The sequence below is a fragment of the Lepidochelys kempii genome, chromosome 2, assembly GCF_965140265.1.
Source record: "Lepidochelys kempii isolate rLepKem1 chromosome 2, rLepKem1.hap2, whole genome shotgun sequence".
NCBI classification, from domain to species: domain Eukaryota; kingdom Metazoa; phylum Chordata; order Testudines; family Cheloniidae; genus Lepidochelys; species Lepidochelys kempii.
Genome location: NC_133257.1, coordinates 257,127,358 through 257,234,058, shown reverse-complemented (window position 1 = coordinate 257,234,058; position 106,701 = coordinate 257,127,358). Strand labels below are relative to the sequence as shown.

The 106,701-nt window shown below is 41.4% G+C and overlaps 1 protein-coding gene and 1 pseudogene across 4 annotated transcripts; one reads left to right on the top strand and one right to left on the bottom strand.

The window, feature by feature from the left end:
• Positions 1–819: 819 nt before the first annotated feature.
• WDR48 (WD repeat domain 48) lies at positions 820–54,392 on the bottom strand. Of its 4 annotated transcripts, XR_012157646.1 has the most exons (20): positions 54,290–54,392; positions 37,832–37,972; positions 36,842–36,920; positions 36,477–36,559; positions 36,209–36,338; positions 27,944–28,032; positions 27,463–27,564; positions 26,618–26,842; positions 20,201–20,275; positions 19,279–19,381; positions 17,054–17,151; positions 14,481–14,588; positions 13,923–14,019; positions 11,714–11,809; positions 8,496–8,601; positions 6,731–6,818; positions 5,314–5,390; positions 4,009–4,201; positions 2,588–2,774; positions 820–946 (listed from the first exon to the last, which is right to left on the bottom strand). XR_012157646.1 is itself a non-coding variant. In XM_073334669.1 (19 exons), exons 1-19 carry the CDS (start codon positions 54,335–54,337, stop codon positions 2,679–2,681), a joined length of 2,034 nt encoding a protein of 677 aa, XP_073190770.1. In that variant the 5' UTR covers positions 54,338–54,392; the 3' UTR covers positions 820–2,678. The 4 variants fall into 4 exon arrangements, 3 of the variants coding, with proteins under 3 accessions (XP_073190770.1, XP_073190771.1, XP_073190772.1); XM_073334669.1 differs by having other exon boundaries at positions 820–2,774; XM_073334670.1 differs by lacking the exons at positions 36,477–36,559; positions 36,842–36,920 and having other exon boundaries at positions 820–2,774.
• Positions 54,393–58,911: 4,519 nt separating this feature from the next.
• On the top strand, positions 58,912–64,763 carry LOC140906185 (sodium channel protein type 5 subunit alpha-like; annotated as a pseudogene).
• The last annotated feature ends 41,938 nt before the right edge of the window (positions 64,764–106,701 follow it).

Below are 106,701 nucleotides of genomic sequence, written 5' to 3'. Positions count from 1 at the left end.
CTTACATGAAAAAGGTGAAGATTTTAGTGTATTTGTAGATGTCTTAATGGAATTTAGGAGCTGAAAATGGGAACATGTGACCAGTCTGCTCAGCTGGCTCACCAGAGGTCCAAAGAACAGGGTTTGGGAACCTCTATCTAGGAAATTAAAACAAGCCACTCGTCTATAAACTTGTTTGTGAAAATATGAATGTTGACAGCAAAAGGATTGTGAATTGCTCGTCTAATGAGCTACACCTCATGTTTTAATGAAGGTAAACACTGTGATTAATCACAATACAGTACCACCTTAGGGCCCCTACCTTCCATCAGGGTCTATAGCAAGTGAACTTGTTTGTAAACTTATTCTTGGGTAAAGGAGAGTTTAAATTCAGCTCTGCTGCCTCCTCCCATTGTACAGATGCTCAAGAATAAAGGGCTATTTTGGCAACAGAGCAGGGACAATGTCTTTGGGAAAACAGAGCTCTGCTCCCAGGGTCAGTAAGCCTGGGATGAACCACAAGCTGAGGAGTATTTTCCTTCTTACATTCCCTTATTTTGTTTTCTTGTTGCAAGCATTATCCCTTGAGAAAGAGCAAATATTTTTTCCTGTAGTCACATTCAACTATCTTATGCTACACTACAAAAATCTGCATAAATTACTGTGTGTATTTCACTAGTACACTACCCTGCAATTATTTTTAAGCTACTGGGAACCTGACTTCTAATTTTTAAAGAAATTGCTCAAAGGATTTATATGCCCTTTGTGTATAGGGTGAAAAAAAATGACAACCCCAGGGTTGCATAAGTGAACCAACGAATGATCAAAACAACTTTGAAATATTTTAACTAAAGCCTTTTATTCTGTACAACTGTGAAATACAGATAATTTACCCTTTTGGCATTGCAGACGCCCTTCAATCTCTCCTGAAACTGCATTATTGGGATGGTTGGAAGAGTAACCTTGGCTGATTTCAGACAAAAAAAAACAAACAAAAAAACCCCCGAATGAACGAATGAACTGGGAGCAGTTACAATGTATACAAAGGGACAGCAAGACAACCAGAAAGAATCACTGTCTATTAGAACAAAGCATAGACCTCTGCTATTAATAAATACAATTCAGGACAATTTATTAATAAAAGTTACACAGTTCTGCTAAACCATTTAATTCACAAATATCACTAAAAATGTGCAATATAGCACAATTGTGTCAAATGGAGTATGCACAGAAATGGGGCTTCCTTTCAAGGAAGGGAAAAAGACATGCTAGCTTAATTCTTAACCATACCCTCTTGTTTAAGTGGTGACTTTGTCCAGGACATAATGCATTTGGATATTTTTCTAACATATGCCAGTGGGAAAAAAATTTTTTTTTTGTAGTTTGATCACTATAAAATCCCAGTAATGTATCTGGGACTTTCTGTAGGCCCCAGCCTAAATCCTGATAGCAAAACACAGGAAGGGCAAGAGCACACGTCTCCTGAAGAAACTTGAATAAATATACTGCCCTTTGAAGGCACTTGTGCTTCTGTTTCAGACAAGAGTCATATTGTACACAATTTTGTGGTGAGGATTTTTAATTTGTTTTGGCTACAAATAGTCTTTTGGGACAGTCCCAAATTTTCTTGCCAAAAGATGAAATGCTTTCCCCTCCCCAGTAAGTTAAACTTTATACAAGGCTACTATGAATATATGAAAGCCTTAGATTTTTAGAAAGAACAGGAAAAGAAGATGTGTACAGCTATAACAAAATCTGCATATAAAACTTGGGAAAAAAGAATACAAATGCTTTTATATCATGGATATGAAATTTGCTACTGACATCAACAAATAAAATTTAAATTTTCAGAATGGTCTTAAATTTTTTAACAAAATGCCACAGAAGTATAGAGCACAGTTTCTTGGAATTCCAACTAGCGTGTCTTTAAAACAAGGACACATTGCAGGAAGAATTATATATTTTTTTAAAAAATCTATTAAATTTTGCAAAACATGTTTATTCTATTATGATGCACAGCATCACTGGACTGACCCTGCTATAATACTTCTCTAGTGTTCTCAATCTGAATGGCAATAGCTCTCTATAAGAACGTTTGAACTGCAGTATTAAAACAATTCTAATTATGTTAACCTTTGACTTACAATTAAATGGGCTACTACTTTCAAGTGTGCAATAGCATTCGGTGTTTTTTGAGATTTCTCTAAGTGGTAAAAATTATTTTTATGAATAACCTGTGAAAAATCATTGTAGGTAATGTATGAATGGAATGTATTCAAAAAATACAGTGCATGCATTATGAACATAGTGACTAATATGGCCAAAACAGTGTTTCATATCAAGCCCGAGCAGATGAAAATTTAATGCTCTGGAAAAAACAAAACCAGAAGGAAGCAAAAGTCTGCACTGGATTATCATCTGTTCTCTGTATACCTCACATAACATGAACCACTAGGGACTTCTCATTTCACTTGCTGTGCCTTAGCTAGGACAGACTTTAGTTTAAGTCATATAGATTTTTTTTCTCTATATTACAGATCTATTAGTCACTTCAATTATTAAATGTATACTCTCTGGTCCATACTGAGTCATTAGAAGTCTCATCTACCTTAGGGTTCAGTGGGCTTCTATAGTACTACTCTTGGAACCAGTACAGTAAGGTCAAGTAAATGAACAACCATTTGAGTCCATCATTCCTTTCACGTTGATTTCTGTCGGTAGTGAAGTGTCAGATCACCACCACTCTTCCATATGAAGTGCTTAACAGTTCGAAGGTCCATATTTGGATCCAAAACCTGCAGTGTAAGAGGATTTATATTTTATTGCAGAAGACCGGTAGATATGTTAAATCTTTCGATGCTGGAAGTTTTGATTTTCAGACAAGCATATTCTAGGCTGACAGTGGTACATCATACTAATAAGGACTGGTACCCAGGGGCTAACATATATTAGAGAGAACCAACAGCAGCATATATAGGCTTGGAATGATTATTAGTAAATGTCAGTAAACATCAAAATGTATAGATAGGCAAATAAGAAAAATGCCGCTTGAGTCCCACCTTACTGTCTATAAAGTGTACTGTAATACTGGTATTAGTGGAGTTGGAGAAGGGGTGCCATTTAAGTGGCTTTAACTTACTGAATCTGAACATCTACTGTCTTTCCCCCCATAATTGAGACTATTACACTCCTTTCATTTGTGATCCAAGGAAGTTTGAAACCTACTTCCAAAGTAGCAGTGCCTCTTGCTGTGCTATTGCACATATTGCCACTAAACAATTGTACTACTAAACCTAGCAGGCAATATACAAATATGCTCTGAAGTTAGACAGATTTTGAACAGGACCAGACATGTAACAATATTCTAAACCCCACAGTTTATTTGCTTAAGTTAATCTTAATGATGTTATACAGAAGTGTGATTACAATTTATTGCAGATTGATATCAAATTCTAGGAGGCATACAATAGATGAAAATGGGAAATGATTTTTAAAACTAATTTGTTCCTAGTCTGGTTTTACAGCTTTCTAAATAATTTTGTCTGGAAGAGAGGTATATTCTACTCAACACTGTAAATACTGGTATCGAACAAGCATGAGTAGCTTAAGGCCCTCCTCAATGGAGCTCTTCTTTAAAGCCTGTGATCTTCGAGAATAACAAAGTACTGTCATCTGTGTTTACTGCTCATATCAGTATAGCTAGTATATGATTAATAAGATTACTATCATGAGCAAGAGTTTGGAGTATTAGGCCCCAAAAGAGAATACAGTTCAACAACCAAAATTCTGCGATCTAGACATTTGGTAATGCAATATATCCACCCACGCTTTATATGCAAAAAGCAAAAAATAGTACTACTATCCATTAACATTGAGTTCATAACATACAATTTAGTTTCAAAGGCATCTGTTTTAAAATAGTTTACCTGTAGCACATTTTAAGAACAGTACCTGGAGGTTCACAAATGATTTACTATTGATCATCATATTTTTGAAAGAAGGCCTAAATGAGTGCTTATGCCAACTTACCTGGTCCTGGCACAAAAGTTCAATCTTTTCTTCTGCTAACACAGCAATGTCCTCCTCTTTCTCTTGTTCTCCAGCTTTTTCATTATTGGAGGAGCTAGTTGTCTGAGATTCATTATCCAGGTTTATGATTTTCTCATAAACATGTTCCATCACTTTTCTGACCTGCAGCATGTCACTAGCTGACAATCGGTCTCTGTACAAGTTAATTAAAAGTTGTGAAACACCAGATTTAGCCTTTCAAACACTTATCTTCACAGTATCATGTGCAATAAGGTTTGCTATAGCAGTTGTTTGTAATATAAAATAAGATCTTTATAATAATGCCTTTATATAAATCAATGGTGAAGACTCATCTGGAATACTGTGTGCAGTACCAGGCACCTTATCTGAAAAGGATACTGCAGAACTAGAGGGTGCTCAGAGAAGAGCAACAAGAAAGATCAAGATCTTGCATGGCAAAACTCAGATGAAGAGAGACTGAAAAGACTTGGAATGTTTTCCTTAGAAAGGAGATGAAGCTAGGGAGATGATAATAAGTATAATAAATAATGACTTGTAAACAGAAAGGTGGTCAGGAACTTCTGTTTTCCCTATCTTATCACACAAGAGACATTCAAAAAAGTTAAAAAGGTAGGAAATTCAAACGGATAAAAGGAAATACTTTTTTGGGCAACATGTAATTAAACTGTGGAACTCATGCCACAGGAAGTTGTTGAGGCCAAGAACGTATCCAGATTCAAAGAGGGACTGGATGTTTATATGAATATCAAGAATACACACAGTTGTCATAATTAAAAGACAGCAAACATTTTAAAAATTCATGCTTCAGGGCTCAAGCCGATCTCTAATGATTAGAAACCAGGATGGGATCTAATGTAAGGGACAGGTTCTCCCAAGCCTGCCTACTTTGGTGTTTCTTACACCTTTCTCTGACTGAAGCATCTGTTTGAGATAGGATACAGGATTAGATAAGACATTAGGTTTGATCCAGCCAAAAATGTTATGGTACCAACTCAAACCTCATTATTAATACTAAGGTAAGACCTTCTAAAGTACAATTAATTTAAGCCGCTGCCATTTACAACTACAGTATCTCCCAGATCTTTAAAATATTTTTATATCAACCAGTGTAGCAGGATGTTGTCCTGTAACACTAAATACCTTCTCTCCCAAGAATTGAGATAGCATGTCCAATGTTGTTCTCTGGATTAACCAAGAGTACCGTTATTCTCTTTGGCATACCCTTTTACGAGTCTGCTAATATCAGTATCTCTGAAATACTAAGAGTCAAAAATATATACGTACTTTTTTAAAGTTTTTGCCCCTGAAGACGAATGAGGTTGAAGGTAGAAAGGAATCTTATTGAATTTGGGCATATTTTTCTAAAAGGAAACAAAGTGTTACATTTAGTACCAATTGGCATCACACAAATTATATTCACTTCATTGTTTCAAATTGGAAAGTGTGTTTACCTAATATGTATATTATATCAAATAAAAATGAGATTTTCTCTAGCACAATGATTGAGGACTAGTTTTCTTTGAATTGCTTAAGCTTCTGGAGAGCTCAGATCTATCTCATGCAAGTCCTTTGTTTGCCTAGCTTTTATAGAAGTTGGAGCTCATTTCAGCGGAAGCAGGTGAGTGTAAAAAGTGTACAGCACTTCGATATGATAAAAAGTCAAAACACTGAATATTTTGTTTAAAAAATGACTGCAAGTTTTAAAGAAGAAAGACTTTGAGTATCTGGAATACAGCATCAGAAATCAGGTTTCTTAGGAGGTGATTTGTTAAGGAATGGAATCAAATTCGAGACACATGTGAAGAACACTTCACCCCAACCAGGCAATGAGGGATATTTAGTATGGTTCTAACTCAAAAATGTACCTTATCTTCTCTTGGACTCCCCCAAATTCATCATATTTCAGTATGCCAGCAAGCAACACTACAGTAGACATTATGTTGGTCATTTCCCCGTCAACCAGGAGACCCCAATGAAGCTGGCTTGTTTGAAAGGAAGCCAAAGTGGTGTTTAAAATAAAGGTCTTCACAGGCCTAATTTTAAAACCTGACCCAGACCCAAACTGACAATGCCGAATCATTTTCAAAACTGATGCAACCTGAACCCAACACTCCCCCCACAAACCTGTCAGCACCGTCACCACCACCTGGAGGCTGTGATTTGTCAGCATGCTTACTTCACTGCACAGTAGCGGCAGCCAGCAGGAGTGGTGCACACAGCTGATGCCATGCGAAGCCCCCAGGCAGAAAGCAGCTGGAGTCAGAACACAGACATGGGAAGTGGCAAGCCCCCACTAGGCCAATCCCCATGTGACAATGCTGACATGGGTTTGGGTTGGTTCTGAAAAATGACAAACTGACACTCCTGGGTTGGGTTTGAGTCAAGGTCAGGCTTTAAAATTAGGTTGAAGGAGACCTCTATCTCATACAACACCCTGGTTCCTATTGGTTTATGGAACATAAGCACAGTGCATGCTGGGAAGTAGGGATTTACAATGGGCAGGTTCCAGTGACCTGTAGGGAGGCTGAATTTCAATGGGTTTATGAGAAGAGTGTTTTGAGCTAGTAATGCCTTGAATATCCCTTTAGGTCTGATTACTGAAGATATTCAATATACGTTACTTGAGATGCTGGAGTCTAGTTAAATTCCTTTGCAGTTCACCTTTAAAAGAAGGGCAAAGTCTATACCTAATGACACTTACATCCACAGTGATGTCAATTACCCATTGTGGCACAGTTTCATTAAGCAGCATAGATTCAGTTTCACCACCTGAATCCCGACATAATAACCTAAAATATATAGAAATGAGTTTCATAAATAATACATTTAAGCACTGAGAAGAAAATTGCTGTACAGCACATAAATTACAGAACTTAAATGCAAAGATTAAAAAAAGTGTGCACAGTGATGGGCAAAACCAGAAATTATTAAAATAATAAATCTGTTAATCAGATGAAAGAATAATAATTCCATAACCACGAGTTAAGCAAGATTAGTGTTTTACGAATTCTGTTTAAATGAACTTTAAATTAAAAATAAATTGTTTAAAAAAACCCAAACAAAGTATATACATTTTAGCAATTGTGGACTCCAATCCTTTAAGTTTGATATGTGAGGGTGTACCCTTGCCCTTGTGTAGAGTCTCACTGATTGAATGGAACTTTCTGTAGACATAAGCATCTGCCAATGCAGATCTAACCGAAGGGCTAGAATCCTCAGTTACAATTCAAAAATATTAAGAGCTGTGGGAATGGGGTTCATTTTAAATTGAAAATGTAGCCTCATTTTACTTGAATGACCCGTGATCTGAAAGTTACACTGCTCCCAGGCTTGGGATGTGCTATATTCAGTTCTGGAAAACTAAGAAACCTTGACTGAAAAACCAGTCTTAATTTAAGAATGGATATATTCAGTTACCAGGGATAAACGTGAATGCTTTATGACATTCAAAAACCTGGCATCCCAGGGATATTCATCATGATATATTCAGTGGTGAACTGGAGCCGGTTCGCACAAACCGGTTGTTAAATTTTGAAGCCAGTTTAGAACCAGCTGTTAAAGGGATGGGGAAGCTCAGGCGGGACAGACAGGATGTGGCCCGTGGGACTGTCCTGTCAGTCCCGCCTGAGCTCTCAGCTAGGGAGGCTCCCATGTGAATTTTTACTGACCCGGCGGCACTCTGACCCTTCGGCAGCAGGCCCTTCACTCACTCCGGGTCTTCGGCGGCGGGTCCTTCACTCACTCCGGGTCTTCGGCGGCGGGTCCTTCACTCACTCCGGGTCTTCGGCGGCATTTCAGCGGCGGGTCCTTCAGTGCTGCCGAAGACCCGGAGCGAGTGAAGGAACCGGTTCTTGAGCTTCTGGCAGCTCATCACTGGATATATTAGCTGATAAAGTCATGCTGGAATCAAAGTAGTGTAAAAGGCAAGATGGGTGGTAATCAGAGTGGCATGATAAGATCTCATACTACTTGACTGGTCAGACCTGAAAGCACTCTGATAGGCCAGCAAATATACTTTTAGGAGAAGTTCCCCATACCAGTGGATCAGAAAAAAAAAGTCTAATGCCTGAAGACTAACACTGCAGCACCATAATAAAAGACAATAATTATACATTAAGCTCTGCTTGAACTTAAAGTGGTACATTAAATAGTCTTAGAAGGAAAATGGATCAGCTTTAGGTTGTTGTTGATTAGTCTATGGAAGGATGGTGTACAGGAAGTGCCCTCAGAGCTATAAATCAACAAGTCCTTGTAAGAGTTACTGTACAATTCATGCACCATGTCTTGATGATTTGGAATCTAGATGTTCCTAGTCTGACTATGGAATGACATTACCAGCCACAGACCAATTTTGTATGGTCAAGCTTCTATTTCCTGGACATTGATGAATATCTGAAATTGTTCAAGAGCCAAAAAGAAAATAATTCTATTGCTTTAGCCACACTGCATTCTCTGAATTTCTGTACCTGAACAAAGTGCGTCCTCCAGCTTCACCAAAGATAACTGGTGTATGCGGTGGTACCTGAAAGTATCCATTTCCTTTCTGTACTCTGTTCTCCTGCTCACCATTCACTATAGAAAAATATACATCAAGACTATATACCTAGTTTTAGAGCCAAGTATACAGACTAACACAAGTTATTGTCTCTTGCCAATACAGTGGTGAATTAAAAAAAGAAAATAAACAAAACAGATGCAAAGATGAAGACATGTTGATTTCTCATAAACCAGAATTTCCAACACTTAAATATTTCATGAGAAATACCAAAGAATTAACACATTATAACTTTGTAGGAGGCAGATCTCAATGTCTGATGTACATGAGAATAGGGGCCATGAGTGGAACACTGATTTACTATCAGTTTTCCCCAGTTTCTGAGCAATACAGAGATGTAAGTATCTGGGGAATTGAATGACCCTTACTTTAGAGGTGAACAAGAAAAAGAATAATTCTGCAAAGGCAATTATTTCACATTCAAAAGTAACATCTTAACAAGCATCTTCTTTGCTTTCCCACCTAACTACCGACTCTGAAACAGAGGACCAGGAGAACTTGACAGAGACATCTTGATTTCACTGCACTGTACATTCCATTAACTATTGATCAGGTTCATGTCTATGGACTATACAACTAGAAGTGACTGATGACATTTCAAATGCAGAGGGTCAGATTAAAAGAGCAGTGATTCACTTGTTAGACTGACTACAGCTTTCAAAATGAAACGATTTGATAAATAGTAATTATTTTGCAGTGCAATGTAAAGTTCTCTGAAAAATATGGGAAAAACTGTTTGGTTGCAATGCCTTTCAGTCAGAAAAGAACCCAGACTTACTATGTGGCACCTGAAATCCACCAATTAACAAATTTTAATGTTCTGTCGAATGCTACAACATACCAGATAATTGAATATGGGTTCCTGTGGGGGATAGGAGTTCCAAAAAGATTGCTTAGCTCATTTATGAGCAGAGCATAAAATAAATGGAGGCTCAGAATTCATAGCCAAGAGTACAGTCTAGAGATAAGACTATTGTATATTCCCATGCCCGGAGCTCATCAGAAACAAAATAAAATCATTCTGGAAATTAGAAGGGAGAAATTTTGGGGTTTTAGAAATTTCTTTAAAATAAATATTTTGGTGTTACCCTCCTGAATTTTTGATTTTTTAAAAATCAAACTCTCCTTTTTGGAGGCAGTGGAAATTTCAGCTTAAAAAAAAATCCCACTGGACGTAAGGTAGGGGAATGGTGCTATCTCAGCATGTATCAGGACCCTGTTCTCAAATGCTACAAAAACATAACATAGATGCCAACAGACATCCCTTTTTGTTAATAAGCAGATTTCAAATCTGTGTCGTCCAACTTATTTTCCATAATGGTGACTCCAGAGAAACTATGAACACTTTTCTCCTCGAGTTTTTTTTCCTAGACTACAAAATTAATGAAGTATTTTATTACTAAAACAGTTAGTATTCAGCTTGCCTAGTCACAATCTTTGTATGGTCCCTCAGCTCTCTATTAACAATATCACTGATCCAAGAGACCCCCGGTGCACTTTTTATTTCCCAAGCCACTATTAAGTATTTGCTTTGTATTGTTAAATTTTAATATTTTAAAAGCAAATTTAGAATCTGGTTTTACAATCCTTATTTACCTGACCAGTTCTACTAAAGTACAGTACTATTCACGAGTCTATAGGAGGAATCAGGTCTCTAATGACTTGGAAAGTTGGTAAATTGCCACTCTTTATTCTTCCCACCCCAAGACTAAGGGCTTGTCTACACTACCGCTTAAATCGATGGAAGTTATGTCGCTCAGGGGTGTGAAAAAAACACCTCCCTGAGCAATGTAACTTACGTTGACTTAACACAATGTCTACACTGCGCTATGTTGGCAGGAGAGCATGCTCCCATTGACGTAGCATGTCTTCACCAGATGCGCTAAATTGACGCGGCTGCATCAATCGCAGCGGCACCAATTTAGCATGGTAGTGAAGACAAGCCCTTAAGCCTTCTAAATGCACAGCACAGGAAGTAACAATGCAAGAGCCTCCAAAATAGCCTAACAGAGTGCCTCAACCCCATTCTGAGACCACACTGAGTGAAAACGTAGTTAAACCCACATAATCCATAGGAACGTAGGACTGGAAGGGACCTCCTAGGTCACAGAGTCCAGTCACTTGCTATTGAAAGGTATTCCATCATATTAATCCCATTCATAATTTTATCAAATTGCATTTTAAACCTAGTTAGTTTGCCCCCAACTACTCCTATTGGAAGGCTGTTCCAGAATTTCACTCCTCCAATGGTTAGAAAACTTTTTCCAATTTCCACACTAAATTTATTCCAACACATGACAAGGATTTCAGCTGAAGGCCAATCTGATAAAAAAGCCAAGAGATTACCAAAACTAATAGTTTTGTAAGGTAAACATCTGCAAGACATATGAATTTAAACCACCTCATTTTATTGACACCAAAAACTTTTGAATTGCTTTGGCCCTGATTGGATGTGAACTTGTGTCCCAGTGAAAGGTTCTACCAATCATCTTCCAAACCTTTGAGCTATAGTTTCTCTTATTTTCTGCCAAATCCACCCACCTATCTTGTGTGCCATTTACAGAACCCTACTGTTAACCTCACCTTTCCTTTGTGGATTACTTCAGAAGATAGCCTCCTGGGTCAGTACACAATTCTGTTTTCAACATCCATTCAGTGTAACACATTCCAACAAATATAACTGCTATTTATTAGTGTATACTTCCCAGTAATACTTACAAGCAAATTAGGCAATGTGCCCTGGACACTTACCCAGAAAAGCATAACTGAATTACTCCCATTCCTCTGCCCTATCTAGAATTTAAGGAATTTATTCTCTCCCTTAAAAACCTAGCCTCTTAATTTTACCAGAAATTTTTTTCATTGCGAACTAATAGCATTTCTGTAAATTCACCCTCAATGCAGAATTAGCTTTTCAATTGTTTTCTCTTTATTGTGGAGTTCCAAAGGCTTTTAAACAGCACTATCGTCAGTGGAGGAGTGCTACGTGAAACATTACAAAGCAATGTTATATTAAAAGCTATTGTACATGTAGAGACAACTCTAAAAACCTCACATAAAACAAACTAGCTATGAATGCTAGAGACAAAAAGATTTAAAGATTCTTATATTGTACAGGTGAACACTAACCATGATTTATTTCATTTTCCTCTTCATCCATTGGATTGATGTGTGTTCTAGGCCAATACTCTAGAAGAGCTTGTAATAGAAGCCCTCCGAGATTCACTATAAGACATGATTAAAAACATAGAATATAATTATGTAAAAATCACTGACCCATATAGCCAGTTTAGAAAAAGACGACAACTCTCCATGTTTTTAATTCACAACTGGTTAATATAAGCGAATTGTTTGTATTTCTTATCAAAGCTTAAGAAGTTAATACAAGAGAAACTGAACATTTAAAAAAATGCTAGGTCCCAATCCTGCAATGAACTCCTTGCTGGCACTGAGGTCTACTGATGTGGAGTTCATCTCAGGGTCAGGGGCTTCAGCCCAGATCCACAAATGGACTTAGGTGTCTAACTACCACTGTAGGCACCACTGAGATCCTCAAAACTCTGGCTACTAACCCTGAAGGTGCCTAAAATCCTTTGGCACCTAAATTTCCGATAAAGTCCTTATGACACCTAAGTTTCTGCTTCTAGGTACATGCACTGCTGCCTCGCTCTAAGAGCTTGAATACCTATCTCATGCCTAAGCCCCAGAAGGATCTTTGAACCATGTAAAACTAGGCATTCCTTTGCCTATCTCGCTGGCTGGGCCCAAGCTGGTGGGCATGCTCTGAGCACATCTAATTCCAAACAAAACTGTGAGAGGGAAAGGAGGAAGAGGCAGTTGTAGCAACTTCCCTAACCTTTAGTCCAGTGGTTAGGACAGTGTTTCCCCAATAGTTGGTCCCAATCCACCTGTGTGTTGTGGGAAAGTTTTAGATGGTTGCCATGTCCAAGGCCAGATGAACTCATCACGTGACCCTGAACTAGGCAAACATATATTTCACCTGGCCTGGATGTAAAGCCTCAGGTGGGTGTGGAGGGGAGAAGAGGAAGGGTTTGGTGAGCAAGCCTGTCTCGCACTCATCCCATAGTGGGGCTAGTCCCAGTTCCCCACTCTGGTCGTTGTAACCTGGCACACGAGGCTGCAGCACCACTCAGATTTGGTCTGGCTAGCCCTCCCTCATGAAAGAGAGGCAGCCGGGCCAAACTTGAGTGGTGCTGAGACCTTGCACATGAGGTAGCACAGAGCAGGAGGGCTTGCCCTCCAACCCCACCCATCTAGACCTCCCCTCTACACTGGGCCAGGATTAGGGTTGTGGTAACAGGACAGAGGGTTCATATAGGTAAACGATGGGTTACAAAATAAAGACAATGCTGTTGGTGGGTTGCCTTTGTAAAACATTTGGGAACCAGCAGGCTAAGGCACTCACATGAGACAGGATTTGAGCAGGGTTCTCACACTACTTCTTGTCAAGGCACAGGGGGGAATTGAACCGAGGTCCCGCATTTCCTGGGTGATTTCACTAACCACTGGGCTAAAGGTTACAAGGGAGGCTGCCACATCCTGCAACCTCTCCATTCACCCCCTCGGGCTTTTGCTTGGACTTAGGTGTGTGCTGCCTTTCTTCTTGCAAGAAACAGCATAGGTGCCTGACTCCAAGAAAGGATTCCTAGCTATAGATCCTAAGTGGAAATAGGCACCTAATTCCCTGTGAGAGACAGGGTTTAGGACACACCCTTCTCCATCGCATCTGCTACTGGCTAGCTTAGGCAGTTCCTCACCTAGCACTATGGCTTTAGTGGATCCCATCCGTAGGTACCTAACTCTTCCCATGCACGAAGCAGGGAGTCCAGTGCCTAACCCTGGTTTATGGATTCCACTGGGTTGCAAAAGCACCTAGAAGTTAGGTGCTCCCATGCTCTGTGTTGCAATGCCTAAGTTGTTTTGTGGATTTGGACTTTGTCTTTAGTCTTGTAGAAAAAGCTAATTTTGCTATAATTCCAGTCAGTTTTAATTGTTTTTAACAAATATTTTAAGATATGAGTTTATTACAGTATTATTCTCTAGTTCAGATCTTTCATATAATAATTCCAGTCTAGCATTTTTCATTTTGCTTTTTGAAGGAAAATGAAATGGACAAATGAAATAGACAAAGTGAATACAAGATTGCCATTATAAAGCATCTCAGTACATTTTCATTGGAGAGTCATTTGGAGGATTTAGTCTCAAGAAAAGTGGGAAAGTCCAAGCAAGCACAAAACTACTATCTGCCAGAAATATACTAATATGTAATGGGGTTTTATATTGTTTGAATGAAATGTTAATTTAAATTAAAACTCACATTTTGGATCAGATCCATCTGGACTGCTAAATCCAGCATCTTTTGCTGAGACCCAAGCTGCAAAGCAGTCACTCTCATCTAAAGTAATTGTCAACATCTGTCAAAAGAAGACCATATGAATATTGTATTAAGAACCCAGCAGGTTTCTTTTACATATACAGAAGACACACTAAACTGCAACTACAAAATATGGTAGTATTTGATTATACAGCGACTGTCTACAAACACTCCATTTCTCAAATTTTATTACATTAGTAATTGCCGTGTACAAGATTAGTTTAAACCAACATTATCTCCTTACAAAGAATTCTGTAATTAACTACTCTTCAAGTTATCAAGATCCAAAGAAGCATTCACAGACATGTTGATTGAAAGATAAATTATATCAGATAATCAAAATATAGTTTATGCCACACACATTAAATTAAATCTTGGAGTCAAAGCTTTATATGGCTCACAGAAGTTTAACTTAATAAAGTGTATATATTAATGCTTTCATGAATGGTCATATGAAATGACAAACGCCCAAATTAGGAAATAATTTAAGTTGTGTCTTACCCCAGTTTTTAAGTCTACTGAGAACCAGTTTGGCACATACACCATTTTAAATCTCTTCTTAATTTCTTCTTCAAAATCTACTTTCCCAAGGTCTTCAACTTTACATGCCTGTACACCAGAATATTAAAAAAAAATACGCAAGTTTCTTAATACTGAATAAGCAGTCATATCCACTGTTAAAACCTTTAATTTGCATATCAGAAAAATTAACTTTTAACAAATGTATTCCCTCATGTGTATACCCTCTATGTAATGCAATACTCAACTTGAAGATTCACATTCTCAAATGGCTGTACAGTAAATTGTATGCTAAGTAAGCTTTTTATTTTTCTTGGTAGCTTGATGCCACTACCCTCCAAAACACTAAAACAGAAAGTATGGAAGCACTACTTCAGAGCAACATAAACTTCTTCCCCAGTGTTGAATCTTGCCTTGCCTTGAACTGTAGTTCATTTTAAAAAAATAAACAGATGGATTCAAAGAAAAAAGGAACAGAATGAATATTAATACTATTCATTACAAGTTCAACATCTACTAGTTCTATAAAAATGCTACTCTGATAGTGGTACTTACTGATCTATTGACAAATTAATACAAAAATGGATTTTGAAATGCTCTTTTTATTTTTAACTTTTTTAATCTGAAAAAACTACTTACCTGTTCTTAGACTGTTGTCAGTAAAGACATTGTCCTCTCCTCCCCCCACTACTGGAGTACACATGCACGCTAAGCCTGGAACCTCTAGTAAGGACTGAGCAGTGCTATGGCTCTCAGACACTCTCTTGAGTCACGGAAAACTCTGGTATAAGTAAACATGACCCTCCCCTCCACCAAAACCTTCATTTACTCTCAGTTCCTTACACTCACTCAGAATCGAATATAGGTTCCAGGAAGTAGGGATGGAGGGTGGAGTCACAGGTGAGTAACTCTTCTCTTTCCTTTAAATATAGTCAGTACAGATCCCCAGTTTTAAAGTGGACTGAATCTATATAGAAACTACTTGGGAGCTAGTGGGTATCCCAGTCCCAGAAAGCAAGGTGCATCTAGGGCATGCCTTTGGAATGTCCCAGTAGTGAAATATGTAAAGATGCTATCAGGTGCTCAGTTCATCCTTTACACAGCATTGATCTCTGGACTTGGCCTTGAGATCAAATGCCCACCTCAGGAGAGCAGTTTTCTAAAGTTGCCCGATTAGATAGTCTCCTCATCAGTTTCCTACTGCTAGTGAATCTCCCAAATTTGTACTGACAGTATTCAAAGGGAGAAAGAAAAGTGACTCACCTTTCTCTAAAAAAAAAAAAAGAGTACTTTTGGCACCTTAGAGACTAACCAATTTATTTGAGCATGAGCTTTCGTGAGCTACAGCTCACTTCATCGTATGCATCCGATGAAGTGAGCTGTAGCTCACGAAAGCTCATGCTCAAATAAATTGGTTAGTCTCTAAGGTGCCACAAGTACTCCTTTTCTTTTTGTGAATACAGACTAACACGGCTGTTACTCTGAAACCTGTCACCTTTCTCTGGAATTCTTCAAGCAGAGTGTTATTACGAATACACTCTTCAACCTCCATCCCTGTTTCTTCAGTCTATAATGGATTCTAAGGCACTGTAGGGTACCATACTTTGTTATAGAACCTTGTCTGGAGCATTCCATGTATCAAGAGAAAAGGCCAATTTCTCAAAAGCATTTAAGCGCCTTAAAAGCCCATATCCCACTGACTTTTGGAGAGACTTAGGAGCTTAAGTGCCTGTCACTTTTGTAAATAGAATTTAGGCATTTTTGAAAACGTTACCAAAGATCCATGCAGATCCCACAATAGTCAGGATTTTTTTAGAAGATATATGCACCAATATGCAACCTGAACTGGCATTTTTTGATTTGTGCTGCTTATTGATAAGTAAGGATAAGATTTTGTCATGGATATTTTTAGTAAAAGTCACAGACAGGTCACGGGCAATAAAGAAAAATTCACGGAAGCCCATGACCTGTCTGTGACTTTTACTAAAAATATCCATGACAAAATGGGGAGCTCACCTGTGGGATCCACACACCACCCAGAGTGGCTAGGCAGCTGCAGGGGCCCGCTTGGAGCTCCATGGGCCCCCAACACCTGTGGGGGCTTGGAGCTCAGGGTCCCCCACTGTCTGGGAGGGCTCCCGCAGCAGCCGGCAGTCTTGGGGGGCCCCCACAGCTCCTGGCCACTGCAGGCTGAAGTCACAGAGGTCACTGGAAGTCACAGATTCTGTGACTTCCAAAATCGTAGCCTTAATGATAATGTTTTGACTGATGTCCATCCATCTGTCCCCCTCCCCATCATGCATTCTTATTATGTTCATTGTTTTATTTTAAAGACAGAATTTTAAACACATTTATGTAAGAATGAACAGTAATGCAGCAGAAGAGACAAATATCGTCCCTTATCAATGAGAGTCTTTAAAAATACTTGCACTATGTTTTGTGGCACAATGAGGACCTATTTTCTCCAATCATCACCTCACATGCAGACAAATAGCAAAGGAAACAGAAGACCAGAAATCCATTAATACATGTCTAATCCAAAATTTTACACTTACCTTCAATACATCCCAGTATGCCACATTATTATTTGTATCTTTGGTTAATATATGTCTCTTGTCATTAAGAATGTGGCACTGAATAATACTAGCACCCCCTAGCAGTTATAAAGAAGAAATAAAGTCAGCAATGCCATTCATTTAATTAAAACAACAAACAACAACAACAACATTAGACTGCTACAAAAGTAGGAGCTATTCCTCAGCTCCAACAATTTGGCATGAAGCTATTTCAGCACATAATGAATATATGGCATATATGTACATCTACATGTGTTTCAACAATGATGTTGATATATTGTACAGTCAATTGCTTAACCACAATTTGGGTTGTTATGAAATATACTCAAAAGATAAAATAACCAATGTAGGTCAAGTTTATTGCTATACAGCAGGGGTTCTCAACTTTCATTGCAGTGAAACTCCCTTCTGACAACAAAAACTACTACATGACCCCAGGAGGGGAGACCGAAGCCTGAGCCCCACCACTCCAGGTGGAGGCGGGCCAAAGCCCAAGCCCCGCTGCCCGGGAAGAGAGGGGGGCAAAGCTGAAGTGGGGAGCCTGTAACCTGAGCCCTGCTGCCCAGGGCTGAAGCCCTTGGGCTTTGGTCCTGGCAGGTGGGGTTTGGGCTTAGGCTTTGGCTCCAGCATGTCTAACACCAGCCCTGGTGACCCTACTAAAAAATGGGGTCGTGACTCACTTTGGGGTTCCAACCCATAGTTTGAGAACCACTGCTATACAGCAGTGATAATATAATACAGGAAAAAGGTTCTAAACAGAGACTATAATATAGGCTTGATCCAAAGCCCCTTGAAATCAATGGAAAGGTCCACATTGATTTCAGTGGGCATTAGATCAGGTCTTATGTCATTTATAGGTTTTAACTGTGACAATGATTTTGAAATTATACTTAACAGGGAGCAGTATTTGATATTTATCTGAAATAACTAATCACAATTTCCAACTCTTAATTACTCACAGATCTTACATTATGGTCATTGTTAACAAAGTACCAATAGAATAACCCTAAAATCAAAGGCTGAGAAGGGTTAGTGAATTTTTTTTTTTAAATTATACTGTTCACCACACAAGCTAAAAATATGCTTGACACACACAGTTGTAGGATACTATTATACAAAACATGCTATTTTCTGCAGTTCAGGTTATAGCAGAGAGAATTCCAAGGCATTCATGCCCTTAATTTATTATAACTTCATTAAAATGTCTACTCTGAATATAAAAATACTTAATACCTTTTAGATGCTAACATTTTTTTTTTAGCTAAATTGTCATGGTTATGATCGACATGTATATTTATCCATCTTCACATGTGGTTTGGTCATATCGTTTATCTAAAGTACTCAAATGCAAATAGGGCATTCAATCTTTAATATATTTATCCTCAATATCTCTGTGAGGTAATGTAAGGAAGTAGTATTATGCCCATTTTATAGAGACTAAGGGTATATCTACACTTCAAAAAAAGGTGTGTTCTTAATTGAGGCTAGCTAACTCAGGTTAAAATAGTGGTGAAGACACAGCAGCTCTGCTTTTAACTTAGGTCAGCAGCTCAAGTTCAACCCCAGGTTTCTTGAGCTGCTAACCCAAGTTAAAAGCCAGGTTGCCAGGTCTTCATTGCTTTTTAAACTGCATTAGAGAACTTGAGTTAGGTAACCCCCAAACCACACCTTTTTTCTGCAGTGGAGACATATCTTAAGTGCCCAAGGTCTCACAGGAAGTCTGTGATGGAGCAGGGAATTGTACCCAAGTCTCCAGCATTCCTGGCTAGCATCCAACCCACGGGACTGGTCCCTTATTTTCTCAAAGGCCTTGACCATCAGCTCTGATAACGAAAGTTAGAATGAGCAAGTGAGGAGAACGGGTAGTAGCTAGAAGAGCCATCTCCCAAACACCTCCCATTCCAACACATTCCCCCACAGTAAGTTTATAAGAGAATAGTTTAAGTGCTTTTAGTGGAATTTTCTGTTGTTCTTCCATTTAAATGTTCATATACCGTACTAAATTTTTATACTGCAAATGTTTTACATTGCATTTTCAGATAAATATGGGCCTGATCCAGTGCCACCTGAACATAGTGGAAAGGCTCAAACAGAATTCTATGAGCTTTGGAACAGGCCCCGTATTTGTCACGCTACCCTCTTCACCTGCCATTTTTTCTAACAATATTAATTATTTTTTGAGATGTTCTGAAAGACCTGTTTACCTTTGATAACTTGGTCAGGCTGTGTACAAAGAGGTGTTATAGGATTGGTACAGTCATTGTCATAGTCCCCAGAAGCTCTAAAATTATGAATTCCCTTCAAAGTCTAAAAGAAGAGACAGAAGCATGACAGTCATAATTTGCAGAGATCAGTGAAACCTATGAACATAGCTAGCCCAGGTGAGTGAGGTAATATCTTTTATTGGACCAACTTCTGTCAGTGAAAGAGACAAGCTTTCATGCTAACTCAAAAGCCCGTCTCTCACCTCATACAAGTCCACTCAATCCTACTTCTTGTCCAGCCAATCACTAAGACAAACAAGCTTGTTTACATTTACAGGAGATAATACTGCCCGCTTCTTATTTATAATGTCACCTAAAAAGTGAGAACAGGCGTTCGCATGGCACTGTTGTAGCTGGTGTTGCAAGGTATTTATGCGCCAGATATGCTAAACATTTCGATACCCCTTCATGCTTCAACTTGTAGGCTCTAAACTTTTACATTGTTTTGTTTTTGAATGCAGTTATGTAAAAATAAATTCTACATTTGTAAGGTGCACTTTCATGATAGAGATTGCACTATAATACTTGTATGAGGTGAATTGAAAAATACTATTTCTTTTATTTTTACAGTGCAAATCTTTGTAATCAAAAATAATATAAAGTGAGCACCGTACACTTTGTATTCTGTGCTGTAACTGAAATCAATATTTGAAAAATGTAGAAAAAAATCCAAAATATTTATAATAAATTTAAATTGGTATTCTATTATTATTTAACAGTGAGATTAAAACTCTGGTTAATTGAGACTTTTTTTTTCCATCATGAGATTAATTGTGATTTTTTTTAATTGTTTGACAGCCATATAGTAAACTCATACTGAACTTAAATTTTAGCCATATAATGGACAAAGAAAATCACTCACCCACTTATTCACAGAAGATTTAGTTGTTGCAACCCAAAGGGCTGGAGGAGGATCAGCTGATCTATCAAGTTCCATCTGAATAATTAAACCACAGAACACTTTTAGATACCCCAAGTTTAACTTTTTTCTTTTCAATAAGTTTTTTGCTTTCCAGTGACCTCCAGTCATTGCCAGATGTGCTCCAGAAACAGCACTACCTTCAAGCTTACTGAAGAAATACAAGTTTCAATACATTAAATAGCTAATTGTAATTTTTAACTTTATCGGTGATTTTAAGTTTCATTACAAACAATAAAAACTATTTTAAATCTCTAGAAACATTTTAGAAATTGTGACTAGAAATATTGAATATGTTTGAGTTGTTTTTAGCTAATCAGCTGTGGTTTAAAATGTTTCAAAACTACAGTATTTTTATACATTATCTAAAGATTTTAATATTTGACAGGATGATCATTTTTAAAAAGATACAATTAAGAAAGTTCAGTACTACTAAATATGTAGAATTTCAGAAAATTAGATTCACTTGCTGGTTTACTATAGCAGTAGTGATCCATCCTAGTTAAGGATCATAGAACATTTCTATTCTAGCCCTGTGTGTGATCACAATTTTTTAAATTTCATTTTCAGTTGAAATTTTCCAGGTTTTGACCCCTTCAAAACTACACTTTAGATATGCACAGTACATTTTGAATTTGGTTCTTTTGCTAAGCCAGTAAAGCGTGCAACTAAGGAAGACCAGCCCGCTCATGCATTTTAGCTGTGCACTAGAATATATACCTCTTGGGGTCCTAGCTGTTCCAATGGTACATAGCCAAATAGTTACTAGCTATGACACTCCCTCCCTCATCTTTTTTCCTTCTTTTAAAAAACAAGACCTTAGATTTTTTTATGCAATTTCCTAAATTAAGAGAATGTTAGTGTTGCAAAATTAGATGTTCCAAAGCCCTACACAACCTTAACTCTTCTCTCCCGTGTGAGTATGCATCACAGTACAGTCTAGTTACATAACCACATACTATTTCTCAAATACAATATACTAAAATTTTTTCTTCAGACTTAGAAACACTGCTGTAAATTTTTGTAATCCCCCACTCCTTGAATACCTACATTACCAAGTTTCAGAGTAGCAGCCATGTTAGTCTGTATTCGCAAAAAGAAAAGGAGTACTTGTGGCACCTTAGAGACTAACCCATTTATTTGAGCATAAGCTTTCGTGAGCTACAGCTCACTTCATCGGATGCATAAAGTGGAAAAAAAATTACATTACCAAGTACATGGATACATTCAGAGTGCATAGCTTTTTTGTGCAGAAAGCATTTAGGGAAGAACACAGGTAAGTTAAGATTACCTACTCCTGAGGGCATTCTGCACCAAAACACTAAAAATTCTGCACCAAAAAATTAAAAATTCTATGTACAATATTCTAAAAATTCTGCAAATTTTATCTGTCAAATAAACGTGGAGGCTTCAGCATTGCACTGGGGAGCACAGGCCACTGGCCGTACGTAAGTGGGAGATCATTCTGCAGTTCCCCCCTGGGACACGGACTCAGCGGTGAGGCTGCACCCTACCCTGACCCAGCACAAGAACTGGGCCTGACCCAGAAACATCCCAGGGCCTTGTCTTGTATAGAATGGACTGAGTGAAGCTCGTTCACTCTTCTGGCCAAGGTGACAGTCTTGCAAGTACGATAATGGATGAAGCATTTTGAAAGGGGCTTTAAGAGCAGTCTAAGTTTTAAAAGGATGACATTGAGGTTTCACACTGGAGTAAGTTCTCTGACTAGAGGGTATGTACGTATCTGGCTGTTGAGAAATCTGGAGACCACTGAACGAGAGATCAAGAACAGCAGCATCAGTGTATGATACACCCATACTGTTGCCAGTCAGACCTTGACTGCGTGAAATTAAAGTCCAGATTGTTATAACTACAGCAAATGTTCAAAACAATCTTTGGCACTGGGGCTTGCACTAGATCTAGGCCTTGTTGGACCACTCATATTGAAAAAGCTGTTTCCATTTAAAGTAAGTCTTTCTCACGGATAGCTTTCTGCTCCATGCCAGGATTTCCTGAACATGTTAGAAGCACTCCCTTTCCAGGGTGCTCAAACAACATTCAGGCCATCAGATGCAGTAACTCTGGGTTTGGATGGAACTCTTAACCCTGATCCTGTGATTGCAAGTCTGGGTGGTCTATCAGCCACAACTGTCTCGGCCAGAAGGGAGCTATGAGACTGAGTGTGACTTTGTTTCCTCTGGTTTCGGCAGTTACTTTGTTGATTAGCTGAATCAGTGGGACAGCATCTTGATTCCATTGCAGAAGGAAGGTATTCAGCAAACAAGCAAGCAAACAAAAAAAACCCACATCCCTTGTATCTGTGGATGGGTCCAGGAGGACTCCCCCATCTCAGATGTGCCTATGACTAATGCCCTGGAAGGTTACAAGGTCATGAACTGTATCTCTTTTTGCATATTATCAGGATGCAGTTAATAGTTCAGTAGCTCAAAGACATAAGTGGAATTAGGACTTTCTTGCTAATTGGATACTTTGCAGGGGTGTAGGCTCATCTGAGCCAGAGATGTAGCAGTCTCCTCTCAAGTCTGGTAAGTGGCTTCACATATGTACAGGCAGACATATGGCCTAATAATGCGAGACAAGTCCGTACTGTCATAGCTGGCTGCGATTTCACATTGTTCAGTAATGACTAAAGGGAGAGGAATCTGTCTCCCAGATAGGTGAACAGAGAGAGGGTGTAGCTGAGTCATGTCAGAATTCCTTGATGCGATGCTGCCTTTGATCAGCCAGGCATCTATATACAGATACACATAGATGCACCTATGGTGATGCATCTGACAGAGACTCTGGGTGCTGTGGAGAGTCCAAGGGTCAGTATCTTGTACAGGCAATGATTTGACCCCAGAATAAATCTCAAGTACTTCTTATGAGCCAGGTGAATGGCAGGATGAAAGTACGCATCCTTAATAACATGAGTTACAAACCAGTCCTAAATCTAAAGTGGTGGAATGATGAAGCAAGTGTTACCATCCCAATTATGAGGCACTGTAGGCATTTTCAGAACAACAAAATATTGCAAGAAGAAGCCTCTTCACCTGTACTCCTGCAGGACCTCTTTTACATCTCCTATGTGAAACAATGAGGCCAATTCTTTTGGTAAAAGACTCTCATTAGAAGGATCCATAAAGAGGGACAAGGGTGATTAAGACGCAAGGAAAGAAAATGGCTGGGATAGTGATAGGCTACGTCCAGCATTTGTCTAATCTCCGACTACACCTGATGGAAGTGGGAGAGGGTGACTTCCAAAGTCTGGCTGTAGAATGGCGTTTATGTGGTTCTTGACACACCTCCAGTCAAATCTGCTGCCTCTGGACAGGAGCCTGGTGCATGACAGAGCAGAGTGACAGGTGCCTTCTGGTGTAATGGGGCCACTTTCTAGGCAGGTACTCCAGTTTGTGATTGTGGGAACAAGACTGTGTTCTTTGTCGGAGTGGGGGCTGGTACAAGAAGGGCTTCTGGTATGGTGCTGGGGTATAGATTCTGCAGATCTAAGGACACCCCCAAATCCTTGAGGGAACGGAGCACCTTGTATGTCTGCTTGCTGAAGAGCTTCATGCCCTTGAAGGGTACATCCTCTACTGTCAGCAGGACTTTTCAGAATCCCAGACACCTGCAACTAGGAAACGTGACACATTGCAACTTATGTAACCATGGATCAAGAAGCCACCGACTCATCCACTGCCAATAGTAGCGTGGTTTTCATTACCATGTGACCCTCCTTGATGGAGTACCTTGCATCCTCCCCAAGTCCTGAGGAAGCCTAGAGAGAAAGGAGATCACCCTTTCCCTCATTAGAGAACTGCATTTCACGAACAGGGCTTGGTAGTTCACACTGTTGAATAGGAGGGAGGTTGATAACTAGGCTTTTTGGCCAAAGAATTCATTTCTTGGAGCCCTTATCTTTTAGAATCCCCTTGGTGGACCTGTTTTTTCCCCCTGGACCTGCAGAAAACACAAGGGAACCCCAGGTTGGTTGCACATAAAAATGTCTGAAGCCCTCGAACAGGACTTGATAGAGCTTTTCTACTCACTTTGAAGTAGGAGAAAGGGAGACTGCAGCATGCAACAGTCCCTTTGCTGAGTCAAATATATTCTCATTGATTGGAAGGACAATTCTTGTCAGCACCAAGGAAATGAGGTAATTGAACAGTCTGTGCTTGTTCTTTTAAATCACCATTGTCTCAACATCCAAAGTTTCAGCTATCCTCCAAAACAGATCGTGAGCAGCCCTAAAGTTATTGATGAGTCAGGGCTGAGGTGACAGCCTCATTTACCTAACAGAAGGATTCCTTAGATAGGAAAGGCAATTAGGAAGTGTCCTGAGCCACATCTGTTCCATCACAGGGAGGTTCTTCTGGTTCTGGTGTGGAATGCCTGGCTACTAATGTGCATGGTGACTGAGACCTCCTCTTTTCTGGTACATTGATGGAGCTCTGCTCTGGGACCTGTGGGAAGGTGGGCCCCAATAGTGCCAATAAGGCTCCAATGGTAAATTGTACCCTTACTGGCCAAACTGTCTCCTGAACCTTCTCTGTAGCTGATGGCTTGCTTCCAATCCTTCATGTTGAAAAGGATTTGGAAGACTTGCCTTTGGAGGAACGCTCTGAGTCTTCCTTATGGGATGATGCCACTGTGCACTGAGCTGTGATTGTGCTCAGTGTGGGTACATGACTTCGTGTCTGAAGTGGCTGGCATAGGTGCCCTGGGGTTGATGCCAATGCACTTAAGGCGCGGAGGCAGTCTGTGCTGATAGTGCCGGAAGGATCAGCACTAGCACCAACGGTCTTGGCACCCTTTTAGGGCTTCTTCTCCCTGCTGGCATCAGAGGTATGGTGCCGGGGCACTTGCCATAGCTAGCTTCCTCAACTCCAGCTTGGAGGAGGTCTCTTCTCCAGGATTGGACATGACCTTTATGGATTGCTTTGAGTCCCTTCTCTCTCAATATTCAAGTGTGGAATGACAAGGAGTTGCAGAGGGAGCACTTGTCGGGGGCGGGGGGGGTGTCCTTCTCTGAGTCAGAAGAAACATCTATTGTGCCCATTAAAGACATAAGATCATCGTATGATGGGCAAGATTGATACTCTGTGGCTTTACAGTCTGCCATGCTGGTGTTGGTGTGAAGTACTTCACCCTGCTGTGAAGCAGGGTTGAGAGGGTCTCCCTATCCCTTTTTCTTTGGAACATCCAATAAGAAATAAGATGATAATGACGGTGAAGAATTTCTTCACAAGAGGGTTGAGACTGAAGCTTGAAAAACTATAGTGGGTTGCAGAGTAACAGCCGTGTTAGTCTGTATTCGCAAAAAGAAAAGGAGTACTTGTGGCACCTTAGAGACTAACCAATTTATTTGAGCATGATGAAGTGAGCTGTAGCTCACGAAAGCTCATGCTCAAATAAATTGGTTAGTCTCTAAGGTGCCACAAGTACTCCTTTTCTCATAGTGGGTTGGACACTGTCCAAGTTCTGTCTTGCTGCCACAGGCAGTAAGAGGGAACTGAGAAGGATTGCCACTGATCTGCCCTGTATGCCCTTGGATGGAAGCACCAGGAGGAACAAGGTGCATGCACAGCACCCAAGGATACTACTATTCAAACGATTTCGAGCTCATGTCCATGACACACACCCCCCCCCTATAGTGGGATCCACAGACACACATTCAAAGAAGAATTTAATGGGGTGAACATTGGTTGTCTTACACATATTCTTACATACAGTTATATTTGCAGCTGTTCTGTTACATAACATGCCACAGATTAAGCATAACTATGTTTTACTGTGTACACTTTTCATATGAGTGAGTTATGGATGGTCTAGAATATTGAGCAGCATACAAAGCTACCAGTTGTTACCCACATCTGATATTGTAGAAAAAAGCATCCAATTTGCGTGTTTGAGAAATAGCACGTAACCAACCCTGTAACTAAAGGCTGTTGAAATACATACACACCCAGGGGAGAGCCAAGCTTGTTTCCAAACACATGAGTACTGAACCATTGAATCTAATTCTCTTTCCATAATTCTTAATGGAAACAATTCCCAGAGCAACTTGCTCTCTAATGCAAGGATCTAAAAAGTCCTTTTCAAAGAATGAAAATCTGCAAATCATCATTAGATTCAAAATTTTACCAGGGATCAAAATTCTCTCTTTGGGACCAGTAATTAGAACATTTTACTGGTCCTAAGAACAACTGCAATGGTCCAAAGGAATTCCAGCTTTATTATGTTATCAGATGGTGTACCTTAAACATCAAGTCATTCCATTTACCATCTTGCATTTTAGGAGCTACCAAAAGCTCTTATGGAAGATCAAACTTGTAGCAATCTTTTAAGTAAATCAATTACCTTAAGAACTGGTGCCTTTTCTTCACAGATGAGCACACGGATATCAGGATTTCGTAAATCTGTGCAATAAATCTTCCTGTCTCTTCCTCCTGAATAAACATGAGTGAAGGCTTCATTGACCTGCAGAGCCCAAACACCTTCATCGTGGACTCGATATGTGGCTATACATCTCTGCTGGCCAAGGGACCATAGACGAATAGTTCCATCAGAGCTGCCTGAAAGACACTGAGCAACAAACATTGTATTTAAATTACACCACTAAGTACCTGGAAAAAAGTGACTGTTAAAAAAAACCCCAAAAAACAAAAGCAGTTCTTATATGGAGGCTCTAGAAATCTTACATTCATATTTTTCCATTAAGACGGTGTTAAACTGAGAATTGCAAAGTCAAAATTCTGGTCACATTTTTCTTTACCCGATGCGTATATTGTACATTACATCAACAAGAGAGACAGAGACAAAAATAGTATTGTTTTATTCCCTCCCACAAGTCTCCCTTCCCCAAACAGAAACTAACCAATATTAGTTTACAAGTAAAATAAAGGATAAAATATTCAGATGTGAAATCACAAGCTCATTTAACAATATATTTATGGCAATTCTCTTAGCTACTCGTCACAACTATGCTTCAAAAGTAAAGCGAAAAGTTACAGATTATTAATTTAGTTTAATATATTTAGATTAGAGCACTCACTTTTAGACCAAGTTTTATTTAAAGACTTTCAATATTCTACAGAGAAAAAGTGGAAAAAACTGTTCTGTACTGAAAAAGTATAACATTTTTTATAAAGCTCTAAAGAAAAACCTAAGTGAAAGATATTTGTGCTTCAAATGAAAACCCATACCTGTGTGCCATCTCTGTTCAACAACAAAGCTTTTACGTTATCCGTGTGCCCTTTAAGTTTCATCAGCTTTGCACAAGTCCTTGGATCCCATACCCTTAAAACCTGTCAAAGCAGATAAGATAATTACATATATCATTTTCACACATGCATTGCCTACATATGAAGATACCTTTGAAGTAACTCCCATTTTTTCAAATAACTGATTCTTCCAAAAGTGTAAAAAAAAAAAAATTGGTACTTTTGCAAGATTCCTATATTTTATTAAACTCACAAACACCTAACATGTTATCTGCTATCAGGAGTATTTGCAGCAGGATTTTGTTATGTTTTTACAAGACCAATTTACTTCAAATGATGACACAAGTTAAACAAGAAGATATTGATTGCAGAGTCAATTCAGAATTAGATTAGAACTCAGTGTCTAAAAAAAATTAGCAATAATTTTACTAAGGTTGAAAGAGTTCTAATAGGTCCTGCTTACCTTTTCAGTGGACCCCGATACAATTACTGTTCCCATTTGATTCATCGCAAGGCTGTAAATGGAATCTTTGTTCCCACTCAGGGAAGAAGCTAGTGCAAAGTAAGATAACAGTATTAATGCTTTGCTTTCTCCATTTGTCAAAAAACAAACACTATGCACTTGAAAATGCTGCACTTAAGAGCCAGCTGCAGGTTTTGATTCAGTATGATGGTCCAATGTGAAAAAACAGCAGTGCTTTCACCTAAGTATCTAGAATTACTTTTAATAGAAAAAGAATCTGGATAACATATTGCTAGAAAAAGCCTTCTCAATTCCTCATTTGCAATTCTGTAAAAGAATCACTATAATCATGGTACCACTGCAAAACCATTGATTGGCATTAGGATAGTTAGAGTGCTATCTGCAGCTTCTTCTCGGGCCCTCTATGTTAACTCCACTGTAAGAGAGGGATTTATAAGAGACTCTGAAATACACTGGGTTTGTGTTGCAAACACAGACTATAACATTTTGCATATGGAAATTCAGTCCCACCACTTCTAAAATTGTATTTTATAGATTAAGGAACCTTTTTCTTAGTCCTGTGGAGCAGACTTAGAACTTTTAGCTTAGGGATGTGTGCATCTGGGAAGTCGTAGTGTGGGGTAGGGATGTGTATGTCAGAACTTGATAAAAAGAAAAGGAGTACTTGTGGCACCTTAGAGACTAACCAATTTATTTGAGCATAAGCTTTCGTGAGCTACAGCTCACTTCATCGGATGCATTCAGTGGAACAACTCTGACATCATAATCAAAAAGGCTGACAAAGGAGGTGCTGTCATCATCATGAATACATCGGAATATGAACAAGAGGCTGCCAGGCAGCTCTCCAACACCACCCTCCACAAGCCATCACCCTCCGATCCCACTGAGGGCCACCAAAAGAAACCACACCATCTGCCCAAGAAACTCCCCGAAAAACCACAAGAACAAATACGCACAGACACACGCCTGGAACCCTGACCCGGGGCACTCCATCCACCACCCAAGATCCACAAACCATACTGTTCCTGAAGGCTTGTAGTCCATCTTTGTGTGGAATGTTGGTGTACAGGGCTTCTACATCCATAGTGGCCAGGATGGCGTTTTCAGGAAGATCACAGATGGATTGTAGTTTCCTCAGGAAGTCAGTGGTGTCTCAAAGATAGCTGGGAGTGCTTGTAGCATAGGGCCTGAAGAGGGAGTCTACATGGCCAGACAATCCTGCTGTCAGGGTGCCAATGCCTGAGATGATGGGGCGTCTGGGATTTCCAGGTCTGTGGATCTTGGGTGGCGGATGGAGTGTCCCGGGTCGGGGTTCCAGGCGTGTGTCTGTGCGGATTTGTTCTTGTTGTTTTTCGGGGAGTTTCTTGGGCAGATGGTGTGGCTTCTTTTGGTGGCCCTCAGTGGGATCGGAGGGTGATGGCTTGTGGAGGGTGGTGTTGGAGAGCTGCCTGGCAGCCTCTTGTTCATATTACGACCTATTCATGATGAAGACAGCACCTCCTTTGTCAGCCTTTTTGATTATGATGTCAGAGTTGTTCCACTGAATGCATCCGATGAAGTGAGCTGTAGCTCACGAAAGCTTATGCTCAAATAAATTGGTTAGTCTCTAAGGTGCCACAAGTACTCCTTTTCTTTTTGCGAATACAGACTAACACGGCTGCTACTCTGAAACCAGGTAAGGTGAGCTATTATCAGTGGGGGGAGGAACCTTTTGTAGTGATAATCAAGGTGGACCATTTCCAGCAGTTGACAAGAACATCTGAGGAACAGCAGGGGGCGGGGGAATAATTTTACTTTGTGTAATGACCCATCCACTCCCAGTCTTTATTCAAGCCTAAGTTAATTGTATCTAGTTTGCAAATTAATTCCAATTCAGCAGTTTCTCGTTTCACAGTAGCAGCCGTGTTAGTCTGTATCCGCAAAAAGAAAAGGAGAACTTGTGGCTTGCTGTTTCTCCAAAACGTAGGAGTGTGTGTAGGAGAAGGCTGTAAGGATCCCATCAGTGGAGGGCTGCAGGTGTTCCATTCCCCAATACTGGAGGAGTAGGGACACAAAATATCAGAGGAGTTCAGAGTCAACCATCCCTCAAACTTCATCAGTTTCAGAAAGAAATTCAATAGCTACGGCGTAGGCACGACTAGAATGGTGGTAATGGCACTGATAACAATTATCATAGTTCTTCTTGCAACAAAAGGCATTGTAGATACTTCTGTACAGTACATAAATTCTCCACCAGGTTTTTAACACATTGCTCACCATGCAGCAGCATAAAGATTCTGTCTAGTTGAAAAACTTGTGGCTTCATTTCAGTATCCTCCTAATCATCTAGTATTGTTATCTGAAGTGTAACCTTTCATGCGAAGCCTTTTTTGTCATTCATCATCAGGATGCTTTGGCTCAGACTCTTATTGCAGAGCCAATAGAAGATCAACAAACAGGACCAAACCCCTTAAAATGAGATTTGGCAATTCAGCCATTTTAAAGTTTATATTAGATGAAAACTGGTCTTACTCTACGTCGAGAATAGCTGCTATACATATGTAGCACCTATTTTTCTCTTTAATATTAAAACCCTCATACGCTCCCGGCTTTGTATGTAATTCATAATATAGATCAGGGGTTCTCATAACAAACTTTTTGATGGCCTCAGAGCGCGGCCACCAACTCTTTCCTGTGGCCGCTCTGACAATTTTTCCTAAAATACTCAATTAACTTTAGGAAAAACAGATAAATATGCACATATACATATCCAAATCATTGTAATTCAATTGTGTAGAGCTTTTTGGTAGAGTCAATGATAAAAATAATGTACAGTTGTTTCTCTTCTTTACTGGACCTATACAGAATAGAAAACACATATAAGGTGCTTTGCACATTCATCTTTTTTTGTTGTTGCTTCTTTTGCTTTTTAGGTTGCTTTAAAAAAGAAACAAACAAAACACTTGTTTTGTAAGCTTGTTAATATCACTTTTCACAGCAGACTTACTAGCTAGCTGGGAGTGATATTAACATACATACAAATATCAATTGTCACGGCAGACTTACTCAGCCCTGTTGAGCCAGGAGACAAATTAAGCCCTGGATGAGGAGGTGGGTAGGGAGACAGAGGGGGCAAGGGAGGTGGATGGGGAGCCAGGAAGGCAGCAGGGGCCAGGGATCATACAGGGGGTGGTGAGCCGAGACCTGGCATCCACAGCCGGAGCCCAAAGCCCCACGACCGGAGCCTGCTGTCTGTCCTCCCAGGGCTGAAGCTCGAAGCCAGAGCCTCACTGTACCCAGGAAAGTGTGTAACTCATTGGCTGCCTGCTTCTCTGACCTTTGTGGCTCCAGAGGAGGGCAGGGCACAACCCCTGCTGGTGGCTCTGGTGGAAGGGTCCACTGCTTTCACCCCTTCCTCGCCCCAGTCACTGCCCACGAGGCTGTAGCAGCAAGAAAAGCCCCTGGTGGCCGCAAGCACCCTCAGTGGCCGCGTTTGAGAAACGCTGAGTAGATATACCACATATGTATAGCAAAACAACATGCCTGATTTCACTGATTTCACTGCATAAGTATATTTATATTATAGGATATTAGGAAATTACTGTTCTGTTTGCTCAGCAGCCATGATCATATTGTGGTAGGATATTATAAGTCAAAGAAAATTTATTCTTCCAGTTTCATAATATGCAGCATTTGATTACAAGAGGCCCTTTGAAACATGGGCTAGATGTAGAGCTAAATTCTGCCCTCTCTTCCTGCCTAACTCTACAGACTTCACTCGGTTTTATAAATGTAAATTTGGGCAGAATTTGACCCTTAATTTCTTACCAGACTGAAAGGAAACAGTATAAGGAGCCTAAGTGGGCAAAGTTTAAGAGATATGGCGTCTCTCCATTGTAAAGCATCCAAAAGTACAAATCTTCCTAGAAACAGAAGTTTCACACCTTCCCTCTTGAAGGAAGAAAAGGAGTACTTGTGGAACCTTAGAGACTAACAAATTTATTTGAGCGTAAGCTTTCATGAGCTACAGCTCACTTCATCTGAAACCTCTTGAAGGAGGCCTGCTTCAGAAGTAAACACTTTTCCCTCTGAATTAGAGTGCCTACATCTAGAAAGACTGATGGATACACCCTTTTAACAAGGGTCTGTCTACTGTCAGGCTCCTTATACTGTTTTGTTTCAGTCTGGTAAGAAATTAAGGGTCAGATTTTGCCCACATTTAGATTTATAAAACCTAGTGAAGTCTGTAGAGTTAGGCAGGAAGAGAGGGCAGAATTTAGCTCTACATCTAGCCCATGTTTCAAAGAGCCTCTGGGGCATACAATATGTTTTTCTCTAGACCATTAGGAACATTGTTTACTGAACAATCAAGTGCTTAAGAAGAGTGATAAAACCAGAGCATTTTTTCTTTTCAGACTCTTTAGTGATTGAACTCCATAGGCACACATTTGTTTCTACTGCCTTTGAGGCATCCTCTCTACCTTCTTTAATCTCGGGTCAAAAAAATGGCCGTTGAATTATTTATAGGAATGTTCATTTGCTTCAATTTGGCCCAATATCACTACAGAAGTTTCTAATAAGCCCATCTTCACTTGATCTACAACAGCCTTACAATGTTTTCCTATGAGCCAGCTAGTAAATCTCTAAACTACTCTTGCATCTGCACCCATTAGGCTAGAAGATGACCTATCCACAGTTGTCAGAAAAGATTACTTGGAAATAGAAACTCCCAACTACTTCAACAATAACCAGTTTCAGAAAGAATTACTGGAGTAAACCATCAAAAACAAAAGCAAGAGAACATTGCCAGACATTTGAAGACGACAACATATCCATCTGCAACAACACCAAGAACTGTGTACATTCTCTGTCTTTAAAAAACTCAATGTTCCTGTTTCAGAGTAACAGCCGTGTTAGTCTGTTTTCTCAAAAAGAAAAGGAGTACTTGTGGCACCTTAGAGACTAACCTATTTGAGCATAAGCTTTCGTGAGCTACGGATGCATCCGATGAAGTGAGCTGTAGCTCACGAAAGCTTATGCTCAAATAAATTGGTTCGTCTCTAAGGTGCCACAAGTACTCCTTTTCAATGTTCCTGCAAACTGTTTATATGTTCTATTACATTCATTCCAAGCACACAATCTTTAAAACAGGGCTTGAAAAATCCACGCACCAATGATTAATGATACACTCTTCTCTAGCCGGAGCCTCAGCCATACATTTCTGCAGAATATTAGCTTTCTTTTTTTTTAAAAAGTGTTTCTACCCCTCATGGTAACCTAACCTTCCAATGTGAACTACATATAAACCAAAGCGACATGTTCTTCCTGATTCTACACACACACACACACACACACACCCCTTCAGTGTCTCTGCTATTGTTCACAGCTTTAACAAACAGTGCAGGAGTAAACTTAACGAAACGGGTCATTTTCGTTGCTGTTATTCAGAACCCTACGGCAACAATGTCAGAGAAAACCACCCATCTTCTCAGCAGCCAGAATGCTCTAGAGGGAGGAAAAAGAGAAAGCTTCTCTCTTAACCACTTTATTTTTTAGTGCAGGAGGTGATGCTTTGTAGTGCTTCATGTAAGACATCTACTAAACAGAAGCTGCTATTAAAGACTAACTCACAAAAAAAAAAATCTACAAAAACAGAGAGGAGTCCAGTGGCACCTTAAAGACTAACAGAATTATTTGGGCATAAGCTTTCGTGGGTAAAAAGCCCACTTCTTGTATTTGAAGTCTGTTTTTGAAGTTTTTTTTGTTGAAGTATGGCTACTTTTAAATCTGTTAATAGAATGTCCAGGGAGATTGAAGTGTTCTCCTACTGACTTTTGTATGTTACCATTCCTCATGTCTGATTTGTGTCCATTTATTCTTTTACGTAGAAACTGTCTGGTTTGGCCCATGTACATGGCAGAGGGGCATTGCTCGCACTAGCAGATGTGCAAATGACGGTATCTATCACATTAGTAGATGTGCAGGTGAATGAGCCCCTGATGGTGTGGCTCATGTGGTTTGGTCCTCTGATGGTGTCGCTAGAGTAGATATGGGGACAGAGTAGACAACAGACTTCAAAGAGAAACTGCAGAACCGCAATTTATTTGCGAAATTACCACCATTAATTTGGGCTTGAATAGGGACTGGGAGTGGCTGGCTCACGACAAAAGCAACTTTCCCTCTCTTGGTATTGACACCTCCTCACCAATTATTGGAGTGGACCACACTCACCCCGATTGAATTGGCCCTGTCAACACTGGTTCTCCACTTGTAAGGTAACTCCCTTCTCTTCATGTCAGTATATTTATGCCTGCATCTGTAATTTTCACTCCATGCATCTGAAGAAGTGGGCTTTTTACCCATGAAAGCTTATGCCCAAATAAATCCGTTAGTCTTTAAGGTGCCACCGGACTCCTCGTTGTTTTTGTGGAAACGTACTCACACGGCTACCCCTCTGATAAAAAAAAAAAAAAAAAAAGGATGTATTGACAGTGCTTTTCCCAGTAGCTGGGGTTAACTGGGATTCACCAGGGCATTGCTCCTAGACCTCCTTAGTGTTCACTCCCACCTTACCCCACCCTCTCCTTTTGTATCTAGATCTGCCTATCGCTGTAGGCCTTCCATTAGTAGGCATTAGGTATGTTTATCAAGCTCTTCTTTAAAAGATTAATTGTATTAATTTCTGCTTCGGCCTAAATACAGAAGATGGGAAGTACAATATGCCGAAAAAGCAGTAAACTAATATCCCATTGGAAAACTACTACAATGTATTAATTGAGGAGCTAAGAGCTTTTGAAGCTAAAGCTCTATTGAGTCTAGATGAAATACAGACTCATTACATTATGTTCAAAGAGATTTACCCTGTATTCTAGAATCTGTAATGATCAGATGCTCTAGTTTTTCAGCTAAGATTATGTTTGGCAATAAACTGAGATTAAAATAAAAAAGTAAACAATGATGAGAATTACCTGAATGTTTTATATATACTATTGGTACTTTTTAGCAAATATTAATGCTTTTAGTATATTAAATTAATTTACATATTAACTACTCTCCCAAAATCTTTAAGGTATTAGCAAAGTGTATTTGAATAGTAAGGCCAGAGTGTTGGTCCATAACATGTGAATAACTTATATTCAGGAATTTTTATGATTATTAGACGATAATCCATCATGGCTGGCACCTGCACGTCTGTGAAAAAGCAGGTGTCCAGGATAAAGTCCTCCTCAAACTACCAAAAGGGTCTACTAAGATATAAGCAGGATTGATAAGGAACAATTGTTATTGTAGAAGCTTTCTGCAATGATGAAATGGGAATCCATTAAAAGATGTTTTGGGAAATGTCGGTTGTCCTAGATGTTAGGGATAAATGACCAGATTAGAATTCCCTTCTTGCTTATCAATCATGTAACCTAAAGATACCATAAACGAAATTCCATAAGTAACGAGAAACAAAACGATTAAAACGTAAGATATAGAGAAAGCGATCATGGGAAAATATTTTTCCAACCCCAAAAGGGATTTCTTTTTCTCATACCCTATAAAAAGACAGAGGTACTGGGAATTAGGTAGAGGATGCAAAATTGTTGGCATCTCACCAGATACAGAGAAGAGAAAGACAAAGGTCATCTCTTTGCCTTACACCAAGCGTGGTAATGCAGTGGCACTCAACCTTTCCCGACTACTGAATCCCTTTCAGGAGTCAGATCTGTCTTGCATACCCCCAAGTTCCACCTCACTTAAAAACTACTTGCTTACAAAATCAGACATAAAAATACGAGAGAGTCACAGTGCACTATTACTGAAAAATTGCTTACTTTTTCATTTTTATCATATCATTATAAAATATATCAACTGAAATAAAAATATTGAACTTACATATACAGCAGTATAAACAAGTAATTGTCTGTTTGAAATTTTAGTTTGTACTGACTTCGCTAGTGCTTTTTATGTAGCCTATTGTAAAATTAGGCAAATATCTAGATGAGTTGATGTACCCTCTGGAAGACCTCGGCATACCCCTGGTTGAGAACCACTGTGGTAATGTATCTATTCTTTCTGTATAGTGCTGTACTAATTTCCAATTCATAATCTTTTATTTAAATTACTAAAAAACAGGTTCAAATGGATTTATTTAAATTATTAAATTCAAACATGTAACAATACACACACACACAAACACTCAAGTTTACTGTCCTAAATTGAACTAGTGGAAAATGTTAATAAATGAGTTATACAGTATTTTAATTTTTCCCAAGTACCTACTTGTGACAGTGTTGTTTGAGGCAGTCAGTGCTGTTAGAGTATTTACATCCCAGAGGAATATCTGTCTGTCCAGCCCGGCAGATGCTACCAGTTCTTTATCTTTTGCATATGCTAAGGCCTTCACATAATCCTACAATAAAATGGGTACAGCAACATGACATTACAGAACCAGCAAATAACCTTCAGTATGAAGTCTGCATCTAAATACGTACACTATTTTTTTAGAACAGTAATGATCATTTATGCATCTTTAATTCATGCCTTTTACCTTATGTGTCCTTAGTGTTGACATGCAAAATCCCTTATGTGCATTCCACACTTTAACAGTAGTATCTGAAGAAGCAGATATCACTAAATGGAAAAGATTGGTACATTTTAACAGATTATTTCATCAGAGCATGTGAAGCTCTTAATATCTTTTAGTTTCTCTTCAAAGATTAGAGGAATTGTATATCTTTGCTGTTCATACAATACACTTTACCAAAACTTATTTTATATACTAACAACGCAAAAAGTTACCCAAGTTGTAGCAAGTGAAGCAGTTGGTAACAGTCAGATACTTAATAAATTTCTGAATGCCATATTTTCCCATTTTATACTATTAAATACTGAACAAAGTAAAGAGATACTTACATGTTTTACCATTGCAACAAAGTACAATATCGTTTACCCAATCAGTGTGATGTTCCATAGATGCTATATAAGGGTCTTGCTGGAATTAAAAATAAATTGTATGAGGTCCCTTCAACATTGGAAAAGACTAAACTGGTTTTTGGGTTCAGTTGTGATATCCCCTTCTACCTCTCATACTGATTAGCAGTTATTTCAAATAGTCCCACCGAAGTCAATGGGGCTACTTGTGATAACTACCACCCGGCAATATGAGTAAGTGGGTCACAATTTGGTCTTTAGTAAAACTCATATTTTGAAATACTTTATATGTGGAATAGTTGTTATACTGAAGTTTAATCTCATACCATTTTATAATGCTTATTTGTGTACAGCATGACAGCTGTGCAAGGCACCAAGTAAACTTAAGACAAGATTCCTAAGCAAAGGAGCTCACAACCTAAAATCCTAAAGGTGCTGAGCTAAGGACACTCATCACATTGCAAGATCTGACCCTAATTAAGACAGACAACAGGTTAGTAAAACATAACATGCCAGGGGAGAAGAATGGAGACAGATCCTGATAAAATAAAGGGGAATGGGAAAAGCGGAAAAAGGAGTCTCCTTAGGATACAAAAAAAAAAAAAAAAAAGATCAACCTAAATAGCAGTAACTTAAGAAAAAAGTCCAGATCCTTCAAAATAAAGTACATTAATAAGCAAAGCAACTCCATGACTTACCTGATGTAATTTCCCCTCCCCCCCAACTATATACCCTTTATTATCTACTTTTGTTGTATTCTCTTAACATAGACTATAAGCAATTTGGGGTATGAATCACATCCTATTTGTCTGTAAAATGCCATGCATTTTTAATAGCATAAGGATAGCTACAAACCCTTAGAAAAATGTCAACATTGTAATAATCTGGTTTAAATTAGTCCACCTGACAGAGTCCGCTAATATAAAAAGTGACTTTTTAAATTAATAAAAAAGACTACGTCTCTTTGCTTACCTTGTGCTGATTGACACTCCATATCCTTATTATAGAGTCTCGACCCGCCGTGAAGAGTCTGTTTAATGCAGGATCCAGCTGGAGTGCATTTACACCATTTCGATTATACTTCTCTACCTCATCTCTAATCACATAGGAGACCTAAAATATATTTATACAAATCTGATTATGGTATTCAGATATTTAGTCTACATGAAAGAAGTGACTCTATAGCCATTTCATTTTTAATAGCACCTTCCATTCAAAAATGTCAAAGAACTTTACAAACATTAAATAACCAAGTCTCAGCATCCTCTGTGAGACTGACAGCCATTATTCCCAATTTACAGATAGAATAACTGAGGCACAGAGAGGTTAGGAGATTTGTTCCAAGTCACATAGATGACTTTGTCAGAGTCTGGAACAAAACTAAAAGGAAGGACAGTTCAGTGGTTAAAGTGCTAGCCTAGGTATTGTGAGACCTGGGTTTAATTCCCTGTTGTGCGACAGACATAGTATATGTCCCCGGGCAAGTCACTTAGTCTGTGCCTGGGCTCCCCAGTTGTAAAGTGGGGATAACAGTATCTCTTTACCTCACAACATTTTTGATTATGAGGTGCTCAGGCAACGGGGGCTATAATATCTAAGACTGAAAGAACCCAACTCTCCTTACTCTTAGTCCTGTGCTTTAAAAGGGACACAGTCTTGAAAATTATTTCCTTCTGAAAAAGTCTGCTGTTATACAGAACTCATAAGATTACACGAACAATAGTTATTTTTCCAATTACTTTTCCATTTGACAGCACTGTGCATATTATTCATTAAACTATTTTGCTGATGATTAGCTGTATGCCTGTCTTATGCACTATCATGACATAACTCAGGCATAGCAATGAGTCAAACGTACATGTTTGGTCTTCTAAAATCTCTACAAGATGTAATTGGAACAACATGATTTTAAGGTCTGTTATAATATATCCTGCCACAGCAAGAAACACGTGCGTACACAAGTGTTTCCAACACCTGTAAACTTTTAACAAGCAGTAAACATTTGGTCCCTGAATTATTACTTATCTATTACAAGAGTCCCAGGAGACCCAAAACTAGATCAGAGCCCCCACTGTGCTAAGGTGTTGAACAGATACCTATTAAAAATACAAAAAACAAACAAACATTCCTCCCCTCAGTGTCTTCTTGTTCATCAGCCACCCTCCTTCCCTGTATAGCCCCAAACCCCTCTCCCACTTGTTCCATCCTTTGTGGCCTGGCTCTCAATACTGCTAGATTCTCCCACCTACTTGAATCCCATCTACAATCTCTCAGCTCCTCCTACTAAGGTCCCCACAATATACCCTACCTCCTTACTCTGCCAAAACAATCCACCATCTCCTCCCAGGGGCTGGGCCCATCTTCTCACCTGCACTTTCTACCACCCTGCTGTAAGGATAAGGCCTTTTCCTGTAGACATACTGTAAGGTCTGAGGCCTTTGTCCGCAGCTAGATTAGGAAAGCAGCAGCCATGAGCTAAAAAGCAGAACGTCATATCCTCACATTCCATCTAAATTATATTAAAACAATGTAATGTCGGGCTGTTAAGGTGATCCTGTCTTAATAGTAACCACCATCACCAGATAAAGAAACACATCTTAAGATGGTTAAAGAAAACTTTGCTTGATAGCATTCTGTCTGGCAAGAAATCATTTATCAACGGTTGTGATGGTAAAATCTATACTTCTATTGTTTTCCCTGTATGGTCCCTCCTTCTCTATTGTTTATCTGTATGGTCTCTGTCTGGTTCTTTGATTGTTTCTGTCTGTTGCATAAGTAATTTTGCTAGGTGTAAATCAACTATGGTGGTGGGGTATGATTGGTTAAATCGTTTTACAATGTTAGGATTGTTTAGAAAATTGTTTAGTTATATTTTAGTAAAACGATTGGTTAAGGTACAGCTAAGAAGGACTCAAGTTTCACTATATAAACTGGGGTCCAAAAGGAAGTTCTTTGGAACCAACTCCAGGACACAGCCCCAAGATCAGAGTTGCCAGACCTCAATACTCTGCTAATGACACCATGGAGAAGCTGGAGTTCCCCAGATGACCGGATCCAATAAGGCAGATGAACTTTTCTTGATGGCCAGCCAGGAAGTGTGAGCATTGTATACTTAGCATGTGATTGTTAATAAATAGAGATTAAGTAGAATATTACTGTGTAAGGCTCTTTCACTAGTAAAAGATCCCGCAAATCCGCAGAGTGTAAGGTTAAGCCTTGAGCCTGTGGAAGGGTAAAGATGGGTGCCCTAGAGCAGGGATGAGGAACCTCCGGCCCGCGGGCCAGATCCGGCTCATTGCTTCATTTCATCCAACCTGTGGCAAGTCTCCGCGCTGAGTGCCGGAAGCCCTGAACCTCAGCGCCCCCCTGTGGGGCTGAAGCCATAAGCACCAGCTCACCCCACCACGGTAGGAAGCTAGGGTTACATCTGGTCAGCTCCGCGCAGCTCCCGGAAGCGACCAGCATGTCCCCGTGGCCCCTAGGCACAGGAGCAATCAGGAAAGCTGTGTGCTGCCCATGCCCCCTGTGCTGGCTCTGCAGCTCCCACTGGCTGAGAACCGCGGCCTATGGGAGTGGTGCCTGTGGGTGCGGGCACTGCGCACCACGCAGAGCCCCCTGGCCCCTCCACTAAGAGGCTGGATATGTCAGCTGCTTCTGGGAGAAGCGCAGAGCCAGGGCAGGCAGGGAGCCTACCTTAGCCCTGCTGATCGGGAGCTGTCTGAGATAAGCGCTGTCCAGCCAGAGCCTGCACCCTGAACACCCTGCTCGAGGTCGGAACCCCCTCCCGCACCCTAACTCCATCCCAGACTCCACACCAGCACCCCAACCCTGAGCCTGCTCCCGCACTCCAAACCCCTCTTCTGCACCCCAAACCCCTCATCCCCAGCTCCACCCCAGAACCTGCACCCCCAGCCAGAGCCCTCATTCCCTCCAGTACCCCAACCCCCTGCCCCAGCCCCCTCCTGCACCCTGAACCCCTGATTTCTGGCCCCATCCTGGAGCCTAGGGGAAGCGCTGAGCCTCCATGCCTCCCCCAAGGGCTGTATGTAGCCCATGACTGATTTTTTTTGTGCGTCAATGGTCCCTGATAGAAAAAAGGTTCCCCACCCCTACCCTAGAGCGTAACGTTGAGCCCTGAGCCCTAGGAACTGGGTAAAGGTGAGTGACATAGAGCGTGTGAACAACAGAGAATTTTGTGTGGGTAACACTGCCATGTTCTGTCAGTTATGTGCTGCCATCTAGTTTGTATTTATGATTCTCTTATGGCTCTAAATCAGCATTTTAAGAAGAGAGATGCTGTCAATCTGGAGACGTGTCTTGTTATCTTCAAAGATGACGCGGACAAAAGTGTACGGCTTCAGGTAAGAGAACAAGTAAAAAAGGGAAGAAAATGTGAGATTTCTGTCTATAGCATCAGAAAGCCTTCTGATAAACACAGATGGGCATAATGATGTTTCATTTATGTAGTTATTTTTGTAGTATAGATGGAGGCTGTATAGTGTGCTGCTACTCCACTCCTTAGCAAGGCCTGAACACACTGCCTCTACATTGTTAAGAGTCCTTGCTTGACTGAAAGAAAAGGAGTACTTGTGGCACCTTAGAAACTAACCAATTTATTTGAGCATAAGCTCTCGTGAGCTACAGCTCACTTCATTGGATGCATACTGTGGAAAGTATAGAAGATCTTTTTATACACACAAAGCATGAAAAAATGGGTGTTTACCACTACAAAAGGTTTTCTCTCCCCCCACCCCACTCTCCTGCTGGTAATAGCTTATCTAAAGTGATCACTCTCCTTTCAATGTGTATGATAATCAAGGTGGGCCATTTCCAGCACAAATCCAGGGTTTAAAAAGAACGGGGGGGGGGGGGGGGGGGGATAGGTTACCTTGCATAATGACTTAGCCACTCCCAGTCCCTGCTTGACTGGTTGTGCAAGAGAACACAGTATAAAATAAAAGCCTGGTCTGTATAGCAAGACAAAGCACTAGTTTTCAGATTATTCGTATTCAGTCCATGAAGACAGGCAACTTTCCTGAAAAACTAGAGTAGAAACAACTCACACTGTTAGCTACAAGATGCTGGGTACTGGCAGCTCAAACTAGATGATCATGGTCATCAGGAAGAAATGTCCTTTCTCCTTGTGACATACTGCTATAGTTGAGATCAGCAGAGGCACTCAAGTTACAGCACCTCAATGTAAGTGAGAGGGAGATGCTGGCAAGGCGTCCACTATAAGTCATTCTCGACTTTGGAACTTGCTTCTCCGTTGGGGTCTTTCACAGCCTAGATTAGTTAGCCTTCTAGGCACACTGCAAAGCCAATCATTTCCTCACCTCCCGCTTCACTAAGGATGTTTTGAAGGGTATGGGCTGACGTGGACATGTTTGTGGGCAGTCCTTTGTTTACACTCATGTTGTAATTTTTAAATTTATGTGACAGGAACCCAGAGCACTTGATGGGCGCCTATAATTTTATTAAACATTAAAATTAAAAATAAATGATAGCCCCTTTCAGTAGCACTATTTGTGAAGAGCGTTTGGGGTGGGAGGATAACTGGTTACTTTTGCATATGAGTGAGACTTTTATGGGATTAAGTGAAGAAAAGGTTCATATATTTCTTGATCAAACCCACACAAGCAAACTTGCAAAACTTAATATTCTAGCATGAGAAGAGATAAGCAGCTATGTTTCCCCACTGACCAACATACAATTCTTATATACTATTGACACAGACAAACTATGGTAGTGAAATCATCTCGTACAGAAAGGAGACAATAAGACAGTCATTTCTGCTTTATTCTGTGACTGATCAGGCACATCAATTAAATTATTCTGCTCTAGAGGTCCTTGAAATATTAGTTGTTGGCTAAGCAGTTGCTTTTCACATTGTGCAAACGCACATCTGATTAGGGAACAACTGAGAACTGTTAACGACTCACTAGAATGTTCATCAGGGAGAGACTGTACTTGTTTCCTGGTTTCATAAAATAGCAGCTATATCAAAAGATTTAAATAAGGGTCTCTAAAGTTCCTTTCAGTCATGAGACCTGAAAACATATGGATCTAAATTCTAAGTGAAAATACAGGGGAACTCAGGCAAACCAAGGCATGATACTATTAAGAAGCCACTGCAGACTAACACAGAATAGCATTGCCTCTTTTTCTGTAGATTGCACAATCGTAAAACACCTGAATAAGTCAACAATTAAAGCAATCGAGACCAACAACAAAGAAAATAAAGACATAGCATCTCTATGGATAGAAATTCCAGGCATGAATAATAAGAGTATAGCAGCAGAAATATACTACCGACCACCTTAAAAGGATAGGTTTCAGAGTAACAGCCGTGTTAGTCTGTATTCGCAAAAAGAAAAGGAGTACTTGTGGCACCTTAGAGACTAACCAATTTATTTGAGCATGAGCTTTCGTGAGCTACAGCTCACTTCCGATGAAGTGAGCTGTAGCTCACGAAAGCTCATGCTCAAATAAATTGGTTAGTCTCTAAGGTGCCACAAGTACTCCTTTTCTTTTTTCTTAAAAGGACAGTGATTGTGAAATACTCAGGGAGATTAGAGAGGCTCCAGAAACAGAAAACTCAGTGATAATGGGTGATTTCAACTCTTCCCATATTGACTGGGTACTTGTCACCTAGGAGGGAGGCACAGATAACAATTTTAGACACCATTAGTAACTACTTCTTGGAGCAGTAGTCCTGGAATCCACAAGAGAAGAGGCAATTCTTCATTTAGTCCTAAGTGGAGCACAGATCTGGTTCAAGAGGTGAATACAGCTGAAGTGAGCTGTAGCTCACGAAAGCTTATGCTCAAAGAAATTGCTTAGTCTCTAAGTTGCCACAAGTACTCCTTTTCTTTTTGCGAATACAGACTAACACGGCTGTTACTCTGAAACTGGCTCTAGACTGTTCTCAATGGTAGCAGATGACAGAACGAGGAGTAATGGTCTCAAGTTGCAGTGGGGGAGGTTTAGATTGGATATTAGGAAAAACTTTTTCACTAAGAGGGTGGTGAAACACTGGAATGCGTTACCTAGGGAGGTGGTGGAATCTCCTTCCTTTGAGGTTTTTAAGGTCAGGCTTGACAAAGCCCTGGCTGGGATGACTGGGAATTGGTCCTGCTTCGAGCAGGGGGTTGGACTAGATGACCTTCTGGGGTCCCTTCCAACCCTGATATTCTATGATTCTATGAAACCTGACAGCTGAACTGCTTGGTAATAGCGACCATAATATAATTAAAATTCAACATCCTTGTAGGGAGAAAAATACCAAAAAAACAAACAAACAAAAAAAAAACCCACCACAGTAGCCTTTAACTTCAAAATGGGGGATTACACAAAAATGAGGAGGCTAGTTAAATGGAAATTAAAAGGAACAGTCATAATAGTGAAATGTGTTCAAGCTGCATGGAAACTTTTAAAAAACACCATAATAGAGGCTCAAAACTATATGTATACCGTAAATAAAAAAGGAAAAACAGTAAGAGGACCAAAAAAAAAAAAAAAAGCCACCATAGCTAAACAGAGTAATAGAGGAGTACTTGTGGCACCTTAGAGACTAACCAATTTATTTGAGCATAAGCTTTCGTGAGCTACAGCTCACTTCATTGGATGCATCTGCTAAAGTGAGCTGTAGCTCACGAAAGCTTATGCTCAAATAAATTGGTTAGTCTCTAGGGTGCCACAAGTACTCCTTTTCTTTTTGCGAATACAGACTAACACGACTGTTACTCTGAAAAGAGTAATAGAGGCAGTTAGAGAAAAAAAGACATCCTTTAAAAATTGGAAGTCATATTCTAATGAGTAAAACAGAAAGGAACAAACTCTGGCAAGCCATGTGTAAAAGTATAACTGGAAGATCAACTAGCAAAACACCAAAACTAACGGCAATTTTTAAGTACATCAGAAGCAGGAAGGCTGCCAAACAATCAGCTGGACCACTGGACAATCAAGATGCTAAAGGAGCACTCATAGAAGAAAAGACCATTGTGGAGAAGCTAAATTAATTATTTGCATCAGTCTTTACTGCAGAGGATGAGAGGGACATTTTGACACCTGAGCCCTTCTTTTTAGGTGACAAATCTGAGGAGAAGTCCCAGATTGAGGTGTCAGCAGAGGAGGTATTGGAACAAATTGTGATATTAAACAGTAATAAATCACAAGGAGCACATGGTACTTACCCAAGTGTTCTGAAGGAACTCCAACATGAAACTTTAGAACTGCTAGCTCTTGTATGTAACCTATCACTTAAATCAGCTTCTGTACCAGATGACTGGCAGATACCTAATGTAATACCAATTTTTATAAAATGGCTTCAGAGGCGATCCCGGCAATTACAGGCTGATAAGCCTAACTTCAGTACCACGCAAATTGGTTGAAACTATAGTAAAGAACAGAATTATCAGATGCATTGATAAACACGATACGTTGAGGAAGAGTCAACATGGCTTTTATAAAAGGAAATCATACCTCATCAATCTATTAGAATTCTTTGACAGTGTCAATAAGAATGTGGACAAGGTGATCCAGTGGCTATAGCGTGTACTTGGACTTTCAGGAAGCTTTACACAAGGTTGCTCACAAAAGACTTTTAAGCAAAATAAGCAGTCATGATGTAAGAGGGAAGGTCCTCTCATGGATCAGTTAACTGATTAACAGATAGAAAACAAATGGTAGGAATAAATGGTCAATTTTCACAGTGGAAAGAGGTAAATAGCGAGGTCCCCCAAAGATCTGTACTGGGACCTGTGGTATTCAACACATTTATAAAAATGTATCTGGAAAAAAGGGGTAAGCAACAAAGTGGCAAAGTTTTCAGAAAATATAAAATTACTCAAGATGGTTAAGTCCAAAGCTGATTGCAAAGAGTTACAAAGAGATCTTACAATACTGAGTGGCTGGGTAACAAAACGGCAGACAAAGTTCAATGTTGATAAATGCAAAGTAATGGACATTGGAAAACCTAATCCCAAGTATACATACAAAATGATTGGATCTAGATTAGCTGTTTCCACAATCTCGAGTGCTGTCTTTTTGCATAGTTCTCCAAAAACATCTGGTCAATGTGCGGTGGGAGTCAAAAAATGCTAACAGACTGTTAGGTACCATTAGGAAAGGGATAGATAAGACGACATAAAATATAATGTCATTACATAAATGCATGGTATACCCACATCTTGAATACTGCAGGCAATTCTAGTTACACCACCTCAAAAAGATATATTAAAATTGGAAAAGGTACAGAAGTGCAACAAAAATGATAAGGGATATGGAACAGCTTCCATATGAGGAGAGATTCAAAAGACTGGGACTGTTCAGCTTAGAAAAGAGATGACTAAGGGGAGATATATATGATAGCCATCTATAAAATCATGAATGGTGTGGAGAAAGTGAATAAGGAAGTATTATTTACCCCTTCACATAACACAAGAATCAACGGTCACTCAATTAAGTTAATAGGCAGCAGATTTACAACAAACAAAAGGAAGTATTTCTTCACACAACAACACAGTCAACCTGTGAAACTCATTGCCAGGGGATGCTGTGAAAGCCAAAACTATAACTGGACTCAAAAAAGAAAAAAATAATTAGATATGTTCATGGAGAATCGATACATCAATGGCTATTAACCAAGACTGCAAAGCCTCCGACTCCTAGATCCTGGGACCGGACGACAGAGAATGGATCATTTGATAATTGCTCTGTTCTGTTCATTCCCTCTGCAGCATCTGGCACAGGCCATTGCCAGAGGACAGGATACTGGGCTAGACAGACCAGTGTCAAACTAGAAAAAAGAAAAGGAGTACTTGTGGCACCTTTTCTTCTTGTGAATACAGACTAACACGGCTGCTACTCTGAAACTAGAAAAAAGGGACTGTAGTGTCATGTGAACTTAACAGGTAAATAAAATATTTTTAGAGCAAGAACTATCTTTTTTTTTTTTTTTTTTTTAAAAGAGAGACAGCCAGCAAAGCCTTGTCAGCAACAGCAAAGGTACATGTTGCTGAAGCCCACTGTCAGCAACAGGTAATTTTGCTACTGTTGACAAGGCTCAAGAGAGCTTATGATAGGTCATATGCTCTTCAGATACCATCAGAAGGTAGAATTTGAAACAGACATTTCTGTCTCACCTAAGAAATCTTTACAACTTTTACAATCCCTCTGTAGTAAGATTTCCCCTCTTTAAAAAGAATGCTATTCCTGACTAGTATATTTTAAGCTTAAGACGAATGGAGTAAGAAAGGAAAAAAAAAGTTATCCTCTGAAGAATGACCTGTAGCAATAACTTTCTGCCTCTCATAAAAAGAAACTATCATAATATGTTTTAAATAATAAATAATAATAATAATATTCCTGTAGATAAAGCAAATGCTTCTTGTATTTCTCCTACTATTGCTTGTACTAAGTGATCACTTTTGAAGAGACCTTGTTAAGAGGATGGGGGTGACGGGGGGAGGGGTAAAGGAAGAAAGAAAATGTTTATGTGTTGGATAGGTTTACTAGGGATCCTCTAACATTCAAAATATTTCAGGCAAACACTACTCCTATTATTAGGTAAGGCAGGAATTCACAAATACATGAACCACTTCTCCATGGAGAGAATGTCAGACACTTTTTTTCATTCACAACCATGACCTAATAACATCCCTGTGGCAACTACATCAACTGCTTACATGAAAAATAATTCATGCATTTCTAACTTCTTTCAATGCAAAGAACCAGTGTCATGTGACAGGCCAGTTCCTGCAGATCACAAGAAAGTGATCCACAGAGAACAGTTTGGGAAACACTAAGGAAAGGAATAACATGTATGAAACAAGAAAGCAACATGTCAAGACACATGCAGAAGATTTTGCTGGAGAAAAATTAGTGACCCCACAAGACGTTTGCATCAAAACCTATTTGCTGGACATCACGTGGGGGCATTCTATAAGAGAGCTTTAAACCAGAAGCATCCAGAGATTTTTTTAAATACATTACACATTCACATGCCAAAGCATGACAACACAGAAGAGTGGCTTGTCTGAATCTATACCAGAAAAGAAGTTCAAGGGGTGTTCGAGACATCCATGTGTAACAAAAAAAGGCTCAAATTGGAGAACTCAAAGTGGATCAATAGAAAAAAAAATCCCAGTGACATACATAAAAAGAAATGACAAAGTTTGTGTAGTAAGATAAGGGAACAGCATACAAATGCATTTAAACCTCTCACAGCACAACCAGAGAAGGGCTGTTGGTAACACAAACACCACTTTGCTGTACCCCTAATTCTGGTAAATAAAAAGAAGTGTTGAAAGTATTTTTCTGGATGGAATGCCACTGAATAAGCCATGATACATAATGTTCATGTAATATGCTGTATTTTGTGGTTTAAAAATTCACCACAGTTAGTCCTTGTAACACTGAGTCACAGTGATTTATGGCTTTCCCACCTCTTGGCTAGATTTCTGCAGTGTCCGATATTTGGGGCTGACCATTAAGGTCACCTGGAAGTTACATACGATATATCATGCTGTGGCCCATCTGCCAAGCAGGAAAGGCTAATAGCACAGCAACACTTCATGCTTTGCACTGGTTTGCTTATTCAATTCCACATCTGAAAAACAATATAATGACAAGGATCTTTTATCATTAGTATTGCAGTAGTGCTCAGGAGCCACAGTCACAGACCAGGACTCCACTGGGTAGGCACTGTGAAAACACAACAGTAAAGTTGTCCCAAAGAACTTATACCGTATTCTTCAGTGTTCTAAATGGACAGGGCCTAGCTATCTCAGTGGCCACCCATGTCCTTTAGCTCTAAAGCTATATTTACAGGAGCATTTTGACTGACAAAGCCCACGGAAGATTTTTAAGCGGTTGGGCAGAGAGTTCTTTGTAGGGGAGCCTGTGGCTGTGGAACCTGATTCTTTTCAAGTTCAACCGAGGGAGAATTTTGCCACCTTTAGAGCATGTTGCAAGACACAGCTTAATGCAGACATTTTTCTAATGGATGAGTGGAGCCCCCACCCTGTAACTCTACATGCATCCGACGAAGTGAGCTGTAGCTCACGAAAGCTTATGCTCAAATAAATTGGTTAGTCTCTAAGGTGCCACAAGTCCTCCTTTTCTACTTTGACAGCAACAATCCCAGTACAAGGCTATGGTAGAGGAGGATAAGGTGGAGATCAAAACTCTGATACAGGGCATTCTTTGTTCTTGAAAAAGCAAAGAAAACACTTGTGAGTCTACATGTCAGTATGGATGATTTAAAAATTAATACCTTTCACAGCCACTGGAGGATTTCATGACATTTATCAACTAGGAATTTTGTCAACAGTAAATTACACTCAACCGGACAGACTGCCTGTTCATCAGGAAACAACATTCTTTCTCTAGCAGTTAGTGGGTATACCAGAATGATTTTTTCCTTAACAGGGTTTCTTTACTAAGGGTATGTCTACACCAGAATTTTTACCATGAGTTAATCTACTGCCAATTTAACCATGGACACCAGAACAAACATTCTGGAGTTTCTGTACTAGCTTTTACAAATATATTAGCTACCTTGAGTTAACTGGCAATCAGTTAACTGGATGTAAAAAAAAAACTCTAGTGTAGACAAGCCACGAGGTATCACAAGAATTACATATCCTATTTGCCAACCTTTACTAAATCTTCACTTATTAAAAGCAAACTTCATTTTATTTATTTTTTCAGTAGCAATCATTAGCTGAAAATATTTTCTAAATGTAAATGTTTTAATATATTCCACTAATTTCAAATAGCTCCCACATTACATCATCCCTATTCAAGCAGCCTTTCTGCTGCAACTTAAGAGGAAGAAAGAGCCTTGATTTGGACATTTTTATTTTATGCCTGGTCTACACTTAAAAGGTAATAATGATAAAGCTATTTGTTAAGGATATGGGCCTTTTTTGGTTGTTTGGTTTTAAAACATTCCTATTTCAGTATAAGCCCTAGACACGCCCTACAAGTTTTGCCACCAAAACCCAAATCACTCACCTAGACAACATATCTATCCATCCCAACCCCTGTGTTGATGCAGCTTATACAGCAGAACCTCAGAATTATGAGCACCAGAATTACAAACTGAACAGTCAACCACACACCTCATTTGGAACCAGAAGTACGCAATCAGGCAGCATCAGAGATGACAAAAAAGCAAATACAGTACAGTACTGTGTTAAACGTAAACTACTAAAAAAAAAGGGAAAGCAGCATTTTTCTTCTGCATAGTAAAGTTTCAAAGTTGTATTAAGTCAATGTTCAGTTGTAAACCTTTGAAAGAACCACCATAATGTTTTGTTTAGAGTTATGAACAACCTCCATTCCCCAGGTGTTCGTAACTCAGACTGTACTGTACAGGCAAGAGAATCATTTTTGTCATTCAGGGAGGTGGCTTAACTATAATAGCAAAACAATTCTTTTGTTGGTAAACACTGTCTCCACAAATGGACACTGCCAATATAGCTATCCCAGGTAAGCCTTTGAAGTGTAGACTAACCCCTATTGTGTACATAGTTATATCAATATAACTGTGCTTATACCACTATAACTTTGCCAGGTTTCAGAGTAGCAGCCATGTTAGTCTGTATTCGCAAAAAGAAAAGGAGTACTTGTGGCACCTTAGAGACTAACCAATTTATTTGAGCATAACCTTTCGTGAGCTACAGCTCACTTCATCGGATGCATCCTGTTAGGATATAGATATTCAGGCCTGTCTGTAAAGGCCTATACTCTAAGAATTTAGGTGTATTCTTATCACTTGGCTAGTGATAGAGGTATAAAAGAAAGAATCAAAATCACTGTCTGCTGGTGTAAGGGCCTTCTCTTACTGTGACAGTCTGAGGCCCTGTTCTTAGGCTAAGGCCTTTGGCTAAGCAGCAGAGGCAGCCATAAGCTGGGAAGCAAACAGTCACATCCTCACATTCCAAACTAGTCACACTGAAATAAGGTTTCAGAGTAACAGCCGTGTTAGTCTGTATTCGCAAAAAGAAAAGGAGGACTTGTGGCACCTTAGAGACTAACCAATTTATTAGAGCATAAGCTTTCGTGAGCTACAGCTCACTTCTTCAGATGCATATCGTGGAAACTGCAGCAGGCTTTATATATACACAGAGAATATGAAACAATACCTATTCCCACCCCACTGTCCTGCTGGTAAATAAGGTGCTATTCGGCTGTTAGGAATACAATCCTGTCCTGATAGTTCCTATCACCTCCAGAGAAAGGGAAGTGCCTAGAAAATGTAAAAGGAAACTTAGTTTGATAGCATCCTGTCTGGCAAGAACTCACTTATCAATAGCTGGGATGTGAAATCCTCACTTCTGTATTGTCTTGTCATTATAGTTCCCACTTTGCTGTTGTTTGTCTGTATAATCTCTGTCTGGTTCTGTGATTGTTCCTGTCTGCTGTATAATTAATTTTGCTGGGTGTAAACTAATTAAGGTGGTGGGATATAATTGGTTACATAATCATGTTACAATATGTTAGGATTGGTTAGTTAAATTTCAGGAAAAATGATTGGTTAAGGTATAGCTAAGCAGAACTCAAGTTTTACTAAATAATCTGTAGTCAATGAGGAAGTGACTGGGTGTGGGTGTTGGTGGGGGTGGGCATGGGGGTAAAGGAGATGGGAACAGGGAATGGGGGTAAGAAAATTGGAATCATGTTTTGCTAAAGGGGGAAATGGGAACAGGGAATGGGAGTAAGGAAGTTGGAATCATGTTTGGCTAAGGGTAGGAATGGGAACAGGGACACAGGTGTAAGGCTCTGTGGTGTCAGAGCTGGGAAGGAGGATACTAAGGAAGGAAACTGGAATCATGCTTGCTGGAAGTTCACCCCAATAAACATCGAATTGTTTGCACCTTTGGACTTCGGGTATTGTTGCTCTCTGTTCATGCGAGAAGGACCAGGGAAGTAAGTGGGTGAAGGAATAAGCCCCCTAACACATCCGATGAAGTGATCTGTAGCTCACGAAAGCTTATGCTCAAATAAATTGGTTAAGGTGCCACTAGTACTCCTTTTCACTATAACTTTGCAAGTTCCAGAAACTGATATAAGCTACACTGGTGTAACTGCATAAAAATTAGGAGGGTTTTACTGATTCAGTTATTCTGGTATAATTATACCTTCAAAACCCTCCCAGTATGGGCAAGCCCTTAGCTTTGAATTTAGTGCTCATGCAAGGCACACCAATTGACAGCCCTAGAAGGTTCTCTGTTTATCCACAGAATAGGTACAACTAAAGTAATAGAACTGCAAACTTCCCTAGTAACACTTCCTCAGCCGTGTGCTTACAAAGTGTTATCAGCTCATGATTTTATTGAGAGTCTAACAATATTTGTTGTTTTTCTGAAATCTGCAGTTCCTAGAATCATGGCGTTGCGTGGAAAAAAAAAATCACACTTTTAGAAAATTTAGAAGTTTCTAGTCTTCTCAAAAAGAAAAGGAGTACTTGTGGCACCTTAGAGACTAACCAATTTATTTGAGCATGAGCTTTCGTGAGCTACAGCTCACTTCATCGGAAGAATACTGTGGAAACTGCAGAAGACATTATATACACAGAGACCATGAAACAATACCTCCTCCCACCCCACTCTCCTGCTGGTAATAGCTTATCTAAAGTGATCATCAAGTTGGGCCATTTCCAGCACAAATCCAGGTTTTCTCACCCTCTGCCCCCCCCCCCCCCCCAAACTCACTCTCCTGCTGGTTGGGAGGAGGTATTGTTTCATGGTCTCTGTGTATATAATGTCTTGTGCAGTTTCCACAGTATGCATCCGATGAAGTGAGCTGTAGCTCACGAAAGCTCATGCTAAAATAAATTGGTTAGTCTCTAAGGTGCCACAAGTACTCCTTTTCTTTTTGCGAATACAGACTAACACGGCTGTTACTCTGAAACTAGTCTTCAGAGTTGTTAATAAATTTGCTCAACTTTTTTTTAAATATATATAGTGTTCTTTTTATCTCTGATCATGATTTTTTGGACCTCACTCATGATTCTTGAACCCTTGGGGTTCGCTATGCTAATTATGCCCTGACCTGGAAATATAACCCACTTCATGGGGGGATGAGAGTAGTTCTATTTCCATAGACTGTATACACAAAGGTGTAAATTGTCATGGTGGTTTCTGTAAGATGAACATCTGTCCACTGGGAACTGAGCTGACACTTCCAACACCATCCAGTGGTAACTTTTGGTCACTGTGAATAGACCCAGGCCAGATTTGAACTGGCCACTTACTACAAGCAGCTCTCTAGCTCCCCTAAACCATCTAGTCTCCTCTGTATGGACACGTCTAATTAAAATGAAATTAAGAATGTTTATACTAGAGCAAACAAAACGCAGAAGTATAATTATCCATAATTATCCTGTTTTATTTTTACTTTCACTGTTTAAGAGTATCTGTTTTTGCATATATTTCAGCAAGATAATCAAAACATTTCGTGCTCTCTCTCTCACGCACACACATAAATTTCTCCTCTGAAGGAGACCCTGTATGCCCCAAACACACCAAGTTGAAACAAAGCGTAGATCCAAAGGGATGGTTGAGACATGTTCTCACTTTAAAAACAATATGAAAAGACGGCAATTACAGCTGAACAAGTACTTTTGCTTCTTCAATATGGAGAGTCTGACACATTTAAGCCAGACACACGTTTCCCCTAAGAAAGCACCCACCCTGTCAGAACCCCAGATCCTAGTGGTAGACGGTGAGAGCAAAGGGCAGACTGTCGGCTGACAACTGCCTGCGATATATTTTAGCTCCATTTTATTTCTTAATTATTTTATGTCTAACACTGACAGACACCGAGAGACTCCCAGCGGCCGTGGGCGAGGTTGCGAAGGGTCTCTACTAGCTTCTCCCTCCCTCCTCGCAGCAGCAAGAGAGGCAGCCTTGTTCCCCCCGCCCCTCCCCAGGTACAACAGCACCTGCCCCAGGAGACACCTAGGGCAAGAGGGGAGCCCCCGCAATCGACACAGACCCACCGCCTCCTCTCCTCGCCCCACTCCCTTTGCCCCTCCCACACACACCGCCCCAACCCCCTAAACCGCCTCCAGCGCCCGCAGCCCTGCGCCTTCTCCAACGGCTCCCCGCCCCCAGCCCCCTAAACCGCCTCCAGCGCCCGCAGCCCTGCGCCTTCTCCAACGGCTCCCCGCCCCCAGCCCCCTAAACCGCCTCCAGCGCCCGCAGCCCTGCGCCTTCTCCAACGGCTCCCAACCCCCTAAACCGCCTCCAGCGCCCGCAGCCCTGCGCCTTCTCCAACGGCTCCCCGCCCCCAGCCCCCTAAACCGCCTCCAGCGCCCGCAGCCCTGCGCCTTCTCCAACGGCTCCCCACTCCCTCTTCCGCAGGCCCCTCAGCCACCCCACACGCCCGCTCCGGCGGGAAACCCGACCGACCTCTCACCTGCACTTTCCGGCGCCCGGCCGCGTTCTGTCGGTGATGCGCCGCCATCTTGCATGTTGACACTCTCACGTCATTTCCGAAGAGGTCGACCCGGCCCGGAAATCCCGCCCCCTGGCCGCGAGACCCGCGCGGGGCAGCTCGGTTGCTAAGGGAGCTCAGTGGGTAGACTGGACTCTGGCCGCTAGCCTCGGGGGGCGTCAAGCTGTCCCGCCGGCTGCCAGTCACGGGGCTGAGGAGATACTCGCCCCGTCACGGTGCCCTGAGGCCGCGTCCCCTCCCGCCGCCCGGTCACGGTGCCTTGAGGCCGCGTGCCTCCTGACCTGCCACGGTGCCTTCTCTCGCCCTAACCCAGCCCATTACAGTCCCTGAGGCCACGTCCTGTGCCCTGCCTCCTGCCTTGGTGTTCTGAGGTACTGGGCCCCGTCTCCTGCCCCGGTGCTCTGAGGCCCCGTGCCCTGCCTTTTGCCCCGGTGCTCTGAGGCCCCGTGCCCTGCCTCCTTCCCCAAGGCCGCGTGCCCTGCCTTTTGCCCCGGTGCTCTGAGGCCCCGTGCCCTGCCTTTTGCCCCGGTGCTCTGAGGCCCCGTGCCCTGCCTCCTTCCCCAAGGCCGCGTGCCCTGCCTTTTGCCCCGGTGCTCTGAGGCCCCGTGCCCTGCCTTTTGCCCCGGTGCTCTGAGGCCCCGTGCCCTGCCTCCTTCCCCAAGGCCGCGTGCCGTGCCTTTTGCCCCGGTGCTCTGAGGCCCCGTGCCCTGCCTCCTTCCCCAAGGCCGCATGCCCTGCCTTTTGCCCCGGTGCTCTGAGGCCCCGTGCCCTGCCTCCTTCCCCAAGGCCGCATGCCCTGCCTTTTGCCCCGGTGCTCTGAGGCCCCGTGCCCTGCCTCCTTCCCCAAGGCCGCATGCCCTGCCTTTTGCCCCGGTGCTCTGAGGCCCCGTACCCTGCCTCCTTCCCCAAGGCCGCATGCCCTGCCTTTTGCCCCGGTGCTCTGAGGCCCCGTGCCCTGCCTCCTTCCCCAAGGCCGCGTGCCCTGCCTTTTGCCCCGGTGCTCTGAGGCCCCGTGCCCTGCCTTTTGCCCCGGTGCTCTGAGGCCCCGTGCCCTGCCTCCTTCCCCAAGGCCGCGTGCCCTGCCTTTTGCCCCGGTGCTCTGAGGCCCCGTGCCCTGCCTCCTTCCCCAAGGCCGCGTGCCGTGCCTTTTGCCCCGGTGCTCTGAGGCCCCGTGCCCTGCCTCCTTCCCCAAGGCCGCGTGCCCTGCCTTTTGCCCCGGTGCTCTGAGGCCCCGTGCCCTGCCTCCTTCCCCAAGGCCGCGTGCCCTGCCTTTTGCCCCGGTGCTCTGAGGCCCCGTGCCCTGCCTCCTTCCCCAAGGCCGCGTGCCCTGCCTTTTGCCCCAGTGCTCTGAGGCCCCCTGCCCTGCCTCCTTCCCCAAGGCCGCGTGCCCTGCCTTTTGCCCCAGTGCTCTGAGGCCCCGTGCCCTGCCTCCTTCCCCAAGGCCGCGTGCCCTGCCTTTTGCCCCGGTGCTCTGAGGCCCCCTGCCCTGCCTCCTTCCCCAAGGCCGCATGCCCTGCCTTTTGCCCCAGTGCTTTGAGGCCCCGTGCCCTGGCCTCCTTCCCCAAGGCCGCGTGCCTTGCTTCCTGCCCTGCCCTGCCCCGCCTCGCCCCACCCCGGTGCCCCGAGGCTGCATCACCTCCCCTTTTCAGCCTCATCACAGTGCCCTTAAGCCAAGTCCCCCTGCCACCCACTCCCAGTGCCATGAGGCCGCCATCTCATCTCTGCCATAAGCATGGAGCCCACTATTCATATGAAAGTTGCAAATACAGGATGAAAAATTCTCCTGTATTTGTAGACCTGCAGAAAGAACCGCAAGAATGGGGGACATGACAAGTTCTTCGAGGATAGATTGTTGAAACAGTGAAAAACAATTCAAGGTTGTTGGTGGTGTTCACAGAGCGGCTGGAGATGGTGGGAGCATTGCTATTGGGCTTGAGAAATGAGCACTGACTTGATGGATCACATTGTAATGCAGGTTTGGGATGATGAGTAGTGGCTGCAGAATTTTCAGGTGTGAAAGGTCACAATTCTGCATCAGTGTTCCAAGCTCGCTGTAGCCCTCTAGTGCAGGGACACCAGAAAGAGAGCTGCACTGATTTAAGAAATGAGTGGCAATTGCATTCTAGAAGCTTGCAGTGCTGAATTGCTACTGATCAGAGGGAAATCATTTTGCAGTTGGCAAATCCACAGTGGGGGTCATTGTCATGTAAGTGTGTACGGCCATTAATAGCGTCTTGTTGCACAGGGCTGTGTCTCTCAGCAGTGTGCAGGACCTGGTGGATGGATTTGCAATAATGGGATTCCCTAACTGCAGTGGGGGGATAGACAGCATGTATATCCCTATTTTGGCACCAGACTACCTGGCCACAGAATACATTAACAGAAAGGGCTGCTTTTCTGTGGTTATGCAAGCGTTGGTGGAGCACCAGAGATGTTTCACCAAAAGCAGTGTGGACTGATTAGGGAAAGTGCATAATGCTTGTATCTTTAAGACAACAGGGCTGTTCAGAAAGCAACAAGCAGTGATATTCTTTCCTGACTGCAGATTACCATTGGCAATATTTACTCTTGGGGGAATTCTGCGCCAAAAAGTTAAAAATTCTGCACACAATATTTTTAAATTCTGCATATTTTATTTGTCAAAATAACACAATATAATCACACCAGTTTCAATTATTTTGGTAATTTATTTCAAAATACCTGTCAGCAAGTATGTCTGTAACAATACAGACAACAAAAAAGATTAAAGAAATTGTTTTTTGGCCAATAGATTCCTTACTAGGCATATTAATACAGAAGTCTGAGTAATAATTCATTAAACCTACAATACAGAACTGTATTTTCTGTACCTCTCAGAACCAGTGGAAAGGCGTAGGGGTGTCAGGGGTAACAAAGGAGCTGAGAGAGAGGGAAATAATTGCTGGGAAGGAACCTAGGTGTGAACTTGGAGGGTTGTTGGGTATGGGTGGGAAAAGTATGGGACAGTTCTTTTGAGGCGGGTGGGGAGGGATTGTTAGGGAGCTTCCCCCATGCAGATGACCCTTAGCCTCTCGCATTCAGTCAGGCACATCTGCCCCTGTACCCATGTGTCCCTCCACCCCGATTCAGACACCTGTTCCCCCCATCCCCTTGTGTCCCTTCATCCCTCCCCCCGTCCCCATGTGTCTCTGTGCCCCCACTCAGCTATCCCCTTTTCCCCATGTGGCCCTGCACCTTGTCCCCCCGTAGCCCTGCACCCTCTCAGCCAGACCCCTCCCTTCATCTCCATGTGTCCCCTGCACCCCCTCCCCTGTCCCCATGTGGCCTGCACCTCCCTCGCCCCTGTGGCCCTGTGCCTCCACTCCCATTCCGCCCCTGCCCCAGTCTGTCTTCCTTCACTAGCCCTTATGAACCCCAGTCTGTGACCCCCATGCAGCACCATGCTGTCAGTCTCACCATGTCCCCTGTCTTTTGACCTGGCTTGACAGGCTCTGTGATGAAGGCACTGCAAGCTCTTTTTCTTCCCTATGGTAACTGGGGCTGGTGGGGAGCAGCTGCTTTGTTCCAGCACCACAGCACCCTCTGGTGGGCAAAAGATAGAACTGAAGCAACTTTTGGCAGAAGTTATTTTCTGTGGAAAGAAAAATATGTGTGGCATATGAATTATGCGCACGCAGTGGCACAGAATTCCCCCAGGAGTAAATATTGAAATGTCAATAGTGATCCTGTCTCTTGCTTCCTAGGGTCATGAAGCCATACACTGGCCACCTTGACAGCACCAAGAAAAGATTCAGCTACTGGCTCAAGAGGTGCACAATAGATGTGTAGAGTGAAAGGATGCTGGTGTTGTTTAGTCAAAAGATTGTCTCTCAGTGAGAAAAATATCTCAGTAGTTATAGCTGCCTGTTGTGTCATGCATAATATCTATAAGGGAAAGTGAGAAAAGTTGCTGCTGGAGTGAAAGGCAGCGGTGGAGTGGCTGTCTGCTGAGTTTGAAGCACCAGACACAAGGCCTTTACAAGAGTCAGAGGCTTTTGGGAGGCTTTGAAAGAGCCCTTTAATGGTCAGCTGCATTAATGTACTATACTTGACTGTGCTCTGAATCTGAAGGTTGTGGCTGGGAGGAATTGTGTAGTGCTTGTTGTACATTTATACATAGAATACTGTGTCTTTTAATAAACCTATAAATTATTTGGTGCTTGCTGTACATTTATAATTATTATATCAAGTGTGTCACTGAACCTATGAATTATGCAGTGCTTGCTGAACTTTTACAGATGAGTAGGTGTTTTCTTGAACCTGTGTGTTCTGTGATGTGGTACACTTACAAGTACTGGGTGCTTCTAGTACTTCTATACATTCTGCAATATTTGTGGTGAACTAATAAAGATTGATTTATTTTCAAAAATTAAAATGTTATTTAGTAATAAAAGGAGTGGAAAAAACAGAACAATGTACAAATGAAAAAGAATAATACAATAGAAATTTCTAACGTAAATTAACAGGATGGAACTTTAAAATTAAAGAGGCAGCAAACATTTTTGTCCATTCCAGTGCACAAATGGAGTCCACTTTGGCTACACTTACACTGGCCTGTGAGAGGCATGGTTGGGGTATGTGAAGCTCTGGTTGTCCTTAGTATCCTCAGGCGTGGAGAAGTAGGGAGTGTGATCCATGATACCACATGGAATGTTGAGGGGGTTCAGGGAGCTGCAATCATGGAGTTCTCCAGGAACTGTAAAGAGTGACAAGTCCATGATTGTTTTACCTGTAGTTCAACTAGACTCTCCAGTATTAGTATTTGCTGCCTAAGAAGCCCCATTATGTCTTGGTGCAACTCCCATTTCTTTTCCTGTGGGTTTCCTGGGTCTTCATTTTCTCCTGTAGTCTCTGTCCCTCTCCAGGCCATCCGCCTTTTTGGCCGGCCCAGCCCTTTGTTCACAGTCCAATGCAAAACTGGCTTGCAGGATCTCACTAAACATATCCGTAGTCCTATTCTTTCTCCTCCTCCTCTGGTTCAGGTGTTCTGCTGGTGTGGAGGGGCATCCCCAAAGGCCACAACAGCAGCAGCTGCAGATAAAACAGACAGATCTATTGGATTTACAGCCACATCAGAAAGTGAAAGATAAGTTTTTAAAACTCTTCCCTTATTCACCCAGAATTTTTTAATAAGGCATGCTTATTGAAACTTCAGTTTTGGAATGTCTTTGCACAGCACTACCCTCCCCACCCAGTATGGGGGCTGGCCTACGTGCGTGCCCTCCGGAATGTTTCCCCTCATCCCCCAGGGGGGTATGCCCCACAGTTTGGAGCCCACTGGACTAGATGATTAGAATGGTCTGTTCTGCCCTTGAAATGTATAAATATATGATTTTTCCTGCAATTTCTCCATGAACAAGACACTTATTCAAATTGTATTTTGCACTGTTTTTAGAAGGTTTAAAACCTGAAACCTGTAGTAAGATACATGCATGTACACCCTTGTACCTGCCCAAAGTCCCATAAACGTCACTGGGGCTCCACACATGAAGGGTAAATTAATACGCTATGTGCTGTTCTTAGGGAAGGCAATGTTGAAGCATGCTTTGCATTTGCCTTGAAACATAGGCGGAGTTGTGGTAATAAGACTGGTACCTAAAAGATTGCCTATCTTGAGTTGAGTTACATGTTGCTCATTACAGTAGCATCTGAGCATCTTACAACTGTTAATGTATTTATTGTCACAACATCTCTGAGAGATAGGAAAGTGCTATTATCCCCATTTTAAAGATAGGCACAAAGATACCAAGTTACTTTCCCCTGGTCACACAGGAAGCCTGTGTCAGAGCAGGGAATTGAGCTCAGATCTCCCAAGTTTCAGACTAGTGCTCATTACAACCATACATCCTCTCATATTATCCTGGGCTCAGGTCATGTAGTACTGTGAAATAAGGACCAAGTCTGTAAACTTAATGTGATACTCTATTGGAAGCCAGTGAAGAGATTGAAGCACCAGGATACTGTATTGGTGGTAATCTGTGCCCTCAGTGAGGCATGCTGTTGCATTCTTTACCCACTGCAGTTTTCTCAAGGCTTATGTTTTTGAGACCAAGTAAAGTGCATTGCTATAATCCATTTGGGAGGTATTCTTATGACCAGGTCAGTGGTAGCAAGAATGGGACAAAATCTTCCTAATTGTTTGGTGATGATAGAAAAAGTGTCATACATGCTTTTTTTGCAAGAACTTTGTGTCTGGGAGGAGGCTAGAAAGACTGCCAAGATGTGGACTGTCTTGATGTTCTGTGGGCATGCATTGTCGACTGGAGAGAGCTGCAACTTGATGGCTAGCTGTTTGAAGTGTTAACCTCTGTCTTGTTGGGATTCAATTTCAATAAGCTCTACCTGAGCCATGTGCTAATATTGGCCAGTCACTGGGAAAACGGGATGACCATATTGTTAGCCTATGTTGAAAATGACAAATTTGGGTCATTTTCATGTTGTTGACATTATAGCCCATGAAGTCTTCCCATTTCTCCCATTGGCTAAATGTAAATACTTACTGAAATTGGGGAGAGAATTAATCCATGTGGTTCTCCACAAATGAAAAATCTGGTAGCAAAGGTAGCTTCTGTATGTGACTCTCAAGAAAGGATTCATATAATTAGAGAACATTTCTTTGGAGCACTGTCATTTCCCTCAGATGGGATAATAATGTCTTGCAGTCAGACATAATGAATATTGCAGAGAGGTCCAGGAGTGAGACAATGGACATTTGTTCTTTATATGTAGTAAGAGATCTTCCATTAGCAGTAACAGGACTGTTTCTGTTCTGTATCCTGGCCAAAACCAGACTATGTTAGATCGTTTCCTTATCCCCCAAACAGAAAAGGAAGGACAAGGCTTAGCATTTTTGATAAACTTCTTTTTTCTCTGCAAGGAAAAGATCAGCCTTCTTTAAAAAAATCTTAGTGATGCAAAAAAGGGCACTTGGTAGGCATGCAGATTTTAAAATGTTGTCCAGAGATTTTTTCAAACTGCAAATATTTACATCAACAATTGCTGTGGTACTACATCCAGTGAGGTATCTTGCATCTCACACAGAAGTATATTTCAACAAGCCACATGAGTCATAGGCACTCAGCACAATGATGTACACAGTATGAAAACAGATGCATGTTACTTATCTAGGAACTTTAATTTTGTAACATTTAAAGGGCCTTTTGTTTGTTTGCTTGTTTCTAGACTTTTGCAGGTATAATATAACCTTTTTAACAGTGTAACTTTCCCTTTAAGTGCCAAGGACACTGGCAGTTTTCCTGACATTGACAGAACATTATCATTCTCCCTTTTAACACAGAAACAGACCTTAAACATTTTCTGACCTCATCTGGCTATTTCATAAAAGATAATTAAATGTACATATGTATATCTAGTGTATATCAAATCTTCTTGATCTGATAATTTAACATTGTGTTTCTTTTTCTTTCATTTTAAAGATGTTGGAGTTGCCGGTGTTTTAAAGTCTCCGTCATTGTTGAGAATCATTCGCTTGGTGCGGATTAGCCAAATCCTGAGACTAATACGGCAAGCCCAAGGAATTAGAACTCTCCTTTTTACATTATTGATGTCCCTTCCTGCTCTGTTCAATATTGGTGTCCTACTTTTTCTGATCATGTATATTTATGCTATTTTGGGCATGGCTTACTTTGCCTGTGCTAATTGGGTGGGATTGATAACATTTTCAACTTCCAAACCTTTGGTGGCAGCATGCTCTGTCTCTTCCAGATCACAATGTCAGCCGGCTGAGATGGCCTTCTTAACCCTTTCGTAGGGACAAGATTTGACTCTTGTGCTCCAAAGCTAAAGATAAGGAGTACTTGTGGCACCTTAGAGACTAACCAATTTATTTGAGCATAAGCTTTCGTGAGCTACAGCTCACTTCATCGGATGCATTCTGTGGGGATATTCTATCTACTACCCAAGATCCATAAACCTGGAAATCCTGGGCGCCCCATCATCTCAGGCATTGGCACCCTGACAGCAGGATTGTCTGGCTATGTAGACTCCCTCCTCAGGCCCCACACTACCAGCACTCCCAGCTACCTTCGAGACACCACTGACTTCCCGAGGAAACTACAATCCATCGGTGATCTTCCTGATAACACCATCCTGGCCACTATGGATGTAGAAGCCCTCTACACCAACATTCCACACAAAGATGGACTACAAGCCGTTAAGAACACTATCCCCGATAATGTCACGGCTAACCTGGTGGCTGAACTTTGTGACTTTGTCCTTACCCATAACTATTTTACATTTGGGGACAATGTATACCTTCAGATCAGCGGCACTGCTATGGGTACCCGCATGGCCCCACAGTATGCCAACATTTTTATGGCTGACTTAGAACACCGCTTCCTCAGCTCTCGTCCCCTAACACCTCTACTCTACTTGCGCTATATTAATGACATCTTCATCATCTGGACCCATGGAAAAGAAGCCCTTGAGGAATTCCACCATGATTTCAACAATTTCCATCCCACCATCAACCTCAGCCTGATCCAGTCCACACAAGAGATCCACTTCCTGGACACTACAGTGCTAATAAACAATGGTCACATAAACACCACCCTATACCGGAAACCTACTGACCGCTATTCCTACCTACATGCCTCCAGCTTTCACCCTGACCACACCACACGATCCATTGCCTACAGCCAGGCTCTGCGATACAACCGCATTTGCTCCAACCCCTCAGACAGAGACAGACACCTCCAAGATCTCTGTCAAGCTTTCTTACAACTACAATACCCACCTGCGGAAGTGAAGAAACAGATTGATAGAGCCAGAAGAGTTCCCAGAAGTCACCTACTACTGGACAGGCCTAACAAAGAAAATAACAGAACGCCACTAGCCGTCACCTTCAGCCCCCAACTAAAACCCCTCCAACGCATTATTAAGGATCTACAACCTATCCTGAAGGATGACCCAACACTCTCACAAATCTTGGGAGACAGGCCAGTCCTTGCCTACAGACAGCCCCCCAACCTGAAGCAAATACTCACCAGCAACCACATACCACACAACAGAACCACTAACCCAGGAACCTATCCTTGCAACAAAGCCCGTTGCCAGCTGTGCCCATATATCTATTCAGGGGACACCATCACAGGGCCTAATCACATCAGCCACACTATCAGAGGCTCGTTCTCCTGCACATCCACCAATGTGATATATGCCATCATGTGCCATCAATGCCCCTCTGCCATGTACATTGGTCAAACTGGACAGTCTCTATGTAAAAGAATAAATGGACACAAATCAGATGTCAAGAATTATAACGTTCATAAACCAGTCGGAGAACACTTCAATCTCTCTGGTCACGCGATTACAGACATGAAAGTCGCTATTTTACAAAAAAAAACTTCAAATCCAGACTCCAGCGAGAAACTGCTGAATTGGAATTCATTTGCAAATTGGATACAATTAACTTAGGGTTGAATAGAGACTGGGAGTGTCTAAGTCATTATGCAAGGTAGCCTATTTCCCCTTGTTTTTTCCTACCCTCCCCCCCAGACGTTCTTGTTAAACCCTGGATTTGTGCTGGAAATGGCCCACCTTGATTATCATACACATTGTAAGGAGAGTGATCACTTGAGATAAGCTATTACCAGCAGGAGAGTGGGGTGGGAGGAGGTATTTTTTCATGCTTTGTGTGTATATAAAAAGATCTTCTACACTTTCCACAGAATGCATCCGACGAAGTGAGCTGTAGCTCACGAAAGCTTATGCTCAAATAAATTGGTTAGTCTCTAAGGTGCCACAAGTACTCCTTTTCTTTTTGCGAATACAGACTAACACGGCTGTTACTCTGAAAGTTAAAGATACAACCTAGAGACAATACTACTTGTGTAAATAGCTCTGTAGCAATTATATATTTTGTAAGTTATGTCATTATATCATTTCTTATTGTTATAAACATGTATATAGCTGTTATTTTAGAGAACTTGAATGTTGCTACTGAGGAAAGTACGGAGCCTTTATGTGAAGATGACTTTGATATGTTTTATGAAATATGGGGGAAGTTTGATTCTGAGGCGACTCAGTTTATTGAGTATTCTGCACTTTCAGACTTTGCAGATGCTTTGGAAAAACTCTTACGTGTATCAGAACCCAACAAAATTCAGCTTATAGCAATGGACCTTCCTATAGTTAGTGGAGATAGGATCTACTACTGGGATATTTTGCTTGCTTTTATCAAACAGGAGAATCTGGGGAGATGGACAAACTAATGATGGAGAAAAAGCTTAAGATTGCCATTCCATCCAAGCTTCCTTATAAACCAATCACAACTACCCTTAGAAGAAGACAAAAGGAGCTTTCTGCCATTATTATCCAAAGGGCCTTCCAGTCCCATTTGATTCAGTGTTCTGTGAAACAGGCCTCTTTTTCATACCAACACAGAAAGTGATCAGGAACAGTCAGCATGGATTCACCAAGGGCAAGTCAAGCCTGACTAATCTAATTGCCTTCTATGATGAGATAACTGGCTCTGTGGATGAGGGAAAAGCGGTGGACATGTTATTCCTTGACTTTAGCAAAGCTTTTGGCACAGTCTCCCACAGTATTCTCGCCAGCAAGTTAAAGAATTATGGGCTGGATGAATGGACTCTAAGGTGGACAGAAAGTTGGCTAGATTGTCGGGCTCAACGGGTAGTGATCAATGGCTCCATGTCTAGTTGGCAGCCGGTATCAAGTGGAGTGCCCCAAGGGTCGGTCCTCGGGCCGGTTTTGTTCAATATCTTCATAAATGATCTGGAGGATGGTGTGGATTGCACCCTCAGCAAGTTTGCAGATGATGCTAAACTGGGAGGAGAGGTAGATATGCTGGAGGGTAGGGATAGGATACAGAAGGCCGTAGACAAATTGGAGGATTGGGCCAAAAGAAATCTGATGAGGTTCAACAAGGACAAGTGCAGAGTCCTGCACTTAGGACGGAAGAATCCCATGCACCGCTACAGACTAGGGACCGAATGGCTAGGCAGTAGTTCTGCAGAAAAGGACCGAGGGGTTACAGTAGATGAGAAGCTGGATATGAGTCAACAGTGTGCCGTTGTTGCCAAGAAGGCCAATGTCATTTTGGGATGTATAAGTATGGGCATTGCCAGCAGATCAAGGGATGTGATCGTTCCCCTCTATTCGACATTGGTGAGGCCTCATCTGGAGTACTGTGTCCAGTTTTGGGCCCCATGCTACAAGAAGGATGTGGAAAAATTCGAAAACGTCCAGCGTAGGGCAACAAAAATGATTAGGGGACTGGAACACATGACTTATGAGGCGAGGCTGTGGGAACTGGGATTGTTTAGTCTGCAGAAGAGAAGAATGAGGGGGGATTTGATAGCTGCTTTCAACTACCTGAAAGGGGGTTCCAAAGAGGATGGCTCTAGACTGTTCTCAATGGTAGCAGATGACAGAGCAAGCAATAATGGTCTCATGTTGCACTGGGAGAGGTTTAGGTTGGATATTAGGAAAAAACTGTTTCACTAGGAGGGTGGTGAAACACTGGAATGCGTTACCTAGGGAGGTGGTGGAATCTCCTTCCTTTGAGGTTTTTAAGGTCAGGCTTGACAAAGGGCTGGCTGGGATAATTTAGTTGGGGATTGGTCCTGCTTTGAGCAGGGGGTTGGACTAGATGACCTTCTGAGGTCCCTTCCAACCCTGATATTCTATGATTCTATGATATCTATCCACAGATAAAGCCTGGCTGTATAAATTTATTTTGAGTAATATAAGTATGTTTGTTTATAGCATTATATGACCTTGTGTTTGTTTAAAAAAACATGTTTTACTGTAGTAAAAGGCAACATTTACTGTATATGTTGGGAGTGGTATTGCCTAATTTTTATATTTAGGCACCTAAGTAAAAGTGGCCTGGTTTTCAGATTGCAGAGCACATGCATCTTCCACTCACTTCAGAGAGAGTTATTGGTGCTCAGAACATTTTGAAGATCAAACTGTTTTTATTTAGGTGCCTCACTTTAAGCATCTACATTTGAAAATTTGCCCTTAACGTGTCTGTATCCCAATTTGTTAGAAAAGGTGTGTGGGAGGGAACGACGGGGGGAGACAGGGGAGGGAGAAAGAAGGCTATAGGGTGTTGTGTGAATCCATTAAAGTGCTTTGGAGATAAAGTGGTATATTCAATTTTTCATCATCATACTGCAGCCAACCTGTCACAGAAAATATTACCTGGTAATCTGATACAAATTCAAGGCATGTGTATCTAGACAGAAGATTCTGGGAGTAGTTGTTTTTCCCTACTGGCTGTGAGATCAGCTTGTTTACTTGTCGGGTGTCTGTAGCAACATTGCTTTGACTGCTTTGTTGTGATAAGGCTGGTCAGCTGAAGTAAGCTGGGTGTCACAAAATTATTGAGAAAGAGAGGCTTAATTAAGATTTTGTATTTAAAAGCTCAGATGTCTAGGTGTCTTTGTCTATTTTGTCAGAATCTATCCTATCCCCTATTTCCATCTTTCATTTTATTAGAGAAGGAGTACAATCACATAACCAGGAGTTCTCAAACTTTTTTTTCGGGCTGTGATGATTCTCCCCACCCATACCATGCCACCCTTACTTCTGCACTGCTGCTGGTGGCAAAACTGCCTCCAGAGCTGGGCGCCCGGCCAGCAGCTGCCACTCTCTGACTGCCCAGCTCTGAAGGCAGCGCAGAAGTAAGGATGGCAATATGGTGACCCCCCCATACAATACCATTGCTACCCCCAGTTTGAGAAATGCTGACAAATATAAGACTTTAGCAAAAATATCTATCTATTCAAATAAGAGATCTGAAAATACTTGTCACAGGCAGTGAGAACAGTACTTGCAGATACAGATGAAAAATGACAGGAATAATAAGGTAATAAATAATTCTTTATAATTATTTGTTGCTTTACTTAGAAAATATTTTGTCTTAATGTGAAAACTCCATATAATAAAAATAAAGAAGCTATGTAATAGAGTGATATCCTAAAAAGATGAGGTGACCATTGATGATAATACAGAATAGTTTTCTGCCAAATGCTTCACGATTAAACGTAATTTATTTTATTTTTGCAAGACCCTATGAAACAAATTGCAATTAAAAACTATGTTACATTTTATTCAAATATTCTAATAAAATGAGTCTGAAGTAGGTCTTAACTAAACACATTCAAAACTCTCTAAAATTGCAAAATTAGTGTCAAAACCTTTGTACGGTTGGCTTTTATCCTATTTATTTTTTTAACTTGAGAACTGAAATATAGCTGTTACATTTGTAATATATTTGGAACTTCCATAGAACCTCAGGTAACTTTCTGTGCAAGTCTGTATTAAAGGAAATACTTATAACAATATATCAGTGCTGTATCCTCCAAGTACACTGATATTAAGCTAAATTTTGCCCTGAATTACATCCCATGCAGCCACCCCCATTGAAGAATTTGCCTCCTTGTTTAAAATATTTACTTACTTACTACCTAACGGTGGATTTTGTAAAGAGCATTAGGGGAGTTAGGTGCCCAAATTACATTGAAATTCAGAGAGAGTTGGGTATGTATCTCCTTTACAATCCTTTGAAAATGCCAGCCTGAAAGCATGATAGATGCTGCTGCTTTCTCCTGATTGATTTATTAAAGATTACAGAATAAAGAATTAAAAATACAAAACAGCAAGAAAAGATCAGTGGATTCATAGACCCATATATTTTAAAGATAGAAAGGACACTTGTGATTGTCTAGTCTCACATTCTGAATATTATAGGTTATAGAATTCATCCAGTAATTCCTGAATCAAGCCCATAACGTCTGATTGAGCTAGAGGATATATGTTAGACAGACATCCAGTCTTGATTTAAAGACTTCAAGTGATAGAGAATCCAACACATTTCTTGGTAAATTGTTCCACTGGTTGGTTAACCCCACAGACACTGCAGGACACATTAAGCTATTTGTATCCAAAAATGTCAACTTTATATTTCTTCTTTAAGTGGAAAAAAGAACAACTAATACTTTGTATGTGAAGTTGTTTTGTTTAATTGGTGTTTACATGATTACTCCAGCTTTTGTTCAACATCTGAACACCATTAGATGGCAGCATCTACCATGTTTAACATGTAGTTAAACTTAATTGAAAAACATGCAAAATTTGTTGTAATCTCCCTTTGGAGGTATTAAAATTATTTGCCTAATAAATATGAGAATGAGCTCATGATCGGTTTTAGTTTTGCTAATGAGTCTCTCTCCTCCTGCACATGCTCCCAAGCCAGCTACAAATCTTTGCAGGTGCTTGTCCCCTCAATTTGGTATATCTTTTCTATGCAACAGATCTTATTTCTTCAGCCACCAGTGCTGCCTTTTACTGTTTCTCTTCCTTCTGCCTCGACAAAACCATGTTTTGAAACAAAGGGTTCCTGCCATCTGCTGAAGCTATATAAGGCAGGGAATGACATCATCCGTGGTTCTTCACTCCCCACACAAGCAGACACCTGGAAACACCCTAGGAACAAAGACTGAACTGGGGGAAGTGCTAGACCCAGGCGAAAGTGATTTCTAGCCAGTGTATGAAAGACATGGAGATTCCAAGCTGTAAAGCAAGTGCAGCTTGTCCCTTAAGAATCTGCAGCCTGCTTGTATAATTTCTCAGGGTGAGAATCTGCTGGTTCATATCCTATCTTTCTAGTATCTTAGACTTAGTTTACGTTTTGTTTATTTACAAGGTAATCTGTTTGCTATCACTTATAATCACTTAAAATGTATCTTTTGTAGTTAAAATATATTCTATGTTTTAATCCAAACCAGTGAGCTTTGACTGGAGTGCTTGGGGAAAATCACTGCTTGATTATCACAAGTGTGCATTGTTCTCTTCACATTGAGGGACAGGTAGACCGGGTATTAAACCCATATACTGGTCAGATTTGACTAGGGCAGGACTGAACTTATTTGGGGTCCTCGACTGGGAAGCTGGTGGTTAGAGAGCATGCGTGTAACTACAGCTGGGTGTGTCCCTACCCTATTTCTGCACTCCAGTTTTCCCCAGCTGTCCACATTAGCCTTTAAGGGTCATAGGCAGCCAGGCACAACTGTCTTGAGGCTGCTCAAAGTTCCACCAGTGACTGAAGTGGCCCCAAGACTGGATAGCTGCAACAGTGGCAGGAACTCACCTTTCTCCCCCTCAGCCTTGTGGTACTGTGCTTAGCACAGCTTAGCCAGACCAAAGAATCTGGCCATTAGGTCTGCCAGAAGGTTCAAAGAGTAATTATTTTGTAAAGAAAATTAATAGCATCTAATTCACCAACAGCTTTATCTGTTGTAATGGGAAAAGCTCTTGAAGGGTCAGAAGAGAAGCTGGGACCACAAATACCTAGATTGATGAAATGACAGTTGATGTCCCAGTCAGGACCAGAAGGGACTAATGTTAGCAGTGACATTTGGATATGATGCAGTTGAAGAGAGGTTCTATCAGAAAGAGACTGTTCAGAAGATTGTGACAGGACGCTAAATAATTAAATACAATAGAGAAAAAAACCATGAAGTGTTTGAAAAACGCTGAAAGGGAGAGAAGTGATGTAGTTAAAGAGTGAGTCTCACCTCCTGATGCAACTTTTAAAATGTATGGAGTTTCTTTTATTAAAGTCCAAGTTGCTTAAAAATAAATAAATAAATAGATAAATAACAAACAAAAAAATAAATAATAAAATAAATTTATATAAATAAGTAAATAGAAATAAATAAATAAATAAATAAATTTTAGCTCAGATTAGAATTTATCATCCTTTGGTTCTATTTCCTATTTTTTGATGGGGTTTGCTGGTTCTGCTATAGTATAAGTTCTTCTGTAAAAGGATGGTATCTTAGTCTATGTTTTGTAAATTGCTGTTGTAGCAAAGAGGCCTGGCCACCCTCAGAGACTGACCAGGAGGGACGGCCAAATGCCCCTTGGTTGGCAGAACCAGGAAGCCCATTCTTACCACACCGGAAGCAGAGGGGCAGGACAGGAACGGGAAGTATAAAAGGTGGGCCCTGTAGCTCAGTTGAGCACCAGCTCCCAAAGGAGACGGATGTGTTCTCCCCACTGCTGATGCAGGAACCCACAGAAGACTTCAGTGACCCTGAGGACTCACCCAAGCTACCAGAGCTGCCAGAGCCAACCAATGCTGTGGAGCTGCTGGGGTTGCCACTGGCAGTATACCCTGAGGAGACACCAGACTCACCACACCAACATACCAAACCTGAGGCGAGTAGGAAGTAGTGCAGGGAAACTAGACAGTCATCTGGTTGAGTGCTGGCCTGATACAAGGTCAGTGTGTTGCGGGCGGATCCCCACTGGCGGACCACTCCACCACTGTTAGAGTCCTGGGCTGGGACTCAGTGGAGTCGGGTGGGCCCACGTCCCCCTACCTTCTGTCACCCCACTCCTGTTGTGGCAGCCTCCCCACCGTAGGCCAGGAGGCCTGTGTCAGTCTACTGCCTGAGCCCTAGACAGAGTATGGTGCTCATTGCTGCCTGAAGGCCAGGTTCCTAGACTCTTACCTGCTATACCCTGCTTGAGGGCTAGACTTCTAGACTGCTTGGTGCCCTGCCCTGCCTAAGAGCCTGGGCCCCTGAACTGTTCACTGCTCTACCCTGCCTCAGGATTTGAGCCCTAGAGACAGCTAATTCCCCCTTACAGACTGCTGTTTGAGGTGCATAACAGCAGAGGAGTGGCCACCCTCAGAGATTGACAGTGAGGCATTGACAGACACGCACGCCTACAGCTGTGTAAACTAATGGTGTAATGTAAATGTTGAATAAGATATCAGAGCAGCATTGGAAGCAGATAAGCAGAGTCCTGTGGGAGCAGCAGTGTGTGGAATATTTGACTCAAAACTAATGTATAGAAAATCAAATTTGATTCAAGTTCAGTCAGTATTCACAAACTAGTGGTGGTTTGCTTAAATTTTTGTCATGTCTGCAAACTTTTCAAAGCATATAATAATTAGTAATAATGTCTGTCTTTCAAAGTGTAAGCTCTTTGGGGCAGGGACTGTGTTTTCTTGTGCCGTACTTGTAATAGTTAAGTCTTTGAACATCTAATTGCTGTTAAACAGATGATGCCACAAACCAAGTCAGCACTATCCTACCTCACAAACTCAGCCTACTAATGCACAATGTCTAGTGCCACTTCGTAGTATAGAGATTACATATTGGATACACTGCTGGTATCTGTTTAGTGTCTTCAGAAGGCTTCACTGCATGAGAACAGTGTTGGGGAACAGTGAGTGATCAGGTGTGCACACTGATCTCTGAACCTCTAAACAAGATGGATTCAGCTTTCCTGACAGATGGGAAATAGAGAAGAATAGATTCCACCAAAACAAGCCTGGTGAGAAGGATCTTCAAATTAGCTGATGTCACCTGGGTGGAGGAAGTAGTCAGAAGTGTAAAAGTCCTACCAAGTGTGACGGTAATGGAAAAAGCCTTCTACTTTGTCCAGATCTGTGTGACTGCTTTGTCTGTGACTTCTGAGTTAGTAACCTGCAATGTATTCCACTACTACCAAAGAATTACCCTAAGCAGGCACCATGGACTCTGATGACCTTTGGTGAAGCCGTGTGACTCCTCCTTCCCTATGTTCATTCAGAAGCTTCATGAATTTCTAGCAAAAGAAGGAAAGACTTTAACTGAGGTAATAGGAGTTAGGAAAAGGATAGGAATAGGACAGGCTGATGGTTGGATGCAGCTAGCAAAAGGTTGGAAACAGTAGTGAAGGTGAAGAAGATGGAAATAGGAACAACAATGAGAGGAGGAAATTGTCAATTTTGTTTTGGACTCCCATTGCCTTCAATAGGCACTGGATCAGCCCCTCACCCCCCCCTTTTTTTTTACAGACTGTTACAGAACATTATCATCATACACTCAGAGTGAGATACTCCACTCAACCAACAGGATGCTAAATTCTATCTTAACCAAAAGTAACAAAGGCAAAAATAACAGTAGCCATCAACCTCCTTGCCAGGTATAAATGGTGAGGGGAGGGAAACAGGTCTGGCCGTTGCTGCTATTTGGTCAACTAGAAATAACTGGAAATCTAACCAGACCCCAGAGTTGCAAACTTTGATAACAAATAATGGCTGAACATCCTCCATCAGGAGGGCTGATATAATTGGACCCAAATCATCTGATTTCCTTCTTCACCCTACCATAATCACCTAATGCATAACAATAGGCATATAATAAATTATTTAAGAATAATGATTATTAAACAACACTTAGTGACCGTCTTCAACAGTTGTTTGTATCCAATTGGAAGTTTGAGTCCATTCCAAGTGATATAAAAGATGCAATTCTGTTCCCTCTATATAATAGAATTGGTGACGGAGTAGAGTGTGGAAATTACCAAGGGATCTCCCATCTATCTATTCCTGGTAAAGCACTGGCAAGAGTCCTCAATCAGCTTCTACAACACTGTGTCAGATTTCTTTCTGAGAGGCACTTGGATACCTCAGTGATGAATGCATTATAAATGCTTGGACAGAGTGTCATCAAGTGGTTTCAGAGTATGATGTGGTAACACTGGTATGATCTTTATTCTTTGCCAGCACCAGAGAAGATAAGTGAAGAATATCAACCATAATAAGTGGTTTTTATTGATCTACAGAGGGCCTTTGAAAGTATTAAAAAGATATTTAGGCAACTCCTCAGGAAAAAAACTTCCCGGGCAAGTCAGTTGCAATCAGCTCTTTATTTCATGAGGCTATGTCTGGAAGAATCAGTTATTGCAATAATGTCCTTCCTGATCCCAATCTGATCAAGACAGGTATGAAACAGGGATACATATTTCTACTGGGTTTGATTCAGAATGTTTTTTTTGCTGCTGTTATTAATGAAGTTTGTTACAATCTGCAGCCAGGAGTCTGCATTCACTTTGGAGAAGATAGAGCTTTCAGTCTGTCATACAAGAAAGCAAAACCTTAAATCACTGACTGTCTCCAAAATCTGCATTCTGCTGCTGGTCTTTTTGTCCTTTCTGAACAGGAGCTACAAGAAATGGCTACACATTTTAATATGGCAGCACTGTCCATATTTTTTTTTAAAAGGCCCAAATTCTCTGTCACTATCCTCTGGGTTACCATGTTGGTCCAAAATCATCACCAAAAGACACCAAGTTTACAGTTTTATAAGATGTTTTTTATTAACTAATGTTCAAAAATTCAGGCTTCATATAAGTATTCAGATGCTAAATCTCTAATATTGTTCCTTAGCCGAATATTTTTTAATACAATGGAAATCATTTTAAGAAAGAAAATGTATCACAATGTTATTTACTTTTATTACAGTACATGTAGTAGTTTCCGTACTTAGAATGGGAAATACTACAAGTACTGTGATAGTCAGCTACTGTGCATTTTAAATGGCATCTCCTGTATCTGTTCAAAGCTGAATAGTTAGGAGACACAGTTCCCTTCCCATGATATTTGTGGCCTGGTAAGCTCATGCGCTTCTCCTCTTTTTTTCTGAATGCCAGTTCTGATGGTGGCTGAGGGTAATCCAGAGACAGGAGCCTCTCTCTCTGGCCCCTCCATGTAACGTCAGATGAATCTTCTTTTATGACCATTTATATAAGACAATCTTACTGTTGTTCCTTTCCTACCCATTCCCCACCTGTAACTAACTTTAGCTATTAATCTGTCATTCTGCCAGTATCAATTAAGTTTGCTTAAAGTAAGGAAAGAGTGAACCTCATCATATAGATGTACTTACATCTGTGTCATTAGTATAAATAAACAACATACCTCTAGGTCAAAGGTATAAGAAAAGGAGCATTCAGAGTAAGGTCTTTAACTTTTCAATGATGGGGAAAAATCCTTTTGTGAAAGGAAAGTTTATTTTTCAAAAGACATTTAACCACCATGACAGTGAAAATAACCTTCAATTTATGATTATGGGTTCAGTGCTTATACCTGTCTATACAGAAGCAGGTGTTCTAATTGCAATGCTTTTTTCATAATGTTTTATAACATTCTATTAATAAACATAATGGGGAAAGTAATATCTAACTCATATATTCTGTTATATGATGTTAGTCATTGGATTTGATTATTAACATCCTGCTGCAGTAAAGGATAAAATAATAGATACAATTGTATTACTTATTGCTTTTTCCATTGTTCAGTTTCTAACTCCTCTTCAGCTGAGCACTGTTCTTTGATATTCAGCTGAATACTACAATTTTTAATACTTAATTAAAATTTAGCTGATAAACATGAACAGGGATGAAGAGCATTGTGAGGGTCTTCTGCAGTCACTAGCAGTTCGCTAGCATCTGACATGATTTTCTGGAGACCTACCCCTATCATGATACAGGAAGTAATCCATCTGGAAACTGTCTGTGCTGAAAGTGCTTGCCCTCTTATTCTGTCTTGCATACAAAATGAAGAGCTGAGGGGACAGCCTGAAAGTCTTAGTTCTGTCAAGATGGAATGCTAAAGCTCACCTCACATCTAAAGTATGGAGACACTCTTCATCCCTATTTGAATGTGGCTTTGGGGAAAAGAACAGGTAAGTATATTGTCTGGTTTAAATGAAAAGCCAATACCACTTTAGTTAAAAATGGTGGATGTAGCCTCAAAGTTACTTTATCGTTGAAAAATAACATATGTGGAGGTCCTGCCATGAGAACCAGCAGCTTACTCATTCTTCAGGCTGATATGATGGCAATGAGAAAAGATACCTTCTGATACAGGTGAGGCCAAGAACAGGTGGCAATATGCTTGCATGGAGGGCCCATCAAGGCAGATAATACAATGTTAAGATTCCAAAGTGGTACTGTATCTATAACAGGAGGAAAAAGCTGAATAATCTTTTAACAATCTAGAGAACATGGGGTTGGAAAAGACCAGTCTCCCTTGAATGGGAGGATGGATAGCTGAGATCATTGCTAAGCGAACTCTCACCGAGCTTAGAGAAAGTCCTGAGGATTTGAGATGTAACTGGTACTCAAATGTCTTGAATCTTAGTTTCTGTTGGCTATATTCCCTGGAGAATGGACCAATTGGTGAAACATTTCCACTTAGCTCAATAAGTGGCTTTAGTGGACTGTTTTCTACTATTAAGTAATATTTCCTGAACTGCCACTGAGAAGTCTTTCTCAGCTTTATCTAATCACTCAACCGCCGTGTCATGAGGTGCAGACTGTTTGGATCCAGGTGCAATATTCATCCATGCTGCTGAGATAGCAGGTCTGGGAGAGGAGGCAGAGGCCATAGAGGTGGAATCAAGAGACTGAAAATCCAAGAACTAGCATTGTCTCAGCTATGCTATAATAATTATCTTGGCATTCTCTCATTTCAATCTGAGGACAACCTACAGGATGAGAGGAATTGATGGGAGATGCATACACGAGACTTGGTTCCCACCATAGGAAAAGGCTGTGGTTAGTGAGGCTGGACTATGACACACTTGGGAACAGACTTGACATTTTCTGTTATCCTTTGTCACAAATGTATTGACTGATAGAATACACCAAACCTGAAAAACATTTCTGAGCACACACTTCTTCAGGGACTGCTCATGATTTTGGGAAAATCTCCTTCTGAAGTGATCTGCCAACTGATTCTGGGAACTTGGTAAATACATGGCAATGGGAATAATGTCTTCTTTGATACAAAAGTTCCACCACTTCATTTCTTCTTGACAAAGCTGATTGGACTTTGCCTCTCCCTATCTGTTTAGATAGTACATCGCGGTTGTATTGTCCGTCAGTGTTTGGACTGACAAGCCTCTGATGCAAGGGATCAAAGCATAGCATGCCCTGTGAATTGTCTGGAGTTAAAGGACATTGATATGAAGAGTTGCTTTGTGTTCCTTTCATAATGCTTGTGTTTTCAGGTTCTCTAGCACCCCACCCTTTCACAGAGGCATCAGTAATAATTGTCCTGGATGGAAGTGGACGAGAAAAGGGTACACCCCTGCATATGTTGATCTGATCAGTCCACCACTGTTGAGATTGTAGGAATGCAGGATGAACCCAGACCAACTTGTCCATAGGATGTCTGTCTGGTCAACAGACTGATTTCAGTGACCCTTGAAGGATACGCAGGCAAAGCCTGACATTGTGGGTCATGTAAGAACTTAAGGCCGTGTTGCCTAATAGCTTTAGACACATCAAGACTGTGATGATGGTGTGTGACTTGAGAGAGAGGCATAGTTGATGAATCGTCTGAAATCTCTCCAGTGGGAGAAAAGCCTTGAATTCGCAGAGTTGAGTAGGGCTCCACTGAACTTGGTTTTCCATGGCAGGACTTATGTGGATTTTCCCCTGTTCAGCATGAGTCTCAGATGGTTGAAGAGATGAACTGGATATAATGGAGAATCTGATGTTTGGATCTGTCCTGCATTAACCATACATCCATGTCAGGGGAGAGGAGCATTCCCTTTCTCTTCAAGTAGACCACCACGTACTTGGTGAATAGATATGGGGTTGACAGCAGGCCAAAGGGAAGTATTGAGTATTGATAGTGTTGGGCTGCTGTTAGAAATCTTAGAAACTTCCTGTGAGTTAGCAGTGTTGTCACATGGAGGTAAGCATCCTGCAGATGGAGGGCAGCAAACCAGTCATTGCAGTCTAGGGAAAGAATGACTGATGCTAGGGAAACCATACAAAATCTTATGTACTTGATGAACTTGCTGTGATTTCAAAGGTCCACCCTGGGTCTCAGAACTCCCCCACACTCCTTGTACTTGGAGTTCAGAAAGTATTGTCAGTTAAACTTCATTCCCTGATGTTGAAGGGGAACTTCCTCTATGGCTCCTAGAGTGAACAGTGTCTGAACTGCTTGAAGGAGCATTGACCTGTGAGATTGGTCCCTGAATAGCGATGGGGCAGGTGGGTAGGAGAGGGAGACGGAGAGAAATAGGATAGAATATCCCAGTCTCACAGTGCTTAGGATCCATTTGTCTGTCAGTATAGAGTCCCAAGCAGTGAGGAAACGGGACAGTCTGTCCCTAGAGGAGAGATGGCTGGAAGATCACTGATGACTATATTGCTATCTTCAAAGAAATCAAATGGGCTGCTTCTTAACAACTGAGGATGCTATCGAACTGGAGTTGAGGGCCTCTTTCTCTGTGATTTGTGCTTTCTATTCAAAAAAATTTTCTAGCTTGGCCTCTTTCTCTGTGATTTGTGCTTTCTATTCAAAAAAATTTTCTAGCTTGGTGGGTATACAGGCTGTCTATTATACTGATGTTGATATTGGATCTGTAATGATGGCAGATGGCTGGGGTATAGCTTTCTAATGAACAAAGGGTAGCATGAGAGTCTAAATAATGTAAAGTTACACTGGTTTTATCTGAAAAGAAAAGTTAATCAACAAACAGGATGACCTTTGTAGTTTGCTGGATATCAGAAGCTATGCCCCAGTTCTGTAATCATGAGGCTCTCCTCACTATTAGTGCAGAGGCTATCACCATAGAAGAAACATCAGCCACATCAAGCATGGAGTGAAGCGACACCCTGGCCACCATGGAGCTTTCTGCCAGGAAAGTTTTAATTTCCTCCCTTGCATTTTTTGGTAGTTTGTCAAAAACTTGGACATTGCATCGCAGTTTACAAAGTCACATTTAGCTAACACTGTCTTCTGATTCACTATATGCACTTGGAGAGAGGAAATAGAATGATTTTTTTCTCCCAAATAGATCAAGTCTTTGGGGCTCTTTTTTCTGTGGGAGTTGATTTAATTCTCCCCGATGTGATCTCTCATTGGTTGATGTAACTACCAGTGAGGCAGGATGGGAATAAAATCACTCAAAGCTTTGCACTGGGATATGATATTTATCTGTGCGCTTAGTTGTAGGAGCTAAGGAGACTCGTGTATGCCACAAGGTCTTTGTCAGTTCTAGAAAAACCTCATTGTTTTGGAGGGCAACTGGCATGTAAGTGTCCTCTTGCACAAGCTCAGCTTCTATAATGGAGAAGCCTCAGCCCCAGCCATTCTTGTCAGCAGTGCCTGATGAGACTTAAAATCCTCTGCTACCAGAGAAGAAGAGTCCAAGATCACTGAGTCATCGGGTGAGAAGGAGGAAGGGATAACAGGAGCCAATGGATGCTTATGTGATAGAACTGGTTCATCAGCAGTGGTTCTTCCTGCAGCACTGGAATCATAGAATCATAGAATATCAGGGTTGGAAGGGACCACAGGAGGTCATCTAGTCTAACCCCCTGGCTCAAAGCAGGACCAATCCCTAACTAAATCATCCCAGCCAGGGCTTTGTCAAGCCTGGAGCTCAAGGGTGAATAGAATCTCTGTGTGCTTCCAATTTAGGTGTCTCTGTTTTGCCAAAGGCAGTGGCAACCTTCCCTTAGATTGGGCCAGTGATCGAGACATGGGGGACCAGGAAACACCAAAGGGGTCCAATAAGGACATGGAGGGAGACCATAAGGCATGGGCAACCAAAAAGTATTAGGTCATGATGACTTGTTCCTGCTGAATGATTGGCCCTGCCCCCGGTACTGATGTTCTCCTGTGGGCAGCCTAGATGATTAGCTAGAGTGACTGTATCTAGGAGAGGATGGTGAGATACTGTAAAAGTCTGAGCTTGACTGAGAAGAACCATCTGAGTAGTCCATGGGCATCAGGGGCGCAAAGCCCGATGGGGCCACTAGGTGATCTGTTGTATCTATAGCCCACTGTGAAGATACTAACATTGGCACCTAGGTAGATATGTTTCAGAGGAGCAGCCGTGTTAGTCTATATTCGCAAAAAGAAAAGGAGTACTTGTGGCACCTTAGAGACTAACCAATTTATTTGAGCATAAGCTTTCGTGAGCTACAGCTCACTTCATCGGATGCATGGTATTTTCCACTGACAGCATCCGATGAAGTGAGCAGTAGCTCACAAAAGCTTATGCTCAAATAAATTGGTTAGTCTCTTAGGTGCCACAAGTACTCCTTTTCTTTTTAGGTAGATATGGTAGTTGGTATTACAGTGGTGCACAGAGACACTGAAAGCATGTCTTTCTTAGTTGGTGCTTCAGTGCAAAATGTAGGCAGGACCCACTCTGACAACTGTTCTGGTACTGAGGTTGTTGGTACTGAGACAGGGAAAAAGGCTAGTACAAACACCGATGGTCTAATCTATGATGACACTGTGTGTGCTGGTGCCAAAGAGGGCACTGTGGAAGGCACTGAGTCCTTGCCATATTTTGTAGCTGGTGCCGACACTAATACAGCTAACAGTCTCTGCACCTGAGCTGAGACCGACAGGCCCCTAAAGGGGGATGCACCACCAATGCAATGGACTCATGCACCACAATAAAGTCTGGAACAGAGAGGCAAAGTGAGTTGTTTGTTGCTTTATAAGCTTGTGGAGTTGTTAGTACCATAACATTAGTGCTGAATCAGTGTCCATTGTTACCAGACTCAACAGCTGTTCTGCTGACGGTACCAGAGCCAATGGCATGGAACTAATATCCTCCTGCCATGATATCCGGGAGACATGGGTAGATGTCCCAGCTCTACTAAGTACCTGAAGAATCCCAATGATGTTTCAAGTCTTTTTTTAAGGAAGAAGAGGAACTCTTTTTTCGACTTCAAGATGTCCAGTCTGTCTTGTGAGTCCTCTTTCAGGGGGGCCCTGAAGGGGAAGAATGTCCCCTCTTTCTTGGGTCTGTCAAAGACAAACACAGGTACAGTCGTGTTAGTCTGTATTCGCAAAAAGAAAAGGAGTACTTGTGGCACCTTAGAGACTAACCAATTTATTTGAGCATAAGCTTTAGTGAGCTACAGCTCACTTCATCGGATGCATGCGATGAAGTGAGCTGTAGCTCACGAAAGCTTATGCTCAAATAAATTGGTTAGTCTCTAAGGTGCCACAAGTACTCCTTTTCTTTTTACAGGTACAGTCGCAGTCTGTGGTGGCAGCGTGCTTACTAAGGCCCAGGATTGGAGGCAGGCCTTTTTGCCTGCTCCCTGAGGTGATGTTTGAGGCACAAGTCTCTGGAAATCTGCATCCTTTTCTTGAAAGAATGGCAGCTGCTACACCTCTCCTGCATATGTCCCTTGCTGATGCACAAAGGCAGTGCACATGGGGGTCACTACTTAGGATAGACACCCCATATGATAGGCAGTGCTTAAAGCCCAATGAATGCTGCATGCCACTGGTGACCACACCAAAAACTATTAAAATAACTTAAAATACAATAAAAAAACCTCGCTAACAGGTGCTAGCTGCTAACTATTTACGGGTAAAGTTAGAAAGCTAAACTCACAGATTGCACAGAGGAAAATGTATCTGAGGTAAACTGAACAGGGAGCTCATACTTGGGCCACAGGTGATGAGAAGGAAATGATCGGGGACTGGGCAGCCCCACCCTTATATTGCCTCAGCAGGGGCCACAATGATGGCCCACCCCAACGAGTATTGCTACAGAAAACTCTCCAGCTTTAACATTCTGTGCACATGCACACACACCTGAGTGGGATACATGTATGCAACCAGTCAAAGAAGAAAGTGAAGTTCTGGATATCATAAAAAACGAGGGTAAGATGAACAAAAGAACAAATTATAGTTATTTTCCTTTATGGTTTTTTTGGTTTTGATATGATATTTAGGTATGTTTTCCAAGAGGCAGTTGTAGACATTTCTTTTAGCAGAAATCAATTATGCATTGGCATCAGCCTAACAGTATCTATCAAAGTGTCACAGATGCTTTCATGTATGCAATATATTGCTTCGTCAGACCCCAGAGAAGGGAAGATTCAGGCATCACAGAGTTTTCCACTTAAGTAGGTGTTGAGCAAATTATCCCATTACATTTCAGCACGCATTAGTCCATTAAAGAGATGAAAATTCCTTTGTGTAATCAAATGGTTTCAATGTGTACTTATACTAGTCATTTCCTGTTATTCCATAAAGTTCTTATTACCCTTTATTAAAAAGATCTGAGTTTTTACAGGACCATAACTGTAAAAAAACATTTGATAAAAGAAAACATTCTCTTTTATTTGGCAAAGTAATTAACCGTATTTAATAACATTAAATATAATTACACAGTGATTTGAAGGACTTTGTTTTTCTTTTAATTTATTAACATTCTGGGTAGCTTTCTTATAATGGATTTAGTTTCTTATTTACCAGAAAAAAATCTTTCTTTATTTTAATGTTAGAACAATCCTGCTTTGAGAAAAGGACAGGATGAATATGACTTTTAAGGCAGTGATACGGACACCTCAGTGGTTCAGGAGCCAAATTAGCAATCAACATTACCCCAAAAAGCCCCAGTAGTGTGAATTCATTATTTCATTTACTATAGTACTATTTATATTTAAACAGTATGCAAGGGAAAATATTTAGTTTTTATATATAAATATTCTCATAGCAACTAAGTTAATAACTTAGAGAAAGTTGATAATTTACTTGGTTAGTAACATAGTAAAAGCATCCTGGTGGGGTAATAATGTTAATATCATGTGCTGCAAAGAGCTGCAGGAGACACATTAAAGAGCTACTCCTGAAGGAATTCTGTGCCAAAAATAAAAAATTCTGCATATTTTATTTGTCAAAATAACACAATATAATCACACCAAGTTCACTTATTTTGGTAATTTATTTAAACTACCATACAGAAAAAAATCACAATAACTATTCAAAATAACTTTTCCTAAACACATGAAAATTAAGTTACAAATCCTGGTAATCAAGACCTGGCATTCCAGTTATAATACTGGATTTTCATTTAAATTACATTACTTTTATTTTGGTGTTTGATGTTCTGTAAAGTAGAATGTTGCTTTAAATTGCTCAGACTTTCATACAAGAAAATCATACAATTTTGCTAATCATTGTCCTGCATTTTTTTTAAAATGGATAAGTAAAAACCAGTGGGGCCCCTGGACGTTCGAGATACAAAAGAAGTATTTAAAGACGATAAAGTCACCGCGGAGAAACTAAAGGAATTCTTTGCTTCAGTCTTCACTGCTGAGGATGTTAAGGAGATTCCCAAACCTGAGCCGTCTTTTGTAGGTGACAAAGCTGAGGAATTGTCACAGATTGAAGTGACAGTAGAGGAGGTTTTGGAATTAATTGAGAAACTTAACAGTAACAAGTCACCGGGACCAGATGGCATTCACTCTTGTGTGAATGCCATCTGGTCCCGGTGACTTGTTACTGTTAAGTTTATGTTCTTCTAGGTGTCTGACAATTTTATTCTTTACTATTGTTTCAGCTAATTTGCCCGGTACTGATGTTAGACTTACCGGTCTGTAATTGCCAGGATCACCCCTAGAGCCCTTCTTAAATATTGGCATTACATTATCTATCTTCCAGTCACTGGGTACAGTAGCTGATTTAAAGGACAGGTTACAAACTATAGTTAATAGTTCTGCAATTTCACATTTGAGTTCTTTCAGAACTCTTGCGTGAATGCCATCTGGTCCCGGTGACTTGTTACTTGAAGGAGGTTTTGGAATTAGTTGAGAAACTTAACAGTAACAAGTCACCAGGTGACTTGAACTCCTTGCCTGAGGAGGTTGTGAAGGCTAGGACTATAACAGGGTTTAAAAGAGAACTAGATAAATTCATGGAGGTTAAGTCCATTAATGGCTATTAGCCAGGATGGGTAAGGAATGGTGTCCCTAGCCTCTCTTTGTCAGAGGGTGGAGATGGATGGCAGGAGAGAGATCACTAGATCATTATGTGTTAGATTCACTCCCTCTGGGGCACCTGGCATTGGCCACTGTTGGTAGACAGGATACTGGGCTGGACGGACCTTTGGTCTGACCCAATATGGCCATTCTTATGTTCTTAAATAGATCCTGAGCTGTAATCTAACCCCATTGTGCCTCTCTGGCACAGGAAAAAAAAACAAGAAAGCACATAGACCTTCCTAGCTGATGATTCCGTTACTGTCATTTACAGTAAGGCTCCTTTATACCACTCTGGCAAGGTAAAGGAGCCTTAATTGACTAAGAATGGCATGAGTTAACTAACAATTGGAACATTAGCAGCCTGCCTCTTTAGTTGTTACATTTCTGCTCTGCCTCAGGGACAGAGCCTGTTTCACACAGCCCTACACCTCCAAGCCCAGGATGCAGCAACAGTGAAGAGAATGACAGAATGAATCTGTCTCACTCATTCTCATGCAGGCAAGCACCCAGCCCCACCCCCTTAAGGTCTCTCCATGGATGCAAGCACCATGGATGCAAGCACGCATGCCCAGCCTCCCTCTGCTCTGCTCTCTGCTGCCGGCTGCACCTAGCAGATGCTCCCGGGCTGGAGTGGCGCCTCTATGGCCCAGTGTAAGTGGTGCTGCGCGCTCCCCCCCACCCTCAGTTCCTTCTTGCCACCAGTGAAGGTGCTTCGGAACTGCTCTGTTCCAGCTTCTCCGCAGCTTTCCTCCAGAACTGTTGTTCATTCATTGTAGTAGTACCTGTAGTTGAAGTAGTTAGATTAGTTTAGTTTAATGCGCCCGGGTCGGGGCATGCCCCATGCCCCGGGCTTTAAGTTGTGCGACCCTTGTAGGCGGCCAGTGCCAGTGAGCGATCCACATGCGGTCTGTTTACGCTGTCTGGGTGAAACCCATCTCAGCAATCGCTGCAAGATTTGCAAGTCTTTCAAGCCTCGGGCCAAGAGAGAAAGAGACATTCGGCTCCAGGCTATCCTGATGGAGTCGGCCTTGACCCCGACTCAGGCACGCCGCTCCGAGTCGGCACCGGGTACCGCTGTGTCAGTGTGTGGAGACCCCTTGGAGCCATCTACCGGTTGGCACCGCTCCCCATCCGCAGGGCACTCCAAGAAGGCTAAGAAGAGGCCTTCGCCGCGGCACCAGAGCAAGACCAAGGGAGAGGCGAGACCCATGTTGGGCAGTCCTCGGTCCCCATCGGCCTCCAGACCTCCAACTCAGGTTGAGCAGAGTAGCCCGGCCCATTCAGAGCAGGCTTCCCCGGATGTCCGGATGCCCTCCGTGTCAGAGGCCCTGCAAGCGGCCCGGGATGTTATGTCCCTGCCGGTGCCAGGGGCTCTGCCAGTGCTGTCTCCCCAGTCCAGAGGCAAGCCACCACTGGGATCTCTGCGGTCGCCCCCTGCTCAGTACCGTTCACGGTCGAGGGAATGTTCCCGACGCCGTTCACCACTCAGTGACCATCCAGTGCGTAGTCCATGCCGGTCACCGTTGACCCCTACCAGGTTGTCTGGCTGGGTTCCAACTAACAGGGGCTCCAGGCACTGCTCCGCCTTGAGGAGCAGGCCCTGTTGAGACCAAGACAGATGTCACTAAAGGCCCTCATCTCTGAGGGGCTACCATAGCCAGTTGCGACAAGAATGTTGACGCCGTTCCCATTCGTCATCTCACTCCAGCAGTTCTGGGCATCAATCGCCAGCATCTCACCGTTGTGGATCCGCCCGCCAGAGCCGATCGTGGAGCAGCTGCTACCAGCAGTACTGTTCCTGCACATTGGGATCAGAGTCTCACGGCCAGCACCGTTCCCGCCGCCGCCGCTCCTCCTGGTCCTGAGTCAGCGACAGGTCATACGCCAGCCTGACATCCCTTTGTAGCCGTCGATCGATGGGACAGGCCAGTGAGGCTGAACAGCCTGCTCCACCGGTGCCACAGCAAGTGCAGTGGCACTGGGCTCCTTGGCCGGCACTGTGGTACCAATGGCCCCCGTGGCCCCCAACACAGCCTCCAGTGGGGGTTCGCTCGGTGGCTGGAGCCTCGGTATGGCCATCAGCCTCTCTTTCCCAGCCTCCTAGGAAAGAGTCGGTGGAACATGCATCTTCAGTTCTGTGCCCGGAGGGTGACACGATCCATTGTCTACAGCCAAGCTCTACAATACAACCGCATTTGCTCCAACCCCTCAGACAGAGACAAACACCTACAAGATCTCTATCAAGCATTCTTACAACTACAATACCCACCTGCGGAAGTGAAGAAACAGATTGATAGAGCCAGAAGAGTACCCAGAAGTCACCTACTACAGGACAGGCCCAACAAAGAAAATAACAGAACATCACTAGCCATCACCTTCGGCCCCCAACTAAAACCTCTCCAATGCATCATCCAGGATCTACAACCTATCCTGAAGGACGAACCATCACTCTCACAGATTTTGGGAGACAGGCCAGTCCTTGCCTACAGACAGCCCCCCAACCTGAAGCAAATACTCACCAGCAACCACACAACAGAACCACTAACCCAGGAACCTATCTTTGCAACAAAGCCCGTTGTCAACTGTGTCCACATATCTATTCAGGGGACACCATCATAGGGCCTAATCACATCAGCCACACTATCAGAGGCTTGTTCATCTGCACATCCACCAATGCGATATATGCCATCATGTGCCAGCAATGCCCCTCTGCCATGTACATTGGTCAAACTGGACAGTCTCTACGTAAAAGAATAAATGGACACAAATCAGACGTCAAGAATTATAACATTCAAAAACCAGTCGGAGAACACTTCAATCTCTCTGGTCACTTGATTAGAGACCTAAAAGTGACAATTCTTCAACAAAAAAACTTCAAAAACAGACTCCAACGAGAGACTGCTGAATTGGAATTAATTTGCAAACTGGCTACAATTAACTTAGGGTTGAATACAGACTGGGAGTGGATGGGTCATTATAGAAAGTAAAACTATTTCCCCCCCCCCACCCTCCTCAGACGTTCCTCACACATTCTTGTCAACTGCTGGAAATGGCCCACCTTGTTTATCACTACAAAAGGTTTTCTGCCCCGCTCCACCCCGCTCTCCTGCTGGTATTAGCTCATCTTAAGTGATCACTCTCCGTACAGTGTGTATGGTAACACCCATTGTTTCATGTTCTCTGTGTATATAAATCTCCCCACTGTATTTTCCACTGAATGCATCCGATGAAGTGAGCTGTAGCTCACGGAAGCTTATGCTCATAGCAATTATGGACATTTGCAAAGTAGCAATATGGTCATCTGTGCATACTTTTTCAAGACATTATGCCATCACTCAAGCCTCTTGCAACCTCAGCAAGTTAGTGCTGCAGCCTCTCTTCACATGCTGCAAAGTCCCACCACATCTTTGGGAACTGCTACAGAGTCACCGAAAGTGGACTCTAACATGCATAATCACTTGAAGGAGAAAAAGTGGTTATTCACCTGCAGTAACTGTTGTTCTTCGAGAAGTGTTGTGTACATATACATTCCACAACCCTCCCACCTCCCTTGATACTTCGGACAATGTTTCATGAGTGAGGAGAAGGAGCTGAAAGGCAAGCAGTGGACACCCCCTTTTTATGCCCTCAGCTGGGTGCATGAGGAGAGCAGGGGCACATGTGCCGCCTAGTGGTACTCCTAGCAGAAGTCTCTGACATGAGTACATTGGGAACCTCCCCCCTCCCCCAAAGTGGAATGTGATGTGCACAACCCATCTTGAAGAACCTTAGTTACTGGGGGTGAGTAATCTTTGTTTTCCTTTTAATTCCTTTTTTCACCCAGGGCATTTCAATCTGGGGGTGTAAATATGGCAAAAAAAGCACAGCTCATGTAGAATGTCATCACAATTATGCAATGATTAATTCATCACGTCTAATAGATGTTCAGTGATCAACTTGTCCCCTGAAAAAGAATTGTGTTTGCAACATAATTTTTTGCAGCTTGAATTGTGCAGTCTTGAATCCCTTCTGCAATCAAGAAGTCTCAGTTGGCATCATGGACAAGCATGTTACAAATCACAAGTTGGCTCCTCCTTCCAGTGAAGTCAATGGGAGATTTGCCACTGATTTCAGTGGTAGCAGGATCTGGTTGATGTATATATGAGACAGAGAAGTACTTGAACTGAAAAGATTAGCTGCATTCAAACATCCAGCCATAATTACCTAGTAAATTGGAACTTACTGTGGTTCCCAAAATACATTCATCTTAGAATGCATGGGTGCAGCTGCAGTATAATTATTTGATTTTATTATATGTTTAGCTTTAAAAATTTCCAAAGTGCACAGGTGAGAAGTTGAAAGTTTTTACTCAAGGTGACCAAAAACCCAAGCAATGAAGAGGTTAGAAGCATACTGAATGCCATCCAATTCTCCCATGTTAGCACTGTCCTTCCATTTGAGTGGGAGGAGGTCATACAGAATATGTCTTCATTTAGTTCTAAATCAAACCTAAAGTATGCATGGCAGCAGAACACTAGTACAAATTAAAGTATTTCAAGGAGGGAGGAGACCTACTTTCATGGCTGGTTAACATAAGTGAAAAGTAAATCATCATCCTTATTTAACATAAACAGTATTCCTTCTTAGGTAAGATCATGAAAGCATCTGTTTCCTCTTCTTAAATCTGCTTTTCCTCTCTATAAATTCCCCCTCCTCCTCACCGGAGTTAGATGTCTAGTCAGCAATCTTAATACAATTTACAGCATAAACAAGACTAGAAGATTTGACCTCATCTTTGAAACATGAATCAGGCACTTTCTGCACCAGGTTCCACTGTCTTGATTAAAATTGTTTGGAATTCAGAGTTATTTGGCTTTATTTTCCTCTCAGTGTACATCAAGATTAACTGAGTTTAAGTTAATGGAGTTACACCCTTGTAAAACTAGTGAAATTGAGAAGCAAATCAAGTCCATTATTTTGTTAAGTGGAGGACCCATTCTTCCCTCACGTATGCAACAGAGAATGAATAAATCATGTAATTTAAATATACAGCGCTTACCTAATCACTTATTTACTTCAGGTTTATGTCAATTTTATCTAAGTTACATTGGTGGAAAACTGTAGTAACACAGTAGTGAAACAGTTTCACAGGCTGTGAAGTTCAAACAGTGTTTCCTCTTTTCACCTTCTCCTCACTTCATAGAAAGATCAAAGTCCACACATAGTTTTATGAAAGTCATATATTATATACTGTGAGCCAGTTCTCTTCTCACAAAGATCATAGAGACATATAAGACCCTTGACTTAATTGAAGTTACTCCTGATTTCCGTGCATGTGAGAAAAGAATCAGGTTTATGTGCTTTGCTTCTTCAAGGAGATTAATAATAAAATGTTTCTACTGTTTGGTTATATGTTTTTTCAGAGGGTGTATTAAACTGATTTATTGTTACTGTATGTGTTTTTGAGTGGTAAAGTGCTTGGTATTGTCAGGGCAAACCCCTAGATATACCTAATCTTGGTTGGTATAAGTAGTATTAGCGATGCTCACTTTTTAACTTCACTTTGACTGAATACTGTAACTCTTAATATTGTGTAGTTAGACCACCCAGAGGAGAAAAATGGAGCAATGCAGAGTACTCTACTTAAGTACTTAAATAAATTTTCCTGCTGTTTGAAATGTGCATTAGACCATTTAGAAATCTGAAGATTACTGTATGCCACAGAATGGTTTCAGTATGTTCTTAAAATGAAAGTCATTTCCTCTTATTCTGTAATACCAATTATCCATTTAAAAGAGTTTGGATTTTACATCAGTGTCATTTCTTATTTCATTCTCTGATAGAAGGAAATGAGAAACCTTTATACTAGCTCTTTATTTTGACAAAGATGCCAATTAACTACTTTGTACAATTAGACTCCACTACTATGGAGACTAGAAAATGGCTTAGGTTTTCCTCTTAAAGGAAAGCTGAATATAATAGAACGTAAGAGCTATTCTAATCTCTGTTATTACAAAGCACTGCAAATCACTAAAAACTACTTCAGATCATTCCCCAGCCTTTACACTGGGTGAGGAATCTCCATGTAAGTTAATGTTCTCTACATCAGCATTGATTTATGAGTTTCCTTACTGTACAGCAGCCCTCTCTCCCCATGGGGTTGGATTGTCAGCAGAGGTCATTGAAGAGGCTAGAAGTTATGTGGAGTCTTTGGATCTATGTATGGATAGACCTTACCCTACAATGTGAGAACTGTATTTCCGGCGCAATCCCCATCTGTTCTATGGGAATGAAAGCAAATCCTGCAACAACATCCAATAAGGTGGAACCTCTCTGATACTAAACTCACTGACATCTCTTTTTCCTACAAAGGAATAACCCACATGGGGGAAAGTTTGGTCCTTTATTTGCTTTGCTTTAAATGTGAATTAAACACTGTTTGAAGTACTTTCTAGTTCATTTCAACTACTGTCCTATATATGTCTACAGAAGTTGCAAAATCCTATTTTTGCAGGCTGTATCTCTTTGTAATTAGAAATTCTATTGTTTTCAGTTAAGTTTTCAGTTAAAAAGTTCAGAAACTTTTATTTTAAGTTTAACCCATTACAGCATACAAGGGTTTTTTTGATTAAGGATTATACAATTCCACATTGAAAGCTTGAAATCTGTTGAAGAATTGTAAGCTGAAATGTTTGTCTTAACAGGGGAAGAGAAAGAACATCATATTGAAAATCTCCCCTTTCTGAGTGCATGTTACTATAGAAATTCAACCCTACTTTGCATATTACTAAAACTTTCCATCTATATCACATTTCTCAAATGTTACATCATCCTCTCCCTCACAATTTCTAATTTCACTAATTATGACCGTTGCATTTTTGTGAGATAAAGAACATGACATAACTGTGGTTTGGTATTTTTATTTCATGATCAGAAAGTTCACATCTTTCCAGATATAGTTTGTGCTACCAACCCCACTGTATATCATTAAAAACAGATTGTATTGAAACGGGAATGGAATTTACTGTGATGTTTCTGGCTAACGTCTGGACCAGGGGTTCTCAAACTTCATTGCACCGCAACCCCTTTCTGACAAGAAAAAATATTACATGACCCCAGGATGGGGTCTGAAACCTGAGCCCAGGTGGCAGGGCCTAATGCCCAAGCCCCACCATCCTGGGGGGAGAAGCCAAAGCCCAAGGTCTTCAGCCCCAGGCAAGGGGCCTGTAAACTGAGCCTTACCACCCAGGACTGAAGCCCTTGGGCTTTGGCTTCAGCCCTGGGTGGTGGGGCTCGGCTTCAGCTTTGGTCCCAGGTTCCAGCAAGTCTGTGCCAGCCCTGGTCACCCCATTAAAATGGGAACCCGACCCACTTTGGGGTCCCGACCCACAGTTTAAGAACCGTGGGTCTAGACTATGCGGAAGGACCAAATGTTTATCTTTAATATTTTTGATGATGCCAGCTTTCCAGAACTGCATGCACAGATGTACAGTGAGATGCATATCTAATTTGCTCTCACAGTTAGCACAATTGCATTCACAAATGTGGTAACTGCATGAGCAAATGACCAGTTAGACATAGCTAATACAGTGATGACAGACATATAAGAACCTAGATAGATAGTGTATGGAGCTGCAATATATGTGTAATTCCTCGTCTTGTTATTTCCACTCTTTGTTACTTCTAAATTAAATTGTAAATTCTTCATAGCAGGGACTGTGACTTTCTATCCATACTGCAAAGTGTCTAAATTTCTGTAAAATAATATAATACAACAGATAAACTGTATATACAATCATCAGAAAACACAAGTAATTAAGCTGGCAGTTTAAAGAAAACTAGGAACTGAAATTTCCTGATACTAGAATAAAAGCTTTTTAAAATCTCAGTTTAGTATTCCAAGGTTCTTGCTACACTAGGGAGGGCAATAATTAGAAGGCTGTTGAATCCAGTAATTTCAACCAAACATGTAACTTTCTTACATGTGAAGGCTCCAGTGGTGTGGACTGGAGAATGAGAATTTACTCATAGTTTACCGTACTGGAGTTTTTTGTGATGTGTTTTTCATATGCACATCCACAACTTGCACTTCCATCTTCTTTACTTCAGCACCCTCACTTTGGAATTCTGCAGTGAGAAGGAACCAAATGGCAGCTGGCGCACTCCACCCATATGTGCTCTCAGCATGGAGCATGAGGACAGACAAACACATGTGTTCCCTACAGATACTTTTGGCCAAAAAGACTCCAATTTCTGGCACATGAGTTGCATGCACACCCATTAGTGGAATGTGCATATGGACAACACACCTTGAAGAACTTCAGTTACTGTACACAGGAACTAACTTCTTATTCTCCAGTCCACTCGCCACCCATAAGCTGGAGGGAATGGGAGTAGGTACAGAGGGACAGGTATTTATAGGTATGTAGGCACCTAAAGATGCAGAAAGATGTCTAGTGGGATTTTCAAAGGTTTCTAGTGGCCTGTGATGGGGTGCTCCACTCACCACTAGGATGGTGCCTTCTCCTGGTCACTCTGGGGAATAGATCATCAGGTCAACACTCCTTCCCATGGTTGCACGCCATCTCTCCACCTCTCTCTCTGAGTCTGCAGCCCCTCTCTAGCTCCACAAGCTGCTGCTGCCACCTCTTTGTGACTCAGCGTTCCGGCCAGGTCACTATCTGCATTGTCCCCTTCAGGGGTATCAAAGTCTTCCTTCAGCAATCCTGGGCAGTCTTCCCATTCAGTGCCGCATGGTGCCACTTCCTCAGTGGCTGGCAGGGGAACCTGGGCCTGCCCTCTATTCCAGGTTCCAGCTCAGGGACGCTCTAGCCCGCAGTCAAGGTCTGTTCTCTTCTAGACCTTACTGCCTTTTCCCTGAGCCTTGTCCTACCTTCCTGGCTTCCCCCTTCCTTGAGTTTCCCAGTTGACCTTTCTGCTGCCAATTTCCTGCTTTTCATTCCTCTTCAGCTGGGCTCCCTCACTCAGTCAGGGGATTACTTAGTCATCTGGTTCCTCTCAGCTGTGGCCTTCTGGGTCTTCTTTGTCTTCATTAACCCTTTCAGGGCAAGTGTGGGGTAAACACCCCAGCACATGGTCTAAATGCTGTTTATTTCAATGAGAGTTATGCACTTTTGAAAATCACACTAGGCACCTATCTGCATGATTAGGAACCTAAATATCTTTAAAATCTGGCCCACAATGCCTTTTTACTCCTCTGTGTCTGGACCCAAGGTCCAGATAGCCTATGCAGGAAGGATAAGGTGGTTTTTACTCTCCTACATGGGCATCTAATCCAAGTTACAAGCTAGTCCTAAGAGAACAAAATCACCGTTCAGTAAATAGATGTGTCAGATTCTATGATGATGAGGGCCATGTAAGGACAAAGGTAAATCGATAGCATAAGACATTGAAAGGAACAAAGATAATATAATTTGAGTTTATATTATGAAGTCTGAGATTTGTTTGATTGATCTGTACAACCTGCTCTTACTTTATGCTGTTAATTGAAAATAATAGTGAAGGAAGTGAAACCAAATGGATGGATAAATCTTTTGGCTGTTTCTCTCTAAATGCAGTGTGTGTGGCTAGTTCAGCAGCACCATGTGACTTCCTTTAACTGTTCCTGGATTTCCACACTAACCTATTTTAGAAGTATATGTTTTGCCCATGGAATTAAATAGTTGATATAACATCCTTTCCTTTGAGATCTAGACAACCAAATCCAGCGTGATGTTATTGACATGAACTGTGACCATGTAAATCATTGTTGCAACCAGGGTCCTATGGTTGCACCAGGTCTTGTACTGAGAAGGTCCAGTGGGGTGTCTATGGCAAGGTTGTAGTTTGCTGGTTATGATTATGCTGTCTGTATGTGTGTATCATTTTTGTATTTGAAGTTATAAATATTGGCTATGTGCTTGTATCTCAATGTGTTTGATTCTAAGTAGCCTCAGTGAAGCATTTGGTCAGATTCTTGAGAAAGGACTATTCTCAGTAAGTGCCCAATCAAGAAACACTTAACTGACAATGGACTTTAGGAGACGCCAATCCACATCTGAGCTTTCCTGGGAACATTCAAACTAACATGTAAATAATGGCGTCAGCCTGCAAAAAGCTGAATCATTCATGGACATGTGACTTGCCCATGTGGCTACAAACTCCATCTTGTTGCTGTGACTTTGCACAGAAAAACAAAGGGGTTTCCTCCCACAAGAGAAAATATAAAAGGCCCTGGAAACCCCTCCATTTTATCTTCAGCTGGCTCAAGAGATGGCCTTTCCACCCCAAAGAGATGCCTGAAAGAAATTGGAACAAAGGACAGTAACTACGAGGGTGTGAGTGATTGCTGGACCCAGACTAGGAAGGAGACCAGTCTGTGAAAGAAGCTTATTGGAACATCTCTGGGGGTGAGATTTCATCTTCTAATCAGTTTCTTAATGTATTAGGCTTAGACTTGTGTGTTCTGTTTTATTTTGCTTGGTAACTTACTCTGTTCTGTCTATTAGTTGGAACCACTTAAATCCTACTTTTTATACTTAATAAAATCACTTTTGTTTATTATTGAACCCAGAGTAAGTAAGTAATACCTGGGGGAGCAAACAGCTGTGCATATCTCTCTATCAGTGTTATAGAGGGTGGACAATTTATGAGTTTACCCTGTATAAACTTTATACAGAGTAAAATGGATTTATTTGGGGTTTGGATCCCATTGGCAGTTGGGGCTCTGAGTACTAGAGATAGTAGCACTTCTTAAGCTGTTTTCAGTTAAGTCTGCAGCTTTGAGACGCGTGCTTCAGACTGTGGGTCTGTGTTATAGCAGGCTAGCGTGTCTGGCTCAACAAGGCAGGGTTCTGGAGGCCCAAACTGGCGGGGAAAATGGGCTCAGAGGTCGTCTCAACACATCAGGTGACAGTCCCAAGGGGCGTCACTGTGACCCAACCCATCACACCCAGGACTTAACTCATCTTCTTGTGAAAATGCTGGATTCTCAACAAATTTTAAATATACAACAACAAAAAACATTACTTGCCAAAAGACAGCAGTGCACCAGCACTACATAAATGTTGTGGATGTGGTGAATATACGTTAGCCTTAACTGTTGACACTGGCCCCCAAATGGCCCATTCATCCTCCTCTCTCATACATATCTCATGGGTTTTGTGACACAATGTGCTAGACTAAGAAAGAAGGACAGAGCATCAGTGACAGAAAACTAAGGCTTAAATAGGAATTGAAACAGAATTTCTCCCAGCCTATTGCAAGGCTATATTAGAAGCCCTGAGAGCTTTCTTCTCCACTTCCACAGAAGCTGCCAAAATACACTCTAAGGAACTATAAATTCTGGTAAATTGTGTCATTAGCCCTGACTGCCTGTAGTCCACAGTAGAACTTAGCAGCAAGCATTGCACAGAGCTATCATCCTCTGTAGTTAAAAATATTGCTCACATTTGGAAAAGCTGCTCAGGATCTGCAGATACAATCCCTTACGATGATATCCAATTACCAGATTGCTTTCATCCCTTGAGGTCAGCCTTTCCTAACTAGAGGAAATATTATCAGACACCCTGAAGGAGACACAATTCAAAACCTGTGAATCAGCCCCCTTCCTGTCATTTTTGGTACAAGAGACTCATGAGCAACTGGGGGCCTCTTCTGACTTAGACAGAAAGCGCCTCATTTGGAGAAGGAATCTTCCTTCCCCCTCAAAACATGTCACAGAGTAACCAATGCTGAAATAAGCTATTCTGGATGCACTGGACCTGGCTAGCTATTGCCCACTATCAAACCTTCCATTGCTGATCAAGCTTATTGAGAAACTGGCCAAAAGTAACTACAAGCTTATTTAGCTAAAGCCAATATCCTAAACCCTGCACAGACCAAATTCAGGCCAAGACACAACAGAAACAGTGATAGACTGATGGACAGTCCTTTGATCATGATGGGTAGAGGTCAGATCTCCAGTCTCATACTCCTGAACTTCTACACAGCATTCAACATGGCTGATTACAGGAAAGGGGAGTGTTGGAGCCCAAAGGAATGCACTAAAATAGCTTAAATACTTCCTGGAAGGACATTTCCATAGGGTAGTTATAGGAAACAATACCTCCCGCACCAGACTCCCTTACTTGTAGAGCCCCCACAATGATCAGTTCTTTCTCCAGTCTTATTTAACAGCTGTATTCAGTCACTGGAGAACTGGCGAGACTTCACGAGCAGAAGAAGCCCTCCACCACTGCCACACACACTTTATGGGTTCATCTGATTAATCTGTGCTTTCTAACATTCATTCTGAATTTGCTACAAAGTTTTGCCCTCAAAATTAGAATTTGTTAATGATTTTTGGGCTAGTAACTGAATATCAAAAACATATTAGTGAAGGTGGATTGCAACCTTTCACTACCACAAAAGCTATACATGTTTTTCCATTAACATCCTTTCTTTCTTTTCTTCTCCTCTAATTTTGACCTTATCCTTTCGGTATAGTTCTCAGACTCAGCACCATATATATTTTGCACTATTTCGCTAGAAGGAGATGGAAAAATATTCAAATAATATGAAAGTATTTATGCTGAAAGTTTTTGCAATACAGACAGGGTGGAGAGTCCACTACATGAAGAGAAGAGGTTGTAAAATAGATTTTGCCTTTGTATTTCCTATCTGCTTTGTTCAGATTCAGTGCAAACAATGTTTTTTTTTGTCAAAGATACTCTTATTTCTGCAGAGATAAAATAAAATTGTAAAGGAATACTCAGCTAGGAGCCTCCCCCATTCTTTGCTTACTTGAGTTACAGCCTTTCCCAAGAGATCTTGTAGAATCACATTAGTTACTTTCACATCTAAACAAACACACACTCCTCCTTCATTCCCTCCCTTCCCTCATATACACACCCCACATACAAATAACATTGTCTCTGGAGTAAGAGTTTAGCCAGGGTGGAGAGGAATTGCTTAAGGGGGAGATACAGATGGTGATACACGGAGGAGAATTTTCTAACCCTTGGGAGATAACTGGCCTGAAACTCGTTTCTCTTTGAATTAATGAAATGAATTCTGGAGCCTTTCTTTAGAAGGAGTGGAAAAGAATGTAAGTTTTATGTACTTAATGCATTCTTTTTCTTCTTGGGAATAGGAATATTAATGCTGGGAACTTTTACTTGCTTCAGTGACGTATTACCTGCTTAAAAGACATCTGAGAAGCTAAGCAAAATCTTTCATCTAGGTGAGTGGTTTGAACAGAACATTAAAATTGGGCAGGAGTTAAAGAAAATGTGAATGTTTACTTCTCTGAGAAGTGAAATGGAGTTTCTCTCACTCCAATTTTAGTATATTGTATCCCTATGATTTCAGATAGGATCAAAACAACATTTGTAAGACATAATATATGGTTCAGTAAAATTTGATCTGCTTTGATGTTGAGATGCCAGAGATAAGACTGTTAAAAATAAAGACTATTTAGTTATATTTTTTTCTTCAAAACCAAAGGGTCCCCTAGAATCTGGAATTATTTCAATAAATGAAAGTTTAATACCTCATTATTTTATCATAAAGTGAAAATGTTTATTTTATTTAAGAACACCAGATGCTGACTGTGACTAACCTTTATATTCTGAAAACAAGAAAAGAATAGGTCTTATATTAAAGTGGATTTTTTTTTAATCACAGACTTAATCAGGTCTCCGTTTTGTATTTGTAACCAAAATAAGTCAGTGAGAAACTTGGAAGATGATATTTGGTGATCATGGTTTTATCAAGACCAGGGCAATTACTCCAATGAGAGAGTTCGTGGGAAAATAAATTAAAGAATGATGTAGCAAAGGGAATAGTGTCTGAGATTAAATATTTGATGGGCATTTGGCTAAGGAAATGAAGATAAACTTTTTAAAGATACCTAAATGGGAGTCAGAGGTCTGTTTGTTTTGACCAGTTAGGACAGTGAAAGGTCCTAAAGATTGCATTTGTGGTAAATCTCTGGGAAAATGGTATAAAATGAAATAGAAGCCATACAGAGACTTTGTAAATCCTCATAAGTAAATCTGTAGGTGTGTACCCAGCTCTGAGCATTTTTGGAGCTCAGTCCATGGTCCTGCTATGCATTCCAGTAGCTTGTTTCATAGGTCTAAGTATTTAGTAATGTAGAATTTTTTTTTTTTAAATTGTAGGATTTGAACTGAAACTATTTTATGAGTAAGGGAGATAAACTGCTTATTTTTTTGATCTTGGCTTCTTGCTAGGATAAACAGGGCAGGTGAAGATGCAGATTATGGCAAACTGGGAACTTCTATTGTCTAGATAGACTTTTCAGATTACTTTAATGCAAAATGGGACCTTCAGAGCTACATTCTGCACATATGAGTTTCAGCTTCTTTCTCTGATTAAAAACTTTTAGGCTAGAATTTGATACAAGTTGTAATTTTTTTTAGATTTGGAGGTCAAAAATTTCAGTCTTTGGATGATTTTCAATAATCCTTTTATAAGTTTGTTACTCCAAAACGTGGTACTCCGGGTGTGAACTCCTTTTCTATCTAGGAAGATACCATCTGCAAGCAATTTTCAGCACTTCAAAAATTACAAGTTTGTGGTATTTTCAGTGTGTATGTTATAAAAAAACCTCATCTTAAATTGTTGTTTCAGTGGGATTTTTATCTAGTTTTATCAGTTTTAACCAAAACTTCTAAATGGACAGTAGAAATATAACCAGTTTCTAATTTAAAATGTTGCTAATTTTTGGGCTAGAAACATACATAAATTCATATTTATCTTAATTATAATTTTCAATACACTATTCTGTCTAAATATACTGCTTATAAATTGAATCAGAATTTTTAGGAAAAATCTTAGGAACAGTTTGTGATTTTCTAATTAAGCTAGAAAGACGGTTACATTTTAGCTTGATAATATTTATCATATTTTGTTCAGACTGAAACAAAATTAAAGTGGATAAATGCATATGCAAATTTCCTGCACCCCTAAGGTTTCTGGTCATTTGCCAGTGTGGCCTTAAATGTTGCAAAGATTGCTCTTCACGGTCTTCTACAGTTCATGATTTTAACCACTTTGTCTAGTCCAAAGGATTTGTGTATCCTTAAACAATGAAAAATAATAATTGCATGATAAATAATTGAGAGTGCCAGAGACAGAAGTCCTGTCCTCATTAAAATTACAGCATGGGCATTGAGGCATTGAAGGTTTAAGCGTCCTCATACCAACCTGCCAGTGTTCGTCAAACCTGTCTCAAAGGGAGCACAGCTAGTAGCAAGAGTGTAATTTGCTTCCATACACATTCAGTCCTTAGTCTCTCTGCTAAGACCATCAACAGTGGTCCAAATTGTGATGGTCTCTTTGTGATTTAGGCAGCAGTCAGCTTGGAATTGGACTCAGACCACCAATGAATTTCAAATAAGACACTGAACAACTGTCAGGTGGTAATAACTTTTAGTCAGTACTAACCAGGACTGTATTAAAACTGCTTTGCTAGATCCAAAATGTTCCAAATACTATTATCAACCCTCTTACTCATCCAGTGCCTTCAATGGAATATTCTCTGAACCACTGTGGTGTCACTGCAAGTGGTTATATCTGAAAGATTCTGAACATCCAAGGAGTGCTTAGCACAGATCAGCTCAGAAGGGGGATCATAGAATCCTAGAATATCAGGATTGGAAGGGACCTCAGGAAGTCATCTAGTCCAACCCCCTGCTCAAAGGAGCACCAATCCCCAGCTAAACCATCCCAGCCAGGGCTTTGTCAAGCCTGACCTTAAAAACCTCTAAGGAAGGAGATTCCACCACCTCCCTAGGTAACCCATTCCAGTGCTTCACCACCCTCCTAATGAAAAAGTTTTTCCTAATATCCAACCTAAACCTCCCCCACTGCAACTTGAGACCATTACTCCTTGTTCTGTCATCTGCTACCACTGAGAACAGTCTGGATCCATCCTCTTTGGAACCCCCTTTCAGGTAGTTGAAAGCAGCTATCAAATCCCCCCTCATTCTTCTCTTCTGCAGACTAAATAATGCCAGTTCCCACAGCCTCACCTCATAAATCATTTGCTCCAGCCCCCTAATAATTTTTGTTGCCCTCCACTGGACATTTTCCAATTTTTCCACATCCTTCTTGTAGTGTGGGGCCCAAAACTGGACACAGTACTCCAGATGAGGCCTCACCAGTGTCGAGTAGAGGGGAACGATCACGTCCCTCGATCTGCTGGCAATGCCCCTACATATACATCCCAAAATGCCATTGGCCCTCTTGGCAACAAGGGCACACTGTTGACTCATATCCAACTTCTCATCCACTGTAACCCCTGGTTCCTTTTCTACAGAACTGCTGTGTAGCCGCTCGGTCCCTAGTCTGTAGCAGTGCATGGGATTCTTCCATCTTAAGTGCAGGACTCTGCACTTGTCCTTGTTGAACCTCATCAGATTTCTTTTGCCCCAGTCCTCTAATTATCATGATGGTGATGGGATGGTGATGCAAAGGTGGCTTTAAACCACCTTGTCACTTTCCTGATATTAAGCCAATATACAATGGGTACCTCCCTTTGCACAGAGTAGCATCAGGGCTAAGGACAGTGAGAAATCTTTCACACATATAATAGATACAGATTTAAGACACACAAGTGTAAATCCAGAGTAACTCCATAGAGTATACAATAGAGTTACACTGGGTTTATATTTTAGCGTAAATAAGATCAGAAGCAAACTTCTTGTAAACTGCTATAAATAGGTAGGCAAAATGAGGTATGATATTTTCGACTCTTAGTTTCTTTGTTTTTTCATCTTACTTTATACCTTTCAAATTATTATAAAATGTTTTTGCATTACACTTTCATTTTTTAAGAAACGGAAGTACAAAATACGTCTTTACACATTTCATTGTTTTCTTTAAAATATATTTTTAAAATTCACCAATATCGTGTCTGTTTGATATGTTCATTTAAAATTATCAGAGTTTCATGGAATATAACAACACATTTGAGAAAACAAAGGGCCTGATCTGCAGCAGCTTTGAACTGTTCTACCAGCCCCAATGCTGTCTTACCCAGCTCCCAGAAAATTCCTGTCAGTTGGCTTAGACCTACCATAGTGACTCCCCTGAAGCTAGAGCAAAGGGCATGACTAGGGTGGTCCTATACCATTCTATGCTGGCTGCTAGAATGGCCCCCTAGGGCCTAGGGCCTAGTCAGTGCAACTTAGAGCAGTCACCTTTGCAGTTGGTTTTCTCCATGGGCTGGATAAAATCAATATGTCTAGGAGAAAACAAAGGTGAAATCTTGGTCACATTGAAGTTGGTGATAAAACTAAAATTGACTTCAGTAGGGCTAGGATTTTCACTTCAAATCTTTAAACAACACTTAATTCCAGTTACTTACAATATAACATATGAACATATTATACAAAAGTCCTTAACTGATCAGAAGAAAAGTTTAAAAGGGTCAGGAGAAAATGACCCAAGAATTAAGAAATGTAATTCACTAGTGACAAAATTGGTCACTAACATTAATTATCTATCCTGTCCCTCTCCTCCACCCCAGTATCAGCCTAATGGGTCTCAAACCACAGTTCTGACCTCTGTTAAATGGATGTACTTCCACTGATTCAATGGCAGACAGAATTCAGACCATAGTCACTACAAGAAAAAGAGAGAGAAAATCTCTTCTACGATAATTTAGTTTATACATCAGAAGTAACATCCCTGAAAAAGAAAAATTGTGAGGGAAAACACCTTTACTGTAATATTTTAGGTACACATTTGGGTAATCATCTGATAGGTAATAATTTACAAAAATTATACCAAAAAGTTAAAATCTCAGCTCATCAATCATATATTTGGTGGTTTGCTCATTATTTTGACTCTTGATCTCAGTTTGAGCATTCAGGACTTGAAACTGTCTCCAACAAGAAAACTCTTCATTTTAAACACCAGCAAAGTATTTTATGAAAGGCCATAATATTTTCTATGTGCTGTTGTTGCCTCCATAATATCAGGGGGAAAAAGTTCTTTCTGGCCTTGGATTAACAATTTAATCCACAGATGGTCACATTGCTAAATCTACCCTTGATCCAATACAAATTCAAAAATAACCACAAGTGTACCTTTTAGATAACATAAATGACTTCATGGGATACTACTGAAGAGTTCTGAATAAACAAGGAACATTTTTCTTGAATCCTGTATATTAAATAATTATAAAGGTTAATTAGCAAAAGTTTAGGTACCTCACAACTCTCAGTGGTTGAAAAGTGTATTTTAGAAATACTTCTGTTCCCATTTAAGTCAATGGGAATTTTGCCATTGACATCTGTGACAGCAGGATCAAGCCTTTATTTCCTGTGTAGCACCTAACCATTGTCCACAGGTCAAGACAGTTGCACAAATATTTAGACCAGAAAGCACACTCTGGCTCTGAATCCCAGCTCTGGCCAAGGAGTGCTTGGTAAAGTCACCATCAGAAGGGATTCTAGAGTGCCTTGTGTACCCTACAGCCAAATTTGGGCCAGCCAGGCTCCACCCCAGTCCCTGCCTATATATTAGAGTAACTTTGGCACCAGCTACTAATAGTTCTTAGGAGAGGATGACATTGCTAAATCTAGCCTTGATTGGATACAAATGCAAAAATAATCACAAGTGCACCATTTAGGTAACATAAATTACTTCATGGGATATTATTGAAGAGTTTTGAATAAACAAGGAACATTTCACTTAAATTTGAAGAACTTTTATATTTTGAAGGATTTTTTTGATGCAGGAGAAGAGAGAAATCTGTAACAAAGTCTTCAACAAAACAATATGAATGGTGAGATCTGGGGAGGAAGTGTTTTAAATTATTTTTTTAATATCTTGAGTTTTTGAGGTTGGTAGTCTTTTATGGAAGCATTTTTGCTGATGAGCACCTGTGTAACATTTGGCAGATAGCACAGCAGAGCAATTATTGTATTCCCTCTGTGCACTGCACAGAAAGGGTATCATTTCATCCATCATTCACAGCTCTCATTATCAATACCACAACATCTGAATTATCCCAAACAACAAAAAAACAAATATTTGTTTGGACTTTCATACATTAGAGCAGATTTCATTTTAATTTCACGACAATATTATGAGCTGCACTGATTTCAAAGTCACATGCATGTAATATCAAGATGCAAAGAATGAAATATTGCAAAGATATATTGGTCCTGATTCAAGAAAGCACTGAAGGACATGTTTTCCAGAATAGGGATGTATTGACTCATGTACTCAAGTATTTTCTTAAACTGGGGTCAAAAGCACAAACTCATCCCTTTCTACTAAAAAAAAGTGATATCAACTACCAAACAAATTTTACTTCCCAGAATTCATTATTTTCTCCTTTTTTTTTGGTATTGTGACTCATTCTGAGCAGTCTTCTCTTCCTAGCCTGGTGTTACAGGCTCCAGTTTTAGAACATAACTCAGTCAAAATTCAAAGACATTGAAAATAAAAAATGGGAAGTTAAGAATGACCATACGCACTATTCTGCATTCTGCCTTCCTGGCCTCTGAAGTTTCTTCACCAAAGCAATCTGGCAACACCATGAGGAGTGTCTTGGTGAATATTCAGAGAATCATAGAATATCAGGGTTGGAAGGGACCTCAGGAGGTCATTTAGTCCAACCCCCTGCTCAAAGGAGCACCAATCCCCAACTAAATCATCCCAGCCAAGGCTTTGTCAAGCCTGACCTTAAAAACCTCTAAGGAAGGAAATTCCACCACCTCCCTAGGTAACCCATTCCAGTGCTTCACCACCCTCCTAGTGAAATTTTTTTTCCTAATATCCAACCTAAACCTCCCCCACTGCAACTTGAGACCATTACTCCTTGTTCTGTCATCTACTACCACTGAGAACAGTCTGGATCCATTCTCTTTGAAACCCCCTTTCAGGTAGTTGAAAGCAGCTATCAACCCTCCCCCTCCCCATTCTTCTCTTCTGCAGACTAAATAATCCCAGTTCCCACAGCCTCGCCTCATAAGTCATGTGCTCCAGCCCCCTAATAATTTTTGTTGCCCTCCGCTGGACGTTTTCCAATTTTTCCACAACCTTCTTGTAGTGTGGGGCCCAAAACTGGACACAGTACTCCAGATGAGGCCTCACCAATGCCAAATAGCGCAAAATGATCACGTTCCTTGATCTGCTATCAATGTTCCTACTTATACAGCCCAAAATGCTGTTAGCCTTCTTGGCAACAAGGGCACACTGTTGACTCATATCCAGGTTCTCGTCCACTGTAACCCCTAGGTCTTTTTCTGCAGAACTGCTGTCTAGCCACTCGGTCCCTAGTCTGTAGCAGTGCATGGGATTCTTCCATCCTAATATTGCCACCTTATACTTAATAACATTAAGGCAAGTGGCGAGCCTTGACTACTGCTCATTTTGCTACAATATGTTTTGTCTTGTCTTCTGAATAAAAGCTCTTGCTAATTGTTCCCATATTCCTGTGAGCCAGAATGCAAGCCTACAACAAGGGTTAAGAAAAGTAATAAGCAGGTAAGAAGACTATCTTTATCCTTCATTAACATGTTGACCAGTCTGGAGACACAGTAAACTGTAAGAGTACAAAGCTCCCTTCTGTCCATTTCATACATTTCATGTGTCTTGAATCACATTCCTCCAAATATTTCTATACTTCTCTGAGCTTAAAATATGTACTGTCATTGTGGGTAACATTTTTGTAAAGCACCTACGTCCCATTTTCAGATGTTATTTAGATATTTAGGAGCCCAAGAATCATTTAAAGTCAATGGAAATTAGGTTCCTAGATGCCCAAGTCCTTTTTGAAAAAAAATGGGACATAGGCTCCTAAATCACTTAGGTACTGTCAAAAATTTTGCCTTCTGTGTATAGTCGATTGATCGATTCTTTGCTCACGTAATCTAATTAAGCAAAACGCCATAAAATATGTGTGCAAGCAGAGTTTGGATGAGCTTTCCTCTGACATCTAGTGGTGAGCTGTGGAAAAAGACTTCAGAAGCTGATTTCGTTTGCATGGACATACCCACCCGGCCTAGGTGCTCAGCATGATGGGACTGCTTGCCCAAATGATCACTTGTGGCTGGTGTTGGATCCCCAGTCTCTTTGTTATTGGGGCAGGAGTAATAAAGGTTGTTATCCTTGTTGTGTGAACCAAGGGCAGCAGAACTGTACCTGGCATACCCCAATGGAGGGACTCACCCTCAACTGAACAGCACTCACTATGCAGGGGACATGGGTTCCAAAGCTCAATGAGTTGAGAGAGGGTAGGGACAGTACTTGTACCTAGTGGTGTGGGCCCTGTTTAAGGGTCCTAGACACCATTTGACCCTTTCTCTCTCCATGGTATAAGAAACGAGTTAATTTAGACTCAATTGAGAGTCTTGTTACATGCTGCAGAGCTGAAATCACTGATACCTAGGTCTAAGTATTAGACTTATTTTGGGACAGTGTCTCTATTGCAAGAGACTGCCCAATGTGCACCAGCAGTGAGGGTCCCCCACTAACAGCTGAAATCACAGAGAGCTGTGTTGTGTGTGTAGAGAGGGGGGCTGATGACATCTTGGTGAGTGGGCAGCCGGTGGAGAGGCGTGGCAAGTGGCTAGTAGCGTGGCTGGTGGAGAGGGTCAGAGCAGAGCCCCGCAGAGGCATGGCAATCAGCTGTTGGGGTGATGAGCGAGTGCCTGAGACATGCAGCATGTAAGGTGCCTCCTTACCCATCGTGCCTTCCACACTGGGTGGGAGGAGAACTCTGAGGATGAACCTCTGAACTCTGGGGCTGCACTGGCCAAGGACAGCAATTGAGAGTGGGGTACAGAGAAGGGACGGGCATGCTAAAGGGACTTTTGGGTTGTTTGACTTAAGATCCTGAGGGGAAAAGGACACTGCCCAACTTACTTGGGGGTGGGTCTTTTGCTCATGGTTTGTGTTTATGAACCCTAGTTGCAGTGTTTTCCCAAATTAATGCTGAGTTAATTCTCTCCTTTTATTAAAAGTTTTTGCTACACTCAGACTCTGTGCTTTCAAGAGGGGAAGTATTGCTTCTTAGAGGCACCCGGGGGTGGTGTGTAATTGTCCCAGGTCACTGGGTGGGGGCTCAAGACAGTTTTGTGTTGTATTGTTGAAAAGGAACCCCTAGATACTGAACCCCCTTGTTGCTGCTGGCTCCACCTGGCAGAAGGGTTACATGTGTATTGTCCAGCTATTGGTTCATAAATCAGAGGCACAGTGTGTTAAACAGCTTCCAATTTAGCTTTTAGAATACAAAGTAATACTTGAGAGTGCCTTCATATTTGTATGACCAGCATTGACAGAGGTTGTGTGTATAATATTTTGTATTGAACATGTTTGTTCTAGTTTTAATATATTTTCTGATATATCTTTATCTCTGTTACTGTTACCACAAATCATGGTTTGTGATTGGTTTTGTAGTTGTTGTTTTGTTTTAAGTGCCTGGAAGGTTAAAATTGATACTGAAAGGATAGCTGGATGTGTGGAGTGAAAATGCCCTCTTTTCCCCCTTAAGCGCAGCCCTTTTCCCTCCATAAGAACAGCCATACTGGCTCAGATCAATGGTCCATCTAGTCCAGTATCCTGTCTTCCAACAATAGCTGGTCCCAGATGCTTCAGAGGGAATGAGCAGAACAGGACAATTATCAAGTGATCCATCCCCTGTTGTCCAGTCCCAGCTTCTGGCAGTCACAGGTTTAGGGATACTCAGAGCATAGGGTTGCATCCTGACCATCTTGGCTAATATCCATTGATTAACTTATCCTCAATGAATTTATCTAATTCTTTTTTGAACTAAGCTCTACTTTTTGCCTTCACAACATCCCCTGGCAATGAGTTCCACAGGTAGACAATGCACTATGTGAGCAAGTACTTCCTTATGTTTGTTTTAAACTTGCTGACTATTCATTTCAGAGGGTGGTCCCTGGTTCTTGTGTTATGTGAATGGGTAAATAACACGTCCTTATTCACTTTCTCCCCATCATTCATGATTTTTTTAGATCTCTGTCATCTTCCCCACAGTCATCTCTTTTGCAAATTTAACAGGTCCAGTCTTTTTAATCTCTCCTCATATGGAAGCTGTTCCATACCCCTAATCATTTCTGTTGTCGTTCTCTGTACTTTCCCCAAATCTAATATATATTGTGACAAAGCTCTGTCCTTGCCTCCGTGGGTCGCGTGTTTCCTGGTGGATTTCGCTAGCCTCAGAGGCTCACTGTGACCTTCCATGTAACCCTTCTCTCTCTAGAGACAAGGGTCACAGTCTACTGAGCCATTTTCATCATAAGCCAGTGAGGGAGGTGAGGAGAAGTTATCCTTCCTTGCACAGTCTCTGTTGTCTCCCAGTCTCAGTGATTAAACAGGGGGCAAAAGGGGGGGGGGGGAGGGAGCCCGGGCCCACCCTCTACTCCGGGCTCCAGCCCAGGGACCCTAATAGTATCAGCTATGGTAGCTGACCTTTTAGAAACATGACATGTGCAATTCCCTGGGCTACTTCCCCCACAGCAGCCCTCACTTCCTCAAGCTCCACTTCACCCTTACCTCAGGGCCTCCTTCCTAGTGCCTGATATGGTGTGTACTACTCAGCCTCTCCAACAGCGCAACTTCCTCCCACAGCTCCTGACATGCACACCCACCTGACTAACTGGGAGGCTTTTAACTAGTTTCAGCCAGCCCCTGATTGGCTTCAGGTGTCCCAATCAACCTAGCATTCTCCCTGCCTTCTGAAAAGTTCTTAATTGGCCCCAGGTGTCTTAACTGACCTGGAGCAGCTGCCA

Excerpts from the sequence above, each read along its gene's own strand:
- WDR48 (XM_073334669.1), bottom strand. The coding sequence starts at position 54,337 with ATGGCGGCGCATCACCGACAGAACGCGGCCGGGCGCCGGAAAGTGCAG. Across the intron at positions 19,382-20,200 it reads AATCTTCTGTGAATAAGTGG|ACTTTGAAGGGAATTCATAA; the intron begins GTGAGTGATTTT and ends CTCTTCTTTTAG. Across the intron at positions 5,391-6,730 it reads TAATTGACATCACTGTGGAT|AAAAATATGCCCAAATTCAA; the intron begins GTAAGTGTCATT and ends GTTTCCTTTTAG.